Here is a 121896-nt window from a genome sequence, read left to right as displayed (position 1 = left end):
TCTGCAGTCTGTTCTTCTCTTGATCTCCACATAGCACCTGTTTTAAAAGACATTAATGCACACCATCAAAATTACATAACTTGACCTTCTGACATCCCAGCAGTAAACGGACAAAGCATCAAACAGCATTTTGCCATTTAGATTTATTATAGACATATTTAGACATATTGTCAAAACACACTTTTAATGGTCTCTCTTCTTTACTTTTATTTCAGAGCATCGGCATTAGTTCATTGTGGATAATTTCATCATGGAAATTGAATTATTTTATCCTCTGGACACTGGATAGAGGCCTGTAGAAGACACATGTGGACACCTAAACAGGGCAAACCTCTGAAAATGTGTACAGTCACAATGTAATTTGCCATATAAATGGACAGATGTGATTACACATGCAGCTTTGTCAAACAGGCATTGAATTGTACCCATGTGGTACGAGTACATCAATTATAAATTTTGAATGTGTCAGTTATACATTTTGAATGTGTGTGTGTTTGCATATAATCATATGCATATATTATTAAAAATATAAATTTTATACTGTAATAATATTGGCTCACCTTCAGAAAATTTAATAGGAGATAATACACTTGCCTAAATGCAAGTGTAACAATGTCACTTTTTTTTTTTTTTTTTTTTTTTTTTTGCTGAAATAGGCCTATTGTTTATTTTTGTCAATTTTTATAACAGTAGAATAATATTAATCATAAAAAACAACAACAAAAATAACTGCTATATAGATGAGGGTGTATGAGTAATTCAGCATTAGTACATAGTCCATATTTAAATAGTCAGTGAAGTTGCAGGCTGTCTCCTGCAGTCTTAATATTTGTCCATATATGTTTAATATATTGTCCAGAATATGTTTAATTATTTTCTGTTTTTGCAACTAGAAAAAATATATAATTACATTTATGACAAACATAAATTTTTCACTATATAGATTTTTGAGAATTAAAAAGTGATAAAAAGTAGTGAAATGCAATATATTCGCACTCAGGCCATTTAGAGAACTAATTTTAGCTTAACTGTAAATTGGTGAATAAAAGTTAATGATTTTTTTCTTATCACACTTTGTGCATGACCTTTTATTTGCATGCTTCAGCATGATAATGACTCTTCAAGAGTTATGATAACAGCCATGGCTTACTGAACAAATTTGGAATAATTTTAACAGTTCCTAACCCTATTTACAAAGAAAAAACACAAACAATCACATACAGTATATGGATAAAATTTAACTTAAACACATAAAGTGAAAGTTCACTCAAAAATGACAATTCTGTCATCATATACTCACCCTCATGTAGTTCCAAACCTGTATAACTTTCTTCCATGGAACACAAAAGAACATTAGCCTCAGTCGCCATTCACTTACATTGCATTTTTTTTCATACAATGAAACTGAATGGTGACTGAAGCCATCATTCTGCCAAACAGTCATACTGGACTCATGAGGGTTAGTAAATGATGTCAGAATTTTCATATTTTCCTGAACAATCCCTTTAATTGATCAGGGTCAGTTATCTAGTTGTGGCCTTGAGGTGGAGAAGGCAGACAAGTGTATGGCCAGTGGAGAAAAAGGATGTGACTAGTGTAGGGTCTGTAATTGGTGCTGCCTGTCCTTTCTTTTAGCTGGATTGCAGCCAGGCAGAATGCAGGCTTGGATTAATGTTAGATCCCAATCTGCTCCCTCTGCATTTACAAATGGCTTTATATAACTCCTAGTCTATTTGATAAATGCCACATAATCCCACAGGAAGTCATCTGTGTTTGTCTGGAGTACCCACGTACTGTACTGAGGGTCTGCTCAGAACACTTGTCACTGCAGGAGTGTACCATCATACTACAACATGCAAAGGCTAGAGAGAGAGAGAGAGAGAGAGAGAGAGAGAGAGAGAGAGAGAGAGAGAGAGAGAGAGAGAGAGAGAGAGAGAGGTGAACTAGTTGCGTGCACGGGGAGGGGATGTGGAGGGGAGGTAGTGCTTAGCTGCATATTCTCTGGAAAGGATGATTACATTGATGACGACAATGATGATGATGAAGATGAGTATAAACGAGGTATTAGAATATTTTGTAACATTAATGACGGAGTACTGACAACATCTTTTCAGAGAGACATCCAACTTTGGATGGAGAACGCTCTCTAGTGGTACATTTTAGGCTTACATCTTTTAGCTGATAGTAATCTTCCAGCATCACAAGTTTAATAAACGAGAAAATCATCAATTACAATTAGAGACAGGTGTCTTCACCCATATATATATATACGTAGATGCCTAACACAGCTGCTAAGGAAGTAAAAGAAAATTTGGCTTCTTACTGTTGTTATCCAGCACTGTATATTTTTTATCTTCTTTTGCAAAGCTGTGAAAGCATAATCATTGATTTTTTTCTTTTGCTGTTGGAGCAAACAGGTAAGCAAAATTAAATTTGCTGTGGTCCCCCATTCACCGGCATTCAAGTTAAGCCAACTATGATGACTTCCGCTTCACGAACGCGGACGTGCCAACACATACACTATATTGCCAAAAGTATTCGCTCACCCATCTAATTCAATTCAGGTGTTTCAATCACTTCCATGGCCACAGGTGTATAAAATGAAGCACCTAGGCATGCAGACAGCTTCTACAAACATTTGTGAAAGAATGGGCCGCACTCAGGAGCTCAGTGAATTCCAGCGTGGTACTGTGATAGGATGCCACCTGTGCAACAAGTCCAGTCGTGAAATTTCCTCGCTACTAAATATTCCACAGTCAACTGTCAGTGGTATTATAACAAAGTGGAAGCGATTGGGAATGACAGCAACTCGTAATGACGTGTCACGTAAAATGACAGAGCGGGGTCAGCGGAGGTCGTCAACTTTCTGCAGAGTCAATCGCTACAGACCTCCAAAGTTCATGTGGCCTTCAGATTAGCTCAAGAACAGTGCGTGGAGAGCTTCATGGAATGGGTTTCCATGGCCGAGCAGCTGCATCCAAGCCATACATCACCAAGTGCAATGCAAAGCGTCGGATGCAGTGGTGTAAAGCACGCTGCCACTGGACTCTAGAGCAGTGGAGACGCGTTCTCTGGAGTGACGAATCACGCTTCTCCATCTGGCAATCTGATGGACGAGTCTGGGTTTGGCGGTTGCCAGGAGAACGGTACTTGTCTGACTGCATTGTGCCAACTGTGAAGTTTGGTGGAGGGGGGATTATGGTGTGGGGTTGTTTTTCAGGAGCTGGGCTTGGCCCCTTAGTTCCAGTGAAAGGAACTCTGAATGCTTCAGCATACCAAGAGATTTTTGACAATTCCATGCTCCCAACTTTGTGGGAACAGTTTGGGGATGGCCCCTTCCTGTTCCAACATGACTGCACACCAGTGCACAAAGCAAGGTCCATAAAGACATGGATGAGCGAGTTTGGTGTGGAAGAACTTGACTGGCCTGCACAGAGTCCTGACCTCAACCCGATAGAGCACCTTTGGGATGAATTAGAGCGAAGACTGCGAGCCAGGCCTTCTCGTCCAACAACAGTGTCTAACCTCACAAATGCGCTTCTGGAAGAATGGTCAAAAATTCCCATAAACACATTCCTAAACCTTGTGGAAAGCCTTCCCAGAAGAGTTGAAGCTGTTATAGCTGCAAAGGGTGGGCCGACGTCATATTAAACCCTATGGATTAAGAATGGGATGTCACTTAAGTTCATATGCGTCTAAAGGCAGATGAGCGAATACTTTTGGCAATATAGTGTATATGTCCCGGAACTTCATTCTTTAGTATCATCAAATCAAATCAAAATCAAATCACTTTATTGTCACACAGCCATATACACAAGTGCAATAGTGTGTGAAATTCTTGGGTGCAGTTCCGATCAACATAGCAGTCGTGACAGTGATGAGACCTATACCAATTTACAATAACATCCGATTAACACAGTACAATTTAAAGTCTAATATACACATAATTACACTCAACAATATACAAATAATAACATACACTGTACAGTATACAATACACACTATATAGATACACATTATTCAATAAAAAAATAAAAATAAAAATATATATAAAAAAAGTATATATAGTAGTGTATATAGAATGTACAGTATTGTACTGTATTGACATTCAGGCTGTCGGTTGATAGTCAGTTGTTAAGAGAGAATATACAGAGACCAGCGTTGGGTAAGTTATTCAAAATAAGTAATCCATTACAAATTACTTATTACTTCTAAATGTAATCGGATTACTTTACTGATTACTTCAGTAAAAGTAAGCACGTTATTCTTTTACTTTTAAGTTACTTTCTAAATCACCTTTCCTAGAAGTTTTTGGTTTTCCGCTCAAGTTCAAAATGTCTATTTCCTCATTTACTGTCACAACTTTCAGCTGTCACAGAAACACTAACAGACGTACATATGAATTCATATTTTAAATGTATTATATATATTACTTTAGTGCAAGTAATGTACTTAAAAGTAATATTTTAATTTGAAAATCAGTAACTGTAATCTGATTACAAGAATTTAAAATGTAATGCGTTAAATTAATTTTATGACAAAAAAAGTTTTTCCGCTTTACGAATTTAAAATAATGTCTATTTCCCTCTGTTTATTGACTTGTTAGGGGGCACACACCCTTCACAGAAATGCAAACAGATGTACATATTAAAGTAATCCATGTTTTAAATGTATTCTACATATAATACATTATTTTAGAAATATGTCACCATAGTAAAGAACAGTAATTAAAAGTAATTAACTTAATTGAAAGACATTAACTGTAATCTGATTACAATTATTTGAAAGGTATAGCACTACACTACTTTTTTATACTAAAACGTAATTATATTACAGTAATTAACATATAGAACCTAAATTAATATGGACATTACACATTCTAAACACTAGTAATGTTCCTGTCCCTAATATTCTTATATATATATATATATATATATATATATATTGTTATATACACATAAACTTTGGTCTTTTGTTTTTTATTTAGTACTGCACTGAAGAAGCTGCATGACAGATGTTTAAGTAAATTTCACAAAACAAAATAATGAATGAAATTACCCATATTATCCTGTTCAAAAGTTTCCTCACCCTTGGTGCCTCCTTCAGCATTACTGACAATCATCAGCAGTCTTTTGTAATGGTTGTGTATTTCATTTCAATTTCATTTATGTCTTGTGGAATATATATAATACAGTATCTGTTATGTCAAAGTTTAATCTAAGCTGTTCTTGATAAAAAAAAAAATAAATAATAATAATTAAAAAAATTATAGACATCTTGCAGATTTTCTTTTAGGATCTAAATGTACCTTTTCATTTTTTAAATAAACCCCACAAATCTAAATTAAAAGCATCTAAAGCCTTTGCATGTTGCGGAATGAGTAAGATGATGGTCATTACTCATCCTCATACATATACTATTTATCACTCATTAAATGCAATATCACCAGAAAACAGCTTTTTAAAAGCTTTTATTTTCATTAAAAGCATCTAAACAGGGAAAAGGAACCAAAAAAGGACCACAAGAGACAACATATTGCAAATATATAAGTCAATTAATCATATGAAGAAACAAATAATGTTAATATTTAAAACATGCTGCAATTTTATATACTTAATATAAAAGACAATTCTGTTTACTGAAATACACAATGAAACATTCTCAGATTTCATGGCCGAGAACAGCGTTCTTTTACCATGTTTGTCAAACACACAATAATACCATATTTCATGATTGTGCATCACCACTAATACAAAAAAGGCATTGACAGTATAACTTAAGTAACAACAATGGAAAAAAGAAAACAAGAAACATCAAATATTTGTTTCCATTTTGACGTGGACACCAAAGTGCCTCTGTAAGAATAGACAAATCTAAAAGGTAAAGAAACTATGGTCACATGTTCATAAGTGTTGTAATAATGCCCATACCATAGAATTTAGAACTCTTTCATATAGTTTGATGCCTATATATAAATATATACATTCATCAAATTATATTCAGAAATTCATATGAAAATACAGTAAAAAAACAAAACAAGAATAGCTTTGTAAAAACTTTCAATTTCAATATAATAATATAATCTTTTTGTATTTTATATCATTTGGTTTGTAGTAAAGTGTGATAGACTTAAAATACACCATACTTCTACTGTACATTCATTTCACAATTGACCAACAAAAGGCAATGTACCCTCATTTGTATAAATCTACTCTAAATACCAGGTTGCCAAAACAGCGCTGTTTTTGCAATAATGTCATTGCATTTTGTTCACTATGCTTTCCTTTGTTCACAGTTAAAACTGGAAAGCAAGGTAAATGCAGAATAAATTATGATCATGATCTCTGCTGAATCAGATGAAATTACTGCAACAGGCTAGTGCCTTCATACAAATATGTTAAGCTTTTTGAGATAAAGAACTATTTTAGTAATTCAAACTCTTATATCATTAATCTTGCTACATTCTGTTCTGTTTGTGAGAGTAATGTCTTCACAGAGACACAATACCTAAACACATCTGATGCCCTAAGTAGCTATGCACATGTACCACTTTCATAGACAACGCTATGGGTATGAGTCTTTAGAGTCTTCTAGCTCTGACTTTACTGCTTAAATACACCAAATCAAGGCAAAATGTTTGTGTTATAAGGACAAGTGAAATGCTACCACACACTGAAATGTAAGTAGTACTGTATGTCCTAATGTGAAACACGATCAGCAAACAGTAATGGGTTTGTTTGCAATAACAGGTAAGTTCTCTATAAGATGTATAAAATAAACACATGACATGACGAAACATTTTCTACCTTCTAAGGTGCCAAGAACAGACTGATGTGAGGGCTGGTTTAACAACAGGCCAAATGGACCTTAACCAAAGAATACTGTCCTTCAAACTGGAAGGGCACGGGAACCTCGGGGGCCCCAGGGCCTCACAGGGGGCCGTGCTTAGCTTCATACTTTGTTAGGATATTTTTACAACGCCCCAGCTCTTTCCGTAGGTCAGCAACTTCCTGTCGGAGAGCCGCGTTCTCTTTTTCCAGGAAACCAGCCCGGATTGCAATCTGATTTTCCTTGAGGCGCCGAGCGTCCCGTGACCTCTTGGCAGCCATGTTGTTCTTTCTGCGCCTTGCCCAGTATTTGTCATCCTGCTCAAAATATGCAGAATAAAGGGGTGGGGTAGAGATGAGGGAGCCCAATTACATTGTGCCAAGATTACCCTGATTGCTATTCGGTGCTTTAAGCCTAACCAGAATATGCCACAACAGTAAAACTCTTGTTATTATATTTTATGTTCAAAGTTAATTTGATTTTTCACCCAAAAATGACAATTCTGTCATATTTTACCCAGTTATGTTGCTCCAAATCCAACTTTCCGTCTTTCTTGGAACACAATAGGAGATGTTAGGAAGAATGGTAGCCTCAGTCACTATTGACTTTCATTGCAATGAAAGCGAATGGTGACTGAGACTAACATTCTGCCTAACATCTCAAATTGTATTGTATGTAATTATATAAAGTTATACAAAAAATTATACATTTTTAATTATATAAAATTATAAATGAATATAAATAATTATAATTTAATTATAACTTTGTTATACAAATATTTAAATTGTTATTTAATATATAGAAAATATTATAATTCTATGAAAGTATATATTATATAAAATTACACATAAAATATATATAGAATTATATAAATAAAATATATAAAATTGAATACAATTATGACAAATTATATAATGGTCAGTATAAGTCCTAGATAGTGATTGGTCAATATAGCATTCCAGCCACGATAAAATGTGAAACAGTAACAGCTATGACTTAAAACACCTGTATAGCACACATATTATTTTTGTTGCAATGCCACATTCTGTTATGTCTGGGACTATTTCTTTTAGTGGAATGATGACAATTGATAAATTTGCTTCATAAAATAATGTTTTAATGAAAATCAGTGTCCTTAATATTCATTTTATGCAATAATAATGAACACAGTTTTTATAAAAGCAATAAGGCACTTGAGGCTATGCTATATTGTAGGTAAAGTTACAAATGAAGGGGCTGCACATCATATCTAACAACAGCCATTAGTATATTCACAATATAGCATGGCCTCCTATTCCTTATTGCTTAAAGGCTCCCTGCTTAGTTATGATAGGCATGTCAAACAAAACTGTCGTCATTGTGACGACAAGTTTTCTCACGCATTCACTGCTGTGCAATCAGCTTTGAGCAAGTTACTACTCTACAAAGCTGGGGAGGGATCCACTTTTATTTGAAAAAATTAAAAATGACAAATCCTTTAATCCTAAACCCAGCAGAAATAAAGCGATACCAGGAAAAGGAAGATCACGTGGGCCTGGTTGCCTAAGGATGAATGAATGGACATAAGCTTCTTTGCAAGAGCCTGGAGCCCAGCTGGTCAGTGATGAAGGGTGAAAATGACCATACTGAATTTGGGGACCAGTAATATGTCTATATACAACGTCTTTATGCCCAGGTAGGCTATTAACAGAAGAACTAGCCCCAATTTACCTTCATATCATCAGGAATGAAGATTTTGCGTGATTTCTTGATCATAGGTTGAGGCTTCAGCTCCTCTTCTGAGAACTTGTGTTTTCTTGGGTCGAAAACCTCCTGGCCAGGCACGCTGGACAGAGCCAGGTCTGCTGGATCAGGCTCATAGCTCATTGGTATCTCAATGGTCTCTGGATCTATTGGGCTTGGCGTGTTACGTGACGCAGGCAAAACTGTGGGAGAAAAAAACATTTTATTTCAGAAATTATTGGAGGTGTTTGATTTTCACACTTGATGGAAGGGCTGTCGTGACTACTTTAAACCACTTGGTGGTGCACCAGACATTGATAATCCTAACTACAACTCATCAGCTCTTTATCCATAAAACCAAACTGTAGCTACAATCTTGAGATCTGTCTTTTTTCAGTCACATAAGCAATATAAAATGCTTAATTGGTCAAAAGTAAATGAGTTTAGTTTAGTTTAATTATTTTTCCAGATTTTTCCCAGAATGTCTGGAAAGCATTTTATGTTTTTCCGGTGTCCAATTTAGCAGCATTTTGACAAACATAACTTTGTATGTGGCTGCAATCACTTTTGTAACTATTTCTAATGACTAGATTATTCAAATTATCATCATTTACAATTTAAATTATATTTAATGTTAAGATACTAAATATTTTTTCATCAAAAGGAATTACTTTACGGACCTAACCAAACAAGATCTAGAAGAATAGAAGAATAATTCTGTAATTAATTAGGCCTAATTGCTTAATTATTTCCCTTGATATTAAATCCATGATTCCAAAATTATAAAATATATTTATGAAATTCCTATATAGGACGTATCAAAAGTCTTCCATAAGACTGTATATGGATGTTGCGCGCCGATGGCTCAGACTAGGAAAATGATCGTCTGTTTTGACTGGATGCAAATTGTGGAAAATACCATTATAGGGTAGTTAAAGAGACAAAAGCAGTGGACAGGTTTGAGATTTAGAGGCTTTAAACTCCCAAAAGCTTGTTTAGGCAGAGACAATTGAGCATGTATTTCAAAAAATTTCTAAATCACAACTTTTCAAAAGTAAATGCATAAGAGTATTTATTCCCAAGAAAAAAGACAAGCTGGCAAGTTTGACCACTTTATTTGACCACTTAAACTACTTAATTCATCTAGATTAAATTTTACCCAGGAAGACACGTTCATGTGTTGGAAAAACAAATTTCAAGAACAAAAAATATCTGAGATTATTCTAAAAAATAAAAAGTTCCAAGCGTTCCAAGTCAATTTTCATGGTGCTCTAATTTCAGATTTTCGGGTAATTAGAAAATCATATAGACTAGAGCTTTTTGCTTGTTATTAGATGGCTACTTTTATAATGCAATCTTACATGTGTCATCTGTATAATATTTTGTGAATCTCATCATCTGCTAGTTTTCATTCTCGGACTTGCTTATACATATACAAACTTTGTTTTTTGGAAATAAAATTAGAATAGAATAGTATTGCAAAGAATAGAACAGAGTAATCATATGTCTATGGCTGACAATTCACATTAATAGATAACTTCCTGGGCCAACATACCATTTGAAATACTCTGATGGAAACTATGCTCCTTCGTTCCACACACACTCAAACAAAAATGCATTCACTGTCTCCTATTTACCACCCACACACTATCATATTTAGACATTGACATATGACCCAGCTTAACATCTTTTCAGATGGTTGTTTTTTAAGGGGAACAGGCAAACAACTGGGTCAAGACTTGAAACCGTGGGACACAGAAACTGTTTTACCTGCTCTGCCTGGGCTGTGATGGCAGTCCTGAGGCACCATGCCTGTGTGGACAGAGGTGATAGCCCGGTTGCTGAGGTCCATGACTGAGAGGGGGTCCTGTGGCATGGAAGCCTGCTGCTGTTGTTGCTGCTGTTGCTGGTGATGGAGGCTTTGGTCATGTTGTGCGGGACTGGATTGGAGGCCATTTTCATAAAGGAACTCGTCAAGGTCCATATACTCCAATTGAAAGCTATTCCCATCGTAAGGCAATGTTTTATCCCAAAGTGTTGGCCCCAAGAAAGCTGACTGTGGAGGGTTCCCCTCTTCCTCCAACTTTTTCACCTTCTCTCTTTCCTTCCCATAACCTGAAAGAATATAAACCACACTGTCAAATCAAAATATCATTTAAAAAGACTGGACTGACTACAGCGAGTTTCACCAACATAAGTAGACTGTTAAAAAGTGGTAACCTGCAATTGTTAACTTATGGAGCCATTTCTACCTGATCTTAGCCTTAAAAAGAGATTTATTGGTAAACCTATAGTTTTAAGGTTGATTCAGTGATGTTAAATTATTATTATTATTTTTTTTTAATATATAATAATAATAATTATTAAGATGTTACCACTTGAAGGACATTTCTTAGGTTACACTTTTTTTCAGTGTAACTTTAAAGGTCAAATCAAAAAGAAATAACTCCACTTTTAACAGTGCATTTAATACATTTCACCGTGCAATAAGTAATTATAGTTAATACTTCAATCTTAGTTTGATCCATCATAATCCAAGCAGTTTTTATAAAGCAGCTTTTAAAAATTACTTTAATTTTTTACTAGTTATTAATTATGTAATAATGATATTATTACATTTTCCATCATTTTTTTATGTGGGCATTATTCTGAGCGACTTTTTTAGCTGCATCTCAGGGAAAAAAAAAAAAAAAACTATATTGATGGAACAGCACAAAAAGGACTTTCATAGCAAAAACAAATAGCTATTTATTATGCAGAGAATATTAGCATAACAGGAATCATCTGACTGACAGCTCCTTTAAATCAAAGTTAACAAAACAGTTATCCCCTATACGTTACAAACTAATACAAAGTAAAAGCTTTTAATCACCTTCATCTTGGTGCAAAGGTAGTTTCATGGGTTTTTCCAGGAGCGCCCTCAAAACGCCGTTAGTTTGCGCAGGTAGGAAAGCTGGATTCATGGTGAGCGGTCTGGACATAATCACTCTTACTCCGTGCAAATATTATTTTAAAAAAGAGAAGTGAAATTAGAGGCAATATATAATACGGACAAGTGAAGTGAGATTCTTCTCTACAGCACCAGTAAATGCAGCTTGAGGTGCGTGTGTGAGTGTGTGTATGGTTTTGCCTTGGGGAAGAAATGTGATGATCATGACCATGTGTGAAGACTGAGGTGTGTGACGTCAAACAGTCAGAGGCGGGACTATCTGGACTGATTTTCGCTCCTCTAGCAGTTTAGAGTTGCTGATAGGTGTTTCTGCATGGAATTCAACTTCCCAACTATTTAGCAAATGTTTTATTATAAGATTTAGGGAATAGCTACAGTATCTTGCTATCAGTGAACGCATGAAACTGTCCATGAAAGTGACGGTCTCATCGCATGCATTACACGCGGTGGAAAAATCAAAAGCTTACTGTCAAATAAAGGGGCGTGGCTTTGGATGAACAGAGCTGAACTGAGAGAGTGACCCAGCTTTGCTTTAATTTATATTTACTGTATATAGTTTATACGTCCATTTATATGCTGTAATCTTGATTGTTTTAGCGTTTTCATCATTTTAATCAAGTTATTTTAATATAACATATTTTAAGTAACCTTGAGGCCCCTAACTCGTTGAGAACACTGTTATCAATCTAAACACAGCGAAAGAAAGACTTTAAGCATATCAAGTTATCAAACACAATTTGGTCTGCTATATACAAACAGAAGATGCCATCAAGAGTACAAACTTGAAAACATATGCAAATAAAATCAAATAAAAACAACGGCAAAATAGGGTTTTAAAGTGATAGTTCACCCAAAAATGAAAGTTATCTCATCATTTATTCACCCTCATGCCATCCCAGATGTGTATATCTTTCTTTCTTCTGCAGAAGGTTTTTAGAAGAATATCTCAGCTCTGTTGACCCAGACAATGCAAGTGAATGGTGACCAGACCTCTGAAGCTCCAAAAATCACATAAAGGCCACATAAACGTTATCCATACAACTCCAGTGGTATAATCCATATCTTCAGAAGTGATAAGATGTGTCTGAGAAACAGATCAATAGAGCACAACAGTGCCCGCCCACTTTTTCAGCCATCTGGGTTCCAGAAGTATTTTCCCCATTCATTTCTTCCATAGACTTTTCATAAAATCCTTCATAAAAGAGTTGTAAGCCATGAACCAAACCAACCAGCTCCGAGGTGAATCACAACATCACAAACTTTGTTTAAAGGGAAAAAAGTGTTAGAAAATCGTCATGGGAGTGGGCAGTTGCTCTGAAGCACTTTTTGGGGGTTTCGTTGGCCGCTGTTCACTGATTGGTGGATCTTTCTCTGTTGTACCATGGGTAATGTAGTTGTTTACCATTAATTCTGCAATCAAACACAATTTTTAAACAATGTAGTTGAAATAACACAGATGGAAGGCTTCAACGGAAGCATATACCATCGATGAACAACCTCGTAGCTCACGGTATGTCTGCCTTTAAAGGTTTATAAGTTATTATTGAAAATAAATTTTTCTATGGGATAAATAAATGGGTGTTGTGCTCTATATTTAAATCCTTTTTTTCACCATAAATCTCCACTTTAATTTTCACTTTAAAAATGTGAAAGAATATGAAAGTGTAGAGTTACAGTATTAAAAAAAACATAAATATTTATCTGTTTCTCATCCACACTTATTATATCGCTTCTGAAGGTATTTAACCACTGGGGTCATATGGAATACTTTTACGTGGCCATTATGTGATTTTTGAAGATTCAAAAGTCTGGTCACCATTCACTTGCACTGTAAGGACCAACAGAGCTGTAATATTTTTATAAAAATCTTTGTTTGTGTTCTACAGAAGAACGAAAGTCACACACATCTGGGATGGTATGAAGGTGAGTAAATGATGAGGGAATTTTCATTTTTGGGTGAACTATCCCTTTAATGAGGATAATCATAGTCATCAAGTTTCAGTACAATTTAATGGCAATTTTAAGGTATTTTGACCTTAATAAAGGTAGCCAGTGAATCAGTACCAATTGCATTTGAAAAGTCAAAAATCTATGTAGAGGGGAGGGAGTTTTCTAAAAGAAAATTAATTTATATAAAATATAGATAACATATAAAATATAGATTCATTTAAATTAATCTTGAAATTAATCTATGTTTTATATAGTCTGGCATTTATTTATTTGCTCAAAAGATGTTTATAAGCTATTGTAAAACCTTTCAATATCTAGTATCATATAATTCTGCTCATTTTATATATGTGTGGGCGTACATCAAGTGCAGATGGGGGTGACCTACTGTTTCCAAGAGAACTTACATCAACAAAGCTTAAACGCCATGTGAACATACTTGAAATGTAAAAAAAAAAAAAAAAAAAAAAACTCTCATCAAAGCACTATGGTATAGTATGGTCAGGGTTGGGAGGGTTAATTTTGAAATGTATTCCACTACAGATTACAGAATACATGCTGTAAAATGTAATTTGTAATGTATTCCATTAGATTACTCAAGGTCAGTAACGTATTCTAAATACTTTGGATTACTTCTTCAGCACTGGTAGATTTTGTCACTTGTTTTGACTATAAAAACTCTGCCAGTACAGTAAGACAAAATACACATGTTAAAAATACATTCTCTGAAAAACCTAAATATCTTATGCAGTGTTGTTTCTAAAACAAGATAAATCAAATTGATTTTGTTTTAAGGATTTTTAGATATTTTTACAGGAAAACAATAAAAAAATTATTATCAAGAATACGATTTTTGCCCTAATATCAAAGGTCTAACTAGAAAAAAAGAAATTATGATCCAACATGAATTATTTTTTTTTTTATCCCCTTTTCTCCCAATTTGGAATGCCCAATTCCCACTACTTAGTAGGTCCTCGTGGTGGCGCGGTTACTCACCTCAATCCGGGTGGCGGAGGACAAGTCTCAGTTGCTCAGTCCGCACATCTTATCATTTGGCTCATTGTGCATGACACCGCGGAGACTCACAGCATGTGGAGACTCATGCTATTCCCCGCAATCCACGCACAACTTACCACGCGCCCCATTGAGAGCAAGAACCACTAATCACGAACATGAGTAGGTTACCCCATGTGGCTCTAGCCTCCCTAACAACCGGGCCAATTTATTTGCTTAGGAGACCTGTCTGGAGTCACTCAGCATGCCCTGGATTTGAGCCCACGACTCCAGGGGTGGTAGTCAGCGTCAGTACTCGCTGAGCTACCCAGGACTCCAACGTGACTTTTCTCGATAAAAAAATATGATCGTGCCTGGTAACATGTGCATGTAAAATGGTTAGAAATAGCATTTTAACGTAGCATAAATCTGACAATTTACACAAGGTTTATTTATATTTCTTGTGCTCCAAACTAACTTCAAACGTACTTCTCTGTCTGCTTGTATGAATGTAACACATCATAAGAAAGTGTTTCACCGCTGTTCAAATGCACTTTGGATCGCATCATTTATATGTATAAATGTTTTCCATCTGAAAGGGCTAAATATTAAATGAAACAAATTACAATAAAATGCAAAGTAATCTCTTCAGTAATCAAAATACTTTTTGAATGTAACTGTATTGTAATTACCAATGATTTAAATTGTAACTGTAGTGGAATACAGTTACTTATATTTTGTATTTTAAATACGTAATCCTGTTACATGTATTTCGTTACTCCCCAACACTGGGTATAGTATATCTTTAGCTATTCCAGTCATCAGTTTTGCTAATACACTTTATTTGGAGCTACCACCCTTGCCATCCTGGCATACTGAGTTTTGGCCTCCAAATGCACTTAGAACAGGTATTGGTTATTACTTCAAAATACTTTGATACTTTAATATAAGATTAAATAAATTGTGAACTTTACAATTCAAATATATTTAATATAATTTGTTACCTGGTTTTAAATGGTCACAACAGACTAATGTACAGTAATGGATGGGAAATTTGAATACATTTTCAGTGATTTTCTAAATAAACCAAGCTGAGCATGAAAAAGGCAAATAGATTTTTCTATCAGAGTCCTATAGAACTTGTCTTTCTTCTTTTTTGTTACCTTGGTAACTGGTTGCTAAAGCAATCAGATGTGACGTTCCTTGCAGAAAAGTAGGCCACGACTGGCCACTCCTCCTCTAATTTAGAACAACTAAACCACATGTTGTAACATGTGTCTGACAAATTGGAAACAGGATGGATTGCAACTAGTTAGATGGCAGGCAGGCCTACACATTAGCTACTCTGAAATGAATAATTAATTGTCTTTAGTTGTCATCTTTAGACATTTTCCAAGATGACATGCTGTACCAAAACTCATTAATGATGTGTAGGCTATTCATTCCTTAATTATGTTTATATGCCTCTTGGTAATCCTGGAGGAGCATCAGGTGTAGATTGACATCATCAAATTGCTAATTCTACTGATCACGAAGCACAGAGAAGAGATTTCCAAAAGTAATGCATATGGTATGCTTCAGAATAGAGCATATGTCCTTATCAGTGGTGTTTGGGATGGATGGATGGATGGATGGATGGATGGGCATATAAACATTTTATTTGATTTGAAATTCCTGCAAACAACTCTATATATAACAGTACCTGCTATGGAGAGAAAAATCAATATTTCTTGCCTACGGTGTTAACAGTGTGAGAAGTGCACACTCAGCCTGAAATAGACACGCACAGCTAATAGTCTTTCAAAAGGCAAAAATGTGGTTAATGCGCATGGATTTTTAACAGTTGATCTTTATTAGAACTGCAAAAGTGCATTCACAAGGAAACACATCTATCTTCATGAACTACTGTATACGAGAACTCTGAGGCTAATTACATGCCATCAGGTAGAGTGAATTCACAACAAAGCAAATGTGTCATTTTCCAAAAGAAATGTACATATAAGGCATAGGGTACAACAATAAAACTGTCACATTGCTAATGGAAATAGGAAACTAATTGCACATGCAAGAGAATAAACTTTCACAGGTATGCTACCTTGCATAATAGTCTAACTAGAAACATGACAATGGATAACAGCAGAATTAAAATTATGATTTTAAGAAGTTTGAATAAAAGAAAACAAACTCCTGTTTCAACAAATCTATGCCTGAAAAAATACTTTCAGAAAGTAGATCAAAGACAAATCTAATGGACATTACAAAAGCAGTCCATCCTGGTTAACTCACTGTGTCCTTCCAAAGTTTATTCCTGCTTTACCAAGACGGCACGTCCTTTAACTTCAAACATTTCAATTATGTTTGACTTATTCTAAATGTTGGAAAACAGATTGGGCCCGTCCATTGTTTTGTCAAGGAACAGAGCAGAAAGAGAATAGTGTACAACATGAGAGGAAATTCCTAAAATGTGAGAAAACAGCGGACAGACAGAAAAACAAGGAAAACTCAAATGAATGTGAATTCATGACCTATCAAAGAGCCTTGGCCACAAGTAGTTCAATGTAAGGAGAATAAGGATTTGGAGTATCGGTTTATTGATGATTTTTAAATACGATTGCTGAAAGTTTTTATAAAAAATCATGCTACTGTATGTCTTGTTTTCCAGTAGAAATATCTATACATCTATATATTTTGAATTAAGTTTATTTTTCTTACCCCACTGATAGTTTTAAACATAAACTTCACTAAATTCTCTTAGATTTCTCTATTTCTGCAATAAGTGCACTGCAGTATCACCTTGCATTCTATATATATATATACACATACCGAACAAGGCCATCTGGCACCAACAATCATCCATACAATTATCTAATCAGCCAATCGTGTGGCAGCAGTGCAGTGCATAAAATCATGCAGATACAGGTCAGGAGCTTCATTTAATGTTCACATCAACCATCAGAATGGGGAACAAATTTTATCTCAGTGATTTGGACCGTGGCATGATTGTTGGTGCCACATGGGCTGGTCTGAGTATTTCTGTAACTGCTGATCTTCTGGGATTTTCATGCACAACAGCCAAAAACAAAAAACATCCAGTGAGGGGCAGTTCTGTGGATGAAAATGCTATGTTGATGAGAGAGGTCAACAGAGAATGGGCAGACTGGTTCAAACTGACAAAGTCTATGGTAACTCAGATAACCGCTCTGTACATTTGTGGTAAAAAGAATAGCATCTCAGAATGCTATTCTGAGATGCGGGTTGACACTGTTTTGCCGGCATGAGGGGGAACTACACAATATTAGGCAGGTTGTTTTAATGTTGTGGCTGATCAGTGCGTCATTTATAAAAAAACAAAAAACAAAAAATTTGACAAAACGTTTTGGCAGAAAGTACCAGGATAGTGCAGACAGTCTTCGGCCTTCGTCTAAGTTGTGGACTCTGGGGAGTTCAGGGTTTGGTCATTTATTCCTGGTTCCATCAGACCCAAAGAGCTCATAACAGGGTGTGTCCATGATGTTGTTTGAGTAACATGACTGCAGGAAAAAAGAAATATTACATTCATAAATTATATCACCAAATGGGAAATGTCTTGATTAATAATGATGCACATACACATTCTATTGTACAAACGTGCATAGGAAATTTGTTCTGGTGCTGGTGTGGTGGAGAAGACTGGACTTATGGGTGTGTTATGTTTCATGTGACTTCAAAGCTCTTAAAAGACTGATGGTTTCAACTTGGCTGTTTTAAAAGTTATGCAAATAACGACAATTTTTCGTGTGAAGTGGAGATTTCTTTCTTGTCTCTAGAGATCAATAGGTTACACAATTTTTGTCAGACATTACCGATTATGGCAATGACAACATGAACAGTCTGGTTTCAAACCAAAGCAGCAATATTGTGTTGTTCTGTTCAGAAAAGTTGGTTTCAGGATTCAAATGCTTGTGGTCTTTTTCACTTACAAAGAACAAAGAACAGTTTACCATCAAACTTTCAGGTGTGTATTTGCCACATATGTCTGTTTATGCCACATACAGTATGCACTTATAGCCTCTTTAAACATGAGAACTATGCTTTTTACTTTTAATTAAGGGTGCAGAAACAAAGGAACTTTTATGGTATCTTCTGTTTGTTTGGCCACGTCCACAATGATCCGTTTTCAGTTTCCTAATGTCATCGTTTCAGGGGCACCTTAATCAAGGGTGAAGCAGCCACCCCACGTCCCCTGAACTCCTTAAAAAGGTGATTTTTGTCCCCCTGCAATTTTCCAAACTAAACCCATACTAAGTCCAAATGGTGGATTTGTATAGAGTATTCTTTGCGTTTTATTACTTTAGGCTGATTGAGCGAGCATCCAGCCAATCACAGGTGAGTTTCATGAGGCGAAACAACCCTTACGTAATAGGCCGTCAGTCAGAGAGTCTAATCAATGTGGCTCCATTCATTTCTAAAATGTTGCTTTCATCAATGTTCATTTATCCATGTTTTTTTATCAGCATTTGATGTTGATCTAAATTAATAATCTAGAGATGAGGAACACACAAACGAGAGTTATTTATCGACATATCGTTCTTGATTGGCAGCATTACGTGAAATGTACTGCAGAAAAAACAAAAACAAAGGACAATCCTTCTTTTAAGCACACATTATAAGTGGAGTTTATATCAGTGCCTGAGTCTTCATTAAGTTATTTTTTACATTATGTTTGTGAGGTAATAGTTTGATCAGTTGTTTTTCCCAATTTAAGCAGTTTGCTTGATCTGTATTAAGTATGTAAAGCTATTTTTAATATCAGCTCCTGTCTTTTACCTCTATGTTGGTGTGCAGTTGACAAATTGTAGGAAAAAAGATAGATCTGCTGTGTTATTAGAACACTTAGGCATTTTTTGAAGGGAATAGATACTGTAAGTAGACACGCTTTTTATACATGAAAACGTACGGATGTTATTGAAACTCATTATAATTATTATAAGACTATGACTGTTGTCTTTTGATAAAAGTCATGCTCAGCAGTTCACAAACTGTAGGGAAAAAGATTTGCTTTGTTCTCATAATGCTTAAAACCTCTACTAGCGTCTCTTTGTAGGTCTATAGACATACAAATTTAAATTTAAATTTTCTGTTGATCGTTGTTCAACTGAACTAATTTCACACAAGACACACATTTGTCATTTGTCTGTAAACGTTTTTTAGCACCATAGAGGGCAGTTTAAAGTCCTTTAAGAGCCTGAGGTGGTAAAGACTCTGACGGGCCTTCTTCACCATGGTGTTAATGTTTCAGGTCCATGACAGATTGTGTATGCCAAGATAACGGAAACTGTCCACTCTTTCCACTGTGGCCCCGTTGATCATAATGGGGTGGTAGTTCCTCACCTGCTTTGTGCTGAAGTCCACTATCAGCTCCTTTGTCTTTCTGACATTCAAAAGGAGGTTGTTCTCCTGGCACCAGTCCTCCAGGCCTTTGATCTCCTGCAGATAAGCCCTCTCGTCGTTATCAAAGATCAGGCCCACCACAACAGTGTCGTCAGCAAACTTGACAATGGTGGTGGAGTTGGAAGTTGAGACAGTGGTTGAGACATGTCTGCCCACCCTTACTGCTTGTGGCCTATCAGTCAGGAAGTTGAAGATCCACTGACGCAGAGATGGGCTAAATCCTAGGTCCTCCAACTTGGTGGTGAGTTTAGAGGGAATTATAGTATTAAAAGCTGAACTGTAATCAACAAACAGCATATTAATATAATTTCCCTTCCTCTTGTCCAGATGAAATAGGACTGTGTGGAGGAGATGTGTGATGGCATCGTCCGTTGAGCGATTTGGACAGTAAGTCAATTGTAAGGGATCCAGGGTGTCAGGTAGAGAGGAGGTGATGAAGTCTATGACCAGTCTTTTAAAGCACTTCATCTTTAAAATACTACAAATATTAAAAGTAAATAATACGTATATATTGATATAATACTTCTATCATATTTGCATATTAATATATACTGTAATATATTAATACTGCACTGCAAGTGTTGGGTCTGTGCAAGCCACCTACTGACATCTAACAGGGACATTTCCAGAGACAGCTCCAGTAGAGAACACACCACCAAAAACCGGGACTGTCCCCAGAAAACAGGGATATCTGGTCACCCTATATTATGTCGAAAGCAATACGCTGCTTTAAAAACGGTATAAAATTCAGGGCATATTGTGCTTGTGTAACGTTGTTAAATGCAGACACACACACAAAAAAACTTAATAGGCACGTAACAAATAGAGACCGATACACAAGAACATGCAGTTGAACCAATACAGTGATCTAGTAGAATCCGAAACCGAAGACAGCTACCTCATCAAGGTATGTGTGAACTGTGCAATGACAAGTGTATGGCCAGTCTCTGTGCCAGTGGTGCGAAAGCAGATTTGAACCTCTTTAGTTAGATTACTTCAGCATTCTAACTGTGTATGTTGATAAATATCTAGTCAGTCACTGTGATTTTGACAATCTTGGAAGCTGGTATGGTATAAATTGGCCATATTAAATTACATTATATATATATATGACACACACACACACACACACACACACACACACACACAACAGTTAGTTCCGGTCCACGAATCTGATTGGACAAGAGATGTTCCATGAGAACCGATGCTCTCACACCATCAGCACTCGGACGCTTCACTGTGTGTATCACTCCGCTTGTATTCGTGCCATTCTAAACTAAAGTGTAAGAGCAGTGCAGATGTGTTAGGAGCTATCTGTCTCTTTGCATTTAATTTTGTGACATTACATATTTTAGCCAGCAGGTGGAGACAAAAGACAATTTTTGTGTTTAATATGAGCCAGTTGGTGATGTGAAGCGAGTCAGTGTCAGTCAGTGTTACATTCAACAGCACTCCGTGATCGCTCATATTACTACTACACTACTAAAGCTAGGAAATAACTTTAAACCGCTTTACCAACTTCAGCATTAAGGCTCATCACAGCTGAGAGACACAGCAGACTGATTAATTACACAAATTCAAGGCGCTTACCTCTTACCAGAGTTTCGACATTGGAGAGGACATACTGTTCAAAATGGCAGAGGAGATTGCGATTTCTATAATGAAAATCTCTTGCGCACCAGCTACCGCGAAATAGGGAGGAATACCCCTGCTTGGATGGCTATTTTTCCACTGAGAAAATAGGATGAATTTCACCAAAATGACATTATCTTCATAATGACATTCTCTCTGTCACACACACACATACATCCTTGTTTCTTCAATAACATGTTAGAAACAGCCCAAGCCATGATACTAGAAGTTCTAAAGTGATGTTTTTGAAAGGCTTGGACACATCATTTGTTTTAAACCAGCAATGGCAGATTCTGATCTGTGGTTTAAGAAAGTAGTTCCATGCACAAATGCGTTTTTTATGACTGTACTCAGTTTTCCTTATTTTTTTAAATTTACTTGTTCATTGAACTGTTGCATATAAGCAATATCACACTTGCAATTGTGCTATATGGCCCTAAATCAGCACTGCTGTGATTGCCTACAGCACTCGATCTGCAGCCTCGTGCCTGCAGCCGAATCACAGTAGTGCTGATGTAGCGCCATATCACACTTTTGCTCATGTGATATTGCATAATTATAAATTGGCTATATTGATTGTGGAATATTGTTGTGATGACATCACTACCAGCCCAGTTTGCTGCCCTCCACTTCAAAACTAATTCCGGCACTGGTGCATCGTTTTCCAAAGTATGCTGTAATGGTGAACGTTTTTTTGAAACGCTAAGTTTTTGGTAGAGGAAAACGCTGTTCCAGTGTGGATGTGAAATTTTTATTTTTTTTATTTTTATTTTTTTGGCCATTTCTTTTCAGCTCATTTTAACATGTCTCATGCTTCTGACTCACTTTATGTAGTACTTCACTCCATCTGCAGTGTACGCTTCATCCCAGCCATAAGGTAAACCTGTGAATGAAAAAATCAGCAGAGAAAACAACTAAATTTACTCTACATGAGGACAACACTATCATCATTGGAATTGTGAACATCTCCAGTTACACATATAACCTTGGTTCCCTGAGATGAAGGGAACGAGACGTTGATGTAAGCACTATGGGGACTGACCTTCACACGACCTTGTTGAAACCCTTATATAATCACTCCAATGCTTCTGACTGGCAATGGTGTCTGAGCCCCGCCCCTTTAGGTGTGCAGTTGGCCTATATAAGTGGGTGCTCAGCCCCCATTTCTTCAGAATTTTCTGACTGAGGGACAAGAGTGAGTCACTCGTATTATGAAACTCTGTAGTAGTAGTGCGGCCAGCTTTCGCGATGTCTCTTTCCTTTCATCTCAGGGAACCGAGGTTACATGTTTAACCGGAGATGTTCTCTTTTGATTCAGTTCACTCGACATTGCTGTAATCACTATGCGGAACAATATCCCATCACGCCGCACTACGTGACATTACACTCCTGGAGTTATAACATTAAATAGAGATATTCATAAGAAGTCACAGGCCAATGACTTATAAGTCATATTAAATTGTATATGAATAGTCTCACATGGCAGATGCCAGATGGAAATTATTGTAGTCTGGGATTTATATGAACCATATAGATATACACAGTATGGATTATTAACCCTCTAACAACAAGGATGGGAAAGTAGGTTTTATTTCTTATGGGAGTGCTTATGACTTCTAAAGAAACAGTTTAACAGCATACAATTAGGTGGCTGTGTGTTTATAGTTGGTAGCCCACCCGTAATAAGGGCTTGGCTCACTCTCTTGAATGTAAGAAGTGCTCTATACAGAGAGGACTTGTGAGGAGATGGACGCCACATCCAGATTATAAAATCTCGTGAACATGTTTCGTGAGGACCATCCTGCTGCCAAACATACTGTATGTCCTGTAAGGACACACCGCTTGTCCACGCCCATGAAGAGGCCTTGTCTCTGGTTGAATGTGCTTTGACACCAATAGGACAATTCGCACCCTGTGATTTGTAGGCGATTTCATCAACGATCCAGTGAGAGAGTCTTTGTTTGGAGATGGACGTTCCTTTTGTGTGTCCTCCATAACAAATAAAGAGCTGATCCAACAGCCTAAACTGATGGGTGTGCTCAAAATATGTATGCAATGCCCTCACCGGACATAACATATGCATAGATTGCTCTTCATCTGAATTAAATGGTGGGGGAAAGAAGGCTTGCACATGAACCATCTGAGTCCTGAAGGGCATTGATAAAACCTTAGGCACGTAGCCTTTTCTAGGTTTAATGGTGGCTTTTGACAGATCTGGACCAAACTCCAGGCATGAGTTGTCCGTCGACAGCACCTGCATGCCACCCACCCTTTTAAATGAGGCCGAAGCCAGTAGGAGTGCAGTCTTTAAGTAAAGCACCCGCAGCTCAACAAATTTCAATGGCTCAAACGGGGGAGTTTGTGAGTGCTTTCAGCGCCAGATTTAAGTCCCAAGTCGGCACCACAGCAGGGCTTCAAATGCCTTGCTCCCCTAAGGAACTTTATGACTAGCTTATGTTTGCCTATTGACGAGCCAGCATCCAGGGCATGGTATGCTGAGAAAGTCACTACATAAACCTTGAGTGTTGATGGAGTAAGACCAGTGTCCTGCTGCTCTTGAAGGAATGTCAAAATCTCAGCTATGGGGCAATTCACCGGGTCTTAACAGCGTGAAGAGCACCAATTTGCAAACACGCATCATTTCAGTGCATAGAGGCGTCTTGTGGACGGTGCTCTAGCCTGTAAAATAGTGTTCATCACTGACTGATCCAATTCTTGCTCGTCCAATGTGCTCTGTTCAGGAGCCACACATGTAGGTTCCACAGCTGTGGCTAGGGATGCCAAATCGTGCCTTGTGCTTAAGAGTGAAGGTCTCTCCTCAGCTGTATTTCCCATGGAAGGCTGTCTAGTATTTCTATCATCTCCGGAAACCAGGACTGATTAGGCCATTTTGGCACAATTAACAGAACTGATTCCATGTCCTCTCGGACTTTGCTGATGACAGAAGGTCGCTTGAGCCAGTACTGAAGAGGACTCATGTCTGAATCATATAACCGTGTTTGATAGTTTTTAACACACAGTCTGACATGCACGTTAGGGCTCGCCACACAATCACGCAGCGGGACAGCAGGCTTATTGATTCGCTTGCTATAAGAGATAGAGCGCCGCTCACCATAGGGAAGCGGTTGAGCATAATGTGTAGGGTGTCTGATAGTGGTCGACCGACATAGGTTTTTTTTAATGGCCGATGCCGATATCCAGAGAGCAGGGTGGCTATACAGTACAGTATCAAACAATATAATATAGTAAATAACAAACATAAAATTGCTAAAAAAATTAATAAACTCTTATTTAGCTCTATATTTACTCAATTTCACACAAAACTTTAACTTTGTATTAAAGAATAAAAAAATAATATTGTATTTTAAATGGTAGATAGCAGTTTCTTCTGATTTCTGTTTAGTCATCAAACTTTAGTAATTTATTTGTACATGAAAGTTTTTTTAATATATTAGGAAGAAGGAAATAACAGTACACACAGTAGTCCAACAACCATGGATAGCATGTCCATGTTAGCAATCATATTTACGCAAAAAATACCTAATCAAACAAATTGTACATACAGTGCACAGAGAATAAGACATTTACTTATAGCACACGTGAAGCACTTTAACCTTGAAGTGTACCAGAGATCACGGGCCACTTCTATTAAAATGAATGGGAGAAATTAGAATGCCCAACTGCAGTCAAAGGTCAGCAGATCTAGATTGCAAGTCCCGCCTTACAGGTAAAAGAGCCAATCACCTTTTAGATACAGACATCACCCTTCAATCAACTCGAGAACGCACATACGCATTAGCTATAAAAGCTGGGAAAATTGCATTTTTTTAGTAATTTGAGGTAAAGAAGCACCATTTATGATACCATTGTTGTCAGATATTACTGCTGATTTGAAATATGTTCTTTGATCGTAATCTTGACCAACCCTTTTGAAGATTTTGATCTTTCCCCCTACAAGTAGATAGGAGCTGCACTGTCATGACTGGAAATAGCCTCCTGAGGATGTTCCAAACATGGCTGACAGTGGACTTACTTGCTAAAAAAGACTTGTTGCGCTCACTCAATCTCCTAACAGTTTAAATGGCCTGGATTGCCTGCTTGGATTGTGAACACAGGCCATCATGATTTGTGAATCAGAGAAACTTTTGATCCTGATCCTGAAGTTTTGATTCTGTCTGATAGAATACGTGCATCAGAGGAAGAAATTAAATGAGAGCTCAACGGGAAGAAAACGTTGGATTTTTGTGAGGTTTATGAATAACAACTCTTTAAACTAGATATCTGAATATTTGCAAACGGTATATAATACAAGTTATATTGATATTTGCCATTTATCATTAGAAAAGTTACATGGAACTGTTGAGGAGAGACTGTTATAATGCGTGCTTTAGAGTTAAATGAGCTCTCCACAGGATGCTGGATCTACTAAGTTGTGTGAGGTTTGTGTACGTCTGTTTAAATGAGATAAGATATGTGCATATTAGCAGACAGTATATGATATTAGTTTTATTGATATCATTTACTGATATTGATATTTGCCTTTTTATCATTAGACAAGACAGTTAAAAGTTACAGGGAACTGTTGAGGAGAGAGAGGGAGAATGAAACAGGCAAGCACTTTAACATTGTGCTCATACGTGTCTGCCGCGGCTCTGATATGCAGACCGTTTAAATGACACTGTGTTGCACACCAGTCTACTATTGTAGTAACGCGATGCACGTAACAACAAAACAAACCGTGACTGGTTGTTTACATGTCTCAGTCGCTTCACATGGGTTAGGGTTAGGCTGGTGATTTTCAGCACCCTCAAGAAAAAAAAAATCAGCCAAACGATGTTGATAATAAAAAAATTCAGAATATCAGCCGATTTATTGGCCTCTGCGATATATCGGTCGACCACTAGTGTATAATACGTGAAGAGGAAATGGCCTTTTTTCTGAGACTGTGTGAGTGTCCTGTGTTTGTACAATGGGTGCTTTTTTCTATTTTGTGAGAACAATCTTTGTTTGAGTAATACACACAGAAGCAACATTTTGAACAATGCCCCGTTCCCAATGAACAGTATTGGGGAAGAGGGGAGAAACACGGTGTGCCTCGAATCGAGCCTTCTTCGGCTCTGGGCCATGAATAACGGTGAGCTCTGTGCTCCTCTTTTTGTCGGTGTGTTTTTCACGCTGAGACAGCGGGTGCTTACGCTTGGGCCACAGTTTGCGTGGCTACACAGATGGCTCAGTAGTAGCATTTGGTTGCACTGGGGCAGCGAGAGATGGATTATTTGCTGTGCACTGACCGGAATTAGATCGTGAGTGTGCCGGGAAAGGGGAAGTGCTACTTCTATTTGGCAGAAAGTGTTTCATCGCTTGAGACTGCTTTTGCACCGCGATGAAGCACTCTGAAAAGCCTTCCACAGCGTTGCCAAAGAGACCATCGGGTGACACTGGGGTGACGAGGAGGGCGACTTTCTCTGCGTCACGCTGCGATGGCCTGAGCGGTAGTTTTCGTGGCTCGCAGCACCAAATCTGTAGCAGTGCAGAGCTCTTTGAACAGCTCTGGATTGGGGCCTTGCTCATCCACTTGTTTAAGGAGCTTGGCTTGAAAATCCTGGAGCACCGACATGCTGTGGAGTACTGAAACAGCTTGGCCCAATGTTTTATAAGCTCTTCCAGCCAGTGCGGACATCAGTCGGCATGGCTGGTAGGGGTGGGTGGGGCGGGATTTCCATCCCATGGCAGTATTATGGCAGAGGTGAGCTGTGACCGCCTGTTCCACTGGGGGAAGTTTTGAGTACCCTTTTTTTCGGTGCATTCCACTTTAGTGAGGACGGCAGCACCTGAATGCGCGAAGAGTAAGGACTTTGTAAGCTCTGTCTGGATCTCAGGGATTAATGGTGCCTTCCTCTGGATCACGGTCTGTTGACAGCGGCCGGTTTGCAAAAACCATTCATCCAGGTGAGAATTTTCTGGTTCTTCTAGAGGGGATCACTTAAGACCGAGCTCTTCAACTGCTCTCACGAGGATGCAAAGAAGATATTTGTCCATGGCGTGTGCACGCTTTTCACTCTCGATGGGGAAGGGGCGGCAAAATTCACCGTGGACCACTCACCTGAAGCTGCGAGTAACACAGAATCATCCCCATAGCCAGAGCCGCCAAACGTAATGAGACCATGCTCATCACGCACATATTGCATAGGCGAGGACATTAGATTGGAGGTTCGGGGGGCTCGGGGGGCTCGCAGGGCTTGTGCCGCCATGAGATCCTCCTCTAATTCTTCCAGCTCAACCTCACTGCCCCACCGTGCCTCCTCATGTTGTCCCTCGGAACTTAACACAGAAGAGACGGTTGGGAGGGCATGAGAGGCTGGATCTTCCCTCAGAACGAGGTCGATCCTAGAGCGCAACGTCTGGAGATTCATTCCCACACAGTGAGGGCAGTCAGTCTCCTTGACAGCTGCTTGTGTGTGGCCGTGGCCCAGGCAGTAAACACAGCTCTCGTGCTCATCAGGCGGCGGGATGTGCCGTTCGCATAGGAACACTTGCGGAACGACATCTTTAAACAGACGAGTATCATGCAAGCGGTTCTTTAGTTAATATTGTAGATATCTATATAAAGGATACAGTAACTCCAGACAGAGTGCCGTGGGAAGCAGGTAGGAGTTTCGCTGAAGCACCACATTGATCAACAATGAGCGTCTGAGCGAAGAACCCATTCACCGAGAGCATCTTCAATGGCGATGTGGAGAATTCTTCACCAGAACACACAGGGGAGCGTAAAGCCTCTTGGTGCAGGAGCTGGGTACAGGCGAAAATTCGTCCTGTTTGCGTCTTGCTGAGAAGTTCCGTCTGCTGTAAGTGTATATCAACGGCAAACAGAAATGCCTCCAAGATGAAGTTCGCAGTCTTGAAGGAAGAAAATTCTGAAGAAATGGTGACTGAGCGCCCACTTATATAGGCCGACTGCATGCCTAAAGGGGTGGGGCTCAGACACCATTGCCAATCAGAAGGATTGTCGTGATTGTATAAGGGTTTCAACTAGTGCTGATTCCCCATAGTGCTTACAGCAATGTTGAGTGAACTGAATAGAAAGGGAACTATTTTTCATACATTTATTAGGCTACTTCAAAGATTAAAATGCTACACAGTTAAAAAAAAAAAAGACTTACTGGGTAAGTCTTAAGCCATAGTAAAAGATGGCATTGATATTTCTCAAGGTCAATGACAAGATGATAAATTGAATCTTTTTCATGATTATCTTAATAGTTATCCAAAGCCATTTTTTTTCATGGAACTATTTCCCCCTCATTTGCTTAAATTCACACAACAGACTTATTGTAAATGTCCATAGGCATAATGCTTTTATTGATGGTTCATGGGAATTTGTTTGTAGAAATTTGATTGTAGATCTCTTTAAAAACAAATACAAAACCATTGAGCTTTTAAAAAATAAATTTAATTGCACAGCCAACATACTGGAGATGCCTGAGGCCATAATAAAAAACAACATTGCAACAAGCTTGAAAGGCCAGTGACTGTGAGAATTTCCTGGCAACTGGATGAAATGAGGCTGGATATGAATATGCCAAGTGTCCTGGCATAACAGCAGAATCTGTGAAGCTATTTGCACATGAGCCAAAAAAAAATTAAAGAATAGTGAATAAGTATAGTGAAAGCAAAACAAACATCAAATGGAAGCGAATCTGATTTGCCTCTATTTTATGCATGTTGCTTTCACTGTACATTCAATTAAACTATTTTGCTTATATGTAAATAGCTTTGCAGATTTTGATTTTTAAGAAATCTAATGCAGATTTTGGTTTAAACCATACATGCATACAAACATATTTGCCCAAATGCACATTTAATGTTTGATACATAGCATAGAGCTTGGAAACTAAAAAGAACGTAAGCAGGCACCTGGATTTAACACAGCTGAAATGAAGGCTCAATATGAGACAGGTTAGAGAGTCTGATTAATGCCAACACTACAGGTTACAAATGCCTGACCAAATTTGATCTTGACACGCCCTCTGTGTGGCCAGGATGTGCCTTTGACAGAAGTCTAGCAGTACACACAATGCACCGACATGACTTGATAATGGGCTTCTCACGTATTGTGAAACATGTTATTCATTCAAAAAAGATCATTTATTGTGAAAAGAATATACATACAGTGGGATATATATATATATATATATATATATATATTTAGATACATATCCAACTGTCTAGATTTCACACCGAATTAACATTTTGACAGGAAAGACCAAAGAATAACTGATGCAGTCTCAAGTTTCTACAAACAAAATAGTGCCTTAAGCCCTAAGGGAATTTACAGTAACATTAACAGGGTTGTGTGGATGTAGCACTGAAAAACAAATGTTTGGACAACTCATTAGCAGGGCCATCACTCCCAAAGTTACATTATTTCGGCTCATTTCATTATGTTTTCAGTTATCAATAACAGTGTAGTACTCTCAGCACACCATGTTTAAAACCATCCCACTGAAAACGAAAATATAACAAAAGTTAGAAGATTCTTTCTAGGCCTGCTATTGAGGTTGAATTTCATTTATCATCTTGTCCTTATATTGCATACATTTTAGCCTCTAACATATCCCAACAAACTAAATTTGTATGGATAGAGATGTAAGTCCATAGGAATGGAAATAACTGTGCTTTTACAATGTAATCATGGAATGGAATCACCAGTAACAACCTCTTGACCTTTACTATCAAACCTATACCTTGGCTGTAATTTTTCAAGCAACTTTGAGAGGAAAAGGGAGTGAAATAAGATTTCAATGCTCATTTCATGGTAATGTCCCAGAATATAAGAATAATTATGTTCTAAATACAAAAGTTATTAAATTTAACTTATAATGTAAAAGATGAATTTTGTGGGATTCAATTTTAGATTATAAGTTCTGACAGTAGGCTGATTGGTCATTACATAAGAATACAGTGCTCACAAACATGAGTTCGAACAGGTAGAAAAGACATGTTTTTGAGAACATCTTTTCTGAAGATTGACTGAAAATATTTAAGGTTTTATTTCCACTGTAATATAAATGAATATATATATATATATATATTGTATGTATGTTATTGTTATTTGTTGTTAGGCTATTTTTTTATGTGTAATGTGATGTAAAAAAAATAAATAAAAAAAAACAGTGCCTACCGTAAGTAACTCTTCAGATGCCTGTTTAATTCAATCAACCCTTTGTTTTCTAAAGGCCTTGCTAAGAGGGAATGATTTCATTAGATCAACACTACGATGTTAAAAAGACCAATTAAAATGCTTCAGATTAAGCATAAGATGCGTCAATAAATCAGATATAATTGGAATAAGATGCAGAAACCTTCTAAAATTCTCCCAAATGTGTTTGGTTTGATTTTCTCTGTTGTATTTATATTTTGGGGCAGTGGTGGTTAATTGAAGCTTTGGTTTATTGTTGGAATTCTCACCTGCTGGTCTGATTCCCAGCCAATGCAAGTGATGGTTTCCATTATCAATAATTTCCGCTGTCCCAGATTCTATTCTATTCTATTCTATGCAATCACACTATTTTGGCCAATTTTTATATTACATATACAACTTTCTAAAGCATGGCTCCCCTTCTGTGCTGTGTATTGATGAGTCACAGAGTAGTACGCAGCCTGTCACATGGCTAGGACAATATCCATCACATGGAAACCAATGAACTGCCACTCTCTGGGCTCAGCTGAAGTTGCTCATTTTGGTTTCAATCAGTGAGATGAGGGTGGTTCTCCATGTGCAACACAAAACCTTGCTCGTCCTCACCATGGGGAGCATTCAACCTTAATGTGAGCATCACTTACTGAGAGGTCACAAGCTGCAAAGCCAGTGGCGGGCCGTGCATTTAAAGTCTAGGCCTTCAGTGTGATTCATGCCATTAAGAAAACACAGTTTCACAACGAATAAGACACCCTATGCCTTTGGGCATCATACATTATGTCACAGCTAACTAGTAATACCAACTGACAATTTCAAAACACATCCACGCGCGAAATCCAGAACTTGAAATGACACTAAATGCTCAAGCAAGCCTAATTTTAACTGCAGCATGACTGTTTTGTGAAATGAACGTTTCCCGAACAGACATTCAAAAATCATAATTTTTCATATGAATCTACCAAGGAGGTCTATAATTCCTGGAAAAATCTATCTAATAATATTTGCGATTTAAATGTTGCTTGCAAAAAATTTCATTTCGTCAGGGTACACGGTTATACTGCATTCCATTCAAGTTGGATGAGGGATATTCCTACTTGATATCTCCGACCATAAATGCATTCCATTCCCAGATATTCAGAAGATGTTGTTTAAGATGACGTTTATGCCAGCAGCCATATCACCCTGTAGCTCAAGACTGGTTGCCTACTGAAGCTAAGCAGGGCTGAGCCTGGTCAGAACCTGGATAGGAGATCTCCTGGGAAAACTAAGGTTGCTGCTGGAAGAGGTATTAGGGAGTCCAGCAGGGGGTGCTCACCCTGCAGACTGTGTAGGTCCTAATGCCCCAGTATAGTGATGGAGACACTATACTGTAAAAAGGTACCATCCTTCGGATGAGATGTTAAACTGAGGTCCTGACTCTCTGTGGTCATTAAAAATCCCCTCATTGGCCCTTATCAATCATGTCCTCCTAATAATCCCCATCCATTAATTGGCTCTATCACTCCACTCTCTCCTCTCCACCAATAGCTGGTGTGTGGTGAGCGTACTGGCGCACTATGACTGCCGTTGCATCATCAGTGTGGATGCTGCACACTGGTGGTGGTTGAGGAGAGTCCCCTGTTCACTGTGTAAAGAGCTTTGTGTGTAGTGTCAGAAAAGTGCTATATAAATGTAACATTCATTAAAGAAAACAAAACTGCAATGCTCCTGTTAGCTTAGCAGGGGTTTGACTCTCATTAGAGATGTCTCCTAGCAACCCAACTGATAAACAATGCTGCAGCGCTAGCATTTGTGCTTCAGGTGTACGATTATCAAAAGAGATTATAATGTTTTATACACCTGTTTCTGCAGGCGTTTGTTAAACAAGCTTTAATATCATGTAATGTATGAGTTGAGAATTTCTGCATGAGCCTACAAGTTGTAATTCTGACTTCAAGATGCATCCCATTGCACTTTTCCTAGTAGGAAGTTGTAAAATCCAACTTTCTGAGTTGAATGGAATGCAGCACTACTTTTCAAAACTTGATCCGACACTGAATGCTCAAGCAGCCTAATTTACACTGATGCAAAAAGCACTTACCAATTTACTTGAAGTGAAAATCAGCCCTCCTTTCCTGTTTAATAAATTAAGCAATCACACAGTCATGCAGAACATCTTGTGTTTTAAAATCCATAAGGATCTCTTAGTGGTGATGTGGCAGTGAGAGCCGACTGGTCAGTAAGATCGCGTGCTTTTCGCTCTTGAATAACGTACATCACTTAAAGCGTGATTGCATCACTCATGGCCAGCTAAAAGGCCTCAACTGGGACATATCCTAAGAACAAATAAATCAATCTGATTGGCTGATGAATCTGACAATCTGACTATAGTTGCTCATTCATTTGCACTGTTGAGGGATTCTGTGGAAATTCTGAAGGCCTGATGGGGTGGAGCTCAAACTCACCCGCTGCTTCAGGCATGCGATTTGTGAAACAGTTGTCACACTTTGCTTGTAAGCATCAAGGAATAAATTCTGACTGGGTAAACTTTTCATTTTTCTCTATTTGTTTGTAGATTAATTAAGAGTGGAAAGCGATTAAAAATACATAGGCAAAAAGGTGATTGAGAATGAAAGGATGAAAAATATTTATTTATATGGAATGTTAGGCCAGCAGAGAAGGCTTTGCTGGCCCTGAGAAATCATCACTGTTCCACAAGCACTCACATTAGCTGATTTATTTCCCTTCCTTTCCACCTTAAGCTTCACAGATCCTTTAACCCAACATCCTCTGTCCTCCCCTAATCCATCCATCCGTCTCTCTTCCTATCTTTATTTCTTAGTAATTAGAGGGTGTCCCTTGAGAGGGGGGCAAGTGGTTTTTAAATGTGCATTTAATTATAGCATTGTGATTTTATGCATGCAAAAAGAATACTTCAAAATTTTAAAGGTGCACTCACAAATTTTTCCTCATAAGAAAAGTTTTACCCTTAAAGAAATGAATAGTATTTCTGAAAAATAAAATGCTGGCTACAAACGCTAAGAACAGTTACTTTTGCATGGTGCTGTATCCAAGTTAGGTGACAGTATAAGTACAAGACAACTTCTATATTGGCCACTGCAAAGAACACTGCATCTTTAATCTTTACCACCATTTAATCAGTCAACACCATACACTTTCATTAAAAAATGTTATGCAATTAAAGTGAATTGTGACTGAGACTGGCAGTACCTAACATTCTGCCTAACATCTCCCTTTGTGTTCCATGGAAGAAAAAAAAAGTCAAATGTGTTTGGAACAACACGAAGGTGAGTAAATGACAGATTTTACATTTTTGGGTGAACTGTGCTTTTAAATTGTGTCTTATAGACATGGTCTTAACCACCATATACATGAGCGGGACACCTTCCACCAATAATCAGTGTATTTTTTGACCAATATTGGATTTTCACTAGTTTAAATTCCTGAATATGTGGTTACATCCTTACAGAGGATTAAAATATAAGAACATGAATTACAGTATTTAATCAACTTAAAATATAAATGTTGAGACAAGTGTTGAGTATATACTGCACATTGATGTAGATTTAAATGTCGCTTGACAGAGAAAAAATGGTTGGAAAAACAGCCCATTATCAGCTGAAACAGTGTATTCAGAGAATAGGTGATTCTTTCTGTCTGTATTGCAGCATGTCCCTGAACTGTCTTGTTCTTTTTTTGTACAAGACGAATCAGGCAGGTCTGTGCTGGAATAAGACCAAAATGCTTTTATGAGGTACAAAGAACAGAAATATTTGAGCTTACATATTCATTCCATTCTCTCTCACTACACCACATATGAAGAAAAAGTATTTTTTAAATGCGTGATATTTCCTGTATCATGAGGGTTTTATGTAAATGTGTCATACCTCCTGGATTAATCAGGAAAATCATACTGTTGCATCTTTAGTATGCTTTGAACGGACTGTTATCAGCAATGTTTTGACAAGGTGGATTAATGTAACTGGACCATCAAGCTTGGATTCCTCCATTTAGTAAACCTTGTCCAATCAAGGTGATGTGAGCAATCATCCGAGCGTTTTTATATATTTATTATTATTATTTAAATCAATTTTAAAACTTACATGTTGTCTGACTAAGGCTCTTTTTCTGGGTGTATATACTGTATATTTGCGTAGTTTCTGACATGATATACAATTGTCACAAATAAGTGGACACTAGTTGCATCCCATAGCTTCGTATCAAGGCAACAATCACAGCAGTGAGGTGAATTGGACCTAAAAGGCTTGTAATAACAGCAAATGCACCTTGTATTGTGTTTTCTTATTGGATTGACCTAATTCTTTTAATTAAGTGCATCTAAATGGATTAGATTTCAAGATTATAGTGGTTTGACTCATTTTATATAATGTTACATGTACAAGGTTTAAACCATAAGTAATTTAACAGACAGTATATGACAAATTTAATAAACAGACAAACTATTGAATTACCTTAAATCTAGATCACTCTGCTGTCAGCTGATATATAGAAAGATATTCCATTACAAATGTGAGAAAACATATGACTTCATATTGATTCTCTTTGTCAAAAAGACGCTATGATATTTTAAAGTGTCTGGTTTAGAGGTGGGATCACATAATGACTGCCAATGTTTTGACCTTTATAGGCCAATAGATGCAATATTTTCCAGAGAACTACAAAAGCTGAATGGGGTCAGGAGGTCAAGCAATAGCTATTTTTTTTTTAGTATTCATGCAAAGAACTTGACTTGTCTACGTCATGCAATCTTTCACAGCTTTAGTGCTCTACAACTTACTATTAAATAATGTCTCCAACAAATCGTTAATAGATCAGTAGTTCATATACTGTATATTAAAATATATACTGTATGAAAATATATGAATCAAAGTTTCATATATATACATGTTTATCTATTTGAATGTACATTAATGATCTGTTAAGTACTGTACAAATATGCAGATGTATCTAATACTACAATTCATTTCATAGGTCAGGTGGTTTTAATATTTATTCAAAGTCCATTTGTTTACAAAACAGACAAACAAAAACAGGACTGACCATCTAATACACATAATTGACACAAGTTAATGATACAACTGATTTTAAGATTTTGATGACACATTTACGTATGATATATTCAAGCTCCTTGCAAAAATGAATACCATCTCATCCAGCTTAGTTCTGGACAAATTGCTGGTACTGTGAGATGAATTTTTGTGTGGATCAAGGGTCAGACAACATCAATGTTCATGGTTGTATTGATATGGGGATGACAATGACAATTAAAGAGATGCTGCGATGTTTGTTTTGGATAGTGAAGTAGAAAGTATGCTTATGCGCATCACTTACAGTCCAGTTCTAGAATGGCTCTAACAGTGCGAGTTAGTTCTTTAGCTTCCAAAGCAAGAGTAGATGCTGTCCAGGGTGGTTTCTTCCCACCACTAGAAGCCAGCGTCTGAGACTGTGTGGCCAGCTTTGGATCACTGGGAGAAATGAAAGACAAGAGATCAGACTATTGTATTAAAGTGATAATTCACCCAAAAATGACAATTTTGCCATCATGTACTCACCCTCATGTGTTTTCCAACTTTTATGACTTCTTTTTTCAATGGAACACAAAAGATGTTAGGCAGAATGACAGTCTCAGTCACCATTCACTTTCATTGTATGGACAAAAGATGCCGTGAAAGTGAATGGTGACTGTAACTAACATACTGTCTAACTCTCCTTTTGTGTTCCATGGAAGAAATAAAAGCATTCAGGTTTTATAAGCCACGAGTGGCCATTTGTTACATTAGTTGAATTTCTTAATTGTAAATATATAAGTTGTTTATTTAAATTGTAAATACATTTTAACATTTATTTTTTAGCATTATTCTCTCATGAAAAACAACCCTCTCAGGTACGATTTTCTGCTAACTTGTTATAAAAGCTGTGGAAAAGTGTTGTCCTGTTGACCTGAAATGAACAAAGCATGCTGGGCAGGTTGGCATAAAAGAAGAGCACAGCATGACTCTTAATAAAGGCTGCATTTTTGGGTAAGGGGTACCAGACCCACTGACGTGGATGGACCAGTGTTACGAAAACATATTACAAAACTACCATACTTTTGGGTCATCAGAAGAAAACTGCTTTGAATTGGTCCAGACTGATTGAATTATCACATGCATTTCAAACATATCAAAATATTCCACTGTGTGACTTGAAAAGACTCCGTAATTACTTTGAAAACATAACAAATGAAAGAGGGCATATTCGGAATAGAAGGAATACAACATTATGAATTCTAATATGAATGTGAATCATTAATGTAGGATGTCATTTCAAAGCAATATGGCATATTCTGTTAGAAATTTTCAAATCTGCTTGTGTTATAACACATTTAAATTATCACACATCAGTCTAACACCTTTGGAAAATGTGTTATCCTATTTAAAAATATATGACTGTTGTCCTAATAAACCAGAATATTCAATGACAGAATAAATGAAGTTTTTCTACTACATTATACCAATAAAAGGTCTAAAATGACATAAAACATAATTCACTGAATTACTGATGATACCCAGGATGGAAAATTAACCAGTAACTGTGGTTGGTTAGTGCAGAATTTACCTACAAATCATATTTTTATCAGTCTTTTTTATTTATTTATTTTTCCCAATTCAAATATATTTCTTTTTTTTTTTAATCCAAAGTGACTTAAAGTGCATTCAAGGTACATTACATGTATACATTAATACATTTACATGTACATGTTTATAATTTATCAGTTTGTGTGTTACCTCTTAATCAAACCCATGATATTGGCGTTGCTAGCACCATGCCAGTAACATTGAGCCACTCAGACATTCAGCCAGTAACATTTGCTCAACCAGTGTTTTGAGTTTGAGGGGGAGTTTTTGCTAAATATGTTTGAGCTTTAACATTGTGAAAAATAACCCATTTTTAGCATGTAAATAATTAAACTGAATTCACCTGATACGTTTCAGGGTCGCAAATTGCTGACAAGCTTTATTTCAATTCATCAGGACGTGTCATATTTTCTAGCCCTAATAGAAGAAGACACGGTGGCCTCTTCAGTCGGCAGGGATGATCATTAGGGGAAAAACGGGCTATCCATATGAGACCTGCTAGTTGAGCAAGAGGCGGCAGGCAGCAGGAGGCCATGTTGATTGGGCCTAATCAACATCACTGCCATAGGAAGGTTTTGTACTGGCTTCTGCTTATTATCTATCCCTGTCATTTGCCTCCAAAGAAGTCTTATAATAGAATAGAAGGCAGAAAAAAAAGTTACCATTTACACACTGTGAATACACAGTCTCCAAAAATAAAGTATTAAAGTAAACTTTAATGATTTGGAAAAAGGCCCCTAAAGGAAATAATGATTTGTTATTAAATGATCACACTTGCTAGCAAAGTGTGGTGTTTCTGTCGGGCACATTCTCCAAACTAGATTAGGTTTGGGAAGATTCATCAGCTCTACCGTAACACAAGACAGAAGAGGGGACAAGAATAATTCTCCTACCTATAGCCTCTTGGACCACTTTGATTTTCAGACAGGAAGCCTTGGACAGCCTGTTGGGTTTTGAAAAAGTGGATGATTAGATTAACATTTTGTGTTTAATGAGTGTAAGAGTCAACTTTTAAAATATCACAAAGATTTAAAAGAAAATTAACATCATGCTTTTTACAACAACAACAGTATTAGTAGTAGTAGTAGTAGTAGTAGTAGTAATAAAAATAATAAAAATAAGTTAAATATCTCCTTAACTTTTTCTCTTAATAAAAATAAAAATTATAAAAAGGATAATAATGATAATAATTAATTATTATTTACTAATATTATAGCACCTTTTAAAACAGTGCTTTACAGGTGACATTCAGTACATATGTACACTGCCTGGCCAAAAAAAAAAAAAAAAAATCCATTTCGATTTAAATAAGCAGATACTTAAGAGCCTATGATTGGATCATTATTGCAGTGATTAATATGTTTCAGATGGCAACAATTATTTTAACCCTAACTGATGCGGTGTGTTGCTTCTCATTTCTTAAACAACCATATCGAAAGACGTATACCGTGGTCATGGAAAAGATGTTACTGTGTTTCAGAAGGGGAAATTATTGGCCTGCATCAAGCAAAGAAAACTGGGTTAAAAACTGTCCAACGTATTATTAAATCCTGGAAGGACAATGGTGAACCATCAGCTTCACATAAGAACTGTGGTCGGGAATGATTGTGATCGGAGGTCACTAAAACGCTTGATGAAGTCACATCGTAAAAAATCGACAGTAGAACTCACGGATATGTTTAAAAAGTGAAAGTAAGAGCATTTCCACATGCACAATGCGACAAGAACTTACAGGATTGGGACTAAACAGCTGTGTGGCCACAAGAAAGCCACTTGTTAGTGAGGCTTATTGGAAAAACAGATTTCAATTTGCTAGAGAGCATAAAGATTGGAATGTGGAGCAATGGAAAAAGGTCATGTGGTCTGATGAGTCCAGAATTACCCTATACCAAAGCGATGTGCGCGTCAGGATAAGAAGGGAAGCGCACGAAGCGATGCACCCGTCATGCATAGTGCTCACTGTACAAGCCTCTGGAGGCAGCGTTATGATCTGGGGTGGCTTCAATAGGTCAGGTCTAGGCTCAGCAATATTATGCAGCAATAAAATGAATGTACTGAATGACCAGGTTATCCCATCAATGGATTTTTTCTTCCCTGATGGCACTGGCATATTCCAAGATGACAATGCCAAGATTCATCAGGCTCTAATTGTGAAAGAGTGGTTCAGGGAGCATGAGGAATCATTTTCAACATGAATTGGCCACCACAGAGTGCTGACCTTAACCCCATTGAAAGACTTTACGGAGTGGTTAGACTCTCCCATCATCAATACAAGATCTCGGCCAAAACATAATGCAAATCTGGATGGAAATAAATGTTGTGACGTTGCATAAGTTTGTTGAAACAATGCCATGACAAATGCATGCCATAATCAAAGCTAAAGGCGGTTCAACTAAATATTTGAGTATGTGACTTTTTTTTAGTCAGGCAGTGTACATAAACACATTCACATATGGTATGTAGGTGCAACACCCCAAAGACTTTTATAAATTAATACATTCTTGCAGCTACATTTTGAACTCTAGAGCTCTTAGGTAGGCCAGCCAAAACACATATCCATGAATGATTTTCTAACCATCAGTGGGGGTGAGATTATTATGGTTTAGAGATGCTTCAGTAGTGTTATATGCTGTTTTACTGTTTAAAGTTTATTGTGGTTTTTAAAACAGATCGCTATCAAACATTATTCCTTAATTCTTGACGTGGTAATTGGCCTTCAAAGACAGAATCTACTGTATATGTGGCAGAATTGCATTTCTTTGTTCATCATTTCCCATAACAAGCATCTCTGTCTTATCTTTATTTAGCTGCAGAGAGTTCTGTGACATACATGAATTTATGCTCTATGCAGCTCAGCAGAGTGCTAATCAATTTGTGGGCATCTAGTGCAAGTGAAAAATAGACCTGCGAAACATCTGCATACTGATGAAAAGATTAGGATTATAGGAAGTCATTGGTATTTGTATTTTTTTTTTTCCACTGAAGTTTCCCACACATTCTGACTATTTGATCATATTAATTATTTATTTAAAAAATGTTTAAGATAAAGATTGTACATTTTCACATTTGGCTTAAGTACATTAAAGATAAATCTACCGTACATGTATACATTTTGTCAGTAACAAAATACGGGGGGGGGGGGGTGTGTGTACAGGAACAGATTGTAAAATAAAATCTATTCATATATATATATATATATATATATATATATATATATATATATATATATATATATATATATATATATATATATATATGTGTGTGTATGTATATATGTGTATGTATGTATGTATATACACACACACACATATATATATATATATACACACACTACCGGTCAAAAGTTTAGGGTCACTTACTCATTCTTTATTATTATTATTTTTCACATTTAAGGATAATAGTAAAGTCATCAAAACTATGGAAGAACAGAAATGGAACTATAGGAATTGTCAGGGTTAGGGAGTAACAAAATACAAGTAATGGGAATATGTATTTAAAATACAAAATATAAGTAACTGTATTCCACTACAGTTACAATTTAAATCATTGGTAATTAGAATACAGTTACATTCAAAAAGTATTTTGATTACTGAAGAGATTACTTTGCATTTTACTTTCATTTGTTTCATTTAATATTTAGTCCTTTCAGATGGAAAACATTTATACATATAAATGATGCGATCCAAAGTGCATTTGAACAGCGGTGAAACATTTTCTTATGATGTGTTAAATTCATATGAGCAGACAGAGAAGTAAGTTTTAAGTAAGTCTGGAGTAGAAGAAATATAAATAAACCTTGTGTAAATTGTCAGCTTTTCGCTAAGCTAAAATGCTATTTCTAGCTATTTTACATGCACATGTTACCAGGCACGATCATATTTTTTTATCAAGAAAATTCACGTTGGATCATAATTTCTTTTTTTCTAGTAAGACCTTTGATATTAGGGCAAAAATCATATTCTTGATGATAATTTTTGTATTGTTTTCCTGTAAAAATATCTAAAAACCCTTAAAACAAGTTCAATTTGATTAATCTTGTTTTAGAAACAACACTGCGTAAGATATTTAGGTTTTTCAGAGAATGTATTTTTAACATGTGTATTTTGTCTTACTGTACTGGCAGAGTTTTTATAGTCAAAACAAGTGAAAAAAAAATCTACCAGTGTTGAAGAAGTAATACAAAGTATTTAGAATACGTTACTAATCTTGAGTAATCTAATGAAATATGTTACAAATTACATTTTACAGCATGCATTCTGTAATCTGTAGTGGAATACATTTCAAAAGTAACCCTCCCAACCCTGGGAATTGTGTTGTGACTAAAAGAATTCCAAAATAAATCAAAACTGTGTTATACTTTAGCATCTTCAAAGTAGTCACCCTTTGCATAGAATTTTCAGACATGTACTCTTGACATTTTCTCAACCAACTTCTTGAGGTATCACCCTGGGATGCTTTTTAAACAGTATTGAAGGAGTTCCCATCTATGTTGGGCACTTATTGGCTGCTTTTCTTTATTATTTGGTCCAAGTCATCCATTCCAAAACTTTTTTTTTTTTAATAAAGTTTTTGTTTTCTAATTAAATAAATTAATATGTTGGCACTATTATATTTTTGTCTACAAAACTAATTTCAAACATTTAAGCATACGCCTTCAAATCAAAAGGTTTTTAAGATCATGATTTCAGTCAAGTGTTTCAAAACTTTTGACCGGTAGCTTATATGTATATATATATATATATATATATATATATATATATATATATATATATATATATATATATATATATATAAATGAATGATCAGTATACCTACTAAAGGTCCTTGTGCTTTGTAAGAACTAAGCATAATAAAATATATGCTAATGTATTTGTATGACCAGGTTCAAATATACATGTTCACCACTTCATATAAGTGCACTCACTCTTTTTTTTTTTTTTTTTTTTTGGCTCCGTTTTTCTGGTTTTGTAAAAAGACAAAATTCAGGCAAAGGTCAAAATGCTCTTTGACAAATGTGTGGAGAAATCAACATATGAAGTGCACATTCTAATACAGTACAAATAATTTAGCATCCTGAGGCATTCAGTGTAAACACTCTGTAAGATGGAACCTTGTTTAGAATGTGGGGAAGTAATGGTGTGGCATTTTTATATAGAATTTTAGCCTAGGAGCCTTTTTATATCAGATTTAGAAGCTTTATATGATATGTTCATAGACTTTTTTGTTGTTGCTGTTATTTGGTTATACATAGTAATTGAAAATTCATAAACATCACCTCCATAAACTGTAGAAGTTTACCCGTAGAGACCTCAAAACCCTTTTTTGCAGTTTCACTCTTCCGTAGCTGACATTCAAGCACAGCAATCCTCTTTTTCAGGTCTTGTAGCTCCTCCTGAGTGAATATCAAAGCTGGTATTTCAAGTACCTCAATTTTAAAATCATGATTACAATCACTCTGAGAGACAAAAAAATAAAAATAAAAAAAAAATTTAAAAAAATGCTATCCTTAAAATGGCATTGATTTATTCACTGTCTAATATCAACCAATTTCCAATGTACAACACAACAAGAACAGCAAAATTTGGCTGTCAGTAAATCTAAATTTGGACATGTTTGATGTGCTACATGACATGGTAAACTGGGTTAACAGGTTGTCAGTGTTATATACTGAGATAGTTCACCCAAATATGAGAATTCGGTTATTATTTACTCACCCTCATGTTCTTTCAAACCAATATGACTTTCTGTCTTCTGTGGAACACAAAGAAAGACTTTAGGCAGAATGCTAGCCTCAGTCACCTTTTATTGCTTTTATTGCTATTTTTTCCATACAACAAAGTGATGGTGACTGAAACTAACATCTCCTTTTGTGTTCCATGGAAGCAAGAAGGTCACACAGGTTTGGAACAACATTAGGGCATTAGGGTGTACTGACAGTTTTTTTTTTTTTGTTTGTTTGTTTGTTTTTTTGTTTGTTTTTTAAACAAAATTTCTTAAAGGTTTAGTTTAGCAGATTGTGCTAAAATGAGAATCATGTGTGCAATAACGGTTTTGCCGCTGGCAATCATGACCAAATAATAATAATAATAATAATAATAATAATAATAGTGAAAGTCAGTTAAAATTATTAATTGGTGAGAAAGTCAGATAAGTTTTCCTTGGTGACATGCAAGGTTGCTAGCCAGAGATTTAAAAAAAATACACTCATCAGCCCAAGTCACCTTGCAAGATCATGTTAAAGCCTTCGCAGCACATCAGCCCAGTTACTGAATAATACAAAGCAAACAGTGACCTACTTTCTGCAGTACAGGAGAGTGGTAAAACCTGGACTGGCATTACCAGAGGAGGCATATGGGAGTGAGTGGGTAAGGTTAGAATAAAATTCTCAGAGTGGAATACCTTGCCCTGGCCAGGTTGCTCAGCTTTCTGTGACTTCATTTCAGCTATCTCAGCCTCCAGAAGGTGGATAACTTCCTCGTAGTCCACCTCCATCCCCCGGGCCTGTTTCTGAGCTGCCTCAGCCAAGTGGACACGGGTCCGCAGGGATCGGATCTCTTCCACGGCAGATTTTGCTTCCTGCAACAGCGGAGTTCCACTTAGAGCAGCACTGCTGAGAGTGCATTTACAGTAGAGCGCTACAACGCTCAGGGGCTCTCCCCCAAACACTGCAAACTCAAGGCACTTGAAAATAAATGCCTGTACTGTCTCACCCCCCTTCCCTCCCTCCCCCACCAGGTTTCCCTCTTTTCCGCCAGACTCTCGGCATGACAATGCATTGCTCTGCTTCTTTTAACCCTTTATATATTTAGATTTTTTTTTAAATAGCTTTGAATATACGACATGTGCAAACATGTTTCTTTAGGTCCATTTCGGCTCTAGAGAAAAGACAAGAGCAGGTGTTGACAGGCGTGAGGTAGAACCAGAAAAACAAGCTATTACATAATGCAGGCACCAAAGGATGCCTTGGAGTTAATGAAAACCACAACAGCTCTGGATACTTGTCAGCACTGCATCAGTCAATAGAAGTCAAACAAAGGAAAGGTAACCAGGCCACTGTAATTATGAAGCTGTGGGGTATGATAATGCTCTTTAATGGAAAGGTGACACGAAATGTGGAGTCGCACTCTCTTAGCTTGAGAGAAATTCTGTGAACACAATGCAGGGATTTACAAATGCATGCAAAGTGTCTGTGGTAGTTTTAAAAGATTAAATCTTACAGAAAAAAAAAATAAATAAAAAAAATTCTGGCCCCTTTAGTCTTAGTGAAACTTTCACAGTACAGACTTTACATATGATAAGCTACTATAAATGTCACTTATTTTAAACTCCAGAAAGAACTGAAAACAATATACAGTAGATAATTGCCCTCTAAATGAAAAACTACTTATTAAATAGGCGTGATATATCTTGCATTGACACTTTTTTCCAGAAAGAGATTTAAATGAGCAATTATATCCATTTAATGTATATGCATAATGGAGAATATGTGACATTTATTATAAGGATCCTGGATTGGTTACAGCTGATGTAATTTTCAAAGAATCTGAAATTTAAAGGCAACATAACTATCCCGGTAATTCAAAGAATTAGAGGATGTGTCTGGGAAAAAATAATAAGAATTCAATGAATCACGGACAATAAGGCTTTTAGGCTTTACAGTTTCAAGGATGGGAGAGTGGATGCATTAGTGCAGACTTATTATTCAAGAATATTTCAAACCAGTTAAAGAAATTAAAAGGGCTTATAATGGAACAAAATGAACACTAGGTTAAAGGAATAGTTACCCCCCAGCTGGACACCGGATCCCCTCCAACGCCTCTCATACTTCCCATCCAGACATCCTTTCTTCACAAATTACTTGCAACCAGGGTTTTATATGTCATAATACCTCGACATGACCATACGCGCCAGCTTGTTGGCCAACTGGCACCGAGATACGCACTCCGTGCACTAATGGCACTGGCACCGTATCTCTCAGTAACTCAGTGCCACCAGTTCCGTATGGCATCCTACCTCAGCACAAGCAATCACCACATATCACCAAGGTTCCCTATTCCTCAGTTTCCTGCTTCTGAACCCCACACTTTTTGTCCTTCCTTCTTAACCATAGCCAGAAACTCCCTTTCTCAGTTTTCTCTGCCAATTCCTTCAAATACTTTTTTTTAAAGCTGCTCTTATGATGCCAATGTCTCTAAATAGGAGCTGCATTGATGTTCCCATAAATTCTCGGCACCCAACCTCGACAGGGTAGGTGGCAGTCCTCCATCCATTTTCCCTCCACTCTGCAGCCAAATCAGCATATTTTAGCTTCTTCCTCTCATAGGCTGTCTCCAGACCCTCTTCCCATAGAACATTAAGCTCAATTATTACTATTTTCCTAGCTGAAGTTGACCACAACACTACATGCTGGCCAAGGTCGACCATCATTGACCAATCACTTCCAGGCGCCAAGATTGATCTGGCTTCACTCCGTGCTGTGCCTTGTGTGGCACCTTCGTTTTTAACTAAATCAACACCCTGCCTCTGGGGAGCATGGTTGCCTTTGTTTGCCTTTACTCTATGCACCTCTAGGATCTCAGGCAGCTTCCACAGGACCTGATCATGCAGCCACCTATACCGTTCATGTGCCAAGGCAGTCTTGCACCCAACCAATATGTGCTGCAAGTTTCCTCTTGGGGCCTCACAGAGGGGGCAACTCTCCTCTTTGCCATACCACAGAGACAAATTCCCAGGGCTTGGTAGGGTATGGTAGGTGCATCTTATTAGAAAACTTGTGGTACCTTCCACAGGTCAGCCCATCCTAACACTCTATCAGATGTCCCCTCCCATATGAGCCAGTGCCGTTGCTGCTGCTGGCTGACTGCCCCAAACTTATACCCTTCCTCTTCCATCCTAGTTACTTCCGTAACTAACATTGCTTTCCTCTGTTTTCAGGAGGCTGCTGACCACAGTTTGGGGGCCACCACCCATCCGAGGCCTGTTCTTCCAGACTGTGTTCTTCCAACAATCTCTTGATGCTTCAGTCTTGAAACCGCCTGGATTACGACTTCCTCTGCCTTCCAAGTTATTTATATATAAAGCCACTGTTATTTTATTTGTCAAAAAAAATAAATAAATAAAAATAAAATTAATACTTTTTTAAAAGATTATTTTCTATATTCAGACATCTCATACTGAACAAAGATGCCAACTCTTAAAAGGACAAAAAATAAATAAATAAATATATAAAAACGCCATGAAAGCAGTCTATTTGACCATGCCTAGACAGATTCTGCATTTTCTGTGGTAATTTTGAGGGAAAACTGAGGAATTCTATGTAAGGGATATAAACTCAGTAAAATGTGTTAAATAGAGATAGAAGGACTACGATATACTCTTATTGGTAGCTGAAAGCATACCCAAATTAGCCAAAACAAACATGCAAAGGGTAAGGGATGTGTAGAATCTTTATGAAGGACAGATCTTGTAATTCTGTGGAAATCTGAACGTTTTCTGCTGATTTTTGTGTGTGTTGTAACTGTACATGATGCACCAGTTCAAATATGTGGAATAGAGGATGAAATTTGAGATCTGCCAGTCAGAGGAAGATTAAAGTCGGCATGAAATCAAAATGGACCCTATTAATTTTAGTAATGCATGTTACTGGTCTTATTGTAAACTATTCATCCATGCATCTTTGCTATTTTATAAAAATCTTTTGACCTCGTAATCTTTAATAAAAATGTCATAACTTGCTCTTCCTGTGATAGGACTGACTCTTCTCTGCTGACATATGCAAGGCCGCGCTGCAGTTGCCAAGATTCTAGTCAGTTCTAACCCTACCCCTTCAAGAGTCAAGTAAACAAACCTGGCATCAAAGCAGCTAATGTAGAGATGAAGAGGTGTATTATCAGCATTATCAAAACCCTGTTCCCTACCCCAAACCTTGGTTATGGGCCCGCTGGATAAAATATACATTTCCAATAAGGAGGAATAATGGTGAACTCACGGTTGTGTTCGAGATATTTCATGCCTGAATGTTTCTTGAGGTGATCGCTACTGAATACAACGTGAGTCAGATGCGTTTGGAGTTTATTCAGTTTTTTTAATGCAGGTATCTTGGGATGTACAGCATGAGTAGGTGTTCATTTTTCCATTATATTTAGTGCATTGTGATTCAAAACGTTGAAATATTGTGATCTTCTACTCTCATTATACTCGTATTCAAATGCATTGGACTTACACAACGGCTCCAGCATCATCTTAAGCAAAGATATGGATCAATTAGATCATCGTTTGGTTCTCAAGCCAGTGAGGCACAGTGGAAAGGGTGTGTGTGTGTCTATGTGACAACTGCAAACTCACATTCAGGTCTGCCTCCATTCTGGTATGCAGTGCCCACTTTTCTCAATCCAATCAACAACCTAAAAATTCTGTCCTAGTTTTTTTTCTTGTTTGATAACTGTTTTACTTGGAAATATGTCACAATACGGAAGAGAAGTTGGTTACAACTTCCGTTTCTTGCCGACTTTAATAGTGAATAAAAGCTGGATGCAGCAAGATGTCAAAGATGTCCGTTTGGCGCATGTTTACATACTGTAGAAAAACAGTGGAAAAAAGAAAGCAGATGGACACAAAAATGAGTTCCGTGCATATGCCTTTTTATTCCCACAAAGCTAACACCTGATTTCAGAAGACTTGGAATATAGAGCACAACTCATATGGACAACTTTTATGGTGCTTTTATAATGATTTTTTTTTTTTTTTGAGAACTATGGTCACTATAATCTGTCTTTGAATGGAAAAGAGCCGCATGAAGATTGTTCTACAGCATACAGGTTTGAAACTACATTTGAGTGAATAATGACAACATTTTCATTTTTGGACAAACTGTTCCTTTAACCCTAACCTCTGCAAACAACACACAGATAAGATTCAAATGGAAAGTTCTCATCCTAAGATCCACATGGAGAGTCAAACCTCAAACCAGTCATGGCTGCCCACGCACATGTTTTGCTGTAATGTAGCCGGGGATGCACTGCATAGATGGTGATATCACCTGCAGAGAGGAGGCTTAAAAGCTTACTGGCTTTAACACTAAAGAAGCCCATCAGCCTACCTGTTACTCTAATAGCAGATATAGGATGTAGTGAGTAGGTGGAGGTGAAGAGATCAGAAACGATTCAGCAGTACTTTAAAGGCTTTAAAGAAACATACAGGGCTTAAACAGAGCCCTCGATGGAGGTACAGGAGGGACCAGCAGCACCACCACAGACCAGAAGCAAAGCACTCTCGGAATGGGGAGACAGAAGTTTGACTGACCCTATCACCAATCAAAATGCCACAGGGCTTCAAACAGCTGACCAAACATTCAGGAAATATACTTTCCCTGTTTATTTAGATCAGCTCTTAAAGGAATAGTTCACCCCAAAATGAAAATTATGTCATTATTTACTCACCCCTTTGTTGTTTTAAATCCGCATGACATTCTTTCATCTGTGGAACACAGAAAGAGATACTAGGCAGAATGACAGTCTGAGTCACAATTCACTTTCATTGTATGGAGAAAAAAAAAAGATGCAATGATAGTGAATATTGACTAAGGCTAGCATTCTGCCTAACATCCCCTTCTGTATCTACCTTCTTTCTCCTTTCATGGAAGAAAGTCAGATGGGTTTGGAACAACATGAGGGTGAGTCTATATACGTTTTTTTGCCAAGCAAATAGCACAATTTAAGGTATCATTCATGCGGGATGAGTTACATGCCAAATTTTTATACTTTAGGTTAAGCATTTGTTCAAATGAGTTGGATGTATTTGAACTAGCAACATTCTATAAAGCATAATGATTTTTTACTAATTCAGAATGTGATGTTCTGCTACATTAGTAACAGTCTAATAAAACCATTAAGATCCAATTAATCTTGGATAGAATGTTGCAGCTCATTAGATTTGGGGTTACATAACAGGCACTTCTGAGGCCCTGAGATAGAACCCAGAGGACTAGTGGGAGCCCATTTCTTTATAACCCATAGAACAGAACTATTTCCAGACAGCGATTGCCATCCCTCAGTGTCCTCTCCCACATGATGTTCTAACGTGGGTGTTTCAAGCTTCCCATAGTGAGCATGTTCAATGTTTTCACGCACAAGATGCTCAAAATAGAATTTGGATATTGCTCATAGTATGCCGCCTTTTGATAAATATTTTCAGAAATCATTCCCACATAAGTTCTGTATTGAGCTTCAGAGAGGACCATGTGGTTTTAGCCTCAAACTCTACAAAACACCTGTATCTCAACTTTAAAGGTCTAGTGGCACATGAACATGCACTCAGAGCACCTCCCTGTGGCAAATCTTACACAGTACAATGACAATGAAACAAGGAAAAACTCAAACAAATGAAATAAAACAAAAGATGCACAAGAACTTAAGGTTTAAGAAAGGATTGTGCACCTGTTTAACTTTTGTTTGTTCCTGCTGCATCTTATGATTAAGGCTCTCGGATTCTGTCAGCTTATCCTGTTAGAACACAGATCTTCACATGAGTCAGTTTTAGAGTTAGCTCACTCATTCTTGCAAATAGGATTAATGAGAGTCTCAGTCTATAACACATAAATGAATGTCACACATTCCAGTTTTGTGAATTCTTGGATTTACCATGGATTTCTGCAGAAATTGGTTACAAATTTGATCTGATCTTCAACTAAGTCACAACAATAGACAAACATAGTCTGCTTAATCAACACGCAAACAAATGATATGTAATTCACATTCACATACTTTTTCCTGCAAATATTAATGGCTGCAAAAACTGCTGTTATGTTACCTGTAGTCTCTTGATTTCTCTCAAGGCCTCATTGTGGTCTTTGCTTAGTCTCTCCATCTCATCCAAATCATCTGATAACGAGTCTGATAACGATGGCTAATAAAATAAAAATAACATTTTTATTATTTGTCATAATCACTTATTATTTGTTTGTTTACATGTTCCTGCTGCAATAATAAATAAAATATCCTTTGTCTTTACCGTAGGGTTTGATGGAAAGTCAGTGAGATCATCTGATGTGAATCTTGCTATTTCCTGTTCTGAGTTAGTGTTAGACTTAGATTGTAGATTAAAGAGTTCCTTTGCAACCCTCTCAAAATCTTATAGGGGAAAAATGAAATTACTTATAAAAATATGTTCAATAATACAGTACATAATGTATAATAATAATGTCCATAGATCAATTCCATGTTAATTTATACAGTGGAACCAAAGAGTGGACACTTGGATACTTAGAAACACCTACAAATACCTGAATGTCATTGAACTGCAAAACAAAATATCAAAGCACTGACATACAGTATGCAAACAAATGATGCTAGAGCTTTTCTTAACTTTGTTGTCAAAGGGATTTTAGTGGATGTATAAAGTCAGTTCCCCTCAAGTTCACACTCACACAGATGTCCTAGCAGAGTAACCACAAGTGTAGTTCTTCACTTTAACAATAGGCACATTCCACTAAGTTTGACAATAATAAAGTGTCCAAATACTTTGTCTTAATTTATGACAACATATTTATTGTTTTATCATTTATAATCTAACAAACTTCTTTCCATGAAATGTTTTGTTTGAAAAGTGTGCTCATGTTATCTTCCTTTAAAATAAAGGTAAATTGGTTTAATATTTTGCTATCTAATGCAATGACATTCATACAATGAGCCACTATAAAACTAGCATAATGTACTGCATAAGTAAAAAGCTGCCACTCTTTTAATAATAAGGATTAATATAAATTATTCTCACCTCCATAGGCCACTGTCCCTGCTGGGCTCAAATGTAGTCTTTCTCTTAGAGTCTGGACCGGGGACTCGTTAGGCTTTAATCCCAACACCTCCAGTCTCTGTGGACAGAGCCACTGCCCTTTTAGAATGTTTCATTACACAAGCACAATGTGCTTACTGCTTTACTCTCTCTCACTCACTCACACACAGACACACACACGCTTCAATGCCTGTTTATCATTAAATATAATATTATTAATTCTAACACATCTACTTAATATATTTGATGTAATTTAAATTACATTTTAATACATTTTATCCCAATAAATGTATCCACTACATAAATATTCTAAATAAAAAAATAAAAAACAATAATTTATTTATTTTCACATATTTAAAGTATATATATTAAAATGAGCTTCTGCAGTTCAAAACTTTCACAAAAAAAAAAAAAAAAAAAAAAAAAATTTCGTTCTCTACACTATTTTCAATGCCAATAGAGTTACAGAATGTGCTACAGCCCAGAGTGATTGAACACGCTAATTATGTGGCCAACTATTTGGTGTGATGTGGCGTAGATTTGGTTTGAACACTGGGGTGGGGTGGGGGTTGGGGGTTACAGTATGAAGAATTGACATGTTTCCATTGATCATGGTGGGGTGGGGGGGGGGGGTACTTATTATTATTATTATTATTATCCCCCCATTCCCCCTAGAATCTACACCCCTGGATGTGGCACAGTCTCTGTTGATTTTCCCATCATACCAAAGGAAGTGTGGATATGTGATAGCACGCTAACCGCACAGATCACCCAACATTGAGATCAACTTCCCTCTGCACATGACAGTGAAACAGTGAAAGATCAATGCCATACTGAGGCTGATGGGTAACTAATCGCTAAAGCCCGCTGGGAGGGACGACCAACGTTTGACCTTGCTGTTAACACAAGATGTTTTTGTAATTCTGTTTTTCAGATGGTCATGGCTTTGACACTGACACCACTGTCATTTGGCTAATTAAGAGGATATGATAAGGGAGACCTGCTCGATTTTCTCCGGTTTGAGCTGGGAGCTGGGGCTGGAGGATGGAGGTTTTGAACATCTGGAGGTATTGCTGGGATTACAGGCAGCAGTAACATCTGAGGAAAGAGAGACCAAATAAGTTAAAATTGAAATCAAAATTTGAAATCCGTGGCTTTTTGTCCATGTCTATTAGCGTTAAAATCATCTATATGCTAGTGCACTCCTAAAAGACACAATTAACCTTCAGCGGATACACACATTTTTTTAACTTTCTCTCGTTCAGGAAAAAGGACCAAAAATATTGATGACTCATCCTGCACTACACAGATTTTTGTCCAATCAAATGCTCTCTAGAATGAGGATGTCCCTCCTCGTAATAACACCTGCCACCAACTAACAATTTAGAATTTAATGAATAATAAATCATGGCTCTCGGCTTGGACGTAACCACAGCCTAATGGCTATTTCAACAAAAAGGTTCCGATCCCTTCAATATGTCACCAAACGTCCTGTTTCAAAAGGTAATATGTCAACAGATGCAAAAAAAAATAAAATAATAAATTGCACAGGTTATCTGCAAATCCATTTGGTGCCACCAGCGGTGCTTCACATTTAAACTGCAAACAATTCTCTCTGTCTCTCTCTCTCTTTTTGCAAAACATCTGTTTCTGATTTTGGTCAAAGACATAATGCTCTTACATAACTCAATGAGAGTATAAATTCTTAGTAGATTTCATCAGCTAATGGAAAATTATAGTAGCTACACATCGGTTAACAATTTTAACTCACCCAAATATCATGCCATTATATTTGATCCCTTATATGACACCATGAATAAATGCTTTGTGTACAAGCAGGAATTAAAATTGTTTACACAGGCTATTTTTTTCTCTCTATAAACCCAACCCTGACCTGATCTGTGAACTGGAGAGAAAGCACAATGATTTGCTCAGAATAGTGCCAATCCTGTCAAATCCTCTTATGATGTATAACTGAAGAGTGTAACTGAGCTCACAGGTTAGAGCTCTGACAATCATCATTCATTGTTCAGAATCTGCATATTTTTGTGGCACTTTCCAAGAATTGCGTACACTTTCGGGTCTCATGACTTTTTTAAAGGATTAGAGACACAAATAATTTTATTTTATTTTATTTATTTTTTTTGTGAGAACTATTTGATGTTACAGTAGATACATGTACCCCCCTAAAAATGTAACATTCCTTAAAATTGTGACACCCAAGAAATGACATCCTATTGACCCTTTCTACAGCATAGCGGCAAGATAAGTAGGGGTGGGTAAAATTATAGATTTTTCGAAACATAGTGATCTGCTATGAGCAAACCCTCCACTACAATGAGAGAAAAATATCTACAGACGCTCTTTACAGAAATGCTGGTTTTGTTAAAGAGATCAAGGGTGTAGATTTGGCTTGAACATTGGTGGGGTTGCAGCGTGAAGCATTTGCATGTTTCCATTGATCATGGTTTAAATAATGGGGAGGTTGTATTTGCTTGTTTTGACACATATTATAGTGTTGGGTACATTGGCCAAACTGAACATTTCAACGCTTTTACACAATTTATTGTAAGACAAAATGATCTAACAGATATTTTCCTTTAATTTAATTTTTGGAAATATACTGCAAGCTTATCAATAACTACAAACCAACATTTGGTCCCAAAATAGCAAGCATTTCCTGAGTGATAGCTTGATTCAGGATGAAATTTGCAGCACTGTTACTTGCAACCCGGATACCCAGACTAATTTTTATATTTATTTTTTTTACTCTATAAATGTTGTATATTTAATTTTTTATGTTTATTTAATGTCCATTGCTAGAAAATACCAAATTACACAAATCAGGGTTTTAAACTATTTGATACATGTCAGAATCAGAATCAGATTTATTGCCAAGTGTTCTCAAGTACACAAGGGATTTTTTTTGGTGACAGGAGAAACAAGTGCACACAGAACATTACAGTGAGACACAAAATATAAAACATGCTAAGAGTATAAATAGACATACAAATAACCAGACATATAACATAGAATGGCGTATGTATATGTGCAAGTGGTAATGTATGTGCAAAGTAGGGGTATGTTCAGTTATTGAATTAAATCAGAGTGAATTTATATATGTACATGATGTATATTTATTTACATTATTGCACTATGGGGGAGTCCTGAGTCAGTTTAACTGTTCATGTGGAAAATGGCCTGAGGGTAAAAACTGTTGTCCCATATTTAGCAAAAATTGAAATGAAAATAACATAAAAATTAATATTTAGTTTGACCTCCGATGTTGATGATTACATTTTCTTGAGGTTAAGCATCGCCCTTCACTGACCATTTGTTGAAAAATAAAAAATAACTTCAGTATTTAGGTCCTATTTTGTACCCTATTTGTGGAAAATGCCTTTAATGAATTTATGATTTTCTTATTGGTTTCATTTACTTAGGATGATTTCTCAGAAATTCAAAGCAATTTAGAATAATATCAGCTTTCCTTCTATCCAATGACCATCAGAGATTTGGTGGATAATAAGGGGACTTTCATTATCTGCGCCGCTGCAAATATGTACATGCTGTTCTTACAGCAGTTCTCTCATAGGATATTCTCGATACCATATTAGACACCTTGAAAAAAAAAATGTTTCTCTCCTTCACCCTCCAGCCGAGATCCATCTGCCACTATATCAGGTTTAGAGTTTAGTCTGACCACACAACCATAAACATTCTCACTATGACAGATATAAATGGAATCTGAAAACAAACAGTTCTGTTTCTCATTTCACATTTCATGTTTGCCGTTCAGTACACCTGTTGTTTAAATCTGCTTCAAATCTTTGCTGCGGGAGAGTTTTATCGTAAGTGCTTGTAAATAAAATTACTGGTAAGCCCTGTCCTGAACAGAGTTCAGTATCCTTGATTTGACCTGGAGTTACATGCCATATTGATGGTAGGACCTATTTTCTTTAAACTACCACTGAGAGAGCAGAATCATGCCAGCTGGACACAGTCATCTAAATGTCTGCTAAACAGGTAGCCTAGTTCAGGTTATGCCAAAATAATTATTTCTAAGTTTTATATTTTTTGAGGGTAAAATAGCATTCACAACGCGGTGCTTTTAGAATATAATACACATTTTTGGGGATGCACAAAGAGTGTTTAGTGTTAGTGTAATAAAGGGTTAGCAGTACCAGAGTTGGCCCCTGTGGTACAGGCACTCTCAGGTGAGGATACAGGGGTGAACTCAGGCTTTGCTGTTGCTATTTGTACCTGAGGGAGAAAGAAACAATGAGGCTAAGTTCAAAACAGCACACTATCATACTACTACTATATCTACAGTATATACATATATAAACAAAGCAACTGGCTGTTTGGAATAACATTAGTAGTATGATAAGAGTAGTATGATGGTCTATCATAATACTCTAACTATTGCTGCAGTATATAGTATGAATACTGTGCACAGTATGCAAATTTTTTGTATGCGAGGAATACCAGTTCAACAGTGTGAAGGATGAACTGGAAGTAATATCAAAAGCAATTTTACAAATGTCGTTCTTGACTCATTATTTGATCGGGCTGCCAAATGTCACGATGTTCAATGTTGGGTAACTTGCTCAAAATAAGTAATCCACTACAAATGACTAATTACTTTTCTTATAAATGTAATCAGATTACTTTTCAGATTTCTTTATCTAAAAAATAATAACATTACTAATTACTGTATTTTGAAGTTACTTTCTAAAACACTTTCCCTAGAAAAGTTTTTGGTTTTCTGCTTAAATTCTAAATGTCTATATTTCCTCCTCATTCATTGTTGCACACTCATCAGCTGTCACATAAACGCTAACAGACATATGAATTACAATTTTAAATGTATTATACATAATCCTTTAACACAAGTAATGTACTTAAAAGTAATTACTTAATTGAAAGTCAGTAACTAATCTGATCAAGAAAATAGTTGCACTACTTTTTCCTGACTAAAGAGTAATTAGATAACAGTAGCTAATTACTTTGTAATCAGATACACCCAACACTGATGTTATTCAAAATAAAGCTTTTTTTTTTCCAAGATGACTTGCTGAAGTAAGCATGCTACATGATGAGGTAATATGATCAATGTTACATCATATGAAGACAATGTAGAATAGTAATGTTTATTGTTGAATAATGCGTTCTGTTTCAGATACTATTTAAAACAATTAGTAGGCAGTATAATTTATATACTGTGCAGTATTTAGTAAGTAGTAAGCATTTAATTCTAACATAGACACCATTTTAAGCAGTGTTAAAGAAACAGCTACTGCATTTATGAATCTTTGTCACCAGATGGAGATGTGAAGGAACTGCCCTCAGTCTTATGTCTTACCTTAGTAAGTTCTACAGAAGGCAATGTTTCACTTCCAGAGTTGGGGGTGTTGACTATCTTGGGAATAAGGCCTCCAGGCAGACTTGCTCCCCCCAGTCCAGTGGGCTTGAGAGGGGGAACAGTACTAGAGGGAGGCTGAAGGGAGATGGGGCTGTGAGGACCACTGCTGGATCCTTTAGATAACCTTCGTCTGATAAATGCTATTTCTACTGTAGGGTCTGGTCTGTAGGTCACAAAAAACATGTTTAAACATATGAGCATCCACGATATAAGCGGCCAGTAAATTATATCACTGTTAGTGATCTATGGAAGAAAGTCAAGGGTGAGTGAATGATGACAGAATTTTCATTTTTGGGTGAACTTATCCTTTAAAATATAGACAAATGTGAGTTTTAACCTGAGTTTTGTTCGAGTGAGTATGCTTTTGGCTTCTTCATGTGTAACTCCGATGAGTGACTCTTTGTTGATGGATATGAGCTGGTCCCCTGCCTTAAGTCTCCCATCCTAGAGTCACACAAAGAGAGAGAGAGAGAAAAAAAATCTTTACATCACAAATTGACAGTGTTTCACTAACCAAAATTTAAACATAAATCTATATATATATATATATATATATATATATATATATATATATATATATATATATATATATATATATATATATATACATATAATTAAAACTGTATTAGTTTACTCATAAAAACAGCTTTAAACAATTTAAATAGCAATAATAATGTAGAAGTACTTTTTGGCAGTCGCTTCCTTGCATTATTTCCTGAATGAACACCATTGGCCCCTCTGCACAGTTAGCTCCACCCCTAATGACAAGGCCTAATCCTGTCCCCTTGGCAACACATATCAACTGAATCATGCAGTCTCTGGGGAAGATGGGTAAGCATAAGGGCTTGTATCAACAGCAGACACAATGACTAGTGAGGTGATTATTATTTTTCTCTCAATCACCATGAATTAATCTTTTGTGGGATTTCACTTTCATTCAGGCTCTCATTCAAGTCAGGAGGCATTAACAGCATTAGTGTGTGAAATCCAATGGGTTTTGATAGTTTTAAAACTAAAATTATTCCAATATGACAAAAAATATCAGGCCAAAATAAATTGACAACATTTGAAACAAAACAAAAAAAGATCTATCCCAATTAAATGTTCAGTTATCTCTCACGTGCAGACTTTTGGATATGGGGAGGCAGTGCAGGCAGTGGTGTATACTAGGTTTGGGTCTTTAGGGCTCTGAAGCAGAGGACTGGCTGATCTGGAAGATGATGAGGAGGAGGCTGTGTCGGTCATTTTACCTGAAAACAAGATATTATTCATTTTAATACTAATAACAGAAACATCTGCAACTCTTTCATTTACAAATGGCACAAATAAATGCTAAATGGTTTTTAAAGTAGCAATCCAATAAAGCACTTAGAATAAGAACAGCCCACACATTTGTTTTCCTTAAGCACTTACTATATGATGGCAGGTCTTAGGCACCTTAAAGTTGACAAGAACACACTAACTTAAGTAGCTACAAAACTTTAGAAATGACAATTACTGGTTACATGTAAGTAATAAGGTCTTCAATTGTCATAACTTTCACCTTTAAGCTAGCCATGGTGGAAATTATTCAATATTTCGGTAACACTTTACATTAAAGGGTAACATAACAAAATTAGTAAACATAAACTAGCAATAAACATTTTACAACAATGAACAAAACTTTTACAGCATTTATTAAACTTGTTAAATGTTAATTTCAACATATAGTAATACATTTTTAAAATCAAAAATTGTATATGTCAACATTAGCCTCAAACTCTATGGACGGCGGGCCCAAAGGGGGGTGCTATATCGTGAAAAACTTTTACGCTTAAAACGTTAAAGTCTCCGTATACATAAGCCAGGTACATGAGGCATCATTTGAAGGCTTAGAATCTGAACTTTTCAGAGATAACCATCACTTTTGCATTTATGTTACATAAAATAACATAAGGCCTCAAAACGTTCATGCTGAAAATTAGTGACCCCTAGAGGTAATGGGGTAGAAATATTTATATGAAAATAAAAGTCCTTCACATAGCACCCAAATGGGCAAGTCATATATCAAATAAAATCTCAGGAATGTGACTGTACAATTCTGTTGCCCTAATACCACAGTTGGAAAGATTTTCAAAAGAATCACAAAGTGAAATATGATTTCTGTAATTTATCAAATACAAATGTCAGTCTTATGCTCCGATAACATCCGCTATAAATCCCTAGTCAAAAACTTCATATCTGCTTTTACCTTAGGGAGTTTCCTAAACAATTAGCCATTTTATACTCGTCTGTGCTTACTTGGCTGAATATCCAATGCTATATCTTAGATGTCCAGAACAAAATATACCACCCAGAAGGAAAAGCATGCAAAACAAATATGTCAATCAGAAAAATATGTTTCTGACTGTTGATGACAAAGCATTATATATCATTGCAAAGGAGAGGATCTCAGCTTTTTTATTGACACCTAGATTGAGCTTCTAGTCCACTCAGAGGCTAAGATATTTAATGAAACAATGAAGGTGGTGCTTGAACTGAAAATGAGACTGAATATCTATGGACAAGCACATCTGTGAGGGCTAAAATGCGTGTTTGAATGTGATAGAGAAAAAAATATTTTTTTCTAGTGCTTGCTGCCATCTAGTGGAATATATTTTTTTTCTGTTTATCATAAGATTATAAACACATAAAATATTATTTATGAATAATTGGAGTATTTTTATTTTATTTTCTCTGGTTATCTGAGAAATGAGACCTTTTTTTTTTTTTTTGCAATTAGTCCACAGAGTGTGTGAATGGTGAGCTTTTAAATTTGAGTGTGAAAAATTGTGGGCAGCAGTTTAAGGGGTTAATGCACTGTGAACTAACATGAACTAACAATGAACAATTTTATTAACTAACATTAATAAAGATGAATACATTCTGTACAAAATATATTGTTCATTGTTGGTTCATAATACCTAATGCATTAACTAATGTTAACGAATCGAACCTTATTGTAAAGTGTTACCAATATTTAGGTAAAAATAAGAATCATGATGGAGAATAGGATCATAGGATCAGAAAAGAGTTCTGGTACATGAAACAAAATGTATAAAAATGCATGGCTCATTATGCAGGAAACAATGATGTCAGGAAGGGACCAAATGAGCCTTTTAGCTGGAATATATGGAAATCTATTGTTGTCCATCATTTCAATATATTCATCAGTTCTAAAAAATCAGACATTAGTCATTGACTCCTGAAATACAATATGGTGATGGACGTAATGGAAAATACCTGTGGAAACAGGGGTGGGAGATATCCTGTCTGATCCAGAACTAGTGCTACTGCTGAAGCCATATTTTTCCATTAGTTCAGCAAATTCCCTCCTAATTATAAACACACACACACACACACACACACACACACACACACACACACACACACTTAATTGTGAATGAATATTAAACTGTCTATGTACTTGATCTTGAGAAAAAGTTGTGCAGGTATATGGAGCATATTTATTTTTTAATATAGACCATCATATTTTATTTTAAAATACATTCCAATCTGTAAAAAGCATAAGCACCCCCATTTTAAATGCTTGAAACTTGTTCTTTGGACATTTACTACGATAATTCCCATTAAGTGCAACTTCCTCATTAGTCCTTAAGAGGCTTAGAAGCACTTAATTAGACTAGGAGAGTAATTACAGGTAAATTGGTATCTAGTTAAAAGTGTTTCCAAACCAGAAATGTGATTTGTCCTGTAATCTGTAAATTCTTGACATAATGTTCTCAGATTCTGTGTAATGCAATTTTGTTTGAGTTGCCTGATTGTCCATTAATGATGATGATTCTTGATAATCCTTTTACAAAAGCTTAATCTGCCTTCAGCTGGTTCAAATAAGGACACATCTGATGGACTTGAGGCCTGAATACGTCAACAGTTGTTCAGCCATGAGAACAAACGTGTGTGTTAGGAAGTCACTGAGACCAGCAAAATGCCAGCTCTGTTTAAACTTAGGCAGCCAGCAAGTATTTGACAACTGCTCAAAACACAGACTTCTGCTAGCAAAGTATCCCAGTATACATCCTCCAAAATTTCCTAAGCATGGAGTAACATCTCCATATTGTCAGTACTAACTTACTGTATGGATCAAGAATCCTAGGAATATAATAAAAAGACTCATGTTTGGAGTTCTTTAAAAAACAACAACATCAAAAAAATACACAGGAAATTAGTGCTGGAAAAATGCCATCACACTACAAGAAGTTTGAAAATTCTAAATGAAGTGCTAAAGGCTTTAATGTACTTACAACTGTAAGTACTATACTGAAATGTAGTGTGCTAGTTTTAAAATCAACTACAAAAACAAAAAGAACTGAAAAAGAAAACAAGATGTTCTGCACTCATCCATTTATAGGATTACTTTGTATGATGTCCAACAGTGCACATGCTGTATCTGGCAAGCAATATTTACTTCCTCCATTTAATTTACATCTCTGAACACAAAACAAATCCATGTGAATCATGTGTAAATGTTTCATTCTGAAAATAGGTTACTCAAGAGGTTGCATTAAATACTGAATACCTTGCAATGTATTTGTCTAAAGCTATTTTAGACAGTATTGACCTACTGTACTGTGTCTAGCCCTAGTGAATTTTAAAATGTCGCCCAGTTTGTAAATCATCTTACCTGGATGCATCATCACGAACGATCAGTAAAGACATGTGATTTGTAGCTGATGCCATGTGAAGAATCTCCACTGCCCTAATTAAACACCACAAAGAGAGTTTGACCTTTATTTAGTTGCTCTGATACAATTTACAGTATGTACAACCCCAATTCCAAAAAAGTTGGGACAGTATGAAAAATGCTAATAAAAACAAAAAGAAGTGATTTGAAAAATATAGTGTGACGAGGAGGAGGGTGTGTGAATCAGCTGATCAGCGGGAGAGCGAGATAAAGGGCAGCCGGAGATGTCGGTTCGGGAGAGAGAGACGCACGTGGCCGCGCTGCATGTGCATGTGCGCGTGTGATGTTGAGTTTACCATTACACTTTACATTGACTGTTCAGCCGGTTCCTGCCTCCTCCTTGCCCATCCTTTACCTGTTACATATAGTCACCCTTTGCTAAATTGAAAACACTACATCTACACATTATATGACATTTTACCTTGTGAATTTCTTTGTTTGTTTTTTTTATGTACAGTAATTTCAAATCAGATGATTGCAACACGCTCCAAAAAAGTTGAGACAAAGGCACTTTAAGACTAATAACAATTTGACGAGTTAAAATAACAAGGCAATGTGAAACAGGAGATGTTAAACAGGAGAGGCAATCATGCCATAGTATATAAGGAGCCTCCAAAAACAGCCTAGTACATTAAGAGCAAGGATAATTTGTTACTTGTCAATTTAACAACAGATGCTTCTGCAAATAATCCAGCACTTTGAGGACAATTCCCCAAAGACAAATTGGAAGGATTTGGGGCATTTCACCCTCTACACTGCAAAATATAGTTAAAAGATTCAAGGAATCTGGTCAAATCTTGGTGCATAAAGGGCAAGACGAAAACCACTTCTGAATGCGCTTGATCTCTACATCAACACTGTCCAGAAGCGCTGCCAACTTCTCCGGGCTTGGTCTCATCTTAGATGGAAAGTAGAACAGTGGAACCATGTTTTTTGGTCCGATGAGTCCACATTTCAAATAGTTTTTGAAAAACACAGCCGTCGTGTTCTCCTGGACAAAGAGGAAAAGGACCATCCAAGCTGTTATCAGCGTCAGGTCTAAAAGCCAGTGTCTATTTGGGCCAGGGGTGTGTCAGTGCCCATGGCATGGGTAACTCACACATCTGTGTGCACCATTAATGCATACAGATATGTAAAAATTTTGGAGCAACATATACAGCCATCCAGCACCTTCTTTTCCAATGACGTCCCGGTATTTTCAGCAGGACAACTTCAAACCAGATACTGGCCGAATAAGCAGAGAGTGCGGGTGCTAGATTGACCTGCCTGCAGTCCTGACCATCTCCATTTGAGAATGTGTGGTGCATTATGAAGCACACAATATGGCAACGGAGACCCCATACAATTGTGCAGCTGAAGACCTGCATAATGGATGAAGGGGGAAAAATTCCACTTTTTAAACTTAACAAACTTGTGTCTTCAGTGCCCAAATGCTTAATAAGTGTTATTAGAAGAAATTGTGATGTTTCACAGTGGTACACACTCGACTGTCCAAACCTTTTTGGAGTGTGTTGCAATCATCTTATTTGAAATTACTGTACATTTTCAAAAAAAAAAAAAAAAAAAAAAATTAAATTCACAAGGTAAAACATCATATCATGTTTAGTTGTAGTGCTCTCAATATAGCAAAGGGTGAATATAATTTACAAATCACTCCTTTTTGTTTTTATTAGTATTTTTCATACTGTCCCAACTTTTTCAGAATTGGGGTTGTAGGTATCTTCTAATTTCCTCAAGGAATGGTTGATGTATCTGTAAATTACAGATGTGATGGTACAGTCTATAAAATAATGATAAATTGCTTCTATTGCAAATTCAAAATAAAGTATATTACCTTTCATTTGTAACACCACCTAAACTCATGTTGTTGACATCTAAAATAAGGTCCCCTGTTTTAAGACGCCCTGAAAGAGAAAAAAGGGGGCATCATCCGTAATACCTGTGACAAACATTATCCCATTCAAAGGTTTGGAAACACCCGTTCATTCTGTATAATTACTATTTTCCACATTGTAAAACAATAGAAATGTCATCAAAACTATGAAACAACACAAATTAAAGTATGGGAATTATGTAGTGATCAAAAATGTTGTTAATCAAAAGTATCTCATACTATCTTATATTATTACATTTTACACTCACTTAGCACTTTATTAGGAACACTATGGTCCTATTAAAGAGCCCAATGTGGTCTTCTGCTATTGCAGACCATCTGCCTCAAGGTTCAACATGTTGTGCATTCTGAGATGCTATTCTGCTCACTACAATAGTACAGAGTGATTATCTGAGTTACCGTAGCCTTTCTGTCAGCTTGAACCAGTCTGGCCATTCTTCGTTGACCTCTCTCATCAACAAAGCATTTCCGTTCGCAGAACTGCCGCTCATTGAATGTTTTTTGTTTTTGGCACCATTCTGAGTAAACTCTAGTGACTGTTAGGCATGAAAATCCCAGGAGATCAGCAGTGTGATGAGGGGGAGGGCGTGGCCGGGCCGTGATGGAGCACGGCTGGCACTGAATCAGCTGAACAACGGGAGAGCGAGATAAAGGGCAGCCGGAGACGCCGGTTCGAGAGAGAGAGAGAGACACATGCGGCCACATTGCATTTGTATCTGTGTTTATTTACGTTTGCTTTGAGTTGTGTTTCTCATTAAAACTTTGTTTACTGTTCAGCCAGTTCCTGCCTCCTCCTTGCCCAACCTTTTAACTGTTTTTTTAACCCACCAACAATCATACCACAGTCGAAATCACTGAGATCACATTTTCCCCATACTGATGGTTTATGTGAACATGAACTGAAGGTCCTGACCCATATCTGCATGATTTTATGCATTGCACTGCTGCCACACAATTGACTGATTAGACAATCGCATGAATAAGTAGGTGTACAGGTGTTGCTATTAAAGTGCTAAATGAGTGTATATATAATATTGAAGGAGTTACAATGTATGATTTGTTGGTTGCTTTTCTTTCAATATTCTTTTTTTTTTTTTTTTTTTTTTTGCTATGAAACATATAGTTTAATAAATAATTTTAAACCTAAGTTAAATTAACATTTGTCTTAAAAAAAAAAAAATGCAAACATTTAAGCATAAGTCTTTAGATTAAAAGACTTTTAAGACCATGAGAAACATAAACTATGTCCAAATTTTGACTGGTAGTGTACTTTTATTTGAGATTCTGGGAGAGGGAACATACCGTTATGTGCCGCCACACCACCTGGTAAAACCCTTTTAATGAAAATACCGAACTCTTCACCGCTCTGTTCCCTGTAGCCCCCAATAATCTTCACACCTATCAGATTAATATTACGATTTTTTAGAATAACTCTTTGAAATAGGGGTGAAAGAATAAATCAAAGTGTCAAAAGGAATTGTATATTAAATGCTTTGCTAAATGCAGTATAAAGCAATTTTCTTAGTAATATTATAATAAACTCACCAAGTCCTTTCTTACAGTCTGTGAAGTCGAGTCTCTCCACAGCACGTTTGATGCCATGGGGCCCCATTATTGTCCTGAAAGGCAGTTATTCCATTAAATATCAGTACAAGAGATATTCCCATTGAAAAAAAAAAAAAAATTACAAAAATTAAATCACAATAAAACATTTTCAAAGAAAGTCTCAAGATGTTAAACTAGTTTCTAAAAATACAGATTATCTTTAGTGGTTGGTAATAATAAAAGATCATGCACTTACAATAGAATTCCCGACTGTTTTCTGATTCTAGCTTTAAAATCACTCATAACATTGAAAGATTTGAAGGTATTTAAAGTAAAGTTGGCCACCATTTTTAATTACACTAAACAGAATAATGGCAGGAATAATCACCCATTAAATGTGCTTATACAGGAAAAGTGAGCTTAGATTTATATCAAAATCACACAATCATGTAGGTAAACACTGAGAGCGCCAAGCGGTAAAGACTTTATAGAAGATGTGTATTCAATCTGTTAAAAGACAGCCTGATCTCTATTGCATTTAATCCCCATAACAGGCTGAAAGCAATGGAGTACAATATTTTGCCTTTAAAAAGGACATTGACTGTGATGCTAATAAAACTCTTTTTATTATTTATTTATTAATATCCATTCTTATAATTTGCAATAGATACAGTATGTCTGCATAGTATGCAAATTATATGATTTTAGAGAGCAAAAATAGAATGTTGTATATTGGTGCCAAAACATGTCAAGTCATGAAACAGTTGGCAAAGAGGCACTCATGTGTTCCATGATACTCAACTCAGAATAATCATGCCAACTAGGTAACAGTATCCATGGAACAGACAGTGACTCAACTCCAAGTCTCAGAACAAAATACAGTTTTTGTTTGAGTTCATGTGACGGTCAGAGTAAACTGAACAGAAGAACAAGGGCAAATGAACATGCTTCTTAATAGTGATGTGTTTGACCTGGTTTCCATCTCCCCAAGTAGTATTCTTTTTTCTCTTCCATTTTACTGTAAACAATGTACTTAAATCTATTTGTCACGCTAAGCAACAAAAGAACACTTGAGCAACAAAGCTTATTAGGACTAATTCAACTGTGCAGTGTATTGATATGTCCTTTATAGCATTTAAAAAAACAATACTGCATGTTTACATCAATTAAATCTATGTCCAAAGCTTTATACATGCATTTGTCTTGCACAAACATTGTCTATGATATTATTTAGCACCATGAGAACAATAAGAATTTGTTTACCCATTAACAGCTTAACGAAGTGAGCTCAGATGGAGTGCCTGAGATTGCGTTACAGAAGATCTAGCATTAAACTGATCACTTATTCTCCCTAATCTGTCTTACCTTCCACAAGCCATGTGAGGATATGTGCTAAGGGACTATAACAAACCCACATAGGTATCCTTCCAGGCTGCATCCTGTCTGTCTTGCTCTAGGTGTCCACTTCCTGCTGGTTCATCACCATGATGTTCATGAACTTAAAATGACTCTGAATAACAACATGTTCCTTTACTCTCTGCTAAGGTTTTAATAAGATAAAGCCATTTTAAAATTACATTTATGTATATACATTACAGCAACAAAAATTAGATAACAGAATATTAGCATAAGCTGAAATGCTCCAGAGGAAATGTGGAATCCGTGCCCATGTTTCAGAAACAGATAAACAAGCAAAAATGTTGCCACTATTTTAACATCAAACACAAACAAACTGGACATCCAAAGCAAATGAAGCTATGACAGAAACCAAATAAGCTTTAAAAGCATTAGTATTTGCTTAATCTAAAGTCACTCGATAACAGATAACAAGCAGATAACGGCATTTCCTACCAGTAGAGGAGTGATAGACCGTCAAAGTGTTCTGCCTCCACTGGTTGTGGGAGCATTGCCTCAGCAGGTCCACAAGCAACTGATGATTTATTAAAAAAGGCAACCTTGTCACTGGGTTGGGGGGAACATTGGTTCAATTCAGGATAGTCTTGATGACCGAGAGACAGCAATCTAACAACAGTAACAGACAAACTCCTACCTATCCACTAATCTCTCCTGATACCCCGCAGTCACATGTTTTGCCTCACCTCTCCCTTCACTGTCACTGTTGATGATGGTTGGAAAGCACAAAACTTGACACTATAGGCTCTGTGATGTGGAACAGGGTGACGTGGACATAGACTTACTGAATCATTCTGACACAGGGATATCAATCTAGAATCTAGTCACAGTCTAGCCTATTTAAAACAAGGGGGGGGGGGGGGGGGGTAAGTACAAATATGCTCAGCTCACAAAACTTTACGAACAAAACAAATATAAATCCATAAACTGTATGTTAAATTCATCATGGCACAGGGGAAAAAACACAATGGTAACTTCTACCACTCACACTTCCCACATTCCATTGGTTTGTTTTCCAATAGTTTTTGAAAAGCCAAGAAAAATCATCTGACCTATAAAGTATGCCACAATTATTTCCCTAAGAGTCTCGAGGCTTTAATAAATCAATAAATGATGTAAAAAAAATCCTTCAGTCCTTGAATGCCTGTATCACTATACATTCCTCTATAAGGAATGGACTGTATCACTACGCACTGCCATTCAGCTAGTGACAACGAGGAGGCAATCTCTCACAGTCACATTGACTGAGGAGATTGTCTACAGACATTTGAGGGATATTAAATGATAATTACAACTACTGATACTTTTTATATTGAGCCTATTAAAAACTATTACTACCATTTGGGATGTTGTTTTTATTATTATTATTATTATTATCATTATTAGCTTTGCTCAAGATACTGATGTCACCATAATTAACTTTATTTTAGTGTGCTCAGTTGTTGAACACATTCTTATAACAACGGTGATAGTAATATTTTGATATATCGTTGAAGAGATGATACTCTTATTTTTATTCAGCACATTGTTTTACCAATATTTCCTGCCTCTCACAAGTAAATTATATTGAAAGACTTACATTTCAGACAGTCAGTTCGCTTCTTCTCCGCTAGCGGAAATAGTTTCAAGAAAAGCGTCATGAACATTTGGCCCAGCTTTCTTTAGAAGGAATCTGTTTGTTGAGTAAATCCTGTAATAACAAATTTATTTGCCAATTAGGCAACTATGTTCCTGAAATTTAACTTCCCCAAGAGAAATTTTTTACTGGAACTGTCCTATTGACAATCTAAACTGCCTGGCCAAAAAAAAAAAGGAAGAAAAAAGTCACCATTTGGATTTAAATAAGCAGATACTTAAGCGACTATGATTGGATCATTATTGTAGTGATTAATATGTCTCAGCTGGCAACAATTCTTTTAACCCTACCTGATGCAGTGTGTAGCTTCTCAGTTCTTAAACAACCATGTCAGAAGACGTATACCGTGGTCATGGAAAAGATGTTTCTGTGTTTCAGAAGGGGCAAATTATTGGCCTGCATCAAGCAAAGAAAACAACTAAGGAGATTGCTGAAATCACTGGAACTTCGTTAAAAACTGTCCAACGCATTATTAAAACCTAGCATGATAGTGGTGAACCATCAGCTTCGTGGAAGAAATGTGGTCGGAAAAAATCTTGAATGATCGTGATCGGAGATCACTAAAACTCTTGGTGAAGTCACATCGTAAAAATCGACAGTAGAATTCACGGCTGTGTTTAATAGTGAAAGTAAGAGCATTTCCACAATGAGACGAGAGCTTATAGAATTGGGACTAAACAGCTGTGTTAATGAGGCTAATCGGATAAAACTACTTCAATTTGCTAGGGAGCATAAAGTCTGTACTGTGAAGCAATGGAAAAAGGTCATGTGGTCTGATGTGTCCAGATTTACTCATTCCAAAGCGATGGGCACATCAGGGTAAGAAGGGAAGCGATGCACCCATCATGCATAGTGCCCACTGTACAAGCCTCTGGAGGCAGTGTTATGATCTGGGGTTGCTTCAATTGATCAGGTCTAGGCTCAGCAATGTTATGCAGCAGTAAAATTAAGTCAGCTGACTACCTGAATGTACTGAATGGCCAGGTTATCCCATCAATAGATTTTTTTCTTCCCTGATGGCATGGACATATTCCAGGACGACAATGCCAAGATTCATTGGGTTCAGGGATCATGAGGAATCATTTTCACCCATGAATTGGCCACCACAGTGTCCTGACCTTAACCCCACTTAAAGTCTTTGGGATGTGCTGGTGAAAACTTTACGGAGTGGTTTGACTCTCCCGTCATCAATACAAGATCTCGGCCAGAACTTAATGCAACTGTGGATGGAAATAAATGTTGTGATGTTGCATAAGGTTGTCGAAACAATGCCATGTAGAATGGGCACCATTATCAAAGCTAAAGGCAGTCCAATTAAATATTAGAGTATGCAACTTTTTTTTTGGCCAGGCAGTGTGCACAAATCAGCCACAACATTAAAACCACCTGCATAATATTGTGTAGGTCCTCCTCGTGCCGACAAAACAGCACCAACCCACATCTCAGAATAGCATTCTGAGATGCTATTCCTCTCACCACAATTGTACAGAGTGGTTATCTGAGTTACCGTAGACTTTCTCAGTTCAAACCAGTCTGCCCATTCTCTGTTGACCTCTCTCATCAACAAGGCATTTCCGTTCACAGAACTGCCCCTCACTGGATGTTTTTTGTTTTTGGCACCGTGTGTGAAAATCCCTGGAGATCAGCAGTTACAGAACACCATCAGATCTGATGTTGTGGCTGATCCGTGTACACTGGAGGAAAACATGGATGTCATGTTACAATATAAGTGTAGGCCTGCGTCTAATAAACTCAAAGAAGTACCGTAGTAATGCACTACTCTCTAAGTACTGTGATGTGAATGATACATGCACCTTTTGTGAAGGCAAGAGTGAAAGTCTAGATCACTTGTTTGTTTTGTTTTTATTTATGTGAAATGACGTGTTTTCTGGTGCGAACTGAGTCGGTAGTGTTTCTCCAATTTAAAGTTAACTTAAAAGTTTAATCTTATAATCATTATTTGTAATTATGAAAACAAAATCAATTCTCTGGAAATCACTGACAATTTTTTTTTATTTTTGCAGCTAAATTTTATATTCACAGACAGAAATTCCATAAACTTGTTAGAAGTCGAATACTTAATAAATATTCTGAGAGTTGTTAATGATAAAAAATGTATATCCTCTATTAAATGCTGTAATGAGATCTTTCCTGACCTATGACTTTTAAAATTATGATATTTATTTGTATTTCTTCAATTTTATATACACTATCATTCAAAAGTTTGGAGTCACTTGCCTGAAATGTTTCTCATGATTTTAAAAACCTTTTGATCTGAAGGCGTATGCTTAAATGTTTGAAATTAGTTTTGTAGACAAAAATATAATTGTTCCAGTATATGAATTTATTAAGAAAAGCAGCCACTAAGTGCCCAGCATTTAGATGGGAACTCCAAGAAAATGCCAAGAGTACATTTCTGCAAAATTTAGGCAAAGGGTGGCCACTTTGAAGATGCTAAAATATAACACAGTTTTGATTTATTTTGGATTTTTTTTTAGAAACAACATAATTCCCATATTTCCATTTCTATTATTCCATAGTTGTGATGACTAATATTATTCTAAAATGTGAAAAAAAAAATTATAATAAAGAATGAGTGTTTCAAAACTTTTGACTGGTAGTGTATATATATAAAAAAGATACACAGATTTGACTATTTCTTGTTAAAATAGAACACTTGATAAATACACTATAGGCCTATAATAAATTAATGATTAAGAGTAACACTTCTGATATCCTAAACAAACTAACAAACAAAAAATTCATATTATGTTTTATATTTATGTAATCCAATATTATATATTTTTTGTGTTTATTTATTTCTAGACACGTGACGTGAACCTTGTGATTTCTAAGCTTGCACTGTATAATTTCATGTTGACAATTGCTGATTGTTTGTAGGCCTCCTAAACTAATAAATGCATAAAAAAAGAAGTAAATATAGGCTATATGAAAGTCTGGATTTCCTGATATGCACGTTTGCCTGTATCTGTGAATTGTTATAATAAATTTATGGCATAAACTAGGCAAATCAGTGCACTAAATCAAAATGAACGATGAATCCAAATTCCCACCACTACTTTGAAAGCCGCGAACACAGACAAGTGAAGTGATACAAATAATGATGCGTCACAGTGCTTTTGGAACGCCGCTTGGTCAATCAGATTGGAGAACAGGAACTAACTTTTGTATAATTTGATTGATATGTCGTCTATAAGATAATAATTACATTTTCTTGCAAAACTTTGTTTTACCTACATTTCCCACTTGTTGTGGTGGTGTAGTAATAACCAAGGAGGAACTGACAAACACCGGAACTTTAGCAGTAGCAGCTTGTACCCGGGGAAGATGAATCTGTTGCACCCATTGGTTAGTGTTGAATTTCATGTTTTGTAACCTGCTGTTAAAGGGTGTACATGAACAAGCGCATGATTTTAGTTAAGTAAGGTGTTACCATCTCGGTACAGTATTTTGTGGTTGTCCAAAACTATATTAATTTTGGCATGTGTTATATGTACATATAAATTGAAACGATTTAACAGAATAGTAGAGCATGTTAGCATGTTTCAGTACTACATAACTGGTCTAGTATAATCAAACTTTAGTTTTATCAGTGTCTTTCTATGAATCTGCATTTGTGATCTTGGTTGGCAATCGCTTTGTCAGGCTTTGTTGTCATTTAAGAAACGATGACTTTCTAGTGTGTAAACTAGAATGAGCTTTGTGTTTATCAGCGTAATCCCATTGAAAACTGAATGCTGTATGTTGTTTATAAATGTATAAAATGTCTCCTACACAGACTAAACCTAGAACTGGACTACATACCCCATTGACTTGAGACTTCCCTTTAATCACTTTTTTGTTTAAAGTCTAGGTTTAATGTGTGTTATTTAGATCAGCCATATATGAATGCATTTAGCTAATTTTCCTAATTTTTAGCTAATTTTTGGGAATAAAAAATATATCCATCGATTCATGTCTAGAAAAGTATATTATTTAGGTAGGCCTTATTTTGGGTATGAACTGATGATCACACTGTACTGTAGCTGTCTTTAAAATGTCCTTGTTTTTTTCTTTTTTTAGGTGGACGACACCAGTTTTAAGGGGAAATCCACTTGTAACTGGGATTATGCTGGTACCATTTTTTTCCCGTGGGTGCAGCGCAAAGCACTATGTGCAACTAGTGCTTTCTAGCACTCGGTTATGCATTGATTGCTGCAACATCAGAGGATTAGCCACATCCAGCGGCCAGTTCTTCCTCAGGAGGACCTCACAGCAATTCCTCAATCAGACACGTGGAACTAAAACAAACAGGAGAAAGCAACAGAGCCAGGAAGATGACTGGAAGAAAAGGAACAAGACCATCCTCACGTACATTGCGGCCGCTGGGGTTGGAATGATTGGCATGTCATATGCTGCAGTTCCACTGTACAGACTGTACTGTCAGGTCAGCATTAAAGAGATAATCTGACATCTCAGAGTCCCTTTCGTCAGTAGATTTGTGTGATTAATGTAATATGTTTTTCTCTTACTTTTAGGCAACAGGGTTGGGTGGCACAGCGGTAGCAGGACATGACACTGAGCAAGTGGAGACAATGAAGCCAGTTAGGGACCGTGTTATTAAAGTGACCTTCAATGCAGACACACATGCTAGCATGCAATGGAATTTCCGTCCACAGCAGTCTGAGATTTTCGTAAGATAATTTTTTGTCTTTTATGTCTGAAAATTACCTGTACTAGCTCATACTTTTCTGAGCAATTCTGGACCTTTGTATTATGGCATTTCCCATGTTAACACTTGCTGTAGTATACTTTGGATGAAACGGTCTCCTAAATGAATAAACATAAATGTAAAATGTTCTGCCAATACTAAATATTTTCAAGTCTTAGTTTTTCAAGCTTGGCAATGTGATTTCACGCATAAACATTTATGTTGGCATACCAAAAACAGCACCTTCTTTATGTAATGCCATTGAGGAAGGAGATTATATATGTGATTTATTCTGTTTTAATGGTTTTTCAGGTTGTCCCAGGGGAAACTGCACTGGCTTTTTACAGGGCACGAAATCCCACAGATAAACCCGTGATAGGAATTTCTACCTACAATGTTGTGCCTTTTGAGGCTGGACAATACTTTAATAAGATACAGGTATAGGGAGTTCACTGCAAACTCAAAATATATTCAAATACATCCATACAATTTGTAGATTTAATGTTGAAATCTATATATAGAAAATGTATGACTATTTTCTTCCTTGTGTTACCCTCCTAGCTTACTGCATTCTGATGCATTTCTTAAATTTTGCCCTTTTCCTTCTTCAGTGTTTCTGTTTTGAGGAACAGCGGTTAAACCCACATGAGGAGGTAGACATGCCCGTTTTCTTTTACATCGATCCAGAGTTTGATGAAGACCCCAGGATGGCACGAGTTGACACTATAATACTCTCATACACCTTTTTTGAAGCCAAGGAAGGACAGCGGTTACCCATCCCTGGGTACAGCTAAATTATTCAGAGACTTTTAATCAGGTGCATTCTTTAGGTGAGAGAATTATGAAATTATTGTAAAGCGTGAGTTAAGCAATCATAAGTAATACTCACTGAGAGTCAGTGCTAATATTAAATAGTAATTATGGCATTTCATATCCACTGATCATTTGCCTCTGAATTTTGTGCAAAAGACAATACATTTAAGTTCATATTTTTGATACAACATTAGATGGATATTCTTACCAATTTTGATACCAAACTTTTTGTGTAAATTGCACGAGTATCCCTCATTCAAACATAAATTTTCCCTAGATATTATGCAGAACATTATTTAAGAATAATATGTAAAATGTGTATCTGTTTTAAATATTAAAAATAAATGTTGTGTATGGATGTCTATAATCACATAGTTGTCATTATAGGTTCATCCTGAAAGTATTTCTTTGGATGAGTTTTACAAATTGACAGACTTTAAAAGTTTATTTTTAATTAATCTGTTCCACCTGGGCACGCAATTAACCATACTAACTGTATACAGTATAGAACATCATAAGCTAATGTTAACATTTTTAGATAGTGGAGTACTTCCTACTGTAGGACAATAGATGGCAGCATTTGTACACTTATTTTGGTCCTTTTTCAGTAAAACGTAACAAAAATAACATTTGCCTTCACATGAAAGCTGTAATGTCTATATATTGTGACATTTGTTTGTCATTGTGGAAGTTCTACTTAATATAACAGGGCAATTGTTGTCACTGCAAACTGATTATACCATATAATTCAATTAAAATGAATGTCTGTTCAGTGCAACCATCGAAATAAGAGCTCAAGGTAAGATGTAGTTATATTAATGAATATAAATCAAATATATCAAATTTGAAGCTGCCTCTGGTGAGCCAAAAGTGTAAACAAAGAGGGCCCGTAATATTTTTAAGGCATGAAACCTAGTTGCAGTATGGAGTGTGTACTGAGAAGTGTTTTTCTTATCATATATATTTAAAGTCTTCGTGCCTCTTGCCTGATACAAAATGCTGCAAATTATGTCATTATTAAGGAATGGTATTCAAAAAAGCCTAACTGTGTTTCAAATCTCTCCAGCACATATTTATCTTCTGTTGTGTATTCATGTACTGTTCTTTGTCATTGTGTTAAATAAACAAATCTTAAAGAAGATAGATGACACATTTAATGGTGTGTCCAATATATGTATGATATAATGTCATAATAATATAACTAGGTAAAGTTTGTCAAGACAAACTTTGATGTTGGCTTGATTGTCTGAATGTTGAAACTAGTTTTAAAAGTTTTAAGTTATGTGGTTATACAGACTTTAAGATAAACAGCTAGCTAGCTAGATAGTAAGACAAACAGACTTGCATAGATAGATAAACCGAGAGAGAAAATTGAAAGCAGTCAGAGATTATTTAGCAGAGATGGACCACTTCTATTAAAAAGAATGGGAGAAATTGGAACGCCCAACAGTAAACGAATGTAGAAAGGAAGTCCCACCTTACAGGTAAAAGAGCCAATCACCTCGACAGTACGCACGCATATTAGCTATACAAGGCGAGAAAATTGCGGGGTTTTTTGTTGTTGTTGTTTTGTTTATTTACCGTTATCTGAGGTAAAGAAGCACAATTTATGATACTAGTGTTGTCAGATTTTGCTGCTGATTTGAAATATGTCCTTTGATCGTAACCTTGACCAACCATTTAGGAGATTTCAATCTTTTCCCATTCAAGTAGATAGGAGCTGCACTGGCATGACTGGAAATAGCCTCCAGAGATCGTTCCAAAGATGGACAGTGGACTGACTTGCTAGAAAGTCTTTGAAGCAGCCTTGTGTGGGTTTGTTTACTTTTTAATTTTTGACAGTTGGAGTTTGAAATTAAGAACATTCCATTGGCCAATTTAAACATTTCCCAAAGCAAGTCTTTGGTATTCTTCAGATTTTTGATCGTCCACTGTGCAAAAAACATAAGTCCTATCAGTTAGATAAGACATAACACACTATTCCAGAACAGTCTGAAGGTCTGTGCCGAGTTTGGTGGGTGTAGCTTGAAAGCTCTAGGAGTTAGTGTTAGAATTTTGGTCTTGGTTTAGGGGGTTTTTGAAAAAACCCTAAACTAAGTTTGTTGAACAAGAGTATGTTGGCTTCGTCAAGCCAACATAATAACGCACACATATTGTTATATTAGATATATTATAATAAAATTACAAAATAGTTTTCAACAACAACAAATCTGTTTCTCAAAGGTGAAGTGTGTAACTTTTTTTATGTCAAAATATGTTCTACTATCCCAGTTTATTGTTCATTGACCACTATAAGTAAGCCATTGGTGGATTTACCTCCCCCAATTAAAGGACAAGTTCACCAAAAAAATGAAAATTTGCTGACAATTTACTTACCCTCAGGCCATCCAAGATGTATATGACCTTCTTTCTTCATCAGAACAGGATTTAAGATTTTTAGGAAAGTATCCCAGGTTTTTAGCTTCATCCAATGCAAGTGAATGGACACCAATTTTTGACGGTCCAAAAAGCATATTTAGGCAGCATCAAAGTAATCCACACGACTCCCGCCGATCAAGTAACGTCTTCTGAAGTGAATCAATACGTTTCGACAAATTTACAGCTGTAAAGGTGCTAATAGGATATATAGCTTTTCAGGTTAGTCTGCTCAGGTTCTTCCATCGATGGATAAAGACTCAACAAAATAACTCAAATGCTTCTATTTGCGATATTTGGCCATCATTCTCAAACCCATAATCATTAACAGATAGGTGGGGAAGAACAATATTGCCTCGCTATAATTCTGTGATCAGTTGTTCTCAAGTTTCTGTCATTTTTAATGCTGCACTAGTACACAACATAATGATTGTTTACGCTTAACCGGAAGTTCTGCCCACAATGCCCGCAAAGCATCGTAGGAATATTGTGGATAGCATGAGTTTAGGGCATGGCTACTTGTAGTAAGCTATTGAACATCCATGGCAGACATGTACAGAGGAAAAGACATTTACCTTGGCCAAAATTCGAAGACTTGCTAAAAGAGAGCGACAGAGAACAGAGTAAAATCAGAGTGAACATTGGCATCGCATTTACAAGGTGGAGGACTTTGAGGGAATTTTCGATGTTAAACATTTATCGCCCTTTTTTTAGTACTATGACCTACAATACATTTATAGTACAATATATATATATATTAATTGTTTTCAGAATAACATCAGAAGAGACTTCTGTATTGCTATAGCTATAATAATGCTAGTAACACATCTATCACAACAGATTCTTAATAAAACATACAAAGGTCAGGAGTGCTTAAGGAATTTGGGAAATGAATCATAAGAAACATTGGTAACGCTTTACAATACAGTTCCATTCGTTAACATTAGTAAATGCATTTAGGATCATGAACTAACAAGGAACAATATAAGTTTTACAGCATTTATTTATCTTAGTTCATGTTAGTTAATAAAAATACAATTGTTCATTGCTAGTTAGATAAGTCAATTCTGTAAATGTTTTGTTCATTGTTAGGTCATGTTAACTAATGTTGTTAACTAAGGTTAACAAATGGAACCTTATTATTGTGTTACCGAAACATCAAAGGACTTAGTTTTGATCGTTTTATTGTATGTGACTTAAATATATTTTACATTTATTGCTGTAATTCTACACGTAGAACTGAGAAAAAGGTATTTTAGATCAAAACACTGCACTTTGACACACTACTTTATTATTACGTCATAATTACACTACGTCAATCTTCGTGCCCCGGAAAACAACAAACCCGAGCACGCGCTTGGAGCGCTTGGAGCGCCGACGCAGAGTCAGCTGAGCCACCATCTGCGCCACAAAACCGAAATGGATTAACTTAACGGGCGCTGATCTGGCATCAGCCCCTACAGGATCAAAACAGGGGCTTGGCCAAAGCTTCTTACAGCGCAGAATGGGCGGTTACGGAATTTGATGGATGCGCTTAACCTCCAAAAAAACAGCAGAGCCGCCCTAGCAACTCTAGGCAGGAACCAATCACAGAAAATCTAAGAATGAACTCTCATTTTTCTGTTTAGGGAGGCTAATAGAAGAGAAGGATCGTGGCAGCACAGCCCGATGGACAAGGTTTGCTCGAAAGAGCAGAGGCGATAAAACCTTGGGATACGTTAATGACAGGAGTTTTACGGAGATTAACATTTCTGCTGTTCCTTTACATATAAACAGCCATATTTAAGAAGTAATTTGGCTTATGTTACTATACTGTAAACATATGAGGGTCTTTATTTACCTCCTAATGTGACGCAACAGCATCAGCGGATCCATAGCCAGACTCTTTGAACAATAGGACAGCTTTTGTGATGTACTGGACATGATATTTTTAAACATAAGAAAGCCTTGTGATGAATAGATAGATCTGTTTTTGAATCAGGTATATTGTTTAGTGGCACTGGCGGTGGTCTGAGTAATTTAAGTTCATCAAGGGACAGTTACATGATGTACCAGAATGGGTCATCGGGCTGATGTGAAGATGAACCACAGAAGCAGCCCAGCAAAAGCTTATGATTTCCTTCTGAAGTTCCTGCTGGTTGGAGACAGTGATGTGGGGAAAGGGGAAATACTGGCCAGTCTACAGGATGGATCTAGTGAATCGCCCTATGGATACAATATGGGTAAGTTATGATCACTGTACAAACGAGACTCAAAAGTCGGTTTGTATTTTGAATTTTGCATGGTTTGCACTTTGAGATTGATCCACTTTAATGGATTTTAATATAAATGTTAGATTATGTAACATCTGTATCATATGCCATCATGGTCACATTACAAGCAAAAAAGTCAAAAAGAAACTGCCATTAAGTATTATGTATGCACACACATCACTTGTGAATAGTTTTGTATACAGAAGTATGCAAAAAATGACTGTCCACTTAAAACAAGGGACCTCTTTTGGTTTGTTCATCTGTTCTACATTTATTTTGAAATTTTCATTCATGTTTAATGTCTGGATCCACAAAATGTGGCACATAAACACCAAGATCAGATTTCTCAACTGTCCACAATTCGTCTAGCTCTTAAATTCAATGCTTAGTGGTAGTTAACCCACTGTACTCCCTGTTTTGGTAAACGTAACTCTTCCCAAGGGATAGAATCAATTGTAGTGAAACCTCAGTTTCACGGCTAAACAACATATTTTCCATGTGTCTAAAAGAGCAACAACATGTTCATGTGACACATGCAAGTGTCTGATATAATATAACTAACAATTCACACTAACAATCTGTAAATGCATCACAATTTGCATATGATTTATTAAATCAGTAGCAAACAGATCTTGTTGTGACAGTTGTTTTACACTGCTGGTTTAGTTATTTGTATGTCTTCCAATATGCTATCACAGGTTCACCCAAATCTAAAATTTTTTTTTTAATGTATTATTGTATTATTGTGTACACCTCAACAGGATAATCAATCTGTTGCACATGTGGTGTTTTTCATTTCTTTGTCAGGGAACACTGGGCCAAAGTCCAAGGTGTAATAAACATTTCTAGACAAATTTTAACAGCTTAAATTACACTGGAGCAATTTAGTTACCCTGACCGATATTAACAAGCCTGTAAATTGACAAACAGCCTGTTCATTTAAGGTCAGAGGCTGACTGAGATATGGGTGGCTTGCACAGTTGTGTACTCATTTATTCAAACAGCTGAGGGAGGAATGTCAGCCAAGTTTAGAAAAGGGCTAACAGGTTATAGGAACAAAAAACAAACGCAATCATCTTTATACTAAGGGTACGTTTACATGACAACGATGTACTAAAAACTGAAAAGTTTTTCCTTTGCGTTTTTGAAAAGTTTCACGTACAGACGACAACGTTGTCAAAACGATCCCCATTCACACGAATCAGCGAAAAGACTAAAAACGCTGTATTATGCATGCCAGGCCAGTAGTTGGTGATGTCACTTTTTAAAGAAACGCTGCGCACATAAGCATTCTTCCACAGAGCGGTGAATACAAACAATGAAGATGGCGAAAGCATCGAGCAATTTTGTCTGGACGGATGATGAGGTTGCTTAATTACAACAATTACTTTGCTGGAGAAGCGTCAATAAACTCAAAATCTTGAGCAGCACAAACACAGTCCTGTAGTCCGCCACTGTAGTTTTGAATGTCTCGCGCGCATGCCTATAGACTGAGCACGTAGTACGCGTGCACATGACGTCATAATTTTCACAAATTCGCGTTTTTGTATGTTTACATGGAGACGATAATGGCATTATTTTCAAAAACTTGCACTTTGAAACCCATTTTCAAAAGTTTGCATTTTCAGGCCCCAAAACGGCATTGTCGTGTAAACGAACAGCCAAAACGCATAAAAAGTTTTCCGTTTTTAGTTGAAAACGTTGTCGTGTAAACTGCCCCTAAGTGCCTTTAAATTGTCTTTAAATTGTTTAGTCAGGAAAATGCCTTCAGTTTGTCTCATAACAGATTCGGAATGATTGCTACAAATGGTTAAACTCTTTTCTAGTTGCATAATAGTATGTGTGAAGAAAAGTTGTCAACAAAGACAAAACCAGTGCAACAGTGATGAAAAATTAATTCCCCACTGCAGGCCTGTGAAAGTGACTTCATACTACATACATTTACACACTCTCTAGAAAAATACTGCCCCCATAGGTCTACTAAACTGCTTTGCCAGGATACTAATGCTTAGAAAACAAATACTAAGACATTTGGCATGCAAACAATTAATAGAACACGTAAACACGACTGAAGCTTTTTGCTGTTTAATTTCATGGAGAGACATGCCATCATATTTTATTACCTGTATATTTTGTAGTATAGTTACCTCGGGAGCAACTCAACAAGTGAAATTCCTTAAAAGTGCATATGTACGATATGGTCGATAAACTCCATTCTGATTATGATTAGACAGGAAGCGCTCTTGCCTAGCAACCTTGCAGAAGACTCTGTTGGCATTTCTGTTTATAGAGATTATTACTACTGGCCAAAGCTCTTACATAATGGCTCCCAGCACTGATCGAAATGCTGCTGATGAGAATCAGGATCCAGTGAAGGTTTGCTGACGATAAAAGAGTGGAACATTCTGATGTTTATCTAAACACTTGCATGAACGTCTCAAGCAACTTGTTTGTTTGAATGATGAAAAGGGAGTTTTGACTATCATGTTTGGTCTTAAAAGGGCCAGAAACAATTGAAGCCTTGCAGCTGTTCCTCACTGTGGTCACACGGAGAGAGAAGTCAGATGCAGTTCTGCGCTACTGAAACATTTATCTCATGTCTTATCAATAACAAACAGGCTGATGTGTTGCTCGATATGTTTTCGGTTATGTAAGGCCTATGTGAGCTAAAGAGATAGGCCACTCAAAAATGAAAATTCTGTCATCATTTACTCATCCTCATGTTGTTCCAAACCTGTATGACTTTCTTCCATGGAGCAGAAAAGGATATACTAGGCAAAATGTTAGGGACTGACATTCTCTGTCTGAAAATAACCTTCATACAGACTGACAGTGTTTTTGTTTGTGTATAATTTTATGACTTCAGGTTTCATGGGGATGGATCAGTAAAGTGTTAGCATAACTGTTTCTCCCAGAGCTCTATATTTTGAACACCATTATCCACAGAGGCTTCCTCCTCATCCACTTACTCCTGTTGATCCGGTAAATGTGTTATTCTCATCAGAAAAGGTCTATGGTTCCCTGCTGGATGCTGAGAGAGAGGTGAGGAGAAGTGCAGAGCGGGGTAATTGCGTGGGGAGACAGAAAGAGTTAGTGTGAAAAAATATGTTAGGATGAATCAGAGCTTGCCCACACAAGCAGGAAGACTGCATCCTACAGGCAGACATTTTATTAAGGACAAAATAGTACTTGAGACCTGGTATTATATGTGTTTTAGTATGATGCACTACTTTGAATTAAATAATCAAAGGATTGATAAAAGCTATATACAGTTGTGGAAAATATGATGAAATATCTGTGTATGTTTTTTTTATTTTTATACTATAGTTACATCTAGTTTATACTATAGATAGAATACATTTATTTAGCTTAGCATTTAACCTTCATGTTGTGTTGAGATTGACTTTACTCCTTTGCACACCAAGGCGAAGCGATTATGAAAGGTGAATCACTGACAAATGACCCTTTCCCATAGAAATCGACGCGAATGATTGCCATTGGCACATTCACACTTTTGCAATAGGCTATATGACAAGCAATTTCACCCTGGTACATTCTTTCATATTTTTAAAGTAAAAGTGGAGATTTATATTTAAAAAGGAGTTGCTGGTAAATATTGATATGTTCCTCACCCATATCTATCAAATCGCTTCAGAAGATATGCATTTAACCACTGGAGTTGTATGGATTACTTTTAGACCCCCTTTACACCTGGTATTATAATGCGTCACAGATGATCCAATCACATGTGGTCAGATGATAATATCGGCCGACCGATATATTGGTTGGGCACTAATGTGTATGTATTGTGTATAATTTTCCAATCTGACAGTTATTTCCTTTTAAAGCCACTCGTAAACGGCAAAGTGTAAACTCTTGTTTTAGCGCAACGGTTGATTGACAGGTGAGGGGTGGCACTTCACTGCTGCCTGGGCGCATACAGGATGGATTAGTGTTTACACATCAAATGCGATGTTGTCACATGCGTTTTTGACCACATTCATATGTGGTTTTTGTGATCCGACCACAAAACGTTTAGACCTATATTTAGGGATGACCATATTTGATCAGATCACTCAAAACGCATCTTAATACCAGGTGGAAACAGGATCTTATTTGGTCTTTCTGTGATTTTTTGAGCTTTAAAGGTCTGATTACCATTCACTTGCATTGTGTGGACCTACAGAGCTGAGATATTTTTCTAAAAATCTTCGTTTGTGTTCTGCAGAAGAAAGAAAGTCATGCACATCTGGGATGGCATGAGGGTGAGTAAATGTTAAGAGAATTTTCATTTTTGGGTGAACTATCCCTTTCAAAGAACCCATACAAGTTTCAGTTTTTAAGGCATCTGATGCAAATGAAATACATGTCCTCACTGCTGGTTCAGGACGTCTTCCACGAGTTCCTTTAGCATTTAATGTTGGTTGTCAAAACAGTTTTCTGTGCTTTGGCACCACCTGTTGCGCTGGTTTTGGTAACTGCAACAGCTCCTGACATGTGATCCAAAGCTCATATTTTATTGCTCAGGGCATTTAATTGCCCGAAAAAAAAACAAGAAAAAAAAAATACAACACTGTAAAACAACAACAACAACAACAAAAACAGCCTCGCTTTGTCGGCACACTAATGTTTGCTCCAGGTGTGAATTGGCTTCACAGGAATCCATTGTATTGATTCAAAATGTTAATCACAGAAAGAAATTGTGGTGAAAGATTGCCTTTGGAGTGCAAAGGAATTTATAGTATGTTTAACGTCCCAGAAACCCCAATAATTTTTGTATAAAAAAAATAATAGTGATTTCAGCACTAACCCCTTTGAATTGCTTTGAAATGTTAGCATCTACAATGTCTTGACATGAATCCCCTAGGAGGAGTATTTAAAAGTTCAGAAGCCTGCAAGATTTTCATAAAATCCAAAATGTCTGACTTCCTGTTGGGCGGAGCTAATTACTGTGAGTATGAAAGTTGTTCGGCTTTATGAGAACTATATATGTACCAATTTTGGTGACTGCAGGTGAAAATGGGGGTGCTACAGAGCCCTTACATGCCCATTTTCAAGGTGGCCCTAATGGCCGATGACTCTGATGTGTGTGCAAAATTTCAAGAGTTTTAACATGTTAAGTACCCCAAAAGTACCGAAAACCTTGAAAAAAGAATAATAATAATCCTTAGAAGAACAATAGGGTCTCCGCACTTTCAATGCTTGGACCCTAAAAACTGGCTAGATAATTGTTATTATTTGCAGTTTAGAAAATGTATTTTCTTCAGCGTGTTTGCTTTAGACACACCAATTGTGAATTTATGTGTGAGTCCACTGTTATAGTATGTTTAACGTCCCAGAAACCCCAATGATTTATGTATAAAAACAATAATAGTGATTTCAGCACTAACCCATTTGAATTGTTTTGAAATGTTCCTCTGACCAACATACCTCATGAAATTAATTGATCTCTTTTTTCTGACACATTAGGGTCCAAATAATAGATTTTCTTTTTTTTTTTTTTTTTTTATATATTTGATTTTCAATTTGATTTTCATTCATTGAGAAGATAGGAACATTTGCTTTGAGGTCAGCTGCCTTCTCAAAAAATTTTGCCGTGTTACTTTTAGATAAAGATTGTTGATGCAATAGTTTGTATACAAGTATTTGCAGGGACCCACTTTTTCGATAATTTTCTAAAAAAATTGGCCCAATGCTCGTGTACCCCAGGATACAAAAACCTTTTTAGGATTAAATCCCATTCAAAATACAGAATATTGTTGAAGCATAACTCTCTGTTGTATCATAAAGTAGACATAGACTTTTCAGAAATGTGAATTTTATCCAATACATTAATACTGCTTCTGTTTGGGGGTCAGTTTGACTGTAGTCAAAGAAAAAAATAATCTGAAACCAAAAATAGACAGTTGGCTGGAGTATGTTGACCAGAACTGCTACAGTGTGTACACCAATCTGAAAATCTTAGCATATAAAAAATCGTTGCATTTGATTATGTGTTTATACCTGAGGTCTCCGAGACCTGAAACAAAAGTATGGAGTTTCATGGAGGACTTTTGAAATACTGTATGTTATCAAGTTCTGAAAAAGATGAGGGAAACTCATGAAGGCTCTTTCAGACCCCAAACAGAATATGATTGACTTAAACTAACAATTAGTGTATGCCTTTTGATGGGCTGTAACAGTGACCTCATAGTTCGCAAGGTGACTGGTGTGATTGGTTAATTTTGGTTCCATTCTTTAGTGACAGTGGTAGTCTTTTCAAAACCTTTTTCTGTCACCTGAATGGAATCTCCCAGTTGTTAAATGTGTATTTTTAGAGTGTTGGATTTCAGTCTCATCTCGGTGGAATGTGTATGATGTGTTTTAAAATTCCCTGTGATCAGAATGTCAGTGTGTTTGGAATCTGAAACCCCCACAGAGGTGACACTAACAGCTCTTCTGTCTCAGCTCAAGCATCCTCCACAAAAGTGTCATGTTTATAACAGCATACTTAATTTAATCATAGTTTCTGTCACTCAAATTGCTGATCAAAAGTGAGAGAAATGAACTCAAAAAACATGACCAAAATGCAAAAATCTCTCTGGAACATTCTGCTGCAGTTTACACTACTTACCTTTCCCATTTCCAGTTATTTTATGGTCAAAACAAGTTATAAATTCCATTGCTAGTGCTGTTTGCTAAGGCAAGTATCATTTTTATTAAGCATTTGAACAAACCCCTAACCCAAAGTATTGAACTGTGCACATAACTCGTCCCAAATTGCTATGGACATGAATAACATTGCAATTTATTTTTTTCAGCGTGTTTTCTATAGACACCAATTTGTGAATTTATGTGTGAGTTCACTGTAATATAATGGGCTAAGAGACTAAGAAAATGTGCTTTTTTGCACTAGTTTTGCATGGGCAAGCACCTGACATTTTCTTTAGAAAATGCAAAAATTATTTTAATGAGAAATAACATATTTCTGTGCTGTTACTCTGTTTCTTTAACACAGTTGAGCATATAATGAATGGTGGAAGAAGAAATAATCTGAAGATTTTTTAAAGGGGTCACGTCATAAATTTTTATTTTTATTTTTACTTAAATATTTTCCTTGAAGTTCACTTATCATGTTAGTAATATATATATATATATATGTATATATATATATATATATATATATATATAGTCATAATAAATGACCTTTTTCTGGCCTTCTGTCTGAAACACTGGTTTTCTGTGCTGTCCCCTTTAAGACGTCAATATATTTTATGATATGCTAAAATCTTTGAGGTGCAAACACCCCCTGCCAACACTCATGGAACAGTTTTTTGCAAGATTAAAATAATGAAAACGTGCAAGCAATTTACAAAATCACCTGAAAGCATTCCAGGTCATTCATTAATAGCTACAATCACTGAGCACTTTATTAGGAACACCTATGGTTCTAATTAAGGGCCCAACGTGGTCTTCTGCTGTTGTCACCCATTCGCCTCAAGATTCGATGCGTTGTGCATTCTAAGATGCTATTCTGCTCAATACAATTGTACAGAGTGGTTATCTGAGTTACAGTATCGTAGCCTTTCAGCTTGAACCAGTCTGGCCATTCTCCGTTGACCCCTCTCATCAACAGGTGTTTCAGTCTGCAGAACTGAAGAACTCGTTGTATGTTTTTTGTTTTTGGCACCATTCTGAGTAAACTCTTGAGACTGTTGTGCATGAACATCCCAGGAGTTCAGCAGTTACAGAAACACTTAAACCTGTCTGGCACTAACAACCATGCCACGGTCAAAATCACTGAGACACTGCACATTTGTTCCCCATTCTGATGGTTGATGTGTAGGGAAATCTGGCCCAAAAGTTGTTGAGGGGGGGTAGGGAAACCTGGCCCAAAAGTTGTTTGTGGGTGGGCTGTCCTTTTCTGCATATCGCAGCAGCGTTTTGTGGCCCGTTCTGCATAACACGGCGGCCCATTTCAGCTTATTGCGGCCCATTCGGCCCCGTTTCGCGGCCGGCCCTACGGGAAAAGTCACGGTTCTCCCGATGGTCAGTCAACCCCTGATGGAAATGCCTCATGGACAGATTTCTTTTGTGCTAAACCAAAACTTATGAGACTAAGTGTTTTTCTTTTTAAGAATGATGTCATGACGCACACCATTTTATAAAAGGCCATTTGAATGTAAACGAGCAGGGACGGCAATTTTCGCAAAAAACTTTTTACGCATTTTCAGTTTGTTGAAAACAGAAAACTGCAAAAAGTGGATGGAAACTTAGTTATTGGTCCCCCTGGGTGTATAACAATGGCTGTATCCATACGGCTCTCATCATTCACTCTGACTGCGCACCAGTGGGTGGACAAAAGAGGCAATCATGTAAAAGGAGGCGTTGACTTTAACTGTATGTTTTTATAGTTCAATAACTATTATATGTCAAAAGATCAAGGAAAATTTCATGACATGACCCCTTTAAGTAATTTAGTTATTTCTTCTTTACTTGCAGGAATTGATTACAAGACAACAACCATATTACTCGATGGACGCAGGGTCAAGCTCCAGCTTTGGTGAGTAGCATTACATCAGAGTTGACAGCTCACATCTTACCTTTCCTGGTAAACTGGAAACCCATGACTGCAGCACCTGACAGCCTCTAGAAATTTATGTTGAACTTCAAGCTTCAGCTTGATCAGCTTCTTCCTTTTATCTACTTGAACTACCACTCAAACCGAGCATGAGGAGAAACTAGAGATCGCACTATTTATTCCGTCATTCCATTCAGTCATTTATTCAATAAGGCTCTGTTGGTTTTCAAAATATGAAGTGAACATGCCAAACGTCTGGATATGTTAATTACAGCACTCCTTAGCAAACTCTCCCAAATGAAACATTCAGCCAAGTCAACCCCACTTGCCATGCCTGGATGTTGTTTATAAATTCTGAGCTTTTTATAGAGTCTGGAATCAATTATTGATAATCCGTTCTTGACAAAGCAGTTTAGAGAGGAGTGTTTGTGCTACTCCAGTACTACCCGTTGCAACATGACTGGCACGTCTTGGCGCTGTGCTCAGCCCCGGGATGGTGAATGATTCATTTCACTGCTCCTACTTAAAGTCTGCTGCCCTGGCACCAACCACAGAGAGCTCCTCACGTCACCATACACAGGGAAAGACAATGGCTACAGACGTTTTGAAGAACCAGAAGGAAGCTGAATGTGTGCTTTGTGATGCAGACGCTCCGTGTTGTGTTGTTTTGCAGGGACACCTCAGGACAAGGCAGATTCTGCACCATTTTCCGCTCATATTCCAGAGGGGCACAGGTACAACAGCAATTAATTCTAAAAACACTGTGAACAATACATACGGTGCACTGCAAAATTTTTTATAAAAAATGCATTATTTTGTCTTGTTTTCCCACATCCTTAAAACATCCCAAACAACACAGAGCATAAGATAATAAGACTTGTTTTCAGAGAGTGTACAGATTCTTAAATTAAGTTTGGTTTTCTCACCACATTTAGCATAAACCTCACTAAGTTATGCTAGAAATATGCCTTAAACAGGAAAAAACAATTTGCCATTGGGGTAAGAAAAAAACCTAATTTCAGTCTTAAAGAGATTGTTTACCAAAAATGACAATTTTGTTATCATTTTCACACCCTCATGTTGTTCCAAACAATAAAAGTAAATGGTGACTGAGACTAACATTCTGCCTAACACCTTTGTGTTTCACTGAAGAAAGAGTCATATGGGTTTGGAAAAACAAGATAGTGAGTAAAGGATGATAGAATTTTCATTTTTGGGTGAAATATCCCTTTAATATGTCATCCAGTTTTGTTTTTCAAGTAAACTTATATTGCTTATGGGATATTTAGATATTTTTTACTGGAAAACAAGACAAACTACTGACTTTTTGCACTGCAGAGTATTTTCTGTTTTCTTCAGATTATTTTGTGTTTATGTTTGAGCCCACTGTTATATAATGGGCAAAAACACTTTAGAAATGGTCTTTTGACTATTTGGGAAATCCCAGTGTTCCCAGACAGTGTTGTTAAATACTCCACCCAAAGATCAGCCTTTCTTGTTGAAAGTGTGGCGTACTATAAATCGGAGTGGGCAACTATTGTTGATATGACATTTCCTTGTTCTGTGGAACACAGATATACTACACAGATAACTGCCACACTCTAAGGAAAGCCGCATGGTTTATTGACATTGCATCATGAAGTTCTTCAACTACTGATTCATTGACATATGAGATGTTAAACAATGTCAACTTGTTACCTTATGAAGTTTCTGAGAATGACCATGTTGTTCTCAGCATTATCATCCATTATGTCTCTTTTTACTTTAAGAATTAAAAGTGCATTTGAGTTTTATGTGCATTGTCTGTTACGAGGAAACTAATATGTGTTTCTTACAGGGTGTTATCCTGGTATATGACATCACAAACCGGTGGTCGTTTGATGGCATTGATAGATGGATTAAAGAGATTGATGAGGTAAAATCAGATCCAAAACTACAGCTTATAGTTTGTACAGTAATCGACATGTTAAAAGATTACTGTGTAGTATGAATATGTACAGTATAGTGTAGTATTTTATATGAATATAAGTTGGCCTGTGATTTTGTAGTAACATCATACTAAGAACATACAATATGAGAAGAATATTTATATTTATATATGTTCTGAATATTTGTGTTTATATATAATGTATATACAGTACTCTATATGGGTAGTTGACATGTCAAGCAGTGACACTTGTGTCTTGCAGTGTGATAAATGTATTTTTGACCTCATTGATTGAGAGACTATATGGAATATTTGTGCTCTTAAAAAAATTATGTGTCACAGAGCAGGTCAATTTAAGTGAAAAACCATTGTCATGCTGTTCTTTATACAGCATGCACCTGGTGTACCAAAAATCCTGGTGGGGAACAGGCTTCACCTGGCCTATAAGCGTCAGGTGACCACTGAGCATGCCCAGGCATTTGCAGAGCGACTGGGCATTACATTCTTTGAGGTCAGCCCTCTCTGTAACTTCAACATTACTGAGTCCTTCACTGAGCTGGCTCGGATTGTGCTCATGAGGCATGGTATGGAGCGGCTTTGGAGACCCAATAAAGGTACGTCTACTGTCAGGCCTCATAAGGACAAAATAGATTATTCATTTATAATAAGGGCATGTCTTTTTCTGTACAATGACAGATCATTGAGACCATGGCTATCAATCTCCAGATAGCACATAAGAAAATATTAAAGCACAAATAAAGCAACCTATACTCATTGTACGCTATATTCCAAGTCTTCAGACTGTAATTTAAGTCGCTATTCAGAATGACTCCAAAAGATTTGTAATATAGCACCCCAGACCTATGGACTACTGTTATGGTATTTTTTTTTGTTTTCTTTTTTTTTTTTGGAGTTGACAGCTGTGGTCACAATGAACAAGTGTTTTATGGAACAGAGGGGCATGTACTGTACATGCTTCAATATTTTCACAGACAAAATAAGTGAAGTATTCATGTAAAATTGTAAAATTTTTGTATAATTATAACTAAATCATATAAAACAATAAAGGAGGTAAGCCAGCACCCTCATCTCTACAGATATAAGGGCTTCACAGTCCCTTAAATGAATTTTCTGGGTTCAATGTAAATTAAGCTCAATAAACAGAACTTGTGGCATAACAATGATTACTGCAAAAAATTATTTAGACTTAAAATAAAATAAATCAAGATAACAGTGTGACCCGAGCGTGACTGCTGTGTGCATTTTCCATTTCCCTTTTTGATTTGTAACTAGTAGCACCTAATAAAAATATGTGGACAGTGGGACTAAGTTGAACATTTTAAATAATATCAAGCTATTGAAAGTCAGGGGTTTTTTTAATCAAATTGTTTATTATGTTTCCAGAAGTGTTGATTATTCATGTTTTTGAGAATGTACAAACATTACATCAGAAAGTAGCATAAATAATTCTGATTCAAAGTAATGGCCAGCATCATCCAATCACTGCCAACCATGTTAAAATAAAATGATACATTTTAAATTCTGAATCAATGTACTGATTACCATTGTACCATGTCTGCCAAACATGTTGAGTGATCCAAACACCATCTGTAGCCTGAAACTGAACTTTGATAGGAAGTTTGGATTGAATTAACTTTATAGGATTCTCCCTTGCTCCCTGTTTAGTGAATGACTTAACCTCCATTGTGCTGTCTGACTGCACTGGTCTCAGAACAGTTTGAAATGGACCTTATTTTCATCCTATTTCCATAGAAAGCCTCTGAAAGCAACCTTTTTCAGCTTTTGGATGAACCCATTGATTCTTAATGTGATAATGCACAGTATAGGATTTCTAAGGAAAAGATGTACTAAAGTACACATTAGTGTGCATTGTGTTTATCAGCGTTGAGTTTGTGATAAATTTCTCAAATGTTAAAAATGGCATATCAGATGGATCTTTTGATTCAAACAGGTTTCAGTGTAGTTTTGTTGCCATTTCTCCCAAAGACAAACTCCGCTGTGGTCAGCGCCATGATGTTTAGTCACATGACGTGTGTCGAAAGTTGAACCCTTTACTGACAGCACAAACTCTCCTGAACTGAGATCAATCTGTTTAAATTCATTTAAATCATGCGTTGCATGTTGGGAAGCCAAAATACTACGTCCACGCATGTGTACACAGGGTAGCACAAGGGATAAAGGCTGAAATGTGAAGCTTAGAGTTTTATAAAAGTACTTACATAAATTTTTCTGTTAAACTTGTGTATTATTTGAGCTTTAAAGTTGTTAAGGGTCATGAAACACTACAACAAATTTTTTTGAGATGTTAACAGGTATATATGTCTTGCACACCAGGGCAGAGAATGTCAACATTTGTTATTTTTAATTTCAAGAGGAAAAGGGTTAATTTAGGGATTTTCGGGCTATTTTCGTCTTCTGGGTATGAAATGAATATCGAGTCAATGTCACAGGTCGTGACGTACATGGTTTAGGCTTTCCATTGAGTTTAAGCAAATCTATGTCACGGGTGTTCTCGATATTATTCATGAGAAGGCGTGGCCTTTACCCTTTGACAAGCAAGTCATTGCCATGCACATGACCAGCGCTTCAAACTCTCAAGCGCCTAGTGATGGGCATTCCGGCTCTTTTCAGTGAGCTGGCTCGTTCGGCTCAGCTCACCAAAAAGAGCCAGCTCTTTTGGCTCCCAAACGGCTCTTTAAAAAAATATTTTATTTTTTCTTTTTTCAAGTCAAACAGTTTGCGATAGTTTGACTATGATTGGTGTTAAAACAATTCAAATTAAATTATTCAATGAAATCATACTCTACCTTAACCACAATGTATTTAAAAATGCATTGGTTTGCATTTGCATTTAAAGTATAACTTTTTAATGTATATAAACAAAGTGCATATAAATCTAACCATTCAAAACGAATACAATCTGAACAGCATAACAGAATATTGTACCATATCAAAGAAAAATAAATAATTTGCAAAACTGCAGCATCCCACAATCTGAAATAAATGTGAAAAAGAAGGATGCTATTACACATGTGCATTTAAAGAATAACTTTTTTAATGTATATAAACAAAGTGCATATAAATGTAACAAATCAAAACGAATACAATCTGAACAACATAATAAATTGGCTCCGCCCTCCCTCACACATCTTTGGTTCATTGCGTGTCTGATTGACAGGAACAACAGGTGAGGCTGTTAGTCTGAATGGACAGTCAGAACGAATGTGTGTGCGCTTGAGCATTTAGGCCTATATTATTTTATTTCTTTTTTCGTTCTTTGAATTCGTTAATTCTGTTCATTTAAATCTTTTGATTATTTATATCTTATTTTTTAAAAATATTTTTATAAATAGATTCGGCTCTTCTGATATGCGAGCCGGCTCCCAACGTTCACCTACAAGAGCCGGCTCTTAGAGCCGACTCGTTCGCGAACGACCCATCACTATAAGCGCCATCAGTCAGTTGAGAGAGTTGAAAGTACTGTGACGCAAGTCCCCCCGTGCTGCTGAAAGAGGGACAGGACAGGCTTTCATTTAAAAGCAACACCTTTTAAATATTCGCCCAGCATGCATTTATTAACGTGAGTGTTTTGAGATATGCAGTGATGTGTGGTGTCTCTGACTGGGACTCGTTAGAAGCGGTTTACATTGAGTGTCCCAGACACAAATGCCATCCACCCAACCATCCATCCATCCAGACTTCCTTAATGTAAGTGTGTTAACCAATCTAAGCACTTATATTTGTAAATCATCATCTTGGAATAAGTCTCAAAAGTTATTAAAGTATAAAAAACATGTACATATTTTCGATACAGAGTACATGGCTTGGCAGTTATTTGCATATTAAATGACAGATATAAATTACCTATAAATTACCAGTGTGAGTAATGTATTGTGAGTTTACAAAACAGTGTATAATTTATTTGTGCATTCTGTTACGAGCAATTGTGAGAATCTTTTATGCTGTTAACTGCATTATTAGTAGACTGGATCAGACATTTATTGGGTTCACTCCCCCTTCTCCCCTCACTTCGCTGCTGATCACGCCCACTTTGAGCGCATCTTTTTAAAATGTGGTGAAAGCTCAACTGTGCTGAAACGGGGGTGTTGTGACCATTTAAATCATCGTTTACCAGGATTACAGGGTTTATGGCATCATGTTGTCATGGCAACGAAGTTGTAAAATTGGATATAACTTTATACAGAAAAGGTTAGTAAGTGATTTTATCGCACTAATATGCACTAATCATGTTTACAACGTATCTTGTTTACATCTTGTGGCTATACTTTTGAAACAGTCTGTATATTAAAGTTTACAGATTGGCCCCATTTACGTCCATGGTATGTCAGTGTAACCCAGATTTTTGTTCTATTTATTTTTAAGAAAAGGAGGTACAAGTCGATATAAATTTTTGTGTGGCAATCAACATTTTGCCACAAATTCTGTAAATTGAGCTAAACTTGTATTGAACCCGAAGTATTCCTTTAATAACTCACAACTATACTACTGTTGTCTTGTTCCATTACACTTCCATCAGCATTTTCCCATGACTCATTTTGCTGCTGAGGTTGGAAATGTTCTCTCAGGGAATTAAAAATGCTTTACCATAAATGCTTCTGACATTAGATGATGCATCAGAGAACACTGTCATAGATTAAAGCAGACCTTTTAGAAGAGCCATTTCTGAGAATGACCACATATGGAACAGCAACACATGTTTTTCTTCTCTCAGATCAATCCTGCAATTATGTATAGGCCCAAGGAATGCTTAGCAAACCTGAAGTATGCAAAGCTTTGAGATTTTATACTGCTCGAAGCAGAGAAACCCAGTGTTCAAATGACAGTTTAATGGCCAGCCGCCTACACAGCTCATTTCAGCTTTCAATAATCATAGCTTTGGTTTGTGTTAGAAAAATGCTTGTAGGAAGAAGGTTAAGCGAGATTAGGCATTAGAATGGAAGTATTATATGTTTGTTTTGACTGGAGATTATGCAAGGTCAAGGAATATGATAAAAAAAATGTACTGGATGATTTCACCCTTGAAAGACAAAAATGCTCCAAGACACTGATGTTATAACTGTTCCAAACCATATATAGACTTAGAAGATACTAATGTTCTTTTGAATTACTTCTGAGTGGAATATTATAGATATATGCATGCAGTGTATATATACTGTAACAAAGTTTTGCACACTATCAGATGCACAAAAAAACAACATCGGTTATACTGTATCTACTTGAAAAAGCACCTCCACTATCTCTTCTTTTCTTTCATACAGTATTGAGTCTGCAGGACCTGTGCTGTCGTTCGATTGTGTCCTGTACTCCAGTGCACCTTGTAGACAAACTTCCCCTTCCTGTTGCCTTAAAGAGCCATCTGAAGTCCTTCTCCATGGCAAACGGCCTTAACGCCAGGATGATGCACGGCCGTTCCTACTCGGTCATAACCAGCAGTGCTAAAAAAAGGAACGGAACCAAAAAAACCAAAGTCATCTATCTGCCACTGAGCCCTTCCCAGAACTGCACACGGACAAGCTGCAAGATTTCATAGTTCAATGCCGTTTTTGTACTTATAAATACGCATTCAAAATGCAGTTTAAACAAGGAGCTAGTGTTCAAAGCCACCACAGTCTTACAATAAATATGAACAAGCTAAAGAATTGTGGCTTATGATGTCTTCAGTCTATCAAGGTGATTGATCAACCATGTCAGTTTGTTTAAATCCAACAAATATCCAATAGTGACTGCTGAAAGAGACTGGACAGACTTATAAGTGAGGATCTGTTTCTAAGTGTTGCCAAGCCTTTATAACGCTGTGCATTGTTTAAAAATATGTTCAGTTCAAGTTCTTTTGTCTTGTAAATGTATTGAAACTTGATGGTACTGCATTTTCTTGTGGTGGACTCTTTTGCTACTGAACTTGGACCAAGCCAACAGGAGAAACACAGGGGGCTTTTCTGCTTTGTGATCACTTTACTTTCAAAATGGCCTTACTAATAATGCCAGCTTAATTTCATTTACTACTTTTATTCACACATTTTTCAGGGGCAAAGAGAGAAAAGTCAAGGTTGAGACGCACAGCTCTTTGTATTGTGTGTATATATAATTTGTTTTGTTTGATACTACATTGTTAGAATTCTTAATTATTGTGATACACTTGATTGGTGATAAATATCGTACGTTTATATGGGAAACACACCAAAGACATTGGAGATTACAATGTGACTTCATTTGTCACACTGAAAACACATACATTTCAGATTTACACTGCAAGTGAACACAAATTTCTAACATGCTGTCATATCTTGTTTTAAATAAAGATAAAACCATGTGATAAAACTGGTCAAATTGTCAGATATTCACCATATGTCCACTAGAGGGCATACACATATATGTATATATATATATATATATGTGTGTGTGTGTGTGTGTGTGTGTGTGTGTGTGTGTGTGTGTGTGTGTGTGTGTGTGTGTGTGTGTATAAGTCCACTATAAAGTTCCAACTGGGTTTGCTTTTAATGGTTTAGTCGTGTGGTGGAGTTACATAAGAGGCAGTGGTAAGTTTATAATCTGTAACAACTAAATAATAATAAAATAATAAAAAAAAAAAAAGTGAAACTGGAATTTATACAAACCAGGCCTGTGACCCATATGTTTGCCATAGAAAATTATTTTGACTCTACCCTCAGTACAAACAAACCAAAATTGTGTATGGAAGTCTATGGGACAATGCTTTCCGGAGGGGTTAAAAGCAGACATGTGCTGCTCATATTTCGTTAAAACAGTTATATTAATTCGTCCGCACGAACGTGTTAAACTGTACAGTTTACATCTTCTATAAATCGTCCTTTTAGCGATGGGACTATGGCGGAACTTAAAAAAATAAATAAATAATAATAATAATAATAATAATAATAATAAAGTGGCTTGGGAGCCTTTTACCCCACACTTCAGTTATAGTGATATCGTGTAAATAGTTATTTAGCTATAGGGCAAAATTGGTCAGCTTAGGCAAATACATTTGAGACAGCAAGATGCTTTTTTTTTGTTTAATGACAAATTAAAATAATGCTTTCTCAAAATAACTACTTCAGAAAGGATAAACGATTTCTTGTTCATTTCAAACACATTTGGCATTTTATAACATCTCATGTATTCTATGAATAAATTAATCTCCATTTTGATTGGACAAGTTAATATGAGCCCACTTTGAACATTCTTCATAACAAATCTATTCGCCCCACTTAAAGGGATAGTTCACCCCAAAAATGAAAATTCTCTCATCATTTACTCACCCTCATGCCATCCAAGATGTGTATGACTTTCTGTCTTCTGCTAAAAACAAACTAAGATTTTCTGAATAATATCTCAGCTCTGTCCATCCTCACAATGCAAGGGAACAGGAATCAAACATTTTAAGCTTCAAAAAGCACATAAAGGAAGCGTAAAAGTAATCCATAAGACTTGAGTTGTTAAATCTATATCTTCAGTAGCAATATGATAGGTGTGTGTGAGAAACAGATCAATATTTAAGTCCATTTCTATTATAAATTACCCTCCGTGCCCAGTAGGTGGCAATGTGCACAAAGTATGCGAATCACCAAAAACAAAGAAGAAGAATGTGAAAGTGAAAGTGGAGATGGGTTGTACAAAAAGACTTAAATATTGATCTGTTTCTTACCCACACCTATCATATCACTTCTAAAGATCTGGATTTGACCATTGGAGTCGTATGGATTAGTTTTACGCTGCCTTTATGTGCTTTTGGAGCTTCAGAATTTTGGTACCTGTTCACTTGCACTGTATGGATATACACAGCTGAGATATTATTCTAAAAATCTTTGTTTGTGTTCAGCAGAAGAAAGTAAGTCATGCACATCTGGGATATCATGAGTAAATAATGAGAGCATTTTCATTTTTGGGTGAACTATCCCTTTAAGAAAAACAATGTGTTTAATGTGGGCCTTTAGCCCTTGCAACAGGGGGGCTTTTACCCCAAATGCTATCCATTACTTATTGGACAGTTATTTAAAAACTTTTGATTTAATCACCTTGAACAAAACTGAAAATGATAAATAAGTATTTTTTCTCAAAATAAATGTGATCATTTCAGTGATTCTCATTAGACACATACATTTGAAACATTTTAAAAACGATTAAATATTAGATAAAATGAACCCATAATCAAACCTCCCCCAGGTGTAGAGGTTCCACATTACACAGATCCATTGACATCATACAACCTGCAGAGGGCATACTTCTCACATCTAAGAGCTTAGGGCAATACCAGTATGATTTTTCAAAGCTCCTGAATTGTTGCAATCTGTACAATCTGTAGTCGGTACCTCACCAATGTTTGACTGTTCTGTGAGGATGTTATTTGTTTTGTACGAGATGTGTCCAATTCCATTTCCAATCCCTGGCATTTTCTTGTTCAAGCAGTATTGTCTTGTTGTTACCTTACATTCAGTGGTTGCCTATTTGACATGTTTTCTCTCTAAAAATATGCAGGCCATCCTCACATAGATGCCATGAATTTTCCATCCATTTTGCACAGTCATTTGTCAAAATGTTGTCATGCGATATGAAATGTGTCATGAGGGATGTAAATGGTGTCTTCTTATGACAGTGTCAGGCCTGTGCAGGTATTGGCCATATAACATCATATTGAGAGAGAATGATAAGGACATGCCTTTCTTCAAGGCATAGGGCGAATGACCCTTCCACTGTAAGACAAATGGCTGACCCATAGCACTAATAGAAGGCTGAGAACAGGCATGTACACATGCATATGCTCTTATACAGTGACATATTGGATTAGTGGACCTGTCAGATGAGAGTTATGAGGGGCTTTCTTGATGCATGAGCAATAGAGAGCTCCCTATGGACTGGTCAGTTGGCCTTCAGTGTCCTGCCTCATAGTAATAAGCTTAAACAGGGTCAGCTGGAAAAGATATTAAATTATCTGTGCCGAGATGTATGTTGTGGTATAAACATGTAGCAAGGACATTATTGTGACCCCACTCAACGTACAAAAACACACAGAGGAACACACACACACCTACTGTGCAATACTTTTCTATTAAAGGGATAGTTAATCCAAAAATAAAAATTCAGCCCTAATCATATCGCTTCAGAAGATAGGGATATAACCACTGGAGACTTATGGATTACTTTTATTCTTCCTCTTCCATGATTTTTAAAGATTCAAAGTTGTATGGGCCCACAGAGCTGATATATTCTTCTAAAAATCTTTGTTTTTGTTCTGCAGCAGAAAGAAAGTCATAGACATGAGTAGATTATTTTCGTGGTTGTTGTTATAATGTCATGTATTCAGGTCACGGGTCAATATCTACATCCCCAGATGAAGTATATATGGAATCTATTAATACTACTCACATGCATACATAAAGAATGCATTGTTTTACCGACTGAGAAGTGCGTCCTTCATCAAATACAGTACATACTCTGACAGTACGCAATTTCGGATGCAGGGTGTGGCTTTGTGGAACTATCAAAACATTGCACTTTTTGTTTGAGCATCTCAATAAGCCATAGCAACATTGGGGCGGGACTATCTGCTTTGCACGACCAATGGAAAATGGGAGGAGTGTTTAATGTGATTAATTTCTAAAATGTTTAGTCATACTAGTGGTGCACCTTTAAGGTTACATTTCCACACAAACTTAAGGATGTTTTTCCGCTTATCTTCTAACTGCCATGAAAGCTGGAATTGGCCATTATTTTAGTAGCTGTGTTCTCACATGTTTAATAGATAATGTTTGCACCCCAATGAAATATTCATGGTGAGTTTCTCTCTTTCTGTTAAATGGTACTTCAACATGGCTCATGTCAAAAACATAATTTGGCTTTTTTGATAAATACTAGATCTAGTCTTGTTGTGATTATATCAGACAAATTTGCATAGCCCCAGGCTGTTACCCAAATTGTCAGATAAGACGTGCCTCACTGAGCCCCAGTGTTTGGGTACTCTGTCTCTCACCATTCTCTGGCTGAGAGCATGTTGAACGAAAAAACAGACTGATAGTCCACAGGTGTGGTTGCGCATATGGAGTCAAAACTCATCCCACCTTGCAGACAGCCATCTGGTCAGCACAAAAAGCCACTTCAAATTTTATGATCATTAAGCTCATCCAGTTGTCTATTTCTCTGTCCTTCCAATCACTGTGAAAACCTCTGTCCTTGTTAAAGTGAGATTATCAACTCTTTTACAGTTAGGTGTTAATAATTAATTTGCAATTAATTCACCTTCACTTTAATGGACTTGTCAAACCATGTTAATGGTCTATTTTTGGAAACTAGATCACCAGGTAGTGCATGTGTACCTACAGAGTACAGAGCACTCATGACTTTGAAATATTTGAAGGGACAAAAGACACATTCATTCTTCTTTTTCAGATCAGGGTTGTACAAAATCCTGTATGTTTCTTCATTTCACAGGGGATCTTGGCTTCTTTGCATTACAAACCATCTGAAGATTGGTTTAATTTTCATCTTACTGCCAATGTGAATATTGCTCTTCCCTCTTTTTTACAATCATCTCAGAACAGCAGTACGGTGTGTGCAAACTCTTTCACAAAGGAGGATCATGTATTGTGTGCTTGTGGTCTCCAGAGGAACTTATAAAAGCTGAACCAGAATTGAAATAAGATACCTCTCTCAGACAGAACAGCACTTGCACTTGTTAAATGTAAACCCTTTCTTCACAAACCTACAAGTGCATATACATTGTCATATAGTACATAATGTATATAAACAGTTTTGCCGCAAATCTGGAGTGCCCTTTAACAAGTAAGAACAAAACAAAAACATGTGTGACAATTATGCATATTTCCTAATACTTATTAATAGGAATCAGTTAGGGCCAGAAGAAAAATGGTTTGTAGCTAAATGCATTTACAAAACTGGACAGAATATGATTCCTCCGAGAGTCAGTTGTTGTTTTGGTGTGGTTTGATACCAACATTTTGTAAAGGCATAAAAGCAGCCTTATCTCATGAAAATTATGTGACTGTGGCAACATTTATGCAAAATTATATTACATGATTTATTACACGTATTCGAGCAGTTCCAAGGGGAAATGTCAATTCTGTGGTGCTAAAAGCGAATTAAAGTTTCTGTTTTTTAAGGTTATTGCTCTATCAAGTTTTAAATCAACAAAACCTACCTCCCTACCCTAGACCTTAAACCTAAATCTAACCTATAGTTTCATTCATTTTGTCATTTTGTGGCCCTTCTTTGACACTTCCGGCTCGTGTATTACAAGGTTGCATGCAAGGTAATAACATTATTCATTAGGGCTGTTCTTTATGAAAATTAAAATATGTTGCCCGTCAGCTGTAGTGCTCATATTTTTCATTCACCTCAATATAATTTATTGTGAAATGTCACTTTATTTTCTTGTCAGCAGTTAGCACTCCAAGACTAAAGGGTTAGTATCCCCAAAAATTCCTGAAGTCACTCCAAGCCTTTGGCATAATATTCATAGTGCTCAGACTGAAGTTTATGTCGTTATTAACCCTTAAATGCATGTGAATTTCACCAAACACTCACCAAGCACTTCTACAAAATGCCCAGATAGTGTCAAATTTTCAAAATATTTTCAAGACAATTAGAAAATAATAGGATAAAATATATTTTGATATTTTATTTTTCATATATCAAGGAGAAAATGCAATAAATCAGGACAAATCTAGAACAGGATTCTTTACTGTTAGACTGAAATTTCCTGAGACGCAACTGGGTGTCAAACACATATTGAGCTACTCATAACACATAAGTTACACTAGTAAATAGATGTACAACAAAATTTCAGTAGTACACCCAAATGACAATAGTCATATCATACTGTTCATGTGTTGTACTTGCTAGTTTACTTGCATGTTGTTTCTTCATCAGATAGCAATGTCAAATGTAAATTAAGTCAATCACTGAAAAATCAGCCACCTTGAGCAAGAAATAGCATGTATAATATGCATGTGTACATGCATTTGTTGTTAATTCATTGTTGCACAGAAACTAGTTAGTATTGATAGTAAAGATAGTATTTATTTGTATGAATATGGTACTAATTTCTATTGTAATAAACAAAGAAATAGATATTCTGTGATAGTAATCTTATATAGATAAGAATTAATCATAAAAATATAATTTATGGAAGTGCAAAAAACCCCAAAAACGACACTCTTACATAGGGCCTCTAACAACCCTATACACTTTTGGTACTTAAACCATTATAATTCTTATAATAATATTGAAAAAAATATAATGTATATATATTTTACATTTTTATTTTTGGCATTTTTTGTGGTACAATATTTATAAGAGAGAGATTGAGCCATGCTAAATAGGTGTGGGCACAACTCTAAAAAATGGATGAGATACAGGGGGTGGAATGAGGTCCCAGGTCACTAAAGGGTTATATCCGTTATTCTCTAAAAATCTTGCCTTCTGGGGTTTGGGTAGCTCAGCGAGTATAGACGCTGACTACTACCCCTGGAGTCGTGAGTTTGAATCCAGGGCGTGCTGAGTGACTCCAGCCAGGTCTCCTAAGCAACCAAATTGGCCCGGTTGCTAGGGAGGGTAGAGTCACATGGGGTAACCTCCTCGTGGATGCTATAATGTGGTTCGCTCTCGGCGGGGTGCGTGGTGAGTTGTGCGTGGATGCCACAGAGAATAGTGTGAAGCTATGTCTCCGCGGTAATGCGCTCAACAAGCCACGTGATAAGATGCGCGGGACTGACAGTCTCAGACGCGGAGGCAACTGAGATTTGTTCTCCACCACCCAGATTGAGGCGAGTCACTACGCCACCATGAGGACTCAGAGCGCATTGGGAATTGGGCATTCCAAATTGGGGAGAAAAAGGGGAGAAAAATAAATAAATAAATAAATAAATCTTGCCTTCTGCTGTAGCTCTAACATCTCATTTACACTTTCCAAATTCAAACTGGTTTGTAGTGATTCGTTACAACAGAGTTGTGTTTAGTTTCATTGACATCAAACCTACTGTATTTAAATATACCTGGATATACATGACATGTGAGAGCTATGGCAGAGGGAAAGATTCTCAGTGAATAACAACTAAAATCTCAGTTGGTCAAATGGACTACTTTTATGATGTTTTTTTTTAATTTTTTTTTTAATTTTTTTTTTTAGCTTTACAGCATCAGTTTCCCAATTGCTTTGATTGTATGGAAAAGAACATGGATATTTTGCCTAACATCTTTTGTTTTCCACAGAGAAAGAAGGACACAGAATGATCGACATAAGGGTGAGTACATGATGACAGAATATTCAGTTCATTTTCATAGAGCAGCCCCACTAAAAAGGTGCTTTGAAGAATTAATTTGGTTTTTGTGCATATCTTGACATACCTTATTTAAAATAAGAACAAAAAGTGAAAAAATTAGAGGTCTAGTACCTACCACCATTGTGCGTCATCATACAAACTATGTAAGACATTCTCTGATTTCCAACAAGGATATGGGTAAAATACTTACACAGTAAAATCCAAAAAATATCCAAAATATACCTGTGTAATATTTGGTAAATCACACTTTTAACTTCCTTTTTAAGATGAACAGTTATTTTCTTGGATATCTGTTGTCACATTAAATTGTCGTGTTGGTCATATGGAGCATTTTTGAGGAGCTTGGATTGGCTTCAGATGTATCTAAATGTGTGACATTTCAAACTCAAAATGGCTTGAGTTATCGCTCATCTGCTTATCTGTTTATAAGATGCTGTGAAATGTCAAAGGTTTAAAGCTACTTTACAGTCAGTATTAAGAATCTTTTGAGTTCTTCCAGCAGCTTCTTAGCGGAGCTGTACAACAAAGTTAACCAGGATGCCCTTCTCTTACTAAATTCTATCTAATAATAGCAGTATCCTTTTGAGTAGATGGAAAATGAAAGGAGTCAGAAAATCTTTAAAGCCAGTTCAAAAAAGGAGGAACACATCAAAGAACTGGGAGCATTGTGTAGTTTATTGCACTGATTTAACAATCATTATTAATAGTTTAAAAGTAATGCATTTGTACTGTGTTACAGTAGTGATGAGACATTTGGAAAATTTCAATGTTCAAAGATGGAAGTTTTAATTTGCAGTGTCCGCTGAAAAAAACTAGGCTAGATTTTTTTTTTTTTGTTTGTTTTTTCATATTTCTAATTTAATTACATCTGATCATAAAATTAACTTTTCACTTTGATCTATCATTTAATTTAAAGTTTAAAAAGAACCTCTTCTATTTAAGCATTTTGTTCTTTAAAAATATAGACACAAACACAAAGATAGTGAAACCTATATTAAATCACCCACACTGTGGGGACCAGACAATGGTCCCATGAGAAAAATATGTTAATAAATATACTAATAATCTAAAAAAAAAAAATAATAATAATAGGTTTATGGGTAGGCGTAGTGTTAGGGGATGGAAAATATAATTAGTTCAGTATGAAAAGTAAAGTCCGGCAATGGAAAGCCCGACCATGATAGAAAAACAACTGTGTGTGCGTGTGTGTTGATTTCACAAATGACATGAGAACCCCCCCCCCCCCCTTGATGACAATAACATTCTGAAAGACAAATATAGATACAAAAACAACAGAGGTAGAGAGAACAAACAGGACAGGAGAGTGAAGTAAAGAACAGACAGTTTGAAAAAAATGTGTGGAGAGAAAGGTCTCAGGAAGGAGAGAAAGAGAGAGGATAAAAGCATGAGGAGGGGGGAAGAAAAGAAAGGAGAGGGGAGGATAAATCTGTACTGCGTCATGATTAGGTATCAAAAGCTTATTCTGTGGTCTGCAGAGCAGGAGACAGATCATATTAAACAGATGAGGAGCTCAGCACATCTGCTCTACAAACTGGACACATGCCATTCCTGAATATTCATTTATGTATTTGTTTTGGATTTCAATCACGGTTGTCTCAGTCCACAAACTTTTTGGAAATCGAACTAAATCCAAAATGTTACCAGAGTGCCACCTGTGGATATAAGCATCTTCATGGACTTCCTTCTCAAAATCAGGAGACTCCACCTCCATAGAAGGAAAGGTCAGACACACAGCTCCGGTCTTCCATTCAAATATATTTTAATCAGCTGAGCTATCTCCCCAGCATCCTCCTCATTTTATCATGATTATTCCCAAAGGTTGGAGAACTAGGTTGGTTGCGATGGAGCGGGCAGAGGCTATGGATGAGCGGTTTGATTGAGGGTGAGGGATCCATGCCAGAATCCTCTCACATACACAGCATCTGCCCACACTTATTCTTTCTACTGGACTCACATACTAACATATTTATAAAGTCAGACTTACTTTGAAAGGGACTTTGGCACACTTTTGTCCTCTTGTTGGTTAGGATAGGTAAACAAGACCCAGGGGAGATACAAGATTAATAGAGTAAGATATACACACACATGCAGGGAAGGAGTCATCACACGCTCTTCAACGCAACTCCCCACCTGCTCTCACACCTTTCCTTAGTCAGAGATCACAACTGCGATTCTCCAGCTGCCTCTCATCGCAAGCAAAGCTGCTAACAGCTGCTTTCTCCGCTTTTTTTGGACACTTGTCTCTCTAATTTCTCACTAATTCCCTCCATCGCTTTCCTCACTTTGTCACTGACACCATCTACAGTTTGACCCTCTTTGCCAGGAAGAGAGAGAGGGAGAGAAAAAGATGGCATCAACACAGCAGGGTCTTCATCTGCCACACAAGTAGACTTGCACAATTGGTGAGAGAACGAGAGAGAGAGAGAGAGAGAGAGAGAGAGAGAGAGAGATAGAAAAGGCCAAAAAGAAGAGGACGCAAAGGAGGGAAGAGGAAATCAGCACAGCTGAAGAATGAACAGCTTAGGGTCGGACTCGGATGCATCCTGCCGGTACAGGTAAGGAAACTTCCTTTCATTGAATCAATCTGCCTGTGTGTTGGTAACTAACTCTGTGGGAACAGTGGAGGTGCACTCACTGGACCTTTGCGCTCTGGTTCAGTGATATGTGTCCATAGAGAGTGGTTTCATGTTTGTGGGTTCAGTGAAAATGCCTGTGGGGCTAAAGCTGCCGTAGTTAACAGGTGGAGCGCTGCTCTCTCTCGTGGCTGCTGGCTCGCAGAGCACAGAGACAGTCCTCGAAAGAGTAACAGGCAGAGTGAATGGTGTTCTGGATATCTAAATGCTTTCTGACACATGGAGTCCAGACACATACCTGCAGCGGGACTTTTTGTCAGTGGGAATACCAGAAGCATGCATAGTATTTAAACTCACTGTCTGAATCTCTGTCTGACCCTGTCTGACTGACACGCTGGTGTTATTTCCATGCAATTAAAACAGGAGAGAGAGGAAAACTACGGTTGTGTAGTATTTGTGGCAAATGGGATAAAACAAAAGTCTTAGTAAATTCTTGTATAGTCTGTAAATGATGGTATAGGGGGCATATATTTTTATTTTAATCAAGCAATAATTTCACTGGCAATTAAACATCAGATATACATTGATGTGCTAACAAAGATTATAGATCTGCTCAGATACTTACAGTTATCATCCACGCATATTAACTCTAGACTGTCTCAAGAGGAAATTTGCCCAAGGTCAAAGAAGGAAAATTTAGTCTCTTGCTTTTGTAAATCATCTTTATGTTTTCCTTATGATATATTTCACTCTCAAATGGAATTTAAGTCACTGTAAAGTATATGTATGATTGTGAATGTGTATCTGTGTGTGAGAGAGAGTGATTGACATATTTATGTGCGTATGCTTATACCAAGTTTAATTTATTATTTTATACTATTAATTTATTTATTCATCCATTTAAAATGGTCATAATAACATAAACAGATTGAAAGTGATAGTGATAGAATCAAAGTACATAAATTCATAGACATGTTAATACACAAGTATCTCATTCTCAGATTATCCTTTAATATGTATGCTGTTTGTGTATGTTTTTGTATTCCTGTGTCTCAAAAGATAATTAGAGCCCCCTAGACAGGTCTTACATGTTATTGTGATTTATTATGACAGACATTCCAACCCCTTCTTAGCATTCATAAGACTGAAACACTGATTATTGCCAAAAACCTAATCAGTTAATGTCCAATCACAACTGTTTGGATTATGACTAATTCATCACAATTAAAGCCCGATTCTGCACCACACAGGTTACAAACATTGGCAATGGCAATACTATTCCATTGAGGCTGCTGTTCTATATTGTAATGTGAATCATTGTCATTATGTCATAATCTGTTTTTGTTTTATAGCAGAATCATTGAAACCTGTTGCACTTAGGCAGATGATGAGATTGAACAGATGAGATTGTTTTCAAAGAGTAGCTAATAGCAAAGAACAGACAAAACTATCACAGCTGATATCTGATACATGCAGGTTTGTTGGGAAACATAATTTGTGCTCTGACCATGACATAACACAGCTCTCTCACCTTGGATCACTGTTAAAAATGTATAGAGCACACTGCAGTTTTTTGTTGAATACTAAATATGCACTGAGCATGTGATCTGTGTTTAAAGGAGACGCACTATGGCCACACAGTAACTATGAGTCTTTGCTCTTAATTGTAATCTAGTGGTTCTCAACTGGTTTTGCTTTGGGACTGAGATTTTACTTTTGAAATTAAGATTTGGTCACCAACACAGGAGCAAAATTGTTTACACAAAAGTGAGTAAAAATTTAGTGTATTAATGTTTCTATTAACTGCATAGCATAGGCTCAACAATATGATAAACAAGATATAGGTTGAATTAGAAAATTGACTTTTTTGTAAATGCCTAAACAGCAGAATTGTGATTTGTTTTACACTACATAGTTTTTGTTCATGGTTTTCAAGGGTGAGAGCATGTCAAATAACCTGTACATGACTGCATCTGCCTAATTTGTTTAGCATGAATTTGCAGCAAAAAAGTGTGTTTGGACCACAAAAAATAAGGGAAGTGTTTTTTTTACTCCCTTTTAGGAACTGATAAGCCAATTTATTTTTCTGTCCTAACTATGCATTATTGTATGGTTGGTTGCATTTTATTATTTGAATTTAGCATTGTTTTTTTCTGTTGTCCGTAACCTATCAGAACAGACCTACGATTAATTTTTGGGTCACGACTTTTTTGGTTGAGAATCATTGTTTTAAACAAAGAATATGTGCATATTCAGTGTACCTAAACAATCAATAATGAGCTTTACATGTGGTGACACTCTAATCAGTTGAGGTGCTTCTTTCTATTAAAATAGACAAAGACTGTGTTTTTATGTGTGTGGTCATGCGTATCCATGTGTGTGCATGTGTGGTTTGGTGGGTTTGTTTTCAGCAAGCATGTGGTTGCTCACACAGTGGCTAAAGCAGTCTATAACATCTGGACGGGTGGGAACCTGTCATAACCTTTGTGGCCGAAGCTTAAAAGTGAGACTTACCATGATGCTGCTCTTTGCCAATGTGATTGAAGACCAATGCAATCCCATGTCTGACATGATGGAAAGCAGGCAGATCATTCATCGAAAGCTACAGTGAGTCTAGGAATTCGCTTCGTGTGAGTTAACACCACTCGAGTGAGAAAATTCTATAAATAGCAGCAAAAGCATAACTCTGAATGTAAATGTAATTCAGCATTAAAGTGTGCTAAAACTCGTTTGCGGTAGCATTTTACCTCAGAGACACATACGCTGACAGAACGCACAAGATGTTAATTCAGTGCTAATATAGCACGCCAACTCCTGCACTTTTCCCACCATGTTCACTGTGTAAGAAATTCCATGTATGTTTAACAGCTCTTGATTGTCATTTTAGATTGCCACAGATGTCATTCATCTAATCTGACCATAATTTAAATGCAATAAATGCAGAAAATGTTCATTTTTGTAGTTGGAGCAGAGCCCAATCTTAAACCTTTCAAAGTTCTGCCATGGATGGGACATAAACCTATAAAACGTATATTTTTACATATTAAAGTAACAGATGACAGAATTTGTTTACAGTCATATAAATATAAAATGCAATTTTATATGCATTGATAATGAATTTAAATGATTTGCATTTAAAAATGCAATTTTGAATAGATTTTTAACAGAGATGTTTAGCAGTAAGAATGCACTAAATAACCTTGTTTACTTTGCTGTCAGACCAAATAGTTTTGACGCAGTTTTTGAAGTTTGATATAATTGACATAAATAGTATGGAAGACATTTTGTCTTTCAATTACAGTAATTTTTCTGTTCCTTTGTCTGCCATTAAAACTATATTTTTGTTTGTGGTCCAAACTGAATTGCTCATCTGGAGGTTGTTGTTAGAAATGCAAAATATACTAAAAGCCATTGTGCTTTAATCATCTTCACCCATCAGATAGCACGTGGACAGCTGGCACCCACAGCTGGTGTTTTACTTTGAAAATATTTCTATCTGCGATTATCTACATGGTAGGTGCAGATTAAATTTGGTGATGATTCGTGTTTATGTGTAATGCTGTGAATCCAGGGAAGTGCCTTTCAGTTGTTTAACAGAACACAGGCTCCCCTGTGGATTTATCTAAGACTTGTGCAATAACTTAACTATTATGAGAAATATTGTCTCTTTCCATAATTTCACAACAGAATGCAGAAAGCTTAAAGGGATAGTTCAACCAAAAATTAAAATTAAGTAATTATTCACTCAACCTGTATGACTTTCTTTTTCTTCTTCAGAAAATACTGTAGGAACAAAGGATGAGTTTAGTTGAATGTCCAAGCTGCTCTCTTCCACACAATGAATGTGGATGGGGACCAGGGGCTGTCAAGCTCATAAAGGACAGAAATTTAATAAAAGTAGTCTATATGACTCATCCACTATATTCCAAGCCTTCTGAAGACTTTTCAGTTAAAATCTTGCCTTGAAAATCTTGCTTAACCAGCATGGTCACAGTTCACTTTGACAGAATGGAAAAGAGAAACTTGGGAATTCTGCTATGAATAACTTCTTTTGTGTTCTGCAGAAGGAAATAAGTCATACAGGTTTCAAAAGACATGAGGGTGAGTAAATGATGACAGAATTTTAATTTTTGGGTAAACTATTCCTGTAAGGCATTTTTGGTCCCACTTTATCCACCTTTTTCCTGACTTCTCTATGGGCAGCGCATTACGGCCAGAGACTTCCTCTTGGATGCTCTAAACTTCTACTTAGTTGTTGTTATCGTCTAGACAAATGTTACAAGTAATGTCAAGCAGCAGAGGCTCTGAAGGAATATGTGCTGTTAGAGGGTATTATAACAAATACAGGTGGTTTAAAAACTACTGGAAAATTAATGTTACAATAAGCCCCCAAAAAGCTGGCAATGCCCAAAACACCAGATGTAATAAGCAGATGTTGCATTAACCTTATTCTTCGTCATTTGCCTATTTTTTAAACATTGACAGATAATTCCAAACGCTGTCTGCCATTTTGGCAAATAACAAAGATGAAAAACATTTAAACCAAGCTCCTCATTTATTTATCTGAATCATCTTCACAAGATTTGTATCTTATGTTGTGCTGTGAGTGTATGTGACAGCATTTTCTCAGCAGTCTGCGTGAGAAGGCGGCCCTTGTTAATGCAGATATAATGCAAAGGTACGACCCTCAAATATGAAGATTTTTAAATTGAACCTATTGTGACCATATGTCCTCTTTTCATGGACATGTCCTCTTTTTCAAACCTTAAAAAGCGTGGATTTCTAGATTCCCTAAGTGTCTGGGATTTGGCTATTTTCATATTGAATGGCTAAACAAGAAACCTGATGAAGTGTTGTGCATCATAAACATAGATTCTCTCTCTCTGCGTACTGTATGTCTGTCTCTCTTGCTCTCTCTCTCTTTCACACACACACATACAGGGCACGTGCAGAGAGCACTGGAGCCTAGTGGAGTAACTTTACCATGTAAATGTGTGTGATTGTGTACTTATCCATTCGGGGATTGCCGTCGAAACCGAATGTCCACATGCAGCCTTTAGTGAGAAAGGGATTTATGTTAAGTAAACACAGACTGTTACACCATTTTTTATTATAATTGATATTTCAGTGCTTGGTAATGGGAATAAGCTTCGACCAGAAGTCTGTAGCATCCACATTGGAAGAATGCGCTAAGTATAATGGGTAGTTTCGCTGCCTGTGAAAATTTTGCATATTAGGTGTCTTTAACTACTATGTACCAGCATTAAAATACATACAATACAATATACCTATTGTGTAACTACATGTTGTTCTGAAAAATTCTCATAAGATTCACATTTGCTGCTATTGAGGTAGAGGTACGGGTAAATTTAGGGGTGGATTAGGATTTAGATTAGGGTCAGGTTTGGAATAGGGTTAGGTTTAGAATTAGGGGTAACGCTAACAGTGTAACTACAGATGTAATTAAATGCAGGTTCTTTAAATGTAAGTACAATGCAACAACACATATGTACATAAAAAGTACATTGTATCAAATGCTTAAGTACAAAGTAGTTAAAGACACCTTACATAACGTGGGTCTGCATTTTCTTTTTGCATTTATGCAAGTGCTTTATATCCAATGCAGTGATGGCATAAAACAGAATGAGTAGTCACTGTTATTTGCTTGAAATTTCCTTTGTTGTTTTGTTTGATTACGGTACAATAAGAACACATGCACTAGCTGTATCAGGTGATTGTCCATAGGATCTATGGTCAAACATATATCAAAGTGTCCCATTTAAAAGAGATCTGAGGACTTTAAAAAGCCATGAGAAGACCTCCATCAACAGCAGATCTAACAGACTGAAACAGGAGTGCGAATATATTAACATGCAGCTTGTGTACTTGTATGTCAGTGTGTGTGTTCCATTTGCTGTCATCAAAGCAAGGCTGCAGGTGTTTCACTGCTGTTCAGGGTGTCACGTGCAGAAGGCCAGCAAACATACACTCTAAACCAGTGGGTTTCAACTGATTTTGGACATTTTTACATTGGAAATCAAGTGATGACTAGAGGTGGGAGAAAAATTGATAGTTCAAAGTAGTGTAATATTTTACCTCACAATACTGTGAAACACCATGAAACAATGGATTTAGTTGCATTTATGATTATGATTAGTTACTATGCATGATTACTCTATATGGATAGTTTTAACATTTTATTAATTGCTTTTTCACTGTCTGTGACTATCAGATTAGACCTGCTGTGACCCACCAGTTGAGAACCATAGCTTTAAGCAACAAAAGGCATCCAGTATAGATGTATATTTTATAAATGGAAGCCATATCTTTTTTACTCTCTTTCTCAATCTCTTTCACTCATGCTCCCTAGAAACTTGTACAGATGTTGCTTTGTTAACTCTAATGCTTGAGTAAGTGCGAGGATTTCATTGAGTTATGAGCATACCAATATGCTCATTGATGCTTTGCCAGTATTGAGTTGAGTTTCAACAGTGTCTTTTTAATGAGGATAAGATAGAGAAGCCAGAGAGAGAGAGAGAGAGAGAGAGAGAGAGAGAGAGAGAGAACAGACATCGTTAAGGCTTTAACTCTCTTTAAGTGTCTCGGGTTTCTCTTGGCAAGTCTTCTGTTTTGTTTTGTTGTTTTTGCGATTGGAATGCATATCTCTGCTCCTACTTCACCATCTGTCTTCCACTAGACCAGAAAGTACTTGTGATCCCACATTTAGTGAAGAGCGCTACTAATGAAGACGACTGTGGCAAAACAATACAATAAAATATATAAAAAAGGACAAACTAATCTTCATACAGAGGCTCTGTTCCGAAACTAATTGAGCTGTAGGCATTTTAAAGGAAAAGTTCACCCAAAAATGAAGGTTCTGTCATGATATACTCACCCTCATGTCACTCCAAACCCGTATTTCTTATTCAGAACACAAAAGTAGAATTGTTCATGAATATCCAGGTCTTTCTTTTTAATACAATGGCAGTTGCTAGTGACTCACTTTAAAGCTTGAAAAATGACCCAAAAATATCATAAAAAGTCTTCTGAAGGCATATGATTTTGATGAGAAACAACCTGAAATGTAAGTAATTTTTCAGTATAAATCTTGATGTCTGTTGTGCATTCCTTTGGGTATGAGTCATTTTTGATAAGTTACTTTACAAAGTTACTTTTAAAGTATTTTTTTTGTATTTTAAGTAACTGTTTTTAGCGGCATGCAACATGTAACATGCAAACCACTGTGACCGAACTTCTCTCATAGCTACACTGGTTGAGTTCCAACTCAGGATCGGATGTCTCCTTCATGGAGAAGGATTTATACATCATCTCATTATACATTGAGACAAGCTCCGTGGAAAAAAATCCATCTAAAATGTCAGGTGTAAGAGATAATAAGTCAAAGAACCTATCAGCTTGCGCCACATCAAGTTGCATGGCTGAACTTTGGTCATTTGTGAGTCAAGTCTCCTCTGCGATTTGCAAGAGAAGTGCTATTTGTGTGACATTTTGAGATGATGCATATCCACATTCTTGAACTTGGAAGTGTTCCATGATTCATAACGGAAGCCTGTTTTCGTTGTCTGGTCTCCAATTTTTTCACTTGCATTGGCAAATGTTTTTAGTGGATAATGTGATGTTTAGCATATTCATTTCCAATAAAAAATCATGTGCCAATACTTTACAGAGTCGCAGTGACCCAGAGTAGGTAGATGACATGAAGTGATGGCCCGAGGTTAATTACATTGATTTTATTAACTACATCAATTTGAGGCTGAACTTATTTTTACTCCAGGTAACACTTAAAATGGTTGTTGTTCTCCATCTGGATCACTCGTTTCAGTAAATTTTATGTTACTTCTTTTTTTTCAGATTAACAATTTTTATTGATTCACATATATGAACAAAGTAAAACAAAACATATATACACAGAATCAATCTTAACCCCCACTATTACCCCTCCCCCTCCCAATTCCACCCTGACGCCAACAACATCACAGTGGTCTCAAATGATATAGACACACGCACGCAAAATTAATAGATAAATAAACAAATAAAAAAATATAATAATAATAATAATCACATATCCATAAATGACAAATACCCACCCCATTTCTCCACGAACATGTTATACCTCCCCATTCTTCTAAATGCCCCTTCCTCAAAGGCTGCCACCCTTCCCATCCCTGAGTACCACTCCTGAAAAGAGGGTGCTCCAGCCAACCTCCATCCCCTTAAAATAATCTGCTTGGCGATCATGACACTGGTTAAGACCCAACTTTTTATGTGTCTACTTTCAATGTCAATGACCGCCCCATCGCCCAAGATACAGAGTCTGGGGCAAAATGATACCCGAGTGCCTAACACATCGCACACCAGACTCTGAATCTTTAACCAAAACTTCTGTATCTCAACACACCCCCAAAAGATATGGGTTATATCACCGTCCTCTAACTGGCATCGCCAGCAGGTGGTTGTGTCATTAAGACCAAGCCCATACAATTTAGAGGGGGTCCAATAGAACCGATGTAAAATCTTGAATTGTATAAGGCACACCCTTACGTCTCTAGATGCAGTTTTTATGTTTTTTTAGAATCCTAACCCATTCTCCCTCCTCCAAATCCAAGTTTAAATCTTTCTCCCATAATCTCTTGAGAGTGGTCGAGGCTCCGTCCCCCAGACTCTGAATTAACAAGGAGTAATACAATGATGCCTCATGACCTTTTCCAAAAGCAGTAATCACCTCTCCTAGAGTATCTGCTGTTTTAGGGGGGTGTATGCTATTCCCCAAAATAGTACAGAGCAAGTAGAGCAGCTGTAGATACCTAAAAAACTGAGATCTGGGGATCCCAATATGTTAACCAAATTTTCAAAGGATCTCAACACACTACTCTCACATAGGTCACCGTGTGTATTAACCCCCCTCACAATCCACTCTGACCAACAGAAAGGGGACTTATTAATGCATAGTTTGGGGTTTAGCCATAATCTCAAGGCAACATTTAGATGAATATCTGAATTAAACACTCTGGACACTTTTGTCCATACCGAGTGCAAATGTGAAATAACAGGGTGTGATTTAACTTCTCCGGTTAGTTTGATAGAAATGCTTTGCAATGGCAAAACAGGGGCAAGAACTTCCTGTTCAATACAGAACCAGGGAGGGGCTCTTTCAGGTGGAAGTGACCAATGAACCAAATGTCTGAGACCGAACGCATAATAATAAAACAAAATCTTGGGTAGGCCTAGCCCACCTTTGTCAATCGGCCTATGCAGCTTACTAAAATGTAATCTGGTTTGCTTTCCATTCCAAATGAAGGACTTCACTATGCTCTCAAATTGCTTGAAATAAGAGAGGGGGACATCTACAGGGAGTGACTGTATGAGGTAATTGAATTAAGGAATACAGTTCATTTTAATAACATTAACCTTCCCAATCATTGATAAATGCAATGAAGCCCACCTCTCCACATCGCTCGAAAACCTTTTTATTTAAATGAACTCTAGCTAAATCAGACAAATTTGTTGGGAATAAAACAACCAAATACTTAATGCCCTGTTTGGGCCACTGGAAGGCGCCTGGCTGGAAGGCCGTTGCTGGACAGCACGCTGTCACAGCCAAAGCTTCAGATTTAGACCAGTTGACTTTGTATTCTGAGAAATTGGAAAAGTAATTAATAATTCTGTGGAGGCAAGGCATTGATCTAGTAGGGTCAGAGACGAATAATAAAATATCATCTGCATAAAGCAGAAGCTTATGTGCCACACCTCCCACCACCACCCCTGGAAAATCATCCTCCTGTCTTATCGTGGCTGTTAATGGTTCCAGGGCAAGACAGAACAATAATGGGGAAACAGGGCAACCCTGCCGAGTAAAATAATCTGAAATTAATCCATTTGTTTGTACCGCTGCTACAGGGTGTCTATAAGTAAATTGATCCAACCAATAGATGTACTTCCAAACCCATACATTTCCAAAATCTTAAAAAGATAATCCCATTCTACCATATCAAACGCCTTTTCGGCATTAAGTGAGATGGCAGCAATCAGAGTCTGATCATTCGCCACTGACCACATGATATTGATGAAATGACTAATGTTATCAGAAAAGCTACGACCCTGAATAAACCCCACTTGATCTATATGTATAACAGCTGTCATAACTTTACTGAATCGATTAGCCAAAATTTTTGACACAATTTTTACATCTAGCTGGATCAGGGAAATTGGACGGTAATTTTACTCTCGCTTGGATCTTTGTCCTTTTAAAGAATCAGTCTGGTTGGTGAAGCTTTCCATTCTTTAATTTAATGACACCACAGTGACTGCTCGAATTTCAGCCTGCCTGGCAGACATCTCGGCCTGGATGAAGAAACACCACCTGCAACTCAACCCAGCCAAGACTGAACTCCTTGTCTTTCCAGCCAACCCTGCAGTTGAACACAACATCACTGTGCAGCTGGGTGCAACTACAGTAATGCCTTCCAAAATGGTCAGAAATCTAGGGGTAACCATCGACAACGGACTAAATTTCACAGACCACATCTCAAAGGCCGCAAGATTGTGTAGATTTACAGTCTACAATATCAGGAAGATAAGACCCTTCCCCTCTGAACATGCCACACAACTGCTTGTCCAGTCACTTGTCATAACTAGACTGGACTACTGTAATGCTCTCATTGCAGGCCTCCCTGCATGTGCAATTAGACCCCTGCAAATGATCCAGAATGCAGCAGCATGTCTGGTCTTTAATGAGCCAAAGAGAGCGCATGTTACACCACTCCTTGTCTCTCTCCACTGGCTGCCGGTTGATGCACGTATCAAATTCAAGGCTCTGATGCTGGCATACAGAACAGTCACTGGGTCTGCTCCAGCATACCTAAAATCATTTATGCAGAGCTACGTGCCCACTAGAAGCCTGCGGTCGGCTAAGGAACGTTGACTTGTTGTACCAACACAAAGAGGCACCAAAACACTTTCCCGGACTTTCAGCTTCATCATACCATGATGGTGGAATGACTTTCCCAATTCCATCCATGAAGCTGACTCACTCTCTGTCTTCAAAAAACAACTAAAAACACATCTTTTCCATGAACACTTAACCAATCATTAAAAAAAAAAGTTGTTGCACTTTTAATCTGTTTTGAATACTATTCTGATTCTAGGGAAACTTTGTAGTATGGCACTTTTCATACCACTGTCTCCTTAAGATGATTCGCTTTTGTTTTCCTCTCTTGTAAGTCGCTTTGGATAAAGGCATCTGCCAAATGAATAAATGTAAATGTAAATGTAAATGTATAAACTTCTAACAAAAGTGGATAAGGTCTAAAAAATTCAGCAGCAAAACCATCTGGCCCTGGAACCTTGCCTGTAGGTAAGGCTTAATTATCTCGTCAAGTTCCTCCAAGGTTATCTCAGAATCAAGACAATTTTTTTGCTCAGTCGTCAATTTAGGAGTTCTAATGGTTCCACAAGGTTTCTAATATCTTCATCAGTGGATGAAGACGTGGAACTATAAAGATCAAGATAGAATTCTTTAAAGGCATTATTAATATCAATGGCCGAGGTAAAAATTTCACCACCAGCAGATTTCACTGAGAGAATGGTAGAAAAAACTCTCTCTGCTTTATATATCTAGCCAAAAGCTTCCCTGCTTTGTCCCCTGACTCAAAATATAACTGTCTTGCCCTGAATAACCAAAACTCCACTTTCCGTGACAAAATAGCATTATATCTGTATTTCAATCGGGTCAATTCTCTGAGGCCATTAGACGACATACTGCGCTTCAGCTCTGCCTCGGCACTTTTAATATTCCCTTCCAACTCCACGAGTTCTCGTGCTTTGGATTTTTTGATGAATGAGGCATACTGTATGATCCGACCCCTAAGAACCGCCTTAAGTACCTCCCAAACCATGCCCACAGAGGATACTGAGGACCAGTTGGTCTCCATATAGACATTGATTTCAGCCTTTAGCATTTGTTGGAAATCAGGATTTTGCAAAAGGGATACATTAATGCGCCAGCTATATGACTTCTTTTTCTCCGTATGTGGCACCACCTCTAAACTCACCAGGGCGTGATCTGAGACTCAGATGTTTCCAATTGAGCAATCGACAACAGATGTAATGAGGGACTTAGATATAAAAAAAAATCTATTCTTGAATAAATCTTATGGACTGATGAAAATAATGTATAGTCTCTACCAGATGGGTTCAAAAGTCGCCAAATATCTGCAAGACCAAGATTTCTACACATCCTGTGAAGCATCAGTGTTGCTCTATGGGGTTTGCACACTTTTGCTTCATTATAATCAAGGACTGAGTCCATCAAAAGATTAAAGTCTCCTCCCAATATTATATCATGAGGGGTGCCAGTGGCTTGCAACATCCCTTCAAGATCTATAAAAAGCCCTGATCATCAATGTTAGGTGCATAAATATTAGCCAAAACCAACCTTTGCCCCTGAATTTCTGCTAAAACAATAATGACTCTTCCTAATTTATTTTTAATCTGTTTGAGACATTTGAATTGTAGATGCTTACTTATCAATGTAATGACTCCCCTGCTCTTACTTGAGCCAGCACTAAAGAAAACATGTCCACCCCATATCTTCCTAAATGTTTCAGCTTCCTGTGAGGAAAGATGAGTTTCTTGAAGAAACACTATTTCATATTTCTTACGCTTCCTTCTTTTTATGGGGTGCCCCAACCCATTCACATTCCACGTGGAGAAAGATAACCCACTCATATTAACATTTGACATTTGATATAATAGAAAAAGAAATTGTGCATCAAAAACTAGATTACAAAAACCACATTTCAACATCAGTGCAACAATCAAACCCCGAACTCCCCCCCCCCCGAACTAAACAAACAGAAAAAAGAAAAATGTGCGCAGCGCCAACCAGCATCAATCCCTCTAAACTCAAAAGGTCCATGTATGCCTACAAGAGCCCCCGTGACAACTTTGCCATCAGATTGCAACTATTGTGAGGCAAAATTACATTACAGAAAATACTTTGTAAAACAAACCTCAGCCAATAGGAACTGTCCCAAATGTGTGTTCCTCCACAAAACACATTCCCGCACCAAAAAAAAAAAAAAAAAATGTATATATATATATATATATATACACACAGGGTTGGGAGGGTTACTTTTGAAATGTATTTAACTACTGATTACAGAATACATGCTGTAAAATGTAATTTGTAACGTATTTCGTTAGATTACTCAAGGTCAGTAACGTATTCTAAATACTTTGGATTACTTCTTCAGCACTGGTAGATATATATATATATATATATATACACACACATATACATATACACATACATACACACATATACACATACATACATACATACACACATACACACATACACATACACATACATAAAATAACAATATAATAATAATAATAAAAAAATTAAAATAAATAAATAATAATAAAATATATAAGTCCATTCAGTTTCCTCGGACAGTCCATGAATGTTCAGTGAGCCGACTGTTAATGAGTGCAGCAGATGACGTTATCCTCCCAATGTCCTGCTAAAATACTCAACAAAACAAACTCCAGCCGAGGAACGGGCAGATTCATCCACAACTATCCTGAAGGAGTATTATTCCACTAAACAAACTCCAGCCATTAGGCGGAGCCAGCACAAAAGGAAACAAAACAGGCGTCCCAGTTCCTCAGACGGTCAGTAGTGTATTGAGTGAGTCAAATTCACTCAGAGGCCACATAAAAAAAGAAAACACACCATGACTTCCTCAGTCCATCAGCTTTATAAAAGACATCACATGTTGTGGACATATAGATATTTTGTGGCCATCCTTAATATCCATTCTTAATCTGGCCGGTAACTTCAGTGTAAAAGCAATCTTCCGTTGATGTAAGAGTTTCTTGAAAGAGTGTTATTACACAAAACACACTCCAGCCACTAGGCAGAACCAACACAAACAGAAACAAAAAATGGTGCCCAGCTTCCTCAGACAGTCAAGTGAATGTTCAGTGAGTCAGGCCCACTAGACAGCAACATGAGAATCACCAAATGGCTTACTCACCCAGTGTTTCTATGAAGGACAGTACTTGTTTGGGACAGGTAAACACTTTGCAGCCATCCTTAGTATCTTGCATTCTTTGAATCGATTACGTTTCTCTCTTGTTGAGTTCACTAAGTCCAGGAACAAGAAAATGTTGTGATTCTTCAAAGAAAGCTTTCCTTTGCTCCTCGCCTCACGTAACACAAGATCTTTATCGGATGATCTGAGAAATTTGGCCAGAATTGATCAGGGCCTGTCTCCCTCAGCGGATCTGTGAGCTGGAACTCTGTGAGCTCGCTCGATTTCCAGCTTGTGGCCTGTTATGTAGAGCAGACTCAGGAATTTCACCATATCTCTGCCCTCCTCATGTTCAGGAATTCCAACAATTCGCACGTTATTCCTCCTAGCACAATTCTCTAGGTATTCCAACTTTTCAAAAACGTGTTATAAATCTGCCTTGGTTGCCAATGGATTAGCAGCCAGTTCCCTCTCCGATGACTCCAGATAATCGATCCATCTCTTGACATCCCCAATTCTTGTAACCAACTCAGAGAATTTTATTTCCATCGCCGTAATCAATTGACGTATTACAACGAAATCCTCCAAGTCTGCAACAACTTTCGTCAGCATCACAGACATGCCTGCCAGTTGACGCAGAATTTCTCCCGCTGCACCATCCAAATTGAGTCCCTGGTCTGCGGGCCTGTCAGAGGTTTCAGCTTGAGCACGTAAGTGTCTTTTAATATCTCCAGAGCCCGAGGAGTTTGAATTCTTTGCCATATTGACTTCAAAGAACAAATATGGAGTAGGATGTGTCGAATCTCACCGATTTATACCACAAAAATAATTAAAAACTAGCAAAGCGTGCAGAGCTCGTGATTTGCACGTCTGCTCCTCGCATGGCATCACATGACCTCCCTTATGTTGCTTCTTGACGACCACAAACCAGAAAACAGTCCAGCTGCAATCAAAATCATGGTCCCACCCAGTGGTAAACTGTGGATATCCAAATCAGTCACTTGTGAAGTTCTATGATGTGTAGGATGTTACCTTAGAAAAGCTGCCAATATATGCAGTAAACAGCAAGGTAACTCATTAGGTTTTAGAGCAAAGCCAAAGTATTCCATTGTAATAAGTTTATTTAGCAGTCATCTTTACTTATAGGATATATCCTAAAGAACATCATAGCTATCACGAAGTAAGTATTACATTTATCATTCAAAATAATTACAACGCATGGTTCAACAGCTAGCTTTGATAGTTTAATAGGCTGTGGTGTCATAGTTGTAAGATGCTGGCATGGATGGATGGGCCTAACCTTTAAGATTCTAATTCAAGTGCATCTCATCAGATTCTGATTTAGTTTGCAGTTGAAAGCAAATCCTCCTCCTGTGTTGAGACAGTTTTATTTGTGTGTACAGTAACACACTTAGAAGTGTTGTGGTTGCCTAATGGTTACGGTTCTGCTCTGCCAGCTCAAAGGTTCCTGGCTCATTTCCAAGAGGGTGTGACCCAGAAACTGAAGAGTTGCTAAGATCACAATCCTGCACTATCACCATGGTTACCAGCAATGCACTTGTCTCTAATTCCAAGGGGGCTGTCTCTAAAAATACTTTAAAATAATTGTTCACCCAAAAATGAAAATTCTGTCATCATTTTGTCACCCTCATGTTGTCCCAAACCACTATGACTTTCATTCATGCAAAACACAGAATGAGCTGTTCGCCAGTCACATACCCAAAATTAAAGGCTTATAACTCAACAAAAAACAAACAAGGAGGGTCAAGTGTTCAGTATCATTTTAAAGAAAACTTTTTTAATGATATAGATTCTGATAAATTCTGAGACTTTCAGCCTAAGAAACTGCTGAAAAATCACAATGAAACTTGAGGCAAAAATCTTATTTTTCTTATGTGAAATTATATATCTCATGATGTGAATAATGTAGCTCCAAAAAACTGCCTAAGTTTTGTCCTCAGTCATGTCACCAGAACTGATTTTTTTTTTTATTGATATGACAAAGCAATCAAAAGTTATAGCATTACAAAAAGTAATCTATCCTAGTGTCAAAAAAAGTTTCCAAAAGCCTCTCCAAAAAATTTAAAACATAACTATACCTAAGAACTAATTACACATGCAAATACAACAATCACTAAAGGTATGCTTTCTGTCCAAAGCATGCAGGCATGAGTAACGAGATCTCATTCAGTTCCATTCTGTGTCATTTGAGCCATAATTGAGTCTGTTTCATGTACTTGCCGCCATCTCCTGGTGGCCATATGTAATTAGAGTGAACGATCCTCTCTGCCCATATATGGATGACTTCCATCTCTGGTTGCAGTGATCTGAATCCTTATACGATTGGTTTAGCGTTCCATGATGCTGGACAATGTACTACATAATTTCTGATGAAGTCATCTGATCCAGGAAAGCTAATGTGATTTTAGCCAGATAGCACATAATGTGTTGTATTTTATGCTTTGTTTATTTTTCGTTAAGTTATATGTGAAAACTCTGCATATAAGCAAAACCTGGTACATGTAAAATGTTTGTCAAAGACATATACTTAGCTGTTACTCAATATATTTTTTATCTGTGAGCAAAACAAATAGGCTGGTTGTATTCTACTCTTTGAGAGCTTTCCAACGATATATGACACCTGGCTATTTCATCAGTTTAATGTTTTTACCGATTATAATAATATGTACAGTGCAAAATGAATAATAAATTATCAAAACAGAACACATCTGATTTGTCTTTAAATTTCAAAACACTTGTTCAGTTTTTGTCATAATGCCTACATGTATTGTAAAGTACAGATTTAAAACGATACCAATTTTGTGTTGGTGAAGATTGTAGTTAATATCTTACTATACTTTTCACGGCCAATACGAGCTTAAAGGGTTAAACAAGAAGTCCTTAGGTTTTCTCACTAAAGGTGAGTTTGTCAGCGAACCGCACCATTTGTGGGTTGAGGGATCAAGGACCTGCCCCTGTGAAGTGCTGAGTTTAGTTTTGAAACCCTTTTGGATTCTTTGTACATCTCCCACTTGGCCTGCTGATGACCTGTTGTGTCACACAGATGCACACACACTGCGACCAGAACACATGCAATCCAAGATTATAAGTGACAGAAATAGCCATTCAAACCACGTGAATGCTCCATCTTCATTGTTTTAAACAAAGGATTAAAATATTAAAATATACATTAAAATACGCCTGTACGTATATTTATGTTACATGGGACAGCAATTTCTATAAAAGCGATTATTCTATGTAAAATATGTTTGTTATCTTTAAGATAAACAGTAAGATAAAAAAGAAATAAGATCATGTAAGTTACATAACAGCGATATTACAGGTTTAATGTTGAGAAAACAATTTTGAAATGTTTTCAAGCAAGGTTTTTGTTACACTTTAAATGTTTGAATGTCTTTGGATTATAAAATAAAATATCAAAGCAAGACGCA

General features: G+C 36.8%; 4 protein-coding genes across 13 annotated transcripts; 2 read left to right on the top strand and 2 right to left on the bottom strand.

Moving 5' to 3' along the window:
• Positions 1 to 5378: 5378 nt before the first annotated feature.
• LOC127423135 (hepatic leukemia factor-like) lies at positions 5379 to 11675 on the bottom strand. 2 transcript variants are annotated; one of them, XM_051667221.1, is made up of 4 exons: positions 11423 to 11675; positions 10321 to 10665; positions 8539 to 8753; positions 5379 to 7148 (listed from the first exon to the last, which is right to left on the bottom strand). In XM_051667221.1, the coding sequence occupies exons 1-4, from the start codon at positions 11529 to 11531 to the stop codon at positions 6930 to 6932; spliced, it is 888 nt and encodes a 295-aa protein (XP_051523181.1). In that variant the 5' UTR covers positions 11532 to 11675; the 3' UTR covers positions 5379 to 6929. The 2 variants fall into 2 exon arrangements, with proteins under 2 accessions (XP_051523181.1, XP_051523182.1); XM_051667222.1 differs by having other exon boundaries at positions 5381 to 7145.
• A 4622-nt stretch (positions 11676 to 16297) lies between these two features.
• Positions 16298 to 66699, bottom strand: LOC127423486 (syntaxin-binding protein 4-like). Of its 6 annotated transcripts, XM_051667827.1 has the most exons (23): positions 66563 to 66699; positions 64712 to 64785; positions 64469 to 64564; positions 63107 to 63176; positions 61213 to 61287; positions 59811 to 59902; positions 57670 to 57799; positions 57235 to 57367; positions 56887 to 56993; positions 56490 to 56712; positions 55309 to 55387; positions 52125 to 52222; positions 51107 to 51203; positions 50345 to 50463; positions 50144 to 50239; positions 49771 to 49836; positions 43736 to 43912; positions 42612 to 42728; positions 38230 to 38279; positions 36051 to 36184; positions 22328 to 22385; positions 17831 to 17970; positions 16298 to 16897 (listed from the first exon to the last, which is right to left on the bottom strand). In XM_051667827.1, the coding sequence occupies exons 1-22, from the start codon at positions 66616 to 66618 to the stop codon at positions 17862 to 17864; spliced, it is 2256 nt and encodes a 751-aa protein (XP_051523787.1). In that variant the 5' UTR covers positions 66619 to 66699; the 3' UTR covers positions 16298 to 16897; positions 17831 to 17861. The 6 variants fall into 6 exon arrangements, 5 of the variants coding, with proteins under 5 accessions (XP_051523787.1, XP_051523785.1, XP_051523788.1 ...); XR_007894330.1 differs by lacking the exon at positions 22328 to 22385; XM_051667825.1 differs by having other exon boundaries at positions 16298 to 17970.
• A 4359-nt stretch (positions 66700 to 71058) lies between these two features.
• LOC127423107 (cytochrome c oxidase assembly protein COX11, mitochondrial-like) lies at positions 71059 to 74409 on the top strand. Of its 4 annotated transcripts, none has more exons than XM_051667164.1 (5): positions 71059 to 71129; positions 71844 to 72207; positions 72299 to 72454; positions 72784 to 72909; positions 73083 to 74409. In XM_051667164.1, the coding sequence occupies exons 2-5, from the start codon at positions 71890 to 71892 to the stop codon at positions 73263 to 73265; spliced, it is 783 nt and encodes a 260-aa protein (XP_051523124.1). In that variant the 5' UTR covers positions 71059 to 71129; positions 71844 to 71889; the 3' UTR covers positions 73266 to 74409. The 4 variants fall into 4 exon arrangements, with proteins under 4 accessions (XP_051523124.1, XP_051523122.1, XP_051523121.1 ...); XM_051667162.1 differs by having other exon boundaries at positions 71123 to 71197; positions 73083 to 74408; XM_051667161.1 differs by lacking the exon at positions 71059 to 71129 and adding an exon at positions 71135 to 71202.
• Positions 74410 to 77070: 2661 nt separating this feature from the next.
• Positions 77071 to 94797, top strand: LOC127423407 (ras-related protein Rab-40B). The gene is made up of 6 exons (XM_051667669.1): positions 77071 to 77921; positions 86433 to 86493; positions 87185 to 87245; positions 88349 to 88426; positions 88830 to 89052; positions 93739 to 94797. The coding sequence occupies exons 1-6, from the start codon at positions 77756 to 77758 to the stop codon at positions 94008 to 94010; spliced, it is 861 nt and encodes a 286-aa protein (XP_051523629.1). The 5' UTR covers positions 77071 to 77755; the 3' UTR covers positions 94011 to 94797.
• The last annotated feature ends 27099 nt before the right edge of the window (positions 94798 to 121896 follow it).

This window comes from Myxocyprinus asiaticus, chromosome 32 (assembly GCF_019703515.2).
Source record: "Myxocyprinus asiaticus isolate MX2 ecotype Aquarium Trade chromosome 32, UBuf_Myxa_2, whole genome shotgun sequence".
NCBI lineage: Eukaryota > Metazoa > Chordata > Actinopteri > Cypriniformes > Catostomidae > Myxocyprinus > Myxocyprinus asiaticus.
The sequence above is the reverse complement of the archived record's forward strand: the minus strand, read 5'-3'. Positions and strand labels throughout refer to the sequence as shown.

Coding starts and splice junctions, on each gene's coding strand:
- LOC127423135 (XM_051667221.1), bottom strand. CDS start 11,531: ATGTCCAGACCGCTCACCATGAATCCAGCTTTCCTACCTGCGCAAACT. Junction 10,666..11,422: donor ACCTTTGCACCAAGATGAAG/GTGATTAAAAGC, acceptor ATATTCTTTCAG/GTTATGGGAAGGAAAGAGAG. Junction 7,149..8,538: donor TCATTCCTGATGATATGAAG/GTAAATTGGGGC, acceptor GCATATTTTGAG/CAGGATGACAAATACTGGGC.
- LOC127423107 (XM_051667161.1), top strand. CDS start 71,177: ATGAACAAGCGCATGATTTTAGTTAA. Junction 72,208..72,298: donor TGTACAGACTGTACTGTCAG/GTCAGCATTAAA, acceptor TCTTACTTTTAG/GCAACAGGGTTGGGTGGCAC. Junction 72,455..72,783: donor CACAGCAGTCTGAGATTTTC/GTAAGATAATTT, acceptor ATGGTTTTTCAG/GTTGTCCCAGGGGAAACTGC.
- LOC127423407 (XM_051667669.1), top strand. CDS start 77,756: ATGGGTCATCGGGCTGATGTGAAGATGAACCACAGAAGCAGCCCAGCA. Junction 77,922..86,432: donor GCCCTATGGATACAATATGG/GTAAGTTATGAT, acceptor CTTTACTTGCAG/GAATTGATTACAAGACAACA. Junction 86,494..87,184: donor AGGGTCAAGCTCCAGCTTTG/GTGAGTAGCATT, acceptor GTTGTTTTGCAG/GGACACCTCAGGACAAGGCA.
- LOC127423486 (XM_051667825.1), bottom strand. CDS start 66,618: ATGCTCCCACAACCAGTGGAGGCAGAACACTTTGACGGTCTATCACTC. Junction 64,565..64,711: donor AGACTGTAAGAAAGGACTTG/GTGAGTTTATTA, acceptor TTAATCTGATAG/GTGTGAAGATTATTGGGGGC. Junction 63,177..64,468: donor TGGTGTGGCGGCACATAACG/GTATGTTCCCTC, acceptor TTTCTCTTTCAG/GGCGTCTTAAAACAGGGGAC.